This window comes from Trichomycterus rosablanca, chromosome 13 (genome assembly GCF_030014385.1).
Source record: "Trichomycterus rosablanca isolate fTriRos1 chromosome 13, fTriRos1.hap1, whole genome shotgun sequence".
NCBI classification, from domain to species: Eukaryota; Metazoa; Chordata; class Actinopteri; order Siluriformes; family Trichomycteridae; genus Trichomycterus; species Trichomycterus rosablanca.
This window is the reverse complement of record NC_086000.1, coordinates 28,380,322-28,524,500: the sequence shown is the minus strand read 5'-3', so window position 1 is coordinate 28,524,500 and position 144,179 is coordinate 28,380,322. Positions and strand designations below refer to the sequence as shown.

Here is a 144,179-nt window from a genome sequence, read left to right as displayed (position 1 = left end):
ACTAATAATAATGTTAAAAGTACACTATATACACACCATTTAAACTAAGGTCTTGGAAACAGATGGAAATAACATTTAACAAACTTTCCAAGACAGCAAAATGTGTCTTTTTTATTTAATTTTTTTAGGAAAAGTGTCAACGAATAATGTAGGTTCTGAATACATCTTGTTTCTGCTTTTATCATAGAAAGTTACTTGTACTCATCTGGTTCCAAGTCCTTAAAACTGACTGAAACCGGCAACTGATCTCAGTACTTATTTTTAAGCTTACATAAATCTGTCAAAATCTGTCATTTCAATGTAAATGTGGTAACTATGAATAAAATCCACATACTAGACTTGAAGATGAAAACATGAGAAAAATAAATTAATATTTTCTTTAAAATTGTCACAAAAATAGATTAATAAATAAAATGTAAGGTGGCATCTCAAAGAGAATAAAAAAATAATTTGGTTTAAGTTTAATCTGTCCTTGAAAGAAAAGAAAATGAAATAATAATAATAAAAAATAATAAAGGATGTACATATTTATCTATTTATAAAGCTTAGCTTATGTATAATGGAATGTCAGAGGATATGTAAAGAAAAACGGTGGGCTAAAATGGCACGTAACAAAAAAGTTCTACTCAGGGATTCTATGCTTTCAAGCATTTGTTTTATAGATATATTTACATGTGGGTTTTTCTATGCACACACAAAAACATTATTTAAACAAAATAATTATGGACAGTGGTTCCACACAACTGCATTGTGTTTTTAAAAACACACAAAAATCAACTAAATTAGGCAAATTTATTTAATGTTCTAATGTTCACCTAAACCAATTAAATTATTTCAAAGTAACTTATATGAACTAGGCTATCTGAACATGTATATACTGATTATGTTAAAAGTGTTTACTTGTGTTTATCCAGCTTAATATATTTTTATTGGCTCTACAAAGAGACACTGGGGACAGTAGTTCCATCCAATTTAATTATGTTACTACAACACAAAATACTACAATTAAAATCACACTATCATAGTAAAGCCTGTGTAATGCTTCAGTGGTGTGATGGTGCTAAGAAATAAACAGAGCTTTCATGTAACAAATGCACAAAAGCTGTATTTGAAGAAATTACACAGTTAAAGTTACTTTCAAAAGACCTGCAGGTAAAAGTGAACATGCACTGTTGAAGTGCAAAAGTCAATACTGTAAATGCAATACTTTCCAAAACAATATTTTACCATACATCATGTCCAGTACTTATAAAACTGACATATCTCCTCAATATTTAACATTTAAATTTCTTTTTGTGTGTCAAGATCACAACCTTTAAATCACAAGAACTGAATTTTTTTTTATATAACCTACAATAACAGCTATGATGTTTAAATTTTATGAATCAATTTAACCAAAAAACACAAAGCTTGTGAACTTCCTGTAGATGAGTTTGACGAGTCAAATGCAACCGAACATGTGCAACATGACAAGCACAAATTAGAAAAGTAAATATGCTGATCATCATAACACAAAAATGGGGGAACACAGGCCAGGGCCTGTAACTTCTCAGAATACGAGGGCTGATCTAGAATCTGTTGCTCTCACTACAGTCACAGTAAAAAAAAGTAAAGGACCAGATCAGCATTTGCACCAAATCGATCATTCATTCATTCATTTTCTTATCCGCTTATCCAATTAGGGCCGCGGAGGGGATGCCAGTCCATCTCAGGGCAGACACACACTCACACACACATAGGGCAATTCAGTGTCTCCAATTAACCTGACTGCATGTTTTTGGACTGTGGGAGGAAACCGGAGCTCCCGGAGGAAACCCACGCAGACACGGGGAGAACATATCAAGGTCCTTAAAGACAGGAAGAAAAGTTGGGTTTAAAGCAGTGGTCCCTAACCTTTTTTGCACCAAAGACCGGTTTTGTATAAGATATAATTTCACAGTATGGCAGAGGAGGAGGGGGGATTTAAAACAAAATAACTATACTACTCACAAATGAGCTTTTTTCGCTGCAACGAGATGCTGCTCCCACCTACGGGTGATTGGAGACAATAACACCCATTCTCTAATTAATTATTCTTTCTGTGCGTCCCAGTAATAAATGACCCACGGATAGTTGGTTGTTGAGGACCACTGGTTTAAAGGATCTTCAGCTGCCTACCAGCTTTGAAATCAACTGGATAATCAATTGAGGCTTTCTTGACCAACATCAATGCCCAGCCATTCAAATGCTCTTTTGACTAAATGGGAACACATTTTCACAGACATACTTCTTGTGAAGCCTTCACAGAAGAGTGACTGTTGTTATAGCTGAAAACAACACATACAGGTCACTTTATTTTAATACCATTTGTTTCTGAAAGAAGATGTCCAACAAGCTTATGGCCATGTGTCTGAATACTTTTGGCCATAAAGTGTATGTGGGTGTGTGATGTCCACCTGTGCCCACCACACCCTTTTTTACAATAAGGCAATATTTTAGACAATTATTTTATTAGTAATTAACGCTTTGATTAATATCATATGTCATTATTGTCTTTTTCTTTTAAGACCCCAACATTACCATCACAGTACCGACTGTCCAGCTGCTACCACTTTCACCCAGTGAGCTCTGCAAAAACAAAGTGCAAACAGAATTGAATGTCACACTGGTGTGTTTAATCAAAGATTTCTACCCTGATCATGTTAAGATTACCTGGCACATAAATGGGAAAGACAGAAAATCTGGTGTTGCAACGGATCCTTCTGCCAAACAACATTCAAAAACAAGTCTTTACAGCATGTCCAGTATACTGAGTGTTACAGAGGATGAGTGGACCAATCTCGAAAACAGTTTCACCTGCAATGTTCAATTCTACAATAAAGAAACATATGAAGATTATAACCGCACCATCAGTTTTAAACCAGGTAAAGTATAAATGTATATTTAATGAATCATATACAATATAAATTACACATATATGTTTTCATGTCTCTGAAACTAAAGGTAGAAAAGTGCACACCAATTTTCCCTTAACATATTCCTTTAACTGGTATTTTAAATGTCAATAAAAAAAGAGGGCCATCTAACAAGTCCAAAATTCCCCTAAAGGTGCAATCAGGTTAGAATCTGGTGACCTGTGTGAGTAACAGCACTGCTGTCCTGGAAGAAACCACTCCCAAAAGGATAGCTAGAATAACATGTACCCATTTGCAGTAAACAGTCGCTCTGAGAAGACAAGTAGACCCAAACCATCCTCAGAAAATCCCCCCTCCGACACAAAATAACAACCCTCTTAACTACAGCGGTCAAGCATGTGGTCTGTGCCAATCTCTTGGTCTACACAATACATGTTCTTGCCCAATTGCTTAAAATCAAGGTCAGCTCAGGCTGCTCAGCATTTTAATGCATGCCAATGAGCTAGTGGGGTTTTTCTGGCCTGTTTGTTTTTTTGTAAACTTTAAATTCTCTCTAACTCTGACATTACACAAAGCCTGGGAGTAATTTAAGCATATCTGAATGTTATTCAATATATATTGTGATCTTCCTTGGAACCCATATATATGACATTGTGTTTTAAATTTAATGTGTTCTACATAGATTAACAATGTGTTTTTTGTTTTTGTTTGCTTTTCAGCTAAAATACCAGGTGAGCATTTTTATACTTTACATTGAGTACAAGGTTTTACATTAGCAACATTTAGCAGCTTTTATCCAAAGCAACTTACAATTATGAATTATGATTAAATACAACTCAAGCAATTGAGGGTTAAAAGACTTCCTCAGGTGGCCAACAGTGACAACTTGGCAGTGGTAAGGCTTTAACCTGCAATTATCTAATGACTAGTTGAGTACCTTTATCCACTAAGCTACCACTGCACAAGTCAATTCTACAAGTCTCTGGAACTAGATGGAACTCCTTTTCTTGATGGAGCAGGTAGTGTGATAGTAACAAAGCACCAGGCTTCCAGGTCCCTGAGTTTAGCATGTTTAAAATGCGTTTAGAAGGTGGTATGTCTGCTCTACATTGCACAATGCTTAAATGAGTCAATGAATAAGTGATTGTGCAGGGCTCTGCTATAAATTGTTACCCTATCCAGGGTTTATTTTGGTATGCGTTTCTAGGTGACACTGGGCCCACCATAACTTTGATATAAACCAAGCAGTTACTCAAATAGTATCAGTACATGAAAAGATGATCGGTGATAAGTCAGAAATCATCCCTAGATGTCTAATTAGGTGTAATTGGTGTAGATGTAGTGACTCTAAAGTGCACAGCATATAATTTACATTGTTTTCATACTCAACAAACTATTCAGTGACCCCTCATACCCAGCAGGATGCTGTCATCCTTAAAATGACCACTCCCACCAGGTTACTAGTCAAGTTGTATTGATTTTAGATCCTTTTCATTAAGGAGACACATGGTCAAAATATACCTGGAAAATTCCCCTACACAGGTACAGGTGGAACGATGAGTGTCCTTCTTCTGGAGTTCTCCCCGTGGGTTTTCTTCGGGTGCTCTGGTTTCCTCCCACAGTCCAAAGACATGCAGTCAGGTTAATTAGAGATACAAAATTGCCCTGTGTGTGCGTTTGTTTGCCCTGTGATGGACTGGTGACCTGTCCAGGGTGTTTTCCACCTTTCGCCCAGTGATTCAGACCCTGAATAGGATAAAGTGGTGGTAAAACAGACAATGAATGAATTCCCCTTCACAGCATGACTTCTGGACCATATGTGTCAGGTATTAAGGCCTGTACCATCCCTTGGTGTATGCCAGACATTCATTTGCCCTGACACTGGCCACTTGAGCAGTATTTGTCTATTTTTGACACCGTCTTTAACACTGATTGCAGGATCTTTAGTCACAGTCATTTATTTGGATGATTCCACTTATGAAAGACAAAACTGAAGTGAACTGTGCATGCCCAGTATTGTGTGCCACAGAGCGAGGGAGAATGTTACAGTATTTGTTTAATTGTACCACACAGTACATCTGTTGGAATCCTCTACACTCAATATATTTCTGCAGCTTAGTTTTTATTTATACACCTTTACAGTGCTTGTTAAAATAAAGCTGATATTTGTCTCTTGTGATTTTAGTAAGAGTGCTGAACACAGTCCATTTTGGATACTTACTGTTTCTTGGCAAGAATCTTCTGTACGCTCTACTGGTCTCTGCTGTGGTCTGGAAATGCAGGGTATGTACAATTAGAGTTTTACAGACATACAGATTGCCTACATACACATAATCACTCGTACTATGTGGTGATTCACTAAATGATAGATTTCTTCTTACTTAAAATAAATTAAATATTGATATGGACACCTCTACTGTGAATTAAGTTTCACATCTGTTGCTAACTGGTGTATAAAACTGGTAATTAATTACAGTGTGTATTATTATTATTATTATTATTATTATTATTATTATTATTATTATTAATAATTTCACTTTTTATGGGCTTTCTGATGGGTCAAAAAACAGCACACTTATCATCAGACTGGATGTCCCGTCAATCCTTTTTACCTTGTTCAGTTACTTTTATTGCCATCATGTGGTAGAATCTGAACTCAGATTTCTTTTACAAAGCAAATATATAATGCTCTGTCCTGGGGTGCTCGGGTGGTGCAGCACTAAAAAGAATGCTAGCCCACTACTTCTAAGATCCAAGAATCTGCAGTACACATCTCATCTGTGCAACTGGCCAGTCAGGTCTGCTGATACATGATTGGCTAATGTCTGGGAGGGAGGGGGGGTGGCCAAAACAGCCTAGTCCCAAACCCAGGTAAGAATAAGAGTGTTCTGTCAAAAAGGGCATACGATGAAAGCACCGTGCCAAGTCAGCTACATGGAGCAAAATAATCCCAAAATGCAGGAGCAGCCAAAGGAATGAAATATGTATAATGTTTGGTCCTCACTGAGAAAGCATCTGCCTTAAATCAGTGTCTTATTTTAAGTAAAAAAACTCAAATTGCAATAATGATTTATGTTAAATGTGATTATTATTTATCTATTGGTACTGTATAACCTTAAAACTTTATTTGTATGTAATAAATTATGTATGTTTTTCTACAGATTAAAAAAGAGAAGACATTGAGTGAAGACTGAGGATCATTTATTTGCTTTGAAAAAAAACATCACAGCTTGTGGGTTTCATAAATAATTCACAGTATAGCTAATTAAATGTGTTGTGCTTTTATGCAGCTTATTAAATGTATACGGCAGTAGAGAAATATGTATATGCTTACGTTATGAAGACTGTAAAATTGCTTGCTTATTTCCTGTTGTATCCAATATTGTACTTGAGTAAAATGAGTAACCAACTCTTTAATTTTAGCTAATTATTTAGTTTTGTTTTTCAAAATAAACTTCAAGTGTTCTGTGTATATTGTTTTTTCTTTATATGTGTTGCTAGTTTTAACATAACACCAAATTTCATTCAACATAAAACTGCCCGGCTCATGGTATGGCAGATGGTAAGTTCTTGGCAATGTAAAGTTCATTTGAACATGGTTCATGGTTAAATCTATTAATCTGGATAAGGTGACAATTTGTACAAAAACATTTGGGACTTGAAATAGCTTGAAATGGCTTCAAGTTACATTTCTGACAATCAAACAAATCATTAAAATCATAAGACTGCCATATTTTACGTTTTACTTTGAATCCTGACTGTACCTGTAACAGTTAAAGCACATACAGACTGTACATTGTTAATAGAGGCTGTAAAGAAACTTAACAAACTGATCAGGAAGGCTGGCTCAGTTTTGAGCTGCTCAATTGACAGTTTCGCTTTGGTGGTTGGAAGGACACTGAACAAACTCAACACCATACTTGACAACTCATCACACCCTCTTTATGACCTGCTAGTCAGACAGTGGAGCACTTCCAGCAACAGACTCATCCAACTCGTTTGTACCAGCAGCGATCACACTGTATAATGCTTCACTAGTTTGGTACATCATCATCGAACACTAAGTTACTATCAGGATAGACTGATGGGCACTCTGTTTATAAAGATATATTATATATACTGTATATATACAGTATATTACACATATGTAATATATATTATATATTACACATCTGTTAATATTTACTTAATATTTACTGCAATGAACACTTTACAACAGTTTAGTATATTACGTATTACATATCTTATCTAACAATATTTACTACCAGGATAAGTTTTTTTATATTACAAAGTACATTTTTATTCTATTTATTTAAGTACATGGTGTGTACAACATTACTTATACTTAAATACTTAAATACTTTTTACTTTAATACTTTTGATTTAATGTATCTAGAGCTGCTATAATAACTGACTTTCCCTATGGGATTAATAAAGTTATCTATCTATCTATCTATCTATCTATCTATCTATCTATCTATCTATCTATCTATCTATCTATCTATCTATCTATCTATCTATCTATCTATCTATCTATCTATCTATCTATCTATCTATCTATAATAAAATTATCAACGCAATAATATTCTGTTACACAATGACTCAGTTTTTAAAGGAAAACAATGTTTCTGAAGAGAATAGCCTTTAGATTTGAAGATATGAAGTGGGTGTGTTCCATGCCACATATCTAAAGTTTCCACTTTTACTAGAAGATCACTCATGTTGAATGACTGGTATAAGCGTGCTTCAGTACATGACGATAGGAAAATTGAGAATGAGAATGCCTGAAATAGCAAAACATGTAAATACATTGTTTTTTTCGCTGACACTGCATTGTGTCAGAATAATACAAATTAAATATAGAATTATATTAATTATTAAAATAAAATCAAAGTCGCAATACACATTAATTATACTTGGTGTAGTGCAAAACCTTTATAACAGTGTATATGTAATTTCTCACAATTAATATTTAATAAATGTAGTATTATTTAGCATTTTAAATACATGTGATATATAACCTATATTTGATAAAACTTTGATAAACCAAGTTTATGTGTCTGTTGCACTAGACTAGTTATTTGTTATCACTATCTGAGGTGGTACAACAAAATACAACAAAACTATTTTAAAAAGCACACAAATACACTACTCACTCACTTTCTTAACTGCTTATCCAATTAGGGTCTCGGGGGGGTGCTGGAGCCTATCCCAGTTTTTCAATGGGCGCAAGGCACATCACAGTAACACCCTGGATGGGGCGCCAGTCCATCACAGGGCAGACACACACACACACACACACATTCACCTATAGGGTAATTCAGTGTCTCCAATTAAACTGACTGCATGTTTTTGGACTGTGGGAGGAAACCGGAGCAGCCGGAGCAAACCCACGCAGACGTGGGTGCAAACTCCGCACAGAAAGGACCCGGACCGCCCCGTCTGGGGATCGAACCCTGGACCTTCTTGCTGTGAGGCGACAGTGCACAGCCACAAATACACTAGTTAGCCAAAAATCTGTTTAGAACTCCTAATATTAGGAATTTGAAAATAAAATATAAACTATTAATTACTATTTACTATAGTACTTATTACTATTATGACTACTGTGACTACTGATGAAGGTCTAGAAGATGACCAACTCAAACAGCAGCAATAAATGAACGATCTTCTCCGACTTTACAGCTACAAGGTGGACCAACTAGGTAGGAGTGTCTAATAGAGTGGACAGTGAGTGGACACAGTATTTAAAAACTCCAGCAGTGCTGCTGTGTCTGATCCACTCATACCAGCACAACACAAACTAACATACCACCACCATGTATGTCATTGTCACTGCAGTGCTGAGAATGATCCACCACCTAAATAATACCTGCTCTGTGGTGGTCCTGTGGGAGTCCTGACCATTGAAGAACAGGGTAAAAGCAGGTTAAAAAAAGTATGTAGAGAAATAGATGGACTACAGTCAGTAGTTGTAGAACTACAAAGTGCTCTTATATGGTAAGTGGAGCTGATAAAATGGACAGTGAGTGTAGAAACAAAGATGTGGTTTTAATGTTATGGCTGATCAGTATACACCTTATTTTATTCATTCATTCATTCATTGTCTGACTTTATTCTGGTCAGGGTCACAGTGCGTCTGATTCATTGGGCAAAAGGTAGAAAACGCCTGGGTCAAAAAGTCCATCAAAGGGCAGACAGACACACACATACACACACTCATACTAAACCATAATTTGGTGGCTCTAATTAGCCTAACCACATGTTTTTGGACTTGTGGAAGACACCAGAGCATCCAAACTCCACATCTTCTTGCTGTGGGGCAACAGCTCTACCCGCTGTGACACTGTACCACCCCCATCTCATATTAAAACCCCCCAGTGTGGATTGTATAGCCTCCATTTCTTTGGTAAGGCCTTCAACCAAATTTTGGAAGCTGTATGAATTCTTACACATTTAGCCAGATGAGAATGTGGTTGGGGTTGGGGTCAAGGCTCATCTTCTGCATCCTTCCACAAGTCCCGTCATAACACTAACTTTAATGTTGTCATATTGCTGCCTTATCACATGCTCAAAGTAATAAATAGTACATAATCAGGTATTAGATCCCTTATGTTATTTAAAAATGATGTTTTTATATGCAGTTAAGACTGACCAGTGCATGTATGCAGTGTGTGTAAACCTAGTTTGTTGTCTCATTGTTTATTATTTAAGAGATTATACAGAGCATGTAAGAAAAGGCATGTAATGATGTTGAAATGAGACAGCGAGGGGGCTGGAAGCAGGATGTGGTGACTGGCTGCTGAGAACTACATGAAGATGTAGGAGCAGATGTAGGGGAGGATGTGGTTGGAACAGTTTCAGAATGAACTATTTGTTCCATGGCGTCACTTACCGCAAAGCTGCAGCACAATGGCACCTGCTGCTGCACTGCACAGAGCCTTCGACTCACACCGCTTACCAAACTTTAACCATAAAAAACATGCAGCGCTGAAACTGGTGCAAAGCATCTTTACTGTACCGTGTTTACAGCTTCAGGATGTTTTCTGCTCTTTTTAGTTTGCATAATGTGTGTAATGCATTAAACATATGTGAAGTGCTTAACCTAGATACTGTACAGCTCAAGATAAAACAGTAATTGTGGCAGTGGTGGATAAGAGGTAAACATACTGGAATCTTTAGGTCAAGGGTTGAAAGCCCACCCTCACCACCCACCCAGTGTGTAAATCAATTTAAATAAAAGCATTCTAAAACTGTGGGTGTGGGTGTGTGTGAATTAAAACATTATGATATCCTTACCTTCTAAACTATACAGACTGTTGCCCTGTCCAGAGTGTATTTCTACTTTCCATCCAGTGTTTCTCAGTGAGCTTTGGATTCCCAGAACTGGTTTTAAATTTTGCCTCTTATGACCGTTCGTGTTTTACTAAATGTAACTACACCGATCAACCATAACATTAAAACCACCTCCTTGTGTCTATTTTATCAGCTCCACTTACCATATAGGAGCACTTTGTAGTTCTACAATTACTAACTGTAGTCCATCTGTTTCTCTGCATGCTTTGTTAGCCGCCCTTAATGCTGTTCTTCAATGGTCAGGACCCCCACAACACCACTAGAGAGCAGGTATTATTTAGGTGGTGGGTCATTCTCAGCACTGCAGTGACACTGACATGGTGGTGGTGTGTTTGTGTGTGTTGTGCTGGTATGAGTGGATAAGACACAGCAGCGCTGCTGGAGTTTTTAAACACAGATACATGTGGAGCTTTTAGACTGGATTTGATGGTTATTTCACACAAATGGATGTTCGTGTCGTGGAACTTTAATAATGTTTTATCACTAAAGTGGAGCGCTGAGCAAATCGGCTATCTGCGCAGAGGGTCGCGGTGAGACAGAAGCTGTGTGTACTGTGTGCCTTGAGCCCATTAAAAAGCTGGGGATAGGCTCCAGCAACCCCCCCAACCCCCAAACATGGGATTTGATGTTGGCATCTGTCTTACTAGACAATGTGAAACAGGCCAGGTGAAAAGACAGGTTTTAGTTTTTGTACAGCTCTGTGATTAGACTGGGATGCTGTGGGGACTGGCAGCACAGTACCAGACTGCAGAGTCGTTCACACTCACTCCATCAGATATCAATTCAGTCTGAAGCTTGTCAGGTCTGTTAGACTTGAAACGTCCTTCACTGGCTGGATTCACTGAACCAACACTTAAAGATGTAAATACCAGTGTAAATTCTTCTGCTGGAGTCCAACGGTACCAGTAAAGATTTGGGTAATCAATACCGGTTACAAAGCAGGAGACCTTCACTGATGATCCCTTAGACCGGATCAGTTCCTTTGGTTCCTGATGAACCTGAATTTGTTGTATACCTAGGATAAAAAATAAGCAAGTTTAAAATGTGCAGTGGTAAAAGTCAACACATTATAAAGTATTTATATTTTAGCTTACATGTAATCACAAGCCATTGTACTGTCAGAATAAAGAGTGTCATATTGAAGTGTTTCATGATGAGCAGTGCCATGCTGACTAGCAGTTAAAAGCCTTAAAGCCTGATTATATTGATACCCGTATATGGGGTGGGACTTGATTATGAACTCTAGCTAAAGCTTCACCTAAACTAATGTTGATCTTGGCCTATTTTTTCGCTTTTAAAATCCATATGTAGCAGGCTTAGCTTTATCATAATAATTTTACTATATGAAACAATATTTAAAAATACAAATGCAGGTTTATTGTAACACACAGCAAACAATCCAGAAAACACAATCCAAGTACTACTTATAGGATGTGTTCGAAAACCTAGTGAGCTTCCTTGCTTTCTTACTGTCTACATAGGCAGCTGCCTCAGTAGAGAGGATTCTAATAAGTCATCGACTTATAAGGCAGATTATATGAACGCAATTATATCGGTTTTGACTTACTAAGCTAACACAGTTAGCATCATGCCATTCAAACCAATGGGATGAGGTGGCACAACACGCTAGCATGTCAACTAACATCTCCCTCTGTGTACCGAAAATAGTTAAATTGTCACTGACCAAACTTGCAAATAAATACACTTGTACACGTTTAAACAAATAAAATCAATAATAATTTATTTACATTTGAAAATAACTCCGTTCTTTGTCCTGCATCGTCCGCCATATAAAAGTCATGCCGCACTGAATGCTGGGATTGCCTTTGCCACTAAGGAAGCATCGGATGGCTTACTAGGGAGGATTTTAAGGCACCTAGGATTTTAAACAGCCTACTTCTCAGGAGCATGTAGGATGATGTAAAATGCTGTCTATGTAGAGAGCTCCCTAGGTTTTCAAACACACCCATAGTCAAGAAATCAGACAAAAGTCAAACAATCTGCAAACGGGTTCTGAAGGGCAAGCTTACAAAAATAATCAAAGATACGAAACGAGAGTCGAGATCAAAGACAATCAATCGCAAACGCTCAGTACAGACTAATGACGTGGCTCTGATACCTCACACTGGTCAGCAGGAACAAACAGGCTTAAGTACATGTACAAAACAAGACACAGGTGCAACACAGTAGTAATTACAGACAAATTAATATGGGTGAAAAAATACATAAACAGGGCTGAGACCAGTGCAGGGTACTAACACTGTAAAGAACATTTTTATTTTGGATCATGTGCCTGAATAAGCTACAGTGAATTCAAAAGGTTTTACACCCCTTGACATTTTGCACACTTTTGCACACTAATTTTACTATATGTAACAATGTCTCGCACACAGGTTTGAAGATGCAAATGCAGGTTTATTGTAACACACAGCAAACAATCCAGAAAACACAATCCAAGTACTCATGGTCAAGAAATCAGCCACGAGTCAAACAATCTGCAAATGGGTTCTGAAGGGCAAGCTTACAAAAATAGTCAAAGGTACAAAACGAGAGTCAAGATCAAAGACAATCAATCGCAAACGCTCAGTACAGCAGAAACAAACAGGCATAAGTACATGTACACAACAAGACACAGGTGCAACACAGCAGTAATTATAGACAAAGTAATATGGGTGAAAAAATACATAAACAGGGCTGAGACCAGTGCAGGGTACTAACACTGTAAAGAACATTTTTATTTCGGATCATGTGTAGCTACAATAAAGTTTTACATCCCTTGACATTTTGCACACTTTTGCACACTAATTTTACTATATGTAACTATGTCTCATACACAGGTTTGAAGATGCAAATGCAGGTTTATTGTAACACACAGCAAACAATCCAGAAAACACAATCCAGGTACTCATGGTCAATAAATCAGTCGAGAGTCAAACAATCTGCAAACAGGTTCTAAGGGGCAAGCTTACAAAAATAGTCAAAGGTACGAAACGGGAGTCGAGATCAAACAGTAAGAAAAATTTCAAAAAGAGTTTGACCCCTTGACATTTTGCACACTTTATTAAGTTGTGGATTTTAAATGGATGGAATTGACATTTACCCAACAAGCTACATATAATCATTCATAATGAGAAAGTAAAACATATTTATGAATTTTTTATTGTATTCACAAGGTGGGAGAAAAGGGCTGGGCTAACTTTAGATTCATGTCCAGGGATTTGAAATGCTTATTGTTCTGTGCCTATATACTGTTTTACCATAGTGTACATGTAAAAAAAAACATCCAGCAGAGTAAAGCACATTGGAAGAGGTAGTGTAGTCTACCGTTGTTACATTAGTACATTGCGTTTGCCTCCGTTGCTCTAACAAATGTGATCTTACAGATCAAGAGTAAAGATAGCAGGTTTTGGTTTTTGTACAGCTCTGTGATTAGACTGGAATGCTGTGGGGACTGGCAGCACAGTACCAGACTGCAGAGTCTTTTACACTCACTCCATCAGACATCAGATCAATCTGAAGCTTGTCAGGCCTGTTGGACTTAAACTGACCCTCACTCTCTGGGCTCACTGAACCAGCATTAATAGAAAAGAATACCAGTTTAAACTCTTCCTCTGGAGTCCAACGGTACCAATAAAGATATGGATCATCAGTACCAGTTATAAAGCAGGAGACCTTTACTGATGATCCAGCAGCACATATCAGCTTCGTTGGTTGTTGATGGACCTGAATGTTCTGTACACCTGTAATGATTAAAATGTATTAGTCCAAAGTTTCGTATTAATAGTTCTTGACAACTGAATAGTGAATAGGTGATATTAGAAGCTTACATTCAGTTAAAAGCCACTGTACTGTCAGAATGAAAAGTATTAAATCTAACTGCATCATGTCAAGCAGCATTGCATTGAAAAGCAACTGCAGCAAAAGCAGGCTTGGTTAACGGAGGGGACTCTTAAGCTACACAATAAAGGCAAACATATGTGGAGTTTAGCCACACCCCTTTTCCAACAGGTGCAGAAAATAAATAATATAAAATAAATTATATACATTAAATACATTTGAGATTAATTGGTATGTCGATTACAAACCAGGCCCTCTCATCCAACTTCAGTGGTTGATCTCACAAATATTATGACTAACTTGGCACAAATTACCATTGAAACACTCTTAAACATTGTGACAAGCCAGTAAAGGCTGTTATAACCATACAAAAATTATTACAGATACACTTTAAAATATTGTGACACTTCTCTGAACATTGAAATTTAAGAGCCTGTTTTTAACAAGGATTAACATCAGTTTTCCGGAATTCATGTTGCTGTGCAGAACTTACTTACCTGGCTATATGAACATACTGCCCACTAAGAATTCACCATAATTCAAATTTAGCATGAAACCCTCACATTTAATTCACATTTTTGGAATTTAGCAAATGTGTGTATCCAAAGCGACTTGCAGTTCTATGACAGTATGTTGTCTAAGCAGTTGAAGGTTAAGGGCCTTGCTCAAGGACCCAGCAGTGGCAACCTGGCAGTGGTGGGGCTTGAACCATCAACTTTTGTATTACTAGTGCAGTACCTTAACCACTAGGCTACAACTGCCCTACATGTTTTCATTTTTGTGGCAACATTTAATTTTAATATGCAGCATTTAACAGACACCTTTTATTCAAAGTAACTTACAGTAGCTTGGCAGTGGTGGGGCTTGAACCAGCAACCTTCTGATTACTAGTAAAGTACCTGAACCGCTGAGCTACCAATGCCCAAGTAAAAAAGGCACATTTTTTTAAACTGCATTGCTGATTATACTGTATCAAGTGGGGTTTGAATTCAGATTGGTCACCAAAAGTTGAATTGTTCAATTTAAACAAACCTTATTACAAAAATAAATATATAAATAAAAAAACATAGGCAATCACATTTATTACTTAAGTTTAATATTGTGTGATAACTGGTTAGCACTTCTTTGGCATTTCTACTACTGACTGGCCTGTTTTTCCTGTGTGTAACATACTTGCATTAGTGGGGGTATCATGGTCGATTTTGATGTTTGGCTTACTTACATTTACATTTATGGCATTTAAAAGATATTTTAATCCAAAGGTACTTACACTTGTGACTGATGCAGTTCAAGCAATTGGGGGCCAGGTACTTTAGGGGCTCAACAGTGGCAACTTCTTCTGTTTACTTGTCCATTAGATTAACCGCTGAGCTACCACTCCCCTTTAGCTTTAGATAAGAGGTGGTTTAATATCTGGGTTTAAGATCAGGAGATTTAAGTTTGCTGTATGTTTTGTGCATTATGGAAAGTATTCATAGACTTTTGTACACAGACTTAAGTACTACATTACATGGGAACATTAAATGTCAAGTAACTTAAAAATGCCTCACAAATTTGATCTGCTATGAAAAAATCAACACTGCCATCTCTGTTTAAAAGGAGAAATGCATTTTCACTGTGTGTTCAGTTCCTTTCTGAATCAATCACTTAGACTAAAACTCTTCATAACAATCGACATTATGTAAACCAGGCAAATGTTTAACCTTATAACTTATGATCTTCCTTTCTTAGTCAAGATCATGTAAACACATGTATCCAAAACTGTCGTTTGAGACAAGGGCTGAGACAATGACAGGTTGTGGTTTTTGTACAGCTCTGTGATTACAATAGGATACTGTGGGGACTAGCAGCACAGTACCAGACTGCAGAGTCGTTCACTCTCACTCCATCAGACTCCAAAACCATCTTGAGCTCTTCAGGTCTGTGAGACTTAAATCGACCCTCAGTTTCTGGGTTCATCAGCTTAGTCCCCAAAGAGGTGAACACCAGTGTGAACTCTTCTGCTGGAGTCCAGCGATACCAGTACAAGTATGGGTTTCTAGTGCCAGTTACTGAACATAAGATCTTTAATGATGATCCATTGGAAGCAACAAGCTCCTTTGGTTTCTGATGAACTTGTATTTGCTGCATACCTGCAATTGTGAAAATTGAGGATGTAAAAGTTGCTATTAAACAGTTTAACAATATGTAGTACTGATTTCGTAAGCTTACATATAGTTGAAATCCACTGTATTGTCAGAATGCAGAGACTCAATTGTAAATGCATCATTTTGAGAGGTGCAGGACAGAAGCATGAGCTTAATGCTGAAACTGGTGTATACTTGACTATGAGGTGGGGCTTTGTGCTAGCTTAACCAATCATAGCTAGAGGAGTACATGTGTAACCCTGTTTGGATACATTCATACGTAAATATTAAGATAATTTAAAGCAATTACTTGAATCATGTTACACAATGCCAAACCTGGGCCTTGACTATCTAAAAAAATCCAAATTTATGAATTTTTAATTTATATACATCTACTAAAAGCTGTGTATACTGTAGCTGTGTAAGAGTGACCAAGACCCTAAAAGGTATGTTCTTCTTTGTAGAATGAACCTAAATTATTTGAATTGTATTTTCCCCCTTATTCATTTATTATTCATGGTAAACATTGTGGAAAGAAACACTGGGCACATCAAATATACACAGTGGACCAAGGACTAGTACATCCCAAGGCATCAAACACATTCTGTTACACCTAATGCCTAGTTCACATTACACAATTTTTGCCTTGATTTTCGCTTGCCAACTGGTCGCAGCTAGATGTGGCAGCTCGGAGGCAACTTGGCATTTGCTTGGGGCTCGAAACTTGGCTCTGGATCGCTATGTGTGAACTGTTCAACGACTCGACCTGAGCTGCTCAGCGAGCGCTCGCAGACTCCAAAAAAATATCTAGCATGTAAAATATCTGGACCAGTCGCCGACTCAAAATTGTGTAGTGTGAAAGACGTTGCAAGCAGGTTGCGAGTGGCAGCGAGTGCTATGTCAAACTACGGCCAATGAAAATGCAAGATACGGGGTGAGGGGAACCCGGGGGAGGAGTGTAAAAATGTGGGACAGGGGCATAATATGATTTCTATCAGAGTACATCGGCACACACACAAGCTTTACAGTATTTTGTGATCTTATTGTCCACGCCAAACCATAATACCAACAATTCATTCCAAAAAATATTTATTAACCTCCAACTCACTACAGAACAAACAGTCCCTGCTGGTTGCGTAGCCCAATCAACTCGGATTCATTTATGTTTCCTACTTGCTTTTACCCTGCACATCAGCGCAACACAACTTTGATCGTTCGCTTATTGTTGACGTGCATTTTTGGACATGGTATCATTAAACCCCTCGTCACTTCTCGTGTGTGTGTGTGTTACAAAACGTAGTTTGAGAGACCAGATAGACTCGCCTGCGATTCTTCCTGGTGATAGATCGTGTAGTGTGTGACCCCCTATCGCCAATCAGTCGTATAGTGTGAAATATACAAAGACTTAAAAGACTCCCGATTGCAAAAGATCCAGTTGTGTAGTGTGAACTGTACAGCAATCTGACGACTTGGAAAGTCATGTAGTGTGGATCTGGTCTACCAGCATGTTTTTGAAAGATTAAAGAAAATCAAAGAAGAAACAAAGTTTTCACACAGGCAATAAATGAATACATGAATTAAACACTGAATTAAATCTTGATCAAGTTGTTGATGCAGTAGTTTCTGGAGTTGTGAGTTCAATTTTATCCTCTGTAAATACTTTGGAATGTTCTACCTACATTTAAATGGGTTTTTTTTTCTTCTGATTTATACCTACCCCGAAAACCGTGGGATCAGTGGGTGGATTGGCTGTTTGACTTGTAAAGATCATTTACATTTTATGGGATTTAGCAGACTTTTATGTTATACATCATGTATTCATTCACTTGCTGCAAAATACTCCCAAGACCCAATTTTAATAAAAATGTTCAAAATAAAAATTTTTGAATTTGGGTTTTGTGGATTACCTTCAGGCCCAAAGTTGCTTGGAAATGGCTCAAAGTAACATATACACCGATCAGCCATAACATTAAAATCCTTGTTTTTACACATATTCACACATTTTATCAGCTCCACTTACCATATAGAAGCACTTTGTAGTTCTACAATTACTGACTGTAGTCCATCTGTTTCTCTGCATGCTTTGTTAGCCCCCTTTCATGCTGTTCTTCAATGGTCAAGGCATTCTTCAATGGCCACAGGACCACTACAGAGTAGGTATTGTTTTGGTGGTGGATCATTCTCAGCACTGCAGTGACACTGACATGGTGGTGGTGTGTTAGTGTGTGTTGTGCTGGTATGAGTGGATAAGACACAGCAGCGCTGCTGGAGTTTTTAAACACCTCACTGTCACTGCTGGACTGAGAATAGTCCACCAACCAAAAATATCCAGCCAACAGCACCCCGTGGGCAGTGTTCTGTGACCACTAATGAAGGTCTCAAAGATGACCAACTCAAACAGCAGCAATAGATGAGTGATCATCTCTGACTTTACATCTACAAGGTGAACCAACTAGGTAGGAGTGTCTAATAGAGTGGACAGTGAGTGGACACGGTATTTAAAAACTCCATCAGCGCTGCTGTGTCTGATCCACTCATACCAGCACAACACACACTAACACATTGTCACTGCAGTGCTGAGAATGATCCACCACCTAAATAATACCTACTCTGTGGGGGTCCTGACCATTGAAGAACAATGTGAAAGCAGGCTAAAAAGGTATGTAGAGAAATAGATGGACTACAGTCAGTAATTGTTGAACTACAAAGTGCTTCTGTATGAAAAGTGGAGCTGATAAAATGGACAGTGAGTGTAGAAACAAGGAGGTGGTTTTAATGTTATGGCTGATCAGTGTATGCTTCACTTAATAAGATCTGTACACACAGTTTACTGGACTTTTCCACTATAATAACTGTCTAGGGGAGTTGAAGCCTAGTGCTTAAGGTACTGGACTAGAAATCAAAAGGTCACTGGTTCAAGCCCCACCACTGCCAGGTTGCTGCTGTTGGGCCCTTGAGCAAGGCCCTTAACCCTCAATTGCTTAGACTATATACTGCCACACTGCTGTAAGTCGCTTTGGATAAAGCTGTCTGTTAAAATGCTGAAAATGTAAATGTGTCTAACAAAAAATAAACATTAAATAATAACTCACACTGCAAGAAAAGTTTCTCCAAGTCCATAATTTCTGTTTAAAATGAGAATATTATTCAGGTATTCTTTTAGTTTGTGCATCAAGCATCAATATTTCAAATTTTTTATAACAATAAAATATATGACTGTACAGCCTCCCCTTAGTCAAACTGGTACACTCTTAAACAGGATGACACAATAAAGAAAAGATCTGAATCTTAAAAACTGGTTATGGTTTTTGTACAGCTCTGTGATTAGACTGGGATGCTGTGGGTCTAGCAGCACAGTACCAGACTGCAGAGTCGTTCACACTCACTCCATCAGACTCCAAAACCATCTTGAGCTCTTCAGGTCTGTTAGATTTAAACCTTCCCTCACTGGCTGGGTTCATTGACCCTGGACCAGCGGAGGTAAATACCAGTGTGAACTCTTCTTCTGGTGTCCAGCGGTACCAGTACAGGTACGCACTGTCAGTACCGGTTACGTAGCAAGAGACCTTCAGAGGTGAACCAGGGTAAAGTGCCTGATTCTCTGGTTCCTGGTGGACCTGTATAAGCTGTAAACCTGTATTGGTAGAAAAGATTCATACAGAAATTATTAAGAATTTTAATTATTAGAAGCTCACATGTAGATTTATTATAATTCTATAAAAATGATGTTAGCTTACATGTAATTAAAAGACACTGTACTGTCAGAATGCAGATAATCAATTTCAAATGCATTCTATTCAGTGTAGCAACATACAGTAGCTCACTTTTAAAGCTAAAGAAAAGCTGTTAGATGTTGGGCGGGACTTTGTTCTTTTTAACCAATGACTGTTTGGATGTTACATGATGAGTGTCCTGCCTTCTAGTATTCTTGCACTACATAGCATCATAGTAATAAATTTTTAATACATACATATTTTAAAGCAAAATCCAGCACCATTTACCACAGGACTACTTTGCTGTTGCTGTTTTATGAAATTTGCAACCCACAATGGATCAAAATTATCACATGCTCAATTTTTTTCCCACTGCTAAAACATGTATGTATTTATGTTTGTATGCTCCATACTTCTTGTTGTTATCTCCACTTTTTTATATTTTGTTTATGCATTTTCTCCCATTTTTCTCCTGAATTGAGCACGTCCAATTGCGCTAATCTCCACTAAAGCCGGCCCCGGCTCTGATTGAGAAGAACAAAGCTAACCCACGCCCCCTCCGACACATGGGCAGCAGCCGTATGCATCTTGTCACCTACACTTGACGAGTGCATATGCGGATCAGCACGGTGTACGGAGAGACATACCCTGATCAGCGCACTCTTTCCTCGTCTCCGTGCAGGTGCCATCAATCAGCCAGCAGAGGTCATAGTTGCATCAGTCATAAGAGAGTCCCTTAATATCCCACCCCTATATGAACAACAGGCCAATCGTTGTTCATGTGGCTGACTCGATACGATGTATTCGAAAACCCAGCTCTGGTGTTCTAAGGTGTTTTTTTACTGCTGCGCTACCTGAGTAGCGCTATCTCCAGTTTAACAAAGCTTCAAACTAAATTTTTGCAACAAAGTTTAAAGCATATAAATTAATGTAATTTATTTTATCCACATTGGATTTAGCTAAAATTTCTGAACATAACAATTACAAGCAGGGTCAACCTTCTATTGCTTATAAGCTTATATAAAAAGAAATCAGGCTATAAATATTAGATCTGGGTTTTAATCTCAAGTCAAGTTTATTTGTATGGCACTTTTTACAATTGTCTCCAAAAAATCCAAGAACTTTCCAAGACCAAAAACACTACTTTTGCTTGACTGTGCTGGCTGGCTGGGCATTTTCCCAAACATGGCCGAAGCCCTGCAATGCGATTGACGTCATGTCCAGGAAATTTCTACCTTCCCTGTACTGGAACTGGTTGCAACCCTGACCAGGATAAAGTGTTTGATGAAAATGAAATGGAATGAAATAAATTCGGATTCTTCTTTTTACAGTTTAATAAATTGCACCTCTTTTTATTCTAAAAGACATTACAAGACATTCATAGTGAAGGTGAAGAAGCTTTCTAAAGGTCTCATGGACAAAATAAGTCAACATAAATGGAAGCTATAAGGTTATAGCAAACACCTGGGGGGGGGGGGGGGGGGGTGTCACAAAAATAGACCAGTTAAAAAAGTTAAAACAACATTTTAGTTATTTGAGTGTACATTAGATTCATGATTAATCTCCTAGCCTAAACCTTGCTACATTACTTTAATATAGGAAACATGTGACCTGAGGTAACAATCATGTTTCCTGCAGTCGTGCTCATGAACTGTTGAACAATGTGATATGCATCCTGAACTCTCTCAGTATTAGCTCTCTAATGGCAGATTATGGTTTTTGTACAGCTCTGTGATTAGAATGGTGTGCTGTGGGGACTAGCAGCACAGTACCAGACTGCAGAGTCGTTCACACTCACTCCATCAGACTCCAAAGTCATTTTATACTGTTCATCTCTGTTAGATCTAAACCGACCATCGGTTTTTGGGCTCATTGATCCAGGACCAGCAGAAGTAAATACCAGTGTGAACTCTTCTTCTGGTGTCCAGCGGTACCAGTACAGGTACACAGTGGTAGCACTGGTTATGGAGCAGGAGACTTTCAGTGTTGATCCAGGGTTAAGTGCAAGGTTATCTGGTTCCTGGTGGACCTGTATGAGCTGTAAACCTGCATTGATAGAAATTAATTATTTAAAGTTGTGATGGTTTTTTTAAATATTCAACAATACTGTAACATTATTTACTGTAACTTTATACATAGTTTAAACACATTACAAAAATTAGCTTACATGTTGTTGACATCCACTGGACATGCAAAATGCAGAGAATCAAATTAAAGTTCATTATGCTGTGTAGAGCAACATACAATAAGCAATGTTTAGGACTGTTAGACCGTTACTGGGTTATTGGGTGGGACTTTGCACTTGCTTATCCAATCACATTTGACACATTACATATGGCATCATGGCTTTCAAAGTTACAGGAAATCGCACCAGAATATATATCAAAGTATTGTTAAGTCTAATTTTTTAGTGAAAATCATATAAAAATAAAACTTTGCATCATTTTCCAGGGGAATAAAACTGTGACAGGAATGTACAGTATTATGAAATTTATGTTGCATTATGGTGGCTTTATGTGAAATATATTGCATTTTAAATACAGTATATTACAATCAATTACAGTTTAGACATTTTCAGTTACAGTGAATAATGGTTTTGTACAGTAGACTAATATATCTAAACAATCTTAATATTACACACCCAGATTTCATCAGTGGTGAAATCTGGGTGGGAGCTGTTGCCTGGATATTTTTGGTTGGTGGACTATTCTCAGTCTAGCAGGGACAGTGAGGTGTTTAAAAACTCCAGCAGCGCTGCTGTGTCTTATCCACTCATACCAGCACAACACACACTAACACTCCACCACCATGCCAGTGTCAGTGCAGTGCTGAGAATGATCCACCACCCAAATAATACCTGCTCTGTAGTGGTCCTGGGAGAGTCCTGACCATTGAAGAACAGCATAAAAGGAGCTAACAAAGCATGCATAGAAACAGATGGACTACAGTCAGTAATTGTAAAGCTACAAAGTGCTGATACACAAAGTGTATAATACATAACAGTATAAATACATGTAACTGCCCCCAAAAGTTGATTAAAAACTTAATATTGTACTCAATACTCAATAAATAAATAATATTGTGGCAAGCATAGAAATGTTCTGTGTTCTGGGATTAATGGTTAAATTTTTCTAGGAACGTTTGTGTAGAATGAGGTTTGTTAGAGTGATGTAGCGTTCAAGTTTGTAAAGTCACCACTGTCCCCAAGTGTGTTGCACATAGTGACCTACGTGTTTATTTTCATTTGTTGAATGAGTGGGAGGGATCTGCCATACGTCAGATCTGGACTTCTTTTCCACACCCTTGTAATTCACAAAAAACCTGTTTACCCTAAATAAACAGCTATTCTCTTAAGAGCAAGTGCACTATGTTTCCTTACACCTCGCCTACGCCATAATGTGGAAACATCGACTAGAAGAACAAACAAAAAATGCCATTACCATCTCTGTTCAAAATGAAAATTTCATTTTTAGTGTTTCTTTGCTTCCTGGTTAACGTCTAAGCCTAAAATGTCACATTACATCCTGTCAACACAGCAAACAGGTGACCTGAGGTCACAGTCATGTTTCTGTAGTTAAGGCTCATGTACTTTTGAACAATGTGATATGCATCATGAACTTTCTACATGGCAGGTTATGGTTTTTGTACAGCTCTGTGATTAGACTGGAATGCTGTGGGGACTAGCAGCACAGTACCAGACTGCAGAGTCGTTCACACTCACTCCATCAGACTCCAGAATCATTTTGAGCTGTTCATTTCTTTCAGACCTGAACCGACCCTCAGTTTTGGGGGTCATCGATCCAGGACCCAGAGAGGTAAACACCAGTGTGAACTCTTTTTCTGGAGTCCAGCGGTACCAGTACAGGTTTGGGCTACTGATGCCTGTTATAGTGCAGATGACCTTCAGATGTGATTCAGGAGAAAGCAACAGTTCTTTTGGTTCTTGATGAACCTGTATAGCCTGCATACCTAAAATGGTAAAAAATAATGATTTAAAAAATTGCAAGTAAAATAGTTCTTCCCATTTCTACATTGGTTACACTGGTAACTTACACATAGCTGAAAGCCATTGTTCAGTCAGAATGTAAAGAATCAAATGCAAACGCATCATATTGGGTAGTTAAAGCTAGATAAGCAAAGAGATGACACTAAAATAGGCTAGAGCTTAATTATGGGGTGGTACTCTGCACACGCTCAACCAATCATGGTTAGAAAATTATTTGCAGTGGTACCTTGAAACTCTACGTCAATTGGTTCTGGGAGTGGTGTTGAGTTTAAAAGACATTACGTTTCAAGGTGTTTTTTCCCATAGAAATGTATGGGAAACCTGTTAATGCGTTCCAAGGTCCTGTGGAACTGTGTATATTTTAGGGTATTGTAAAATAATGGGGTTGTTTTTGACACTTATACACTGAAAATAACACAAATATAATATAAAAACACTTAAATACAATTGGAAAACAGTTAAATACAATAAAACCTGCACTTTACCTTAACTTCTTTATTGTTTCCTTATGCTTCTTAATTGTAGAGATGCTTGATCTTGGAATATCATATGCCGTAGCAAGTTTAGTAAGTGCACATTCACATGAGAAGTGGCAAAACCGCTTTTGTGCTGACTGTGCTATTATTTACTATCGAGTGTGGCGGTGCACAAAGCTTAACGTGACTTACTGTACTAAAACAACGAGTGAGGAATTTCATTAGTGCAGAGAACTTATGAGCAGTAATAATTAAGAGAATTTAGTGTTCCTATGTTGTTCTTTTAATACATTAAAACCACGTTAAGCTTTTTTTACGATAAGCATTTTTACACTCTATTGGAAAAGCTGATTCTCACAATTTCTCAGCACCCCGAGCTATAACACAAGTTTAAAAGTAAAACAGGAGAAAAATACAGCTAAACACAGCTACATGTGGAGCTTTCAGAGTGAATTTGACGGTTATTCCACACAAATGTATATTCGTCTCATCTTCACACCTTGATCACGTTTTACTGCACCGCTCAAGCCAAGCGCTGAACGAAGCAGCAGTCACACACACGTCAAGTTTGAGGGTACAAAGGGCATTGAGATACATTAATATAGAGCCTCTGTTATAGCAAGGCTTATAATAAAATTTTAAAGTATATCTGTGGGAAATTCTCCCCATTAAGTTAAACGAGCTTTGGTAAGGTAATGCACAGATGTTGGTCTGGCAGTTAATATTTGAATTCATCTTAAAAGGTTGTCCGCTAGCACATTAGCCCAGAGATTCTGAGCTTCCAGGTTCCAATCTCGGCTTTGCAACTGGCTAGATGCCCTCTAACAGGCACAATTGGCAAAATTGTCCTCCAGTCTGCTGGGTGGGAAAGACCGGACTCAGGGTTATCAATGCTGTGTAAGGACCTTGGTTGCCCAGGGTGCCTGTACAGAAGTGGAGGAGCGCAGGGATTGGTGTGTAGCTCTCCAGATGCAAAGCCGACCTCACATGCAAATCCATCAATGTATGGGTGAATAAAAAGGAATTGGTGGACTGTGCACACATCGGAGGGAGTGTGTGTCAGGCAAAAATACACCCTTCTTGGACGTCGTTGGAGTCCCCAGCAGTGGATTGGCTATGCTAAATTGGGAGGAAAAAGGGGGATGCATAAAAAAGATCAGAACTCAACCTTTATTTCAATGTGCAAGCCAATGTAGTTCCTCTACACCAAACCATGTCTTTATGGATCTGAACCTTTTCTGAATGAACCTTTTCTGACTTGTTGTCACAAAGCTATATGGGATTTCATTTGTATTAAATCATCAATACACCTTTTGGCAGAGTGTGGCTAAAACACAAACTCAGTAGTTAGGAGGGGTGTCCAGATACTTTTGGTCATATAGTTCACCAGAAAGAACACAAACCATAAGCAAAGCAACACCACCATCTCTGTTCATAATGAGAATTTTTTTCAGTGTGGTTGCTTCCTGCTAAACCCTTAGGAAGAAGCTTTACCCTACTTTGGTAGATCTTCCACTGCTGATAAAGCCAGCAAGACAGGAAACGTCATCTTAAAGACAGGTTATGGTTTTTGTACAGCTCTGTGATTAGACTGGGATGCTGTGGGGACTAGCAGCACAGTACCAGACTGCAGAGTCGTTCACTCTCACTCCATCAGACTCCAGAATCATTTGAAGCTCTTCAGGTCTTTTAGACTTAAAATTACCCTCGCTTGCTGGGTTCATCAACCCAGTGCCACGAGAAGTGAATACCAATTCCAACTCTTCTTCAGGAGTCCAGCGATACCAGAACATGTCTGGATTACTGATACCAGTTACAGAGCAGAGGATCTGTAGTGAAGAACCAGAATAAATGACCAGCTGCTTTGGTTTTTGATGGACTTCTATGAGCTTTGAACCTGTAATAAGGAAAATACATTTGCAGTCAAAACAGCTCACAATTAAAAAGTAAAAATAAATATTTTGTTATGATCTTACATGATGTGAGAAGCCATTGGATTGTTACAGTTAAGACAATGAAATGTACACAGGCCATTCTAAATAGTACAACATGCAAGTGGAGGACTTAAATGCTGACATGGGAAGTTACTTGGCAAAGGGTGGGACTTCCAGCATGATGACAGATACAGATACAGTATATATACACCGATCAGCCATAACATTAAAACCACCTCCTTGTTTCTACAATCACTGTCCATTTTATCAGCTTCACTTACCATATAAGAGCACTTTGAAGTTCTACAATTACTGACTGTAGTCCATCTGTTTCTCTGCATGCTTAGTTAGCCCCCTTTCATGCTGTTCTTCAATGGCCGAGACTCTCCCAGGTACACTACAGAGCAGGTATTATTTGGGTGATGGATCATTCTCAGCACTGCAGTGACACTGACATGGTGGTGGTATGTTAGTGTGTGTTGTGCTGGTATGAGTGGATCAGACACAGCAGCACTGATGGAGTTTTTAAATACCGGGTCCACTCACTGTCCACTCTATTGGACACTCCTACCTAGTTGGTCCACCTTGTAGATGTAAAGTCAGAGACAATCGCTCATCTATTGCTGCTGTTTGAGTTGGTTTTAATGTTATGGCTGATCAGCGTATGTACAAAGTTATCACTTTCACATCATTATGTTCAGTATTAGTCCAGTTTTGCACTTTTGTTTCAGTTTAAACTGCTTCTATTTTTCTACTTATAATTAAAATTTCTATTTTAATTTTAAATTCAAATTTTCTACACTTTTTTACATCTACAAACATTCTATTCTATACTGGAGTAATATTTTGTGTCCAATTTTGTCCAGTTACAAATGTGTACTGTTTATGGCAATGTATGTGACAAATAAACTTTGATTTGATTTGTAAGAAAGAACCTGAAAAAGTAAAAAAAAAAAAACATGTACTACCAGTGTAATTTCCAGAGCTTAATGTTTTCATTTAACATTACTCAATAGAGTATTTTATACTTAAACATCATTTTGTAGTTAATCTGCTAATGTTGGTGTTGGATGAAAAAGTCTGTCTTGCAGTTGACCTACCAGTTCATATTAATTATGTTATGTATTTATTTGGATTTTAACATCATGTTTTACACACTTTGGTTACATTCATGACAGGAACGGTAGTTACTGGTTACACAAGTGTCATCAGTTCAAGTCTGTTATGTCAAACAACCATCAGTCATGGACAATCTCCAGTTCACCCCACAGGGCGGCATGGTGGCTCGGTGGGTAGCTCTGTCGCCTCACAACAAGAAAGTCCTGTGTTCGATCCTCCCACAGTCCAAAAACATGCAGTCAGGTGAATGTGTGTGTGTTTGTGTGTCTTCCCTGTGATGGACTGGTGCCCCGTCCAGGGTGTTAATGTGTGCCATGCGACCATTGAAAAGCTGGGATAGGCTCCAGCATCAAGTGACCCTGATTGGATAAGCGGTTAAGAAAGTGAGTAAGTGAGAGAATTCACCTCACTTGAGTGTCTTTGGACTGTAGGAGGAAACCAGAGCTCCCGGAGGAAAATCGAAACCCAGAACCTTCTTGCTGTGAGGCGATAGTGCTACCCACTGAGCCATATTAATGGTGTCAAATGAGTTTAAGTTTATGGCTTTGTGCAGACCACTGGAGTTCCTCTACACCTAAACTAACTCATGTCAAACCTTGCTTTGTGGACAGGGACACAGTCATGCCAAAACAAAATAGGGCCAGACTCAAACTGTTGCCACAACCAAAATAGATGGATGGATGGATGGATGGATGGATGAATGGATACTTTATTAATCCTGAAAAAAATTTAAGACATTAACTGAATGTATGGCTGAAGCATCTAAATACAATAATTAGGAGGCGTGTCAAAATACCTTTGGCTATATAACGTACCAGAAAACAACACAAACCATGAACAAAGCAACCACCATCTCTGTTCATAATAAAATGTATTTTTCAGTGGTTGGTTGCTTCCTGTTGAACCCTCAGGCTGAAGCTTTACCCTACATTGGTAGATCTTTCACTGCTGATTAACTCAGCAAGACAAAAAGCTTCATCCTAATGACAGGTTATGGTTTTTGTACAGCTCTGTGATTAGACTGGGATGCTGTGGGGACTAGCAGCACAGTACCAGACTGCAGAGTCGTTCACTCTCACTCCATCAGACTCCAAAACCATTTGAAGATTTTCAGGTCTGTTAGACGTAAACCGACCCTCACTTTTTGGGTTCATCAACCCAGTGCCACCAGAAGTGAATACCAATTTGTTCTCCTCTTTAGGAGTCCAGCGATACCAGAACATGTCTGGATTACTAAAACCAGTTACAGAGCAGAAGATCTGTAGTGAGGAACCAGAATAAAGAACCAGCTGCTTTGGTTTCTGATTGACCTCTATGAGCTTTGAACCTGTAATAAGAAAAAATATTAAACATTTGCAGCCACAACAGATCACAATTAAAAAGTAAAAAAACAAACAAACATCCTGTTATGTTCTTACATGATGTGAGAAGCCATTGGATTGTTAGAATTAAAACAATTAAATGTACACAGGCCATTCTAAATAGTACAACATGCAAGTGGAGGGCATTGATGCTGAAATGGGTTAGTTACTTGACAAAGGGGTGGGACTTTCTACATGATGTATAGTCATATACTGGCTGTGGACCATTCTGAACTGATCATGATTAGGTCCCAACCCCTGCAAAGTTTACATTCTGTGGGAAATAAAAACTGAAACGCATTTCCAACATCATTTTTATAACAGCATTTTAATGTAATATTATTAAATCTTATTATTATACTTATTGCTCTTTTGGTGCAATAGCATCACATCATTATATCATGTTATAACCCAACTTTAGGTTATACAGACTAGCACTGGGATAGGAGCTAAATAAATGTGACAGGGCAGTATCAACAAAATATCCTGGTACTCTAAAATACTACACCATTTAATTTCTTTATTAATTTTCTGCATTATTTAACTGTCAAATACTTTATTTAGAGCAGGGGTGTCAAACTCATTTTTATCGAAGGGCTACGTCAACATTATGGTGGCCCTCAAAGGGCCCTTTGTAACGTATCCTGCTGCGATTGCTGTCTGCCTTTTAATTCTTGGACAGTTTGTTTTTCTTGGAGGCTAAATCTAGCATACTTATATCTGTGCTTGGTGTCAAAATGCCAAATTCATATTGTATATCTATAATTGTACTTCTTTACCACAGACACGGCCTCATTACACACAAGACGTTGCGTTTTTTCTTCTTGAAGCACAAACTTGTATTCACTTTCCCATCTTTTATTAAATTACCTTCCTTCTGCATCAATTTGTCTCTTATTGGAATGTTTTGGGATTATTTGTAAATATTTCTCAACTTCACTTGTTTGAAACCCGCCTTAGTTAAACTCTGATGGGGTAACACCGTCATCTAGTGGCGAGATACGGTCACTTCACGGGTCACAATAATTGACATGCATTGTGGAAGATGTACTGTAGTTTATGTACGATTTTACAATATGTTTAAGGACAATCATACTCCTTTAAAGCTCTCACAGGCCACATAAAATGATGTGGCGCGCCAGATTCGACCCGTGGGGCTTGAGTTTGACACGTTATTTAGAGCAAATACTAGCTCTACAAAAACAGTCTATCCTTATTTTTCCTATTGTATCTTTATATTAATATTAATATTATATACATACTTTTTGTTTATATGTATAGGTACATAAGTAGGTACGTAAATCTAACAGGATATATTTGCTAGAACTTAACCCAAAGTGGTTAAACACTCCCCTCCCCTGTCATTGTTTAGATACGGAATTTATTTTTCTACCCTGTTTGTGGTCTTTGCAGCTTTTGCATGTGTCTGCAGCATTTCTGACTGTGCATATTTTTGCATGCACATGTACAGTAAGATACCAGCAGCCAAGTGCCAGTAAGTGCTGTTTGTTCAGTACAGCAACTTGTAATATAAAAGAAGTTATACTGAAAAGCACAGTGTAATCAGATCTAGTACTGTCAAACTGTTCATGATACTGTTCCTGTAGTTCCAACAAACAATGGTTTGTTTACTGTCATTGTGTTTTAGTTTGTTTCATTGTAATGGAATTATGCCCTATTATAAAACAACATAATGCAGCTGCATTTCAATTTTCTTACATAATTACTTTCCTTTATAGTTGTTTTCCTTTTAACAAGTGTCACAAATTCAGCCCCTCTTTGCTTCCAGAGCATGGTGAGTGTATAGGTGCCACACCCATGTTTCTGGGAGCACATGGTTGAGGAGGCTTATCCACAGCTGCACCTTGTTTAGGGGTTCTTGTCAGGTTTGGTTCTAGCTCTAGTTCGGTTCTAGCTCTAGTTCATGTCCTTGTCCAGTCTTGTTTAGTAAATATTGTCTTGTTAAGCTTTTGTGTTAGTGTGTCTGGTTAGTTTTAGCATTGTTAGCTTTGGTTCAAAATAGTTACTCACATTGTATGTATTTAGATTAGCATTTAGCTTAGGTCGTGTGTTTTTGTCTGGTCTTGTGTACTATCCGGTCTTGTCCTTTATTATTAAACTTTGTTAAACAGCATCTGTGTGTGTGTCCACCTCTCTTGTCCTGTTAGCCCATTTGTTACAACAAGTTTGTAAAATTCCACCAAGTTAGCTTGTGTGTTTTGTGTTAATGAATTTATTGGTTCCTTAAATCTATTTTAAACATCTTATTAAAATGGATCAGAGTAAAAATCGCCCCTTTAATGAACTATATCAACAAACCATTATTGGTGGTGACCTAAAAATATGAAAAAGGGCTTGCTACCACCTATGCCTGGAAGAGGCTTATACTTGTTTTCCTGAGGTTGTAAAGAAAACACTAAATAAGAGTTTAAAACATTTGCAGAGCTAATAAATCTACAAAATGTCAGTCATTGCATTTTACTTCTCTTTTTCTTAATTTACTTTTTAATGGGTTAAACAACTGCTATACAGACAACAAGAAATATTAGAGTAGACCCCTGCCTTTTGGGCAGATTTAAAAGCAGCCATTATAAAGGCTGTCTGCCAATGAGCCACAGCTGATCACCATGATTCTTAATGAGTCTACTCCATTTGATTAGCAGCCCCACCCATTACTCTCGTTTGATGCCACACCTACACCTTTACTCTGCTTCAACACCAATACTATCTTTATGAGAGGTTCTAAAGCACAGAGTGTGAAGAAAATCTAGTTTTCTCATCAAGTGTCTACGCGCAAACCATTTAGGAGTTGTATAAAATCCTCAGAAAAGGATTATTGCTAACCAGGGGATAAAGGGTGGCTACTTAACAGATCCTTCATGACTTATAACCTGGCAATCTAGTTTTAATGATGTAAAAAGTTGTAATGGATAACCAAAACACAATAAAAAAAAGGCAGAATTACTTAAATGTTTGTGGGTTTATTATTATTTCAACATTATGTATCATTATGTCTAAAAAAATACAGTATCAAGAGTCTATCAAAAAATTTCTTCATAAAAATACACATCATAAAAGCATATAAAAGCATAATACATTATTATAAATAAAACTGTGGTTGTTCCTTGTCCTTGTTGTATTTTTAAGTACATTTGTTCTGTACAGTTGATTGACCAAAGCTGATCGTGACGTGTGGAGTCAAATGTAGGCAGACCGCAGGAAAAGACATCCAAGTCCTGATCATCAGATTATGCCTAGTTCACACTACACAATTTTTGCCCTGATTTTCGCTCACCGACTGGTCGGTGCTAGATTTGCCGGCTCGGGAGCAACTCGGCGTTCGCTCGGCGATCGAAACTTGGCTCTCAATCACTATGTGTGAACTACTCAACAACTTGATCCGAAGTGCGATTTCTAGCATGTCAGATATCTGAATCTGAGTTGCCTGATTGGCAATGAGTGCTATGTCGAACAGCCAATGAGAACGCAAGATACAGTGTGAGGGGAAACGCAGAAGAGGCTTGTAAAAAGGTGGGACAGGGGCATTATATAGTTTATAGCAGAATACATCGGCACACGCACAAGTTTTACAGTATTTCTGACCTGATCGTTCTCTTCAGAACGTAACACCAACGTTGCATTGCAAAAAATATTTATTAACCTCCAACTTACTATAGAACAATCCAAGCCAAATCAACTCAGATTCATTTATTTTTCCTCTTTGATTTTACGCTGCACATCAGCACAAACTTATTCGCTCATGACTTGCATTTTTGGACGTGGTATCGTTAAACCTTTCGTCACTTCTCGCGTTTGTTTTCGTGACAAAACGTAGTTTGGGAGACCAGAGAAGCTCGCCTGCGATTCCAGTTGGTGATAGAACGTGTAGTGTGAAACCCCCTATCGCCGATCCATCGTGTAGTGTGAAATACACACCGACTTGAAAGACTCCCGATTACAGAGATCCAGTTGTGTAGTGTGAACTGTACAGCGACCTGACGACTTGGAAAGTCGTGTAGTGTGAACTTGGCATTAGGCTCTTCATTAGCGCTCTTCACTACCCTTGTCGAGTTGTTCTGCTTTTTTCAACTGCATATTTGTAACAGCTGGCACAACAGAAGCTGGAATAGTACTGGTGGCCACACAGACGGGCACTGACGATCAGCCTACAGTTAGCCAAATTGGGTTCGTCAACACAGTTGGGCGATGGCCCGTGATCCCCGTCGATTTCTAAAGAGAGAAAATAAAATAGTTGTGTGTCAATCAAACGGGACTTTCATTAACATTTCTCTCCCACATACCCCCCTTATTGTCATTTAATGACAATGAACAGACAGGAACTATTCCTGCCATGCACCCTGTGTTTTTAGGAGGTGCAACACCCAGTCAAACCCTAGCCAAGTTAAAAAGGTTAGTAAGAATAATTAGATGTGTAAATAAGCGCATTATAATAAATGGTATTAATTCATGTTATATAACCTGGAACAAATATTAATTAGAATTAATTATGAAAAATCTTAACACTAAATAAAGAATTTAAACATTGCTGTTAAACATGAACATTATACCTTTGGTCACCCGTATTTCAGCACTGGCACTAACAGAGGTTGTGCCAACATAGGCACTGCAAGTGTAAGAGCCCTCGTCTGCAGGCTGCACGTTATACAGGATTAGAGTGCCATCTGCTGACACCTGCACTCGAATCCCATCAGGTCTCACTGGCACTCCGTTCCTGCACAGCATATAAAGAACAGTATGACAGTAGTAAATTATTCAATGGCCATTTTAATAAGATCGTCTGTGGACCTGTTCTTTCCTGTAAGTATCCAATCCACCAATCATGTGACAGCAGTGAAATGTATAAAATAATACAGACACAGGTTAAGAATGTCAGGTGTGATTAAGAAATGATTATGCAAGTGTGAAAACACATCCGCTTCCATTCTTTTTAGCCTAGAATTGAAATCTTAGGCTATGTTGGGCACGGGACCATCAAAACTAGACATTTAAGAAAGGAAACGTTGCCTGATTGGATGAATCTTGATTTTGGCTGTGTAGTGCAATTGGAAGAGTCAGAATCTGGTGTAAACAATAGTAATCCATAGACTTAACCTGCCTTGTGTTAACAGGTAAGACTGAAGGTGGTGGTGTAATAGTTTGAGGAATGTTTTCTATAATCAATGGCCCCCACTATTAACAGATGTTAATCCAATGGACCTCTTGCACAATGTAGCATGACGTATTTCCGCTTTTTAACTTTCTGGAAAAACATCTGTTAACTTCGGTATTTAAAAACTCCAGCAGCGCTGCTGTGTCTGAATGATCCACCACCTAAATAATACCTGCTCTGTGGTGGTCCTGTTGGGGTCCTGACCAACTTTATCTGTCTTGTGGTGCATTGTTACATCCCTAATGGTTGTTCCTAATAAAGTGGCCAGTATTTTCACATGTATTTAAACTATAAGCACTAGTCAGCATACTTCTAGAAAAATCTACAGACCTGGACCAGGCGATTTTAACATTATCTCCAGATGCTACACAGGGTAGTCGAGCCACGCTGCCCTGGGACACCTGCACGTTTTTTGGTGCTCTGGTGATCCTCAGATCTTCTGGAATAGGAGAACAGGAACACACACTTATTATCGTTTATACTCTTCAGACTGTGTATAATGTCTTTATAATAGATCAAATGTATGCTAGAAGACAAAAATCCAACCTGAAACTCTGAGCTGGATTTGCAGTTGTTCCAGCTGTTGACTGCTAGAGGCTGTGCAGGTATAGACGCCTGAATTAGCAGATGTCAGGTTGTTAATCACCAGGGTGCCATCCGAGTGCTGAGAGTGCCTGTGCCAGTCGGAACATCAAACAAAAGTGCTGAATCATAATCATTACATAACAAAAACAATACTTCTGTAGGATGAACAAGATCCATAAAAACTCATGATTAAGGCCCAACCGAGAAACAGCCGAGAAAATCGCATCACTGAGCTATTTTCTTGTGTAATTAGTTGTGGAATTTAAACTTTAAGGTTTGTGTTTAGTGATTTAACATATTTCATTTGCATAGCATTTAGGTGCCTTTTGTTTACTGGTTAATTTGCACTGTGAGGCAGTCCTAGCAATCCTACGGCAATTCAGTTAGCAATCGGTTAGTCAAAATGTCCAAGATGTCAAAGTCTAAAGCAGCTAAAAACACGACCCTGGTAAATGAGTTTGGAAAACTCCCAACCAATTCTGTGGACACACAGATGACTATGTAAAAACACGGATGAGAATTTTCGTCTTTGAGACTGTTGCTGGATGTTCTAGGTTTACATTCAACCGATAAGGTAGGCTGTGCTGTATTGTAGCTTCTATTTATTCTATCCTAATTTATGAGTGAAATTTAATGACAGCCATTAAATGCGGCACTTTTCTTCAAAAATCCATGAAACCTTTGATTTTTGAAAAACAAAGTCCATGAAATTAAGCACATTTTCCTATATATTAATAATAATAATAATTTTAAATAATTCGTCTGACTTTTGAACTGCTGCTTGCAGAACTAAATCTTTATTCAGTTAGACATGAATTTTATACATACATACACATATATTTTTATATATATATATATATATATACAACGATCAGCCATAACATTAAAACCACCTCCTTGTTTCTACACTCACTGTCCATTTTATCAGCTCCACTTAACATATAGAACTTTGTACTTGTAGTTCTACAATTACTGACTGTAGTCCATCTGTTTCTCTGCATGCTTTGTTAGCCCCCTTTCAGCCTGTTCTTCAGTGGTCAGGACCCCCACAGGACCACCACAGAGCAGGTATTGTTTGAAGAAGATAGAAGAAGATATACTTTATTTGTCATATATACATATACAGTTGTACAGTACAATGAAATTCTTTCTTCGCATATCCCAGCTTGTTTGGAAGCTGGGGTCAGAGCGCAGGGTCAGCCATCGTACGGCGCCCCTGGAGAAGACAGGGTTAAGGGCCTTGTTCAAAGACCCAACAGTGGCTGCATAGCAGAGCCTGGATTTGAACCCCCAATCTTCCGGTTGATAGCCCAAAGCTCTACCCACTAGGCTACCCACTGGGTGGTGGATCATTCTCAGCACTGCAGTGACACTGACATGGTGGTGGTGTGTTAGTGTGTGTTGTGCTGGTATGAGTGGATCAGACACAGCAGCGCTGATGAAGTTTTTAAACACCTCACTGTCCCTACTGGACTGAGAATAGTCCACCAACCAAAAATATCCAGCCAACAGCGCACCGTCTAGAAGATGACAAAGTCAAACAGCAGCAATAGATGAGTGATTGTCTCTGACTTTACATCTACAAGGTGGACCAACTAGGTAGGAGTGTCTAATGGAGTGGACACTGAGTGGACATGGTATTTAAAAACTCCGATCCACTCATGCCAGCACAGCACAACACACACTAACACACCACCACCATGTCAGTGTCACTGCAGTGCTGAGAATGATCCACCACCTAAATAATACCTGCTCTGTGGTGGACCTGTGGGGGTCCTGACCATTGAAGAACAGGGTGAAAGCAGGCTAAAAAATATGTAGAGAAATAGATAGACTACAGTCAGTAATTGCTGACTATATGGTAAGTGGAGCTGGTTGTAGGGGAGGTGGTTGTAATGTTATGGCTGATCAGTGTATATACAGTGTATCACAAAAGTGAGTACACCTCTCACATTTCTGCAGATATTTAAGTATATCTTTTCATGGGACAACACTGACAAAATGACACTCTGACACAATGAAAAGTAGTCTGTGTGCAGCTTATATAACAGTGTAAATTTATTCTTCCCTCAAAATAACTCAATATACAGCCATTAATGTCTAAACCACCGGCAACAAAAGTGAGTACACCCCTTAGTGAAAGTTCCTGAAGTGTCAATATTTTGTGTGGCCACCATTATTTCCCAGAACTGCCTTAACTCTCCTGGGCATGGAGTTTACCAGAGCTTCACAGGTTGCCACTGGAATGCTTTTCCACTCCTCCATGACGACATCACGGAGCTGGCGGATATTCGAGACTTTGCGCTCCTCCACCTTCCGCTTGAGGATGCCCCAAAGATGTTCTATTGGGTTTAGGTCTGGAGACATGCTTGGCCATTCCATCACCTTTACCTTCAGCCTCTTCAATTAAGCAGTGGTCGTCTTAGAGGTGTGTTTGGGGTCATTATCATGCTGGAACACTGCCCTGCGACCCAGTTTCCGGAGGGAGGGGATCATGCTCTGCTTCAGTATTTCACAGTACATATTGGAGTTCATGTGTCCCTCAATGAAATGTAACTCCCCAACACCTGCTGCACTCATGCAGCCCAAGACCATGGCATTCCCACCACCATGCTTGACTGTAGGCATGACACACTTATCTTTGTACTCCTCACCTGATTGCCGCCACACATGCTTGAGACCATCTGAACCAAACAAATTAATCTTGGTCTCATCAGACCATAGGACATGGTTCCAGTAATCCATGTCCTTTGTTGACATGTCTTCAGCAAACTGTTTGCAGGCTTTCTTGTGTAGAGACTTCAGAAGAGGCTTCCTTCTGGGGTGACAGCCATGCAGACCAATTTGATGTAGTGTGCGGCGTATGGTCCGAGCACTGACAGGCTGAGCCCCCACCTTTTCAATCTCTGCAGCAATGCTGACAGCACTCCTGCGCCTATCTTTCAAAGACAGCAGTTGGATGTGACGCTGAGCACGTGCACTCAGCTTCTTTGGACGACCGACGCGAGGTCTGTTCTGAGTGGACCCTGCTCTTTTAAAACGCTGGATGATCTTGGCCACTGTGCTGCAGCTCAGTTTCAGGGTGTTGGCAATCTTCTTGTAGCCTTGGCCATCTTCATGTAGCGCAACAATTCATCTTTTAAGATCCTCAGAGAGTTCTTTGCCATGAGGTGCCATGTTGGAACTTTCAGTGACCAGTATGAGAGAGTGTGAGAGCTGTACTACTAAATTGAACACACCTGCTCCCTATGCACACCTGAGACCTAGTAACACTAACAAATCACATGACATTTTGGAGGGAAAATGACAAGCAGTGCTCAATTTTGACATTTAGTGGTGTAGTCTCTTAGGGGTGTACTCACTTTTGTTGCCGGTGGTTTAGACATTAATGGCTGTATATTGAGTTATTTTGAGGGAAGAATAAATTTACACTGTTATATAAGCTGCACACAGACTACTTTTCATTGTGTCAAAGTGTCATTTTGTCAGTGTTGTCCCATGAAAAGATATACTTAAATATCTGCAGAAATGTGAGCGGTGTACTCACTTTTGTGATACACTGTATATATATACTGTATATATACAGTATATATATGTAATTTGTAAAGTACTTTGACACTGCAATTTCCTTCGGGATCAATAAAGTGTTATCTTATCTTATTTATCAGTTGAGCCCAGTGATTCTGTGGAAACCAACCCTGACTGGGATAAAGCAGTGACAAAACATGAAGTGACATGAAGATATACACACATACCTGAATGTGTTGAGAAAGTCCTCTTTTTTGGTCCACTGAATGCTGACCAACTTAGCAGCTGAGGACGGAAGAATGGTACAGTGTAGCCTGGCACTCTGACCTGCACGTCTCTCGACCAGCGTCGATTCTGAACGATCAATACTGAACCTGATATAACACAACACGTGCACAGTAAGTGGGTGTGTACGTGCCTACATGTGCAGATGTGTACACGTGTTTGATACTGAGTACCTGGGGGGAATGACAATTATTGAGTCTGCAGGATTGGACCCGTCTTGTGAAACTGAGGGTTTATAAACTTTATCCTTAGCCTCTAGAAGCACAAAAAGCACAGTGTGTGAGGATTTAAAATGTAACAGTGATCCGCATACATTCAAATTTACTAAGTTGTTTATTGTTTATCCAGTGCAAGTTATTATAAACTGTAATGATAGGTAAGATTCACCTGAGACGGACAGATAGACGTATCGGTAATCTCTCTCACTGTCTCGTGTGGCCAAACACAGCAACCAGCCGGAGTCCTTCACCTTCACTGGGCCCACCAGCAGAGAGCCGTTCGGCTGCTGCTCATGTCTGCACGTTCATAAACATTTCATTAAGAAAGGAAATATTAATAAACAGCACGAAAGCATAGGAATACATAAGGATGAATCAGAAGGACACATAAGAATATATGGACAAGTTATAAATATAAGATTACATATCATGTTTTATTAAATACAAACCTCAATTTCATAAAAATTAGGACAGAATGTTAAATCTGAATAAAACAGAACACAGTAATGTTAAATCTATTTTACCATGTATTTACATTAAACAGTACAAGACATTTTGCCCATATAGTGTATGCGCTTATTCTGATCATTATGTCTGCAAAACCTTTCCAAAAAAATACAACCCCAAATCAGAAAAAGTTGGGACAGTATGGAGAATGCAAATAAAATAAAAACACAGTATTCCTTTCATTTACTTTAACTTTTATTTGATTACAGAAAGGATGAACCTGAGATATTTAATGCTGCCTTCAAGACGTCATCTTTTCCAGGGACGTCCATGCATTTTTCAACAAGACAATGCAAAACCACATGCTGCACACATTACAAAGGCACGGCTGAGGAAGAAGAGGGTACGAGTACTGGACTGGCCTGCCTGCAGTCCTGACCTGTCCCCAATAGAGAATGTGTGGAGAATTTTGAAAGGAAAAATGTGACAACGCTGACCCCGTACTGTTGCACATCTTAAGACGTGTTTGCAGGAAGAACGAGACAAAATAAAAGCTGAAACACTAAATCACTTGGTCTCCTTGGTGCCAAAATGTCTTTTAAGTGTGGTGAAAAGGAATGGCAACATTACAAAGTGGTAAATGCTTTACTGTCCTAAATTTTTTTGGAATGTGTTGCAGACTTGAAATGCAGGAATGGATAATTATAAACATATCTCAGGTTCATCCTGTCTGCAATCAAATAAAAGTCAAAGTAAATGTAAGAAACTCTGTGTTCTTTATTATTTGCATTTTCCATGCTGTCCCAACTTTTTCTGATTTGGGGTTGTACAATAGTCAATTTACTAGCTAGTCAACTAAGCTCTTAAATCAAGGCTTTTTGAAAAGTAACAGAGTTACTGGTGAAGTCTTGTTTTGCAAAAAGACCCCTGTAATTACATTATTATACAAATAGCTTGATTGCTTTTTTTATGTTAGATTTGAGGGTAATATACCGTAGTATGTTTACAGCATGCAGATTTTCAAAAATAAAATTGATACTACTAATTATACTGATGGGTGGCTTCTACAGAACTGTGCATGATGGTTTCTAAATCTCCTAGCTCACGGTAAGCTTTAATCTATTTATTTAAATCATTATGGTAAAAAATGCATTGCATTTTATTCTCGGAACCTTAACATTCAGCTCTGTAAGTTAAATGAAGGTTATCGCATTAATATGCATCAATTATATAACAGCTAAATGATGTACTGACCTGGAAGGGTCAAGAGGGACGCCATCTCTTCTCCACTCCACGATCACAGTAGAGGATGGAGGCGGGGTGACTTTACAGGGCAACACCACCCGCTGGCCCTCTATACCCTCCACCGTAGAAGGATCCGACTTGTCAATACTCACACCCACAGCAGACCAACTGAAGCGAGGAAGGCCGAACAAGGAGGGAAAGGATGAGCAGAAAGAAAGACATGCAGAAAAACAGAGAGAGAAAGAAGGAAGAACGTTTTACTTTATGCTTTACGATTGGCGACAGAACGGCATGTGCAGCCACCAAAGTAAGCATAAAGATCAGCTTTGACCTGCTTAATTCACAGAAAATCATATTTCTGTGAGCTCTGTTTCAGTCTAAAGAGCAAACATCCTTTAGACTACACAGAGATGATAGTGTTTAACGCTCATAGGTTTCATACGCTATAGCCAAGGGCTGTCATGCACTTAATCCTGCTAGGAGAGCTCAGAACTGCAAGCTGATTTTGAAGAGCATTAACTCTGAAAATCTAAGTTTGCCTTTAGTTACAGCCGGCTGACCGTCACCATAGTTTGCTTTGGTTACTGAATTTTACAAGATCATGCTGCCCACATGATCACACAGTAACTCAAGTAGCAGTTCACTACCATAAAGATGGCTCACACGCTGTAAAACAACACATGGGACCCCAGGCAGAAACAACAGAGAGTAATACTTTACTCATTAGTAATACATAATATCAGCAATACATAAAAGATTTTAATGTCATGTTTTAAACATTCATAACAGGAAGTTAGATTACAGTTCAATGTCAAACACTGCCCAGGGCAATTTTGTATCTCCAATTCACACAACTTTGGACTGTGGGAGTAAACCAGACCTCCCGGCGGAAACCCACACAGACACGAGCAGAGCTTGCACAGAAAGAACTCCACACAGAAAGGACCCGGACCGCTCCACCTGCAAATCGAACTTAGGACCTTCATGCTGTGAGCAGACAGATCTACCCACTGAGCCACCATGCCACCCACATTAATAAGATAATAAATAATTAGGGCAAAATTGTCCCACAGTTTTTGAATAAGTAAAATGGGTACACAATAATAAACACTGTATGTTTAATTTAATTAAAGTAAACCAAAGGCAGGTCCTAATCCTAAGTATAATTTGCACTGTGGCTACTTTTTAGTTACTTTTATTATTCCCCATCTTTTATAACGCAAAGCTTACAGTATTTTGTATACATTTATGTTTCCATCAGACCAAAACCAGTAACCCTGCATCATATTAGCAAATGATCACCCTGTAAAATCCCCTCACACTGTTTTCTGAAACCAGAGTGTTTGTATAAACTTATTCAGTAAGTACAGCAATAAAAGTACTGAGAAAATAGAGATGTTTCAGCTGAGCTTTTAAAGGCAGATAGTGAGTGACTCTCAAAAAAGTTCTGGGCCATGATATTGACCGGTCTGCCCAACAACAGTAACCAATCTACATTTTGGGATATATAAATGCCAAATGTCAAAGGACCTAAGTGCAATAGAGCAATAAGAATGCAGGAGTGTGGTTAAATGGGCTGGTCCTAAACCATGTAGAGATTTGTATGTTAGCATGAGGTTAAACTGAATATGATGTGGGACAGGTAGCCAGTGTAACCCTACAATTAGGGTGATATGAGACATGGATTTTAAAGACTAACAAACTACTGGAGCAACTCTTTTGACCTGAGCTCTAAAAATGTAATAGCCTAGAGATTTATCAGTGTTTAGTTTTAGAAAGTTAACCTTCATCCATTGTCTGAGGTCTTGAAAATAAGATATAAGTGCAGGTAGTGGGCAGTTACTGGAAGTTTTAGGGCTGACATAGATCTGAATATTATCAGCATAACAGTGAAAATAAATTCCAAGACAATAAATATTCTGACTTAGGGGTAACATAAAGATAATGTACAGTAGATTACAGGGCCAAGAACTGTACCCTGGGGAACACCTTGTGTAACAGCATAGCAGAATTATGATTACCAAGGAAAGCAAAGTGAAATCTATGAGCGATATAGGATATATGACCCAGGTGATTTTCAGTTAGTCTTTGATTTGATCTGTGTTTATATGTCTGATGGTTGTCTACTGGACCTTAAATACTAATATGCATAAATGTTAACTTCAACAACGTCAACAATACAAGCACAGGTGTATCCGTACAGCATGTTAAAACTTTGGATACCTTTAGTCTTTAGTTATGAATGTCTTTGTTAGTCATATATACATTTACACATACAATACATTCCTGTGTATCATAGCTTGTTTGGAGCAGGAATTCAAACACACAACCTTTTAATTGATGGCCCAAACCTTTACCTACTAGGATACCACTCTCCCTGGAAGTGGTACCATTAGGTAACAAATACAAAGGGTATCAAATGAACTGATTCAGCAAAAACAGGTTGGACAATGTTTTTCTACCATGGCACTATGTTTAAATGTACATATGTATTCCTCGATCATGGTTTCAAAGTTTAGCAGCATTTGGACACCTTTCATAATCCACAATACATCAAAAAATGAACTAATAAAGTAGAAGCTTTAATTTAATTAAAAGTGACAAATATACATAAATGTAAGCAAATGCATTTTAGTTTAGCACTAGTAAATGGACCATGTTTTTGTACCACAGCACGACTCTTATTTTTTAAATGGTTGTATACATTTTCTCCTACTACTTAAACACAGCAGAATGTAAAACACACATAGACGAATGCAGCACTAGCGGACAATCACAGCAGGGTTTTTATTAATCACACTGAATTAGTCAGAAATGACAGCCAAAAAAAAAAAATATAACAAAAAGTAGGTGAGTGGGTAACAGTAAAGAAAAAGTCTATGGTAACAGAAATGGACCAGTCCTGAAAAGCAGAGTAATGTCCAACAGGGCCAGAGGAAGGAAATGTGTTGGGTGTAATGGGTGTGAAATTGTACACTAATGTGAGCACATGTACACACTTAATCAGACTTATACTATATTGTGGATGTACCAAAACCATGTGGATGTACCAAATCCCTGCACCCTAGTTGCAATGTATACAGTATATGTGCAATGTGTATGTATGTGGTTGTGCATATGTAGAAAAAAAAACTTAAACAACTCTATGCTAACTACATTAGTATACACATGTGAGTAAATAAATTCAATAATACATTAAGGCCCTGTTTTACTAAGATCATCATGTTTAGAAACACATGCAAACCTTAAATAAGTGCAGGTTCGTTTACAGATTCCACAGAGAATAAAAACTTTCAAATAAGATAAACAACACATTGTCAAATTTGCTAGTCAGTGAATATAGATATATTGCTGACTGCTACTGTGTTAACAACTACAAAAGAAAATACCCGTTTAGTAGACACTTTAGTAGTAACAGTCACACTGTCCAAGTTAAGTGTGAAGTCAGAGGAGACCTAGGGCCAATTTCAGTTTTATCATGTATTAGTTTCAAAAGGTTACTACTCTTCATCTATTGTCTGGGGTCTTGAATGTAAGATATAAGGGGAGGTAGTGAAAGGTTAGTGGTATAGTGGTAGATAATGAAGATTAGAGGGCCAAGGGCTAAACCCTAGGGAACACCTTGTTCCATTTTTCCAAACTGTTTCAGCATTTGGAATGGAGACAAAATAACAGGGACATACAGTATCACATTTCTTGAACAGTCTAAGGATGCAAATCATTATAAAATGGTCAGTCTTGCAAAAAAGGATACTGAATTAGACATGCCTAAAAAACAGCCAATTGTATTTTTACTTTTAACTTCAAAGAGTACTACAAATTAGGCATTATTGAGGGGGACAATTTAGATGTATCACTTCTTGCTAGAAAGGTGCTAAACAGTAAAATGGGCCCTGAGGACTTGGATTCAATCCTTGTCAGCAGTCACTGTAAAGAGCTTCACATATTATCTCTGTGCCTGACATAAGAACATGCAGAAGGTGAATTGGTCTCTTGTAACTGCCTCCTTGATTTAAGTCTGTGAGTAAATCGGTGTGTGTTGCCCTGTGATGAACTGGTACCATGTCTAAAGTCTATACCAAATTTGTATGCAGTGTTTTAAGGTGGCACCAGCCCCATGTTACCCTGACTAAATCTTTATTTTTTATTTACTTACATCAATGGGCAGTTTAAAGCAGACAATCAAAACAAGTACAGCTTTTGGAAGGAGGGGAAAAATCGCAGTGCCTGGAGAAAACTCAACCTGAACAAACAATAAATAGACAAATTCTCATACAAGCTTGTTTAAAGTCACAATTAAAAAAGCATTTCATTGAACATGAGTCCACCTTACTCCCTGCATACACCATGCTTTTGTTTTTTAGGGATTGTTTAAATATATATTTTTATTATATATGCAAGCCAAATATAACACATACACTGATGAGCCATAACATTTAAACCACCTCATTGTTTCTACATTGTCCACGTTGTTTGTGTAGAAACAATGAGGTGGTTTTAATGTTATGGCTCATCAGTGTATAGTTTATATTATGGGTAATCTATAACCTGTATTGTATTGCTTTGTAATCTAGTTTAGAGTGCACATGACTTTTTAGTCCTACCTGTACCCTGAATGGTTCTGATTGGGCGTTTGACCATCATTAAAATATAACCATTTCAAGATTGCAAAGAAGAATGATTTTGTTATACAATGCTGTAGGAGTCCCAACCACCCGACCATGCTTTCAGTTACATTGCCTGGAGGTCACACAAAGCCTTTTCTGTTTGAAAATCAAACTTTACATGCTTATCAAGAGCAATTAAGACAGGCAAAAACCTAATTTACATATTATTTTCGAAAGCGCAATCATTTTCTGAAAATTACCTGCACACATCTAGCCATCACATGCCCAATTTATAATTCTATATAAGCAAATCAGTACTGATTACTTGTTCTTAGTAAATCAGAGCCTTAATGTATAATAAAGACACTACAAATACAACAAACTATGTGCCAAAATATGTTAGTAAGTGCAGCATAGACATAATGTGTGTGTGTGTGTGTGTGTGTGTAAGACCCTAGTCTGGCATCAGTAGCAGGATCAAGCTCTTGAAGTTGGTACAGAGGAGGTATGGTGACGACGGGGGAACAGGTGAAGGGAAAAGATGGCTCCTGTAAGGCCTTCTTACCTGCCATCGTGTTTGTAGACCCGCACGTTTCTGGGGACGGTCCGACGTACCACCGACTGAAGCCCGTTATTGTGGCCACGCGAAGATGTATTGTAGCCCGACCAGATATTGCTAGGGTTGGACGTGTATTCTGGGGTGAAGGGCTGACGGCCCTGGCACTTTCGCTGGCACTCCTCCGTCGTGGCGAAGTTGTTGCTGTTGCCATGGCAACCGCCGTACCAGAAATGAACGCAGCGAGACGAGGCCGAGTCGTAGTAGTAGCGGGCGGTCCATTCAGAACACGGTCCGACCGTGTGGGGCAGGTCGCAAGGCGCACGCTGACCTGTTGAATTGAATTTTATACATGTACATCGTAAATAGTTGTGTGGTCCTGGGTAATATTTTACCCGGTGATGTTTTAGTATTACTTATTTATTAGGACGTCATTTTTTACACACTTTGGTTACATTAATGACAGAAACAGTAGTTACTCGTTACACAAGATTCATCAGTTCACAAGTTTAATGTCAAACACACTCACTCACTCATTGTCTTAACCGCTTATCCAATTAGGGTGGCGGGGTGCTGGAGCCTATCCCAGCTTTTCAATGGGCGCAAGGCACACAGTAACACCCTGGGCGGGATGCCAGTCCATCACAGGGCAGACACACACACACACACATACACACACCCATTCACCTATAGGGCAATTCAGTGTCTCCAATTAACTTGACTGCATATTTTTGGGCTGTGGGAGGAAACCCACGCAGACACAGGGAGAACATGCAAACTCCAGATAGAAAGGACCTGGACCGCCCCACCTGGGGATCAAACCCAGGACCTTCTTGCTGTGAGGCGACAGTGCTACCCACTGAACCACCACGCCACCCCAATTCAATTCAATACAAATAAATAAATTCAATACCGGTATTCGGTCACAGAGAAAGAACTTTTGCAAAAATCACTAAAATCCCAAGACTGAGGGCGCTTAGGTGGCACAGCAGTGTAATACACTAGCCCACCACTGCAGAGGATGAGTAAGAGGTGCTACCAGCCTGGCCAAGCTCAAAAGACCCAATTGGTCGTGTCTTAAATACAGTTACACATCTAATTGTTTTACTACAGATTATTATGGGATTCCTATGGTAATGGTAATGGTCATGATCCTCCAGCAGTCTAACACACTCTCTGGCACAGCAGTCTAACACACTGCACTACTGCAGAGTTTGAGTAAGAGGTGCTTTCTGCCTGGCCAAGCTCAACAGACTCAACTGGTTGTGTCCAAAATACAGATACACTTCCCATTCTTTTACCACAGATCATCAGTGGATTACTACGTAATCTTAATATTTTATATATATTATATATATATTTTGACTCACCTCTGCCAGGCGAAGTAGGGCAGCCCTCTCCATTAGCACCACGGGCCGGGCTTACTCCATCAAAACAGCAACCGTATGTGGACTTGCTGCATTCCACATTCTCAGGCTGTATGGGATGGAACAGAAAGCAAGAAAAACTCATATTGAATAGTTTGGTACAAAAATACAGTAGATTAGTTTGTACAGTAGATTTTAGCAGTGAGTTTAACAGATACTTACAGCTGGGAACGACGGAGCATATTCTGCACCTGTATTTGGGAAGGAAGAAGCATATTCTGGACAGCCCTCCTTATTGGGGCCCACTGCATCGGTCACTCCATCTTGGCAACAGCCATACCTGAAGAGCATTCAATATAATTAGATGTCACAATAAAGTGTTAAAACTGATAACAAATTAATTAATATGAAGCTCGGGCAGTCGTGGCCTAGCAGTTAAGGTACTGGGCTAGTAATCAAAGGTTGCCACTGTTGGGCCCTTGAGCAAGGCCCTTAACCTTCAATTGCTTAGACAATATATACTGTCACAGTACTGTAAGTCGCTACTGAAAAAAGCGTCTGCTGAATGCCGAAAATGTAAACGTTAATTTAAGTTCCTTTAATGCAGCTATAACAGCCTTTACTCTTTTGAAAATCGTATTTACAAGATTCTGGAGTAAGGCTAAGGGAATTTGTGCCCAAGCACGCAAAAAAAATTCGTTAATTAACACAATTAACATGTTAAAATTTTAAGCGCGATTAAAAAAATTTATGAAGAATAACATTTTTATTCAAACGATTTTTATTGGGCTATGTTTGTGCCACTTTAAACATACGTCACTGTGGTAATTTGCGCTGCTTTAACACAGCAACATTGTGTTATACTGTATAGCAAAAACGTGGGTCTTTTTCCTGTTTGCGATCATGAGATACAAATTACTCTAACTGCTGCGAAATGTAGGGGTGTTTCGAATAATTATTTTTGTTTTCAAAAAGCGTGAGAAATCATCACTAAACAAAATTACAGTTATTAATTGATGCTTTAATATCATCTTTGGTCAAAGCACGCCTCTGTCTCTTCAGGCGTCTGCACGCACAGATACGCATTACAGGCAAAATGAGCTCAGACTCAGTCTAACTTTATTTCAGAGGAATTTGTATGGAAAGCACATGGACTGTACACATCGTGGGAACATTACAAACACTGGTGTTAAATGGATCACAATGGACTGTAGACGCTTTGACATAGTTAACAATGTGGGTTTACATTACATTATACATGTTGTATCTAGAAATGGTTCATTGTTGTACCATGAGCGCCTGTTTTCAGTGGCAGGGTTACAAACAGGAAAAGATCCTTATTTCCTGGGATACTTTTGCCAGATAATGTGAACAGACTTGTCATTTTAAATAGCTGGCTGAAAGATGGGTAGCTATTAACAACTCTATATAGGCACTGGCTGGCTTTCTAAAGATAATTTAAATTTAGTAATTTTATCATTATTTTATTTTTAAAAATTATTGGTAAACATGTTCTTGCAATAAAAATGTGCATAACTGTTCAAATTTTGCTTAGTTATTTTTGCAGTCGATTACCAGACAGTAAAAAGGCCTGGCTTTCCAATAAAAACTTTCAAATGTGTTTATTGGGGTTTAAGTTAGATAAAGTCACTTCACACCCAACTCATCAAACCATGCCTTCGTGTATAAGGCACAGTCATGCTGAAACAGGAAAAAGCCTTCCCTAAACTGTTGCCAAACATTTGAGTTGAATTATTATTATTTTATATGATTTATTATCATTATACACAACTGTAAGCAATGGGAGTAGATGAACCACCCTAACTCAACAAGTAGAGGGGCGTCCACATATTGCTGGCTATTGCTCTGCAAGTGTTCTTTGTCTGTGACTGAATGACAAACATGTTCATTAATTTCCTATATTAAGTATAGTAATATGTAGCCTTGTTGTTTTTCTATTTACTATGGTGGTAATTAATAGTCCATCATCTCTTAAAATACAAACATATTAATATTTAGCATATTTTTAGTTTTAAACAATTAAGCATAAATAAACAAATAATTTAAAAAATATGTGTTTTCCCATGATTTGTCCATATCTGGAAAACACAATTTCCCAATTTTATATTTTGTTTAAAGACTTTTATGATCATATGGACCCTTTATTGCTGATAAATAACAAGCTTGGGGTGTGGCCACATTACCCATTATGCATTATTTTGTTACTGAGGTTAAATGTGGTTACATTTTTTTTGTGTACCTGCTGCTGGAACATGTTGGTCCTTGGGTACAGCCCTGACCGCGGAACCCAGTGGCTAGAGTCCTGCCATCTGGACAACAACCAAATTGACTCTGATAGCAGTAAGAAGTATCACGCTGGTAAACTAAGAAAAAAGAGAAATATTATGTCTTTAAATAAAATGTAACAACAAATTTACCGTTTAAATTACAGTAGACCCTTGAGTTACGAACCGTTTACCATACGAACATTTCGGGTTACAAACGATCTTTCTCAACTTAACGTACGAACAAATTTTGGATTACGAACCGAAATTCGCAAAACACGTGACGTCACGAACAAGTTGACCCCGACCGTCTCTCTCTCTATATACAGTGTATCACAAAAGTGAGTACACCCCTCACATTTCTGCAAATATTTCATTATATCTTTTCATGGGACAACACTATAGACATGAAACTTGGATATAACTTAGAGTAGTCTGTGTACAGCTTGTATAGCAGTGTAGATTTACTGTCTTCTGAAAATAACTCAACACACAGCCATTAATGTCTAAATGGCTGGCAACATAAGTGAGTACACCCCACAGTGAACATGTCCAAATTGTGCCCAAAGTGTCAATATTTTGTGTGACCACCATTATTATCCAGCACTGCCTTAACCCTCCTGGGCATGGAATTCACCAGAGCTGCACAGGTTGCTACTGGAATCCTCTTCCACTCCTCCATGATGACATCATGGAGCTGGTGGATGTTAGACACCTTGAACTCCTCCACCTTCCACTTGAGGATGCGCCACAGGTGCTCAATTGGGTTTAGTCCATCACCTTTACCTTCAGCTTCCTCAGCAAGGCAGTTGTCATCTTGGAGGTTGTGTTTGGGGTCGTTATCCTGTTGGAAAACTGCCATGAGGCCCAGTTTTCGAAGGGAGGGGATCATGCTCTGTTTCAGAATGTCACAGTACATGTTGGAATTCATGTTTCCCTCAATGAACCGCAGCTCCCCAGTGCCAGCAACACTCATGCAGCCCAAGACCATGATGCTACCACCACCATGCTTGACTGTAGGCAAGATACAGTTGTCTTGGTACTTCTCACCAGGGCGCCGCCACACATGCTGGACACCATCTGAGCCAAACAATTTATCTTGGTCTCGTCTGACCACAGGGCATGCCAGTAATCCATGTTCTCTGACTGCTTGTCTTCAGCAAACTGTTTGCGGGCTTTCTTGTGCGTCAGCTTCCTTCTGGGATGACGACCATGCAGACCGAGTTGATGCAGTGTGCGGCGTATGGTCTGAGCACTGACAGGCTGACCTCCCACGTCTTCAACCTCTGCAGCAATGCTGGCAGCACTCATGTGTCTATTTTTTAAAGCCAACCTCTGGATATGACGCCGAACACGTGGACTCAACTTCTTTGGTCGACCCTGGCGAAGCCTGTTCCGAGTGGAACCTGTCCTGGAAAACCGCTGTATGACCTTGGCCACCATGCTGTAGCTCAGTTTCAGGGTGTTAGCAATCTTCTTATAGCCCAGGCCATCTTTGTGGAGAGCAACAATTCTATTTCTCACATCCTCAGAGAGTTCTTTGCCATGAGGTGCCATGTTGAATTTCCAGTGGCCAGTATGAGAGAATTGTACCCAAAACACCAAATTTAACAGCCCTGCTCCCCATTTACACCTGGGACCTTGACACATGACACCAGGGAGGGACAACGACACATTTGGGCACAATTTGGACATGTTCACTGTGGGGTGTACTCACTTATGTTGCCAGCTATTTAGACATAAATGGCTGTGTGTTGAGTTATTTTCAGAAGACAGTAAATCTACACTGCTATACAAGTTGTACACTGACTACTCTAAGTTATATCCAAGGTTCATGTCTATAGTGTTGTCCCATGAAAAGATATAATGAAATATTTGCAGAAATGTGAGGGGTGTACTCACTTTTGTGATACACTGTATACTGTATATATATTTACAGTGAGCGAACATTCGGACAGCGGACGGTGTTTTTCCAGTGTTTACTTTATAGTTGTAAAATTCTATATTAAAATGTCCCCAAAGAAGCTGCAGAGGAAGCGCAGTGATGAGAAAATGAAAAAATCTTCATAATTTTTATAATTACTCCTGCCAGTAGCTGTCACTGTGTATCAGATAGCGGGGACAATAAGTGAGAGAGAACGAACATTTTGACTTAAGAACAGCCCTTCGGAACCAATTAAATTCATAAGTCAAGGGTCTACTGTACTCTTAAAGAAAAATAATGCAAAAAAACTATAAAGCCAGATCAACTTCACTTTTACGTTTGTAACCAACTGATGCTTATGGGGTGGTATGAAGGATGGTAGTTGGGTAAGTAGGTAGGTAGGTAGGGAGGTAGGGAGGTAGGTAAGTAGGTAGGTAGGTAGGTAGGTAGGGAGGTAGGTAGGTCTATAGGTGGGTAGGTAGGTAGGTAGGTAGGTAGGTAGGTAGGTAGGTAGGTAGGTAGATAGGAAGGAAGGCAGGTTTACTCCTGTCACATGTAAGATCAAAGTGTTGTTAGAAACAGTCAAAAGCAACAAGAAATGTCAATGGAAGAAGTAGACTTCCATTCCATCCTTTTAATCCAGGAATGTTAAGAGTTATAGTCCCAAATTGTATTAACTGAATGTCCATCTAAAGACTTTTCAGTATAGTATTGTAACTAACAATATTTATATGGAGTTAAAGAATATATCTGCCCAGTGTAGATATATCTTGGGGACTATATTACTGCATTAAAGAAAAATTAAAAAAGGGTGTAAAAAGAATTTAAAGTTTCTGTAATTAATATAACCACAGAACATGAATATTTCAGAAAACCCTTGCCAGTAAACACAGTTCATTGCTGCATCTACGAATGCAAGTAAAGACTCTAGTACACACACAAGCCTTTGCCTTTTGCAAATTATTGCTGTTTTTCTGAGGTACCAAGTTTTTTGAAATTTGGTCTGTATTATATTCGTGCATCAGGTAGCGTGGGCACATACAGCACCAGTGTCCTGGCAAACTGAATTTACGTTCTTCAAGTAACCTGGTTTTCTTTCACCTCTAAAAAATGGATTGACTGCTCTTAACTGTCTCAAAGAGTAAGTAAGCCCTGCAATGGGTTGGCTCAACTGTCAACATTTACTAGCATGATTGTCACTTATTTAATCAGAACTCTTCTGGGAAGGCTTTCCACAAGGTTTAGGAGTGTGTTTATGGGAATTTTTGACCATTCTTCCAGAAGCGCATTTGTGAGGTCAGACACTGATGTTGGACGAGAAGGCCTGGCTCGCAGTCTCCACTCTAATTCATCCCAAACGTGTTCTATCGAGTTGAGGTCATGACTCTGTGCAGGCCAGTCAAGTTCGTCCACACCAAACTCGCTCATCCATGTCTTTATGGACCTTGCTTTGTGCACTGGTGCGCAGTCATGTTGGAACAGGAAGGGGCCATCCCCAAACTGTTCCTACAAAGTCGGGAGCATGAAATTGTCCAAAATCTCTTGATATGCTGAAGCATTAAGAGTTCCTTTCACTGGAACTAAGGGGCCGAGCCCAACTCCTGAAAGACAACCCCACACCATAATCCCCCCTCCACCAAACATTACACTTGGCACAATGCAGTCAGACAAGTACCGTTCTCCTGGCAACCGCCAAACCCAGTCTCGTCTATCAGATTGCCAGACGGAGAAGCGTGATTCATCACTCCAGAGAACACGTCTCCACCGCTCTAGAGTCCAGTGGTGGAGTGCTTTACACCACTGCATCCGACGCTTTGCATTGCACTTGGTGATGTAAGGATTGGATGCAGCTGCTCTGCCATGGAAACCCATTCCATGAAGCTCTCTACGCACTGTTCTTGAGATAATCTGAAGGCCACATGAAGTTTGGAGGTCTGTAGCAATTAACTCTGCAGAAAGTTGATGACCTCTGCGCACTATACGCCTCAGCATCCGCTGACCCCGCCATTTTACGTGGCCTAACACTTGGTGGCTGAGTTGCTGTCGTTCCCAATCACTTCCACTTTGTTATAATACCACTGACAGTTGACTGTGGAATATTTAGTAGTGAGGAAATTTCATGAATGGACTTGCACAGGTGGCATCCTATCACTATACCACACTGGAATTCACTGAGCTCCTGAGAGCGACCCATTCTTTCACAAGTGTTTGTAGAAGCAGTCTGCATGCCTAGGTGCTTGGTTTTATACACCTGTGGCCATGGAAGTGATTGGAATACCTGAATTCAATTATTTGGATGGGTGAGTGAATACTTTTGGCAACATAGTGTATCTAGAGACTATAATGAAACCCACTATCATAGTCATCATAGTGACTGCACAACATAGCCCACACTCAGAGCAACAACTCAGGAAAGGCCCCAGTCGAGTGCCTCTGAAATATTTTAATCTGCAAGCAACCCAGTACCTTTCAAAACAGGCCATGTGAAGTCAGGTGCACTTAATTAGTGCTGGGACAGCGATGTGACCGATAATACGAACAGACAGAGAAGCCGAAGCCGAAGAGAAAACAGAGGAAAACAGTATGGTGAAGCAAATGATGCATTAAGGGCAGAACCGAACGGTTGGATAAAGAAAGATCAACCTGTCTGGGATTCCTCAGGTTTGTAGGGATAGAAACCAAAAACGGTATTGTCATAGCCTCTTGTGTCTTGCATGCTGGGCACCACTGTTCAAAATGAAAGAAGAAAACAGTGTCAGTCAAATGCACATAGTAAAAAAGACCCAAAACGTTCTATTGTAATAAGTAATGATTCCAACATTGCACAGTAAATACTTCATTATGTTATAAGTGTGTACATAGCACTGATTTGTTTTTTTTCCAGAAGCCAGTTTATCAGATTTCAACTATAGAGGGGTACGCTCAGAGTGATTCAGCAGATTCCTCTTGCATTGTAACAGCTAAAAGTTTACTATCTACTGTGATGTAATAGAGACGACATCTCACATACACCGTAACATAACATTAAAACCACCTCCTTGTTTCTACACACATTGTCCAGTTTATCGGCTTCACTTACCATACAGAAGCACTTTGTAGTACTACAATTAGCCCCCTTTCATGCTGTTCTTCAATGGTCAGGACTCTCCCAGGACCACTACAGAGTAGGTATTATTTGGGTGGTGGATCATTCTCAGCACTGCAGTGACACTGACTGTGACACTGGTGTGTCAGTGTGTGTTCTGCTTGTATGAGTGGATAAGACACAGCAATGCCGATGGAGTTTTTAAACACCTCACTGTCACTGCTGGACTGAGAATAGTCCACCAACCAAAAATATCCAGCCAAAAGCGCCCCGTAAGCAGCGTCCTGTGACCATTGATGAAGGTCTAGAAGATGACCAACTCAAACACCAGCAATAGATAAGCTATCAGCTCTGACTTTGCATCTGCAAGGTGGACCAACTAGGTAGGAGTGTCTAATAGAGTGGACAGTGAGTGGACACGGTATTTAAAAACTCCAGCAGCGCTGCTGTGTCTTATCCACTCATACCAGCACAACACACACTAACACACCACCACCATGTCAGTGTCACTGCAGTGCTGAGAATGATCCACCACCTAAATAATACCTGCTGACGATTGAAGAACAGGGTAAAAGCAGGCATGTAGTATATAGAGAAATAGATGGACTACAGTCAGTAATTGTTGAACTACAAAGTGCTTCTATATGGTAAGTGGAGCTGATCAAATGGACAGTGAGTGTAGAAACAAGGAGGTGGTTTTAATGTTATGGCTGATCAGTGTATTCCAACACATAAATCTTTTAACTTGCACAAGGTGGGTTCATATGCGGTTCAGCTTTGTGCACGGAGAGCCACACCCTGATCAACGCATCATTCCTCGACTCTGTGCAGGCGCCATCAACCAGCCAGCAGAGATCATTGCATCAGTTATGCAGTCCCTATACAATCTCCCACCCTGTATGAACTACAGCCAGTTGTTGTTCATGTAGGCGCCCAGTCCGGCCGGATGGTAGAGCTGTCAGCTCTGGTGTGCTAGCATGTTTTACCACTGCGCCACCTGAGCGCCTAGATGTCCTGTTTTTGACTCACAGCATATATTTCTAACCAGTTCATCCTGCTCAAAATAAAGAAACAAAAAATTATTGAAAGGCCCTGGACAGCATGGCACACATTCACTCGCCCACACTTAAGGGCAATTTAGAGATTAAAGCATAACCTGAAGCACTGTAAGTACATATACGTGTGCTTTAAAACCATTATTAAACTGAATACTAAAACATTGCAGGTTTATAGGAAGCTCTGAATAGCTGGAATGTGTTGTGAGCGTGAGTGAAGTAGGCATGTACCCTGGGGGCTGTAGCAGGGCTGGTTGTTGCAGTTCTCCACATTAGTAGGTTTGGGAAAGGCGCCGCAGAGTTCCTGCCCGTAAAGGTTCCTCAGTGTGTCTGAACAGATCACCTGCCGCTCCCGAAGCCCCGAGCCACAGCTCTTAGAGCACTGATTCAAGCGAAACAGAGAAAGACACAAGGAGAGACAATTTAACTGCAAATCCATACTGAAAAAGGCATTTTTATTTGGTCATCTGACCCACTTAACATATAAGATTGAGTTTTTAAGCAGTGTTTCCACCCACACCAATGTCAACCCTAACCCTAACCGTATTGCAACCTCGTTAGTCAATGTCACATTTTTGTTGTACTGTGTTCTTTGTACTTGGCCTTAGCAATATGCCAGATGCTTTGTTTATACTGTATATTCATGTCTTCCATGTTGCATGACAGATACCAGTTTAGGTTGGTAACGTCTAACAAACCCATAAACTTATCTACCTTCTTTTGAGCTGCAAAATCATTAGGCAAGTCCTACCCACCCAAAACAAAAATATCAGCCTGTGTAGGCCAAGAACGCAACTTGGAACCAGAAAGCAGTACATAAATTCTATGCAGAAATGCTGGCATGTTCTCTGGGCACATGTTCACCTCAGATGGATCAAAACACACCGAGAAAAAAGTTAATGAAAATCAATAATTCATTTATTGTTTGTTTTACCACCACTGTATCCTACTTAGAGTCACACTGGGTACAATTCACTGGGCGAAAGCCAGAAAACACAGGGTTAGGGTTAAACACACACTTACATTAACACCCTAATGAAAACCACTCACTCACTCACGTTCTTAACCGCTTATCCAATCAGGGACGCGGGTTGGGGAAGGGGGGGTGGATGCTGGAGCCTATCCCAGCTTTTCAATGGGCGCAAGGCACACAGTAACACCCTGGACGGAGCAAACACATATACACACACACACACCCATTCACTTATAGGGCAATTCAGTGTCTCCAATTAACCTGACTGCATGTTTTTGGACTGTGGGAGGAAACCGGAGCTCCCGGAGGAAACCCACGCAGACACGGGGATCGAACCCAGGACCTTCTTGCTGTGAGGCGACAGTGCTACCCACCGAGCCACCGTGCCGTTCTAATGAAAACCAATACAAAGTTATTCCGACTGATAACCTGACAAATATGGTTAAACATTACTACCCTGACAGGAGTGCGCCCTTACAGTGTGACCATGCCCAATCCATAAGGCACAAGCCATACGACAGTTCCATCCCCAATTACTGGCAACCCTGGTATGGATGAGTTAATGGGTTTTAAAAAATTCACCCTTTAGTTACAGAATATATTATTAATTTTATAACAACTAGGGATGTAATTATAAACTCTACCCACGGTGTGATGCGATTCACAATACTGGGTTCACGATACGATTTTTTCCAGATTTTTTTAACTGAAATTGAAGACAAATTATGACAAAGTTTTCTTTTATCATTTCTTTTAAAAAAGAAATTTATCTAAATAATAAATGCCCTTTTATTTCTGAGGTAGGTACCAACTATGCAAAACAATTTTGAATTAAGCCCAATTTGGCTAAAAGATTCCAAATTTGGCAACCAGGCACATAGCACCAGTGACGTCAACCAGGCGAGGTGTATAGCGTCAGTGCCCTCTGCTGTTTAAAGTGAATATTGATATATACAGGTCAAATCAATTTGAATCGTGGAATTTTTGAATCAGTTATTATCGGTACATCCCAATAACAACAGAACATGTGACAGTCATTGGCACCCCTGCATTTAATACTTTGTACAACCTCACTTTGCCAGCACTTAGTCTTTTCTTATAACATAAGGTAAGAGAATACAAAGCCAGGAATTTAAAACTATTCCTCTTTATTTAATCTATCCAGATCCATCCAGGGTCCAAGGTCCTCTCTTGTGCACTTTTCTTAGCTCATCCCACAAGTATTATGTGGGGTTTAGATCAGGGGAGTGAGATGGCCATAGCAAGGGCTTGATTTTGTGTCTAGTAAACCATATTTTGTTCATCTGGACATGGTTTGAATCACTGTCCTGCTGGAAGACCCCACCTTGACCCAATTTTATTTCTTGGCAGAGATAGACAGGTTTAGCTTTGATGATGTCATGTACTCTAACACAGATTCCAGGGCTGTTGAAAGGAAAGCTGCCCTTGAGTGTTTTTGCCAAAAAAGCTCAATTTTTCAAAAGTCCAGGAGCTTATGTATGATTATTTTCCTGCCAAGCCCGCCATACAATCTGTTGGCACAGAGACAGAAGATATTTCTCTCAAACAGTGATCATCTGTAATTTTATCCTCCACACTGTGCGTTTGCACAAAACAAACTTGGGTCCTCGTCTAGGCAAGTTTGTCACCATTCAAGCTGATTGGAAATTTTAATTAATGATAACTGTAGATGTATTGGCTAAGTGGGTAGCACTTTCGCCTCACAGCAAGAAGGTCCTGGGTTATCGCCGCTCAGGTGGCGCAGCGGTAAAGTACGCTAGCTCACCAGAGTTGGGTATCCGGATACATTGTATCGAATGCGAAAAGAAAAATGCGAAAAGGGTCGAATCAGTATAGAGGACGCATTCAGGAAAAAAATAGATAATAAAAAAAAACTAAAAAAGAAGGTCCTGGGTTCGCTCCCACAGTCCAAAAACATGCAGTCAGGTTAATTGGAGACACTGAATTGAATGGGTGTGTGTGTATATGTATGTGCGTCTGCCCTGCGATTGACTGGTGTTGTTACTGTTCAGGGTGTTACTGTGTGCCTTGCGCCCATTGAAAAGCCATGACCCTGATTGGATAAGCGGTTAAGAAAGTGAGTGAGTGTAGATATGGGCAGTGTCATGGTGGCTGTATATGGTTTGAGAATGGATAGATAGGAAATTAGAGAATGAAAATAATGTAAGCCATATGCTGTGGTATTTGCAGTCACCAGAACACAATCCAGTTAAACACTCTGTCTGTCTGAAAACCGTTTGAGCTGTCTAGGAAGAGAGAATTCCAATAAGACGTTAAACTTATAAGGCAGATTATTTAGACGCACTGCTTAGACAGTGATTACATCACTGCAGTTTTTGCTTACTAAGCTAAGACAGTTAGCCTTAGGCCATTTAAACGTATGTGCTGAGGTGACACAAGCTAACATCTCCCTCCGTGTACCAAAAACGATTAAATTGTCACTGACAAGCCTGAATTTTCAAATAAATGACACTTGTACACATTTATACAAAATAAAAATAAATGAGAATTTATTTACATTTAAGAAGAAATCATATTTGTAATTTATTTATTTATTTATAACAGGCCAATCGTTGTTCACATAGCCGCTCGGCCTCAGCCGGAAGGCAGAGCCGAGATTCGATACGATGTATTCGAGATCTCAGCTCTGGTGAACAGCGTGTGTTTTACCGCTGCGCCACCTGAGCGGCCTATGTTTGTCATTTTTAGTGCCGCACTGAACGCTGGGATTGCCTTCACCGCTAAGGAAGTACTGAATGCTCCTTTGTTATTCAGTCAGAATATCGCTCAGAATTAAGGCACCTCAGTAGGCAGCATTTCAATTCTTCTCTGGAGTACGCATAGGTCGCTGCATATGTAGAGAGCAGCATAAACAGCCATTTTTTCTTCTAAACTACTCTCTACATCTGATAGACGTTGTACAGTTTAACTCACCAGCCCCCAATCACCAATGTGCCAAGCAATCCGGGTTGTACAGACAGACATCTGACAGACCTGCGTGCTGGGTGGCTTTGGGAAACCGGCACACATGTAATCTGCCAAAAGTGCTCCGCTTGAATCCATACAGATGATGTCCCTCGTCTGTTCTCCAGAGCCACACGTCACAGAGCACTGCACAAACACACGGAGCATTTATAGTTCAAATCAGATGTTTACAAAGAACTGATCTGCCATAACATTAAAAAGACCTCCTTGTTTCTACACTCACTGTCCAATTTATCAGCTCCACTTACCATATAGAAGCACTTAGTAGTTCTACAATTACTGACCGTAGTCCATCTATTTCTCTACATACCTTTTTAGCCTGGTTTTACCCTGTTCTTCAATAGTCAGGACCCCCCACAGGACCACCACAGAGCAGGTATTATTTAGGTGGTGGATCATTCTCAGCACTGCAGTGACGCTGACATGGTGGTGGTGTGTTAGTGTGTGTTGTGCTGGTATGAGTGGATCAGACACAGCAGCGCTGCTGGAGTTTTTAAATACTGTGTCCACTCACTGTCCACTCTATTAGACACTCCTACCTAGTTGGTCCACCTTGTAGATGTAAAGTCAGAGACGATCGCTCATCTGTTGCTGCTGTTTGAGTTGGTCATCTTTTAGACCTTCATCAGTGGACACAGGACGCTGCCCACGGGGCGCTGTTGTCTGGATATTTTTGGTTGCTGGACTATTCTCAGTCCAGCAGTGACAGTGAAGTGTTTAAAAACTCATACCAGCACAACACACACTAACACACCAGCACCATGTCAGTGTCACTGCAGTGCTAAGATCATCCACCACCTAAATAATACCTGCTCTGTGGTGGTCCTGACCACTAAAGAACAGCATATTAAAGCAGGTTAAAAAAGTATGCAGAGGAACCGATGGACTACAGTCAGTAATTGTAGAACTACAAAGTGCTTCTATACGGTAAGTGGAGCTGATCAAATGGACAGTGAGTGTAGAAACAAGGAGGTGGTTTTACTGTTATGGCTGATCAGTGTATCTATTCCTGAAAATCGTAGAGTAGATTTCACCTCAGGTAAAACAGGTGGTTTACCTGGCTCCAGGCAGACACGCTGTACTTAGCACACTGCTGCATGTTGCAGTTCTGCTGGCTAACGGGTCTGAGAGAGTACGTCTCACACAGCGAGTCCTCCACCACCCGCTTTCCAGTGGCATCATGAGACATGCACTCTACCCGGCGCGTCTGAATGCCTCCACCACACGTGACCGAGCACTGGTTCCACTCACCGACATTCAAGCTGCCATACACACATTAAAACCAAAGTAATGTTAGCACAAGGATCAAGGTCACACGTCAGAGAGTCAGGGTGTAATCTGCGCTCCACCCAAAGCTCCGCCAACACATGCAGCTCCTACAGATCCACCTCGAAAATAACCCCAAATCTATCCCAAAGCAGGAACACACACCTCAACACCATGTAATCAGATAGTTTAAAAGAATTGTCTGGTGATTTGTCTGGTGATAGCATCTGAGCTAATAATCCAGAATAGAATAGAATAGAATTCCTTTACATAGAGATATATACATATACAGATATACTGTACAGTACAATGAAATTCTTTCTTTGCATATCCCAGCTTGTCTGGAAGCTGGGGTCAGAGCACAGGGTCAGCCATTGTACAGCAACCCTTGGAGCAAAGATGGTTAAAAACCTTGCTCAAGGACCCAACAGTGGCTGCATGGCAGAGCTGGGATTCGGACTCTCAACATTTCAGTTGATAGCCCAAAACTCAACCCACTAGACTACCAGTGTCCCTGTCAATTTAATATACACTAAAATCTTTACTCAGATGTTATTTATAATCGACGTCTAATGCCAAGTTCACACTACACGACTTTTCAAGTCGTCAGGTCGCTGTACAGTTCACACTACACGACTGGATCACTTGTAATCGGGAGTCTTTAAGTCGGTGTGGCTTTCAGACTACACGACTGATCGGCGATAGGGAGTTTAACACTACATGATCTATCACCAACTGGAATTGCAAGCAAGCTTCTCTGGTCTCCCAAACTACGTTTTGTCACGAAAACAAACACGAGAAGTGATGAGGGGGTTAATGAAACCACGAGCGATCAAAGTTTGTGTGCTGATGTGCAGCGTAAAATCAAGAAGAAAGAATAAATGAATGAGTGGATTGGGCTACGTAGCCAGCAGGGATTATTTGTTCTATAGTGAGTTGGAGGTTAATAAATATTTTAATAATGTTATGTTTTGAAGAGAACGATAAGGTCAGAAATACTGTAAAACTTGTATGTGTGCAAATGTATTCTGATATAAACTATATTATGCCCCTGTCCCACGTTTTACAACTCCTCCCCTGCGTTTCCCCTCACACTGTATCTTGCGTTCTCATTGGCTGTAGTTCAACATAGCACTCATTGCCAGTTGGGCAACTCAGATCCAGATATTTGACATGCTAGATATATTTCTTCAGTCGCCGAGCGCTTGGCGAGCCGCTCGGATCGAGTTGTTGGGTAGTTCACACATAGTGATTGAGAGCCGAGTTTCGATCGCCGAGCAAACGCCGAGTTGCTCCCGAGTCGGCAAATCTAGCGCCGACCAGTCGGCGAGCGAAAATCAGGGCAAACATCGTGTAGTGTAAACTAGGCATAAGAACAGTTCAGAGAATCAATAAATGTCTAAAATTCACAACAACTCACAACTCTGTATTGACACTGTATTGACTCCTAAGGTGAAGATAACCAATATAACATCCTTCACTCATTTTAGTAGGCTTTTCACAAGATTTCGGAATGTGTCTTCTGTTTTTATGGTGTTTTGCACTGATTTGAGGTCTTCTATTGACCTTCTATTGTTGCCAGAAAGTTTAAAGCATATATAGAATTTTATACAGATTGTAGAAAGGGGTGTGCTTGAGACACCTTAACTGAGCAAATGCTTCAAAAAGGTTAAAAGCAAAGTTTAATGATAAATTTTTATTAAAGATTTTTATTAAAAGGTAACCAATTGGCCGCTCAGGTGGTGCAGCGGTAAAATACACTAGCACACCAGAACTGGGATTTCAAATACACTGTATCGAATCTCAGCTCTGCCATCCGGCTGGGCTGGGCAGCTATATGAACAACGTTTGGCTGTTGTTTAGACATCCAGGTAGGGAGCCGGATAGGGATCTCATAACTGATGCAATTACGACCTCTGCTGGCTGATTGATGGCGTCTGCACAGAGTAGATGAATAATGCTGATCAGGGTGTGGCTCTTAGTGCACAAGGCTGATCGACATATGAACTCGCCTCGTGCAGGTGAAAAGATGCAGTCGGGTACTGCTCGTGTGTTGGAGGGGGCGTGTGTCTGTTCGCTCTCCTCAATCAGGGGCAGGGGTTAAAAATGGGGAGAAAAGGGGTCTTGTTGTCTTGAAATGCTATATTTCACACCAAAGCTTTACAAACATTCAAAAGATGAAACAATGAAAGATTAAATTTTTAATGCCAAGAAATCTCACCACCCAAAATACAAACTTGACATTCACAGTCAAGTTTAGCACCACTATGACCAGCACTAAAAGAAGTAGTTTTATTATAGCATACAGACAACAGTCCAGCTCAGAGCTTCAGAACTTCAAAAAGTTACACCCAGGTCAAAGATATGACTCGTAACAGACAGATTAGGTAATTATAAGGGACGAGAACCAGCACTGCTCCCTCTGTAACTCATTTTTCAGGAAAATATAGTGAGCAGGATCCAGAGACTAAATGTAAAGCTTTGAGCTGGACAGTTGCCCCCAGCCTTGGTTCATCTCCACATGTGGAAGAACAGGCCAAAAGCAACGACTGTCTAAGACTCATCTAACACTGTATTAATAACAGACATCAGTACAGACTGAACTCAAACACATCACTGACGTATGTACATAAATTATGATCATGTGTGTCATCCGGAATAAAATTATGAAACCTCGCCCTGTGTTCACACAAGTAGTGATATGATGTATATGGAACGATGCATATGGAAATCATTACTTTTCACAGTGGGGATTTAATGTTTCCACAATGTGGCTGGAACTGGTACAAAAATAAAGTAAAAGTTACTTATTGGAGTATGGAGATGAGTGGAAGCAGATGAGTGTCCGAGTAAACTGTTTTTCTTCATTTTACAATAGCAATAAATTATCCAGCGCAGCTGGAAAACACACCCTAGAACACCAGAGCTGGGATCTCGAATACATCGTATCGACTGTCAGCTCTGCCATCTGGCTGGGCTGAGTGGCCACATGAACAACGATTGCCTGTTTTTCATATAGGGGTGGGGTATTAAGCAGGATAGGGACTCCTCGTAACTGATGCAACTACGACCTCTGATGGCTGATTGATGGCTCCTGCACAGAGGCAAGGAAAGAGTGCGTTAATCAGGGTGTGTCTCTCCGTACACAAGGCTGATTCGCATATATGTGTAGGTGACAAAATGCATACGGCTGCTGCCCACATTTTGGGGGGGCGAGGGTTAGCTTTGTTCTCCTCAAATTAGAGCGGGGGTCGGCATTAGTGGAGAGAAGGCGTGACACAATCAGGCAATTGGACGCACTAAAAAGTTGGGAGAAAATGCATTTAAAAAAAATAAATAAATAAATTATCCATTAGTTAACATGTCTAAAAATCTTTGAAAAAATGCAGTAGGTGCTATTTTCAACATCTATTTGGATATTCCAGTGATGGGATTCTGAACTCCCAGAGTTCGAATCTCTGCCCTGCTACCAGTTGGCTGGGCGCCCCCTAGCAGGCACAATTGGTAGTGTGAGGCGCCTGTACATAAGTGGAGGTCTCAAGCGCGACTGTGCACTCATTGGAGGGAGCGTGTTTTAAGAGAATATACCCCCCTCGAAAGCAAACAGGGTCCCCAGTAGATGAAGACTAATTGGCTGTGTTAAAAATTGGGAGCAAAAGGGAGAAAATCCATTAAAAAAAATACAACCCCAAATCAGAAAAAGTTGGGACAGCTTAGAAAACGCAAATCATAAAAAAACACAGAGTTTCTTACATTTACTTTGACTTTTATTTGATTGCAGACAGGATGAACCTGAGATATTTCATGTTTTATCTGCTCAACTTCATTTCATTTATTAATAAACATCCATTACTGCATTTCAGGCCTGCAACACATTCCCGTCTGAAAGATTGAAAGCTTGCACCCTTGGCCTTTACACACTAAAATTCCTGCGGATTCTTTGAATGGTTTAATGATATTATGCACTGTAGAGGGAGAAATATGCAAATCTCTTCAAATCTTTCTTTGAGGTACATTGCTTTTAAACATTTCAATCATTTTCTCACACATTTGTTGACAAACTGGAGATCCTCTGATCATCTTTGCTCATCAAAGACTTTCCTGGATGCTGCTTTTGTACCAAACCCTGATTACAATCACCTGTTAACATCACCTGTTTGGAATCACATCATTTTTTAATTTTTTCACCTTATTACAAGCCCTAAATTGCCCCCGTCCCAACTTTTTTTTGGAATGTGTTATATCTCAGAACATGAAATATCTCAGGTTCAAACTGTCTGCAATCAAATAAAAGTCAAAGTAAATGTAAGGAACACTGCATTTTTATTTTATTTGCATTTTCCATACTGTCCCAACTTTTTCTGATTCAGGGTTGTAGATAATTCACTACTAATGTGAACACAGGATTAGAATGCTAAATTCTGACATGATGTAAAAAGTACAGTGTGGAGAATGTGTACAGGTCAGGTCTAGGGTTAACCCCAAACTTTGAGGGATATTTTTACTAAGAAAGGTTTGAACATGGTATGAAATAAACGTCACTGCACAGATTTGAGAGTGGTACAGAGGAGGTATAAAGTTACTCCACCAAATTCTTTGAACTCATCAATCACTAGTGATTTCGCCCTGTCCTTGAAATTAGGACATCAAAGATAATATGTTCTTTGAACTTTCTTTGGGAATCTAATATCTATCCTCTTGAACTTCCTTTGGGACTCTAAGATCATCTCAGTGCTTGTGTTTGAGGTCATGCTTTCATGCCCTGAGCATTATCAGGCTGGGTTACCTGTACACCTGAACATAGAGACGTGTTGTTTCCCTGGATGTCCACATTTGCGCTTGGTACACATACGAGATCCTTATAGAACAGAGTTTTCAGAAGCAGTGGGCATTAATCAAACAGCCCCAATTAATCAAAACACAGCTGTAACAAGTTAACATCTGTACTGCATATGTAAAAGTGCCCCTGAACTGAAATTTGCAGTGTTTCTATTTATATAAACATAAATGATTAATGCTAGTGTTATTGTCATTGCTACAGGTCTTCCTGTAAATCTAAATTTAGTTTTTCATATTGCTTGAGTATTATTAATTGTGCATTTATAAGTGCCTTTAGATTAAACCTTCAGATTCATGTTTATTTTCTGTTCTGGTTAGGGTCACAGCAGATCCAGTTTCCCTAGAATCACTAGACGCAATGCAATGACACATTCGGACATCGAGGGGTCTCGGCCATCCCCCTAATTTCTCTGACATAGACAGTTATGTCTGTATGCAGATGACCTGCTGGCTGATAGCAATGCTCAAACCATGCATCCCAGCGGTAGGGGCTGGTGCAAATTACTGCTGCACCACACAAGCGCCCAATATTAAATATTTTACTTTTTTTTCTATTTTATTTATGCATTTTCTTCCCAATTTAGCATAGTCAATTTGTCTTCCGCTGCTGGGGGATCCCTGATTGCAGTTGGGGTGTATATATGGCTGCTCCTCCGACCCGCGTGCAGCCCTTAACGGAACCCTTTTTTCACCTATACACTCTGCACAGGTGCCTCTCTATCTGCCAGTCAGGGTCCTTACACAGCGTTTAAAGACCCCACCCACATAGTCCGGTCATCCCGCCCTAGCAGAACCGTGTCTGCTGCACTGGCAATTATGTCCGCTAGATGGCGCCCAGCCGACCGGTGGCAACGTCGAGTTTCAAACAGAGGAGTTCAGAATCTCTGCATTGGTGTGCTAGTGGAATTTCCCTTTATATTACATTACACTCATCAAGCACTTTATCAGCTACACCTACCTAAGCAATGCCTACCAAACAGATACACTTTGTATGGAATATGTAGCCTATAAGCACTCATTGTAGGTATAAAGATTAAATGTGTTAGGCTGATTTCACATGATCAGCATTTAGCACTCCATTTACAAAGAGGCTGGGCGCATGTTGGCGCTTACCTGTCATCAGAACCTTTATCCAGCCACTATAAATTTTACGCCCACCTACAGAAATCCCAATAAATTACCAAAATTCAGTCTATAAATAGCTACAGAGGGCACCGAGGTGGTGCAGCGGGATATTCCGCTACCACACCAGTGCCGAGATTCTGAACTCCTCAGTTCGAAACTCGGCGTTGCCACCGGTCGGCTGGGCGCCATCTAGCGGACATAATTGGCAGGGCCTGCAAGAAGGGATGACCGGAATATGTGGACGGGGTCTTCAATTGCTGTGTAAGGACACTGATTGGCGGATAGAGGATCTATCTATAGTATTATCAACTTTTTAGTTCAGGGGCACTTTGATAACTACAAAACATATATAATGGCAGATATGTACTGTCAATTCCACAGTACCATAAATATAGATTAATACAGACTAATATTATACTATTACTTTATTTTAGCATCACAAATGCTTACGTACCTTTTAGTTAGAGGACACTGTTGCTCATTGCATGTTTGGTTATTAAAAGGGCGAGCCCTGTTCTCACACATATAATCAGGGTACGCCTCATTATCAATAGTGCAGAAGACCAGACGAGTCTGGTAACCTGTTCATAAAAGTAATATATGATGGAAAACATTTTAGATAAACCATATTGAAAGCAGTTGTAAGATCTGATATCAAATGTTCTCTATTAATCTTATGCTTGGCTTAAATTTTGATACTAACCAGACCCGCATTCCTTGCTGCAGGAGGACCAGGAGCCATAGCTCCAATATTGGCCCTCTCTGGGACGACCATCAGGGAGGTAATACTCATACTCTACTCCCTGGTTTAGCTCCTGAGAAATTAGCTGAATGAAGGCAAACAAACAACAGATTAAACCATGTGCTCTGCGTCGGGGCTGGCAAAAAAAGCAAGAACTAGATATAGATTAGATTAGATTACAGATAGATGGATGGATGGGTGGACGGACGGACGGACGGACGGACAGACAGACAGACAGACAGACAGACAGACAGACAGACAGACAGACAGACAGACAGACAGATAGATAGATAGATAGATACAGTGGGGCCAAAAAGTATTTAGTCAGCCACTGATTGTGCAGGTTCTCCTACTTAGAAAGATGAGAGAGGTCTGTAATTTTCATCATAGGTACACTTCAACTATGAGAGACAAAATGAGAAAAAAAAATCCAGGAAATGCCATTGTAGGATTTTTAAAGAATTTATTTGTAAATTATGGTGGAAAATAAGTATTTGGTCACCCACAAACAAGCAAGATTTCTGGCTCTCACAAACCTGTAACTTCTTCTTTAAGAAGCTCTTCTGTCCTCCACTCGTTACCTGTATTAATGGCACCTGTTTGACCTCGTTATCTGTATAAAAGACACCTGTCCACAGCCTCAAACAGTCAGACTACAAACTCAACCATGGCCAAGACCAAAGAACTGTCGAAGGACACCAGGAAGAAAATTGTAGACCTGCACCAGGCTGGGAAGAGTGAATCTACAATAGGCAAGCAGGTTGGTGTGAATAAATCAACTGTGGGAGCAATTGTAAGAAAATGGAAGACATACAAGACCATTGATAATCTCCCTTGATCTGGGGCCCCACGCAAGATCTCATCCCGTGGGGTCAAAATGATCATGAGAACGGTGAGCAAAAATCCCAGAACTACACGGAGGGACCTGATGAATGACCTGCAGAGAGCTGGGACCAAAGTAACAAAGGCTACCATCAGTAACACACTACGCCGAGAAGGACTCAAATCCTGCAGTGCCAGGCGTGTCCCCCTGCTTAAGCCAGTACATGTCCAGGCCCGTCTGAAGTTTGCCAGAGAGCATATGGATGATCCAGAAGAGGATTGGGAGAATATCATGTGGTCAGATGAAACCAAAATGGAACTTTTTGGTAAAAACTCAACTCGTCGTGTTTGGAGGAAGAAGAATGCTGAGTAAACACCATACCTACTGTGAAGCATGGGGGTGGAAACATCATGCTTTGGGGCTGTTTTTCTGCAAAGGGGACAGGACGACTGATCCGTGTCAAGGGAAGAATGAACGGGGCCATGTATCGTGAGATTTTAAGCCAAAACCTCCTTCCATCAGTGAGAGCATTGAAGATGGAACGTGGCTGGGTCTTCCAGCATGACAATGATCCCAAACACACCGCTCGGGCAACGAAGGAGTGGCTCCGTAAAAAGCATTTCAAGGTCCTGGAGTGGCCTAGCCAGTCTCCAGACCTCAACCCCATAGAAAATTTGTGGAGGGGGTTGAAAGTCCGTGTTGCCCAGCGACAGCCCCAAAACATCACTGCTCTAGAGGAGATCTGCATGGAGGAATGGGCCAAAATACCAGCTACAGTGTGTGCAAACCTGGTGAAGACTTACAGGAAACGTTTGACCTCTGTCATTGCCAACAAAGGTTATGTTACAAAGTATTGAATTGAACTTTTGTTACTGACCAAATACTTATTTTCCACCATAATTTACAAATAAATTCTTAAAAAATCCTACAATGTGATTTCCTGGATTTTTTTTTTCTCATTTTGTCTCTCATAGTTGAAGTGTACCTATGATGAAAATTACAGACCTCTCTCATCTTTCTAAGTAGGAGAACTTGCACAATCAGTGGCTGACTAAATACTTTTTGTCCCCACTGTTGATAGATAGATAGATAGACGAGCAATTATTGCTCAAAAAAACTAAATAAATGAAAGGTTAAAATACAAAGAGTTTTGGGGTGCGGAATATTTAGTAGTAGTGTTAGAAATGTCAACGTGTCTGACAGCCCCGGGTAAAATTATGTTATCATAAGTAAGCTGTAGATTAAATATTTCTGAACACGAGATGTGTTCTAGCTCTTTCTCTGGCATTAAGGTTACAAAAGGACAAGTTTATACACATCCAAGTGGAAAAAGAGCTGCATACAAATCTACATGCTTCACAGAAAGTTGAATAATAGTACTGACTTAGTACTATTACTCTACTTAGAAAAACTGTGTAGTACTGTAGTATTTTAGTACTTAGTATACAGAAGTGTTGGACAGTGAGTGTAGAAACAAGGAGGTGGTTTTAATGTTATGGCTGATTGGTGTAAGCTTATTAATTAGCAAAATAGCTGATATAATTCATTTTAAAGGCCCCCAGTGCACATATTTACTTTACATTCACACACATAATATCTTTGACTTTGTCCTTGTGAATACACTGCATGGACAAAAGTATTAGGACACTCCTATATACATTAGTCAAAAGATATTGTGGGCAAAGAGAAAATAAATATATGCACTGAGAGCATATTAACTAATAACAAAACAAAACTGAATGCTTGTTCCCCCTATGGTAGCAGTAGCCAGATAGCTTTCTTGGCTGCACTTTATAGCCAAACATCTGCATTAAGCACTGTGTGGAGCAAGTACAGACAACGACCACAATGACTGACTAAGGCAAAACAACCAAAACTGAAATGCAAACTCCACGGTCTGGTTGAAGCGCCTGTAACAGTGGTGGATGACTCACAGAAGCTTCACATAGCGTGAGTCTCCAGACATGAAGCGGCTCTTTAATAGAGCTCACTGCCGGACAGTGACAAGAAGCGGCAGGTGACTGAACATGTTTAAGAGAAGGTGCGTGATACATTTTTGACTCTCCTAGATACAGAACATTACCCGACCAGCTCTTTGAACGCAAGTACAAATAAACCATGGTTATCATGATTGAGTCGAAAGGTACAAAAAAAATACACTCCATCAACATTAGCTAACTAGCTAAAACCATTTTACTAGTATCTATCTAGCTAAGTAACTAAATAGTAACTAAATAGTAACTAAATATTGGACCACTGGACCACTGTGGTTCTGCATTTTAAACTCTAGCTCTCACCTCAATAATCAATGGCTCAGTGGTCGGTCCACGTCCAGTGATAGTTTCAGGAGATTTTTCACCTTCTGTTCCTCTGTAATAGTAAAGCATGGTTCCAGCAATTGGGGTGCTGCGAGAGAACTCAATTACCCAGTGCCCATTCAGGTAATACTCGCCACGTAAGTTCTTGATGGCTATAAAACATCACAAAAAAATGCTGTTATTTTTTCCAGAACATTCTTTCTTATTTTCCATGACTGGAAATGTAGCCTATAATATTTAATGTGTTCAAGGTTTTTCAGAATGTGTGTGAACCCTTAATAATTGCTGCTGGTAGTGCTGTTACTGCTTCTGCTAATGTTACTACTGCTTTTGAAGAAATATTATTTAAATGTTACTTATTTAAATAATAATAGGGCAGCACAGTGGCTCGGTGGGTAGAACTGTGGCCTCACAGCAAGAAGGTCCTGGGTTTGATCCCCAGGCGGGGCAATCTGGGTCCTTTCTGTGTGGAGTTTGCATGTTCTCCCTGTGTCTGTGTGGGTTTCCTCCAGGAGTTTCCTCCCACAGTCCAAAAACATGCAGTCAGGTTAATTGGAGACATAGGTCCTATAGGTGAATGGGTGTGTATATCTGTGTGTCTGCCCTGCAATAAACTGGCACCCCATCCAGGGTGTTACTGTGTGCCTTGTGCCCATTAAAAAGCTGGGATAGGCTCCAGCACTTCCCCGCGACCTAATTGGATAAGCGGTTAAGAAAGTGAGTGATTGAGCGAGTAAATAATATAAATAAACGTTTACACATTTACCCAGGTAGTTCCGAGTAGGCACAGTTTCACGGATGCGAATGCTGGTAGCACCAGCAGGGATGATGAACATCTGATGGTAACCTAAGAGTCCAAAAGAAAAACATCTGGCCAGTTCGTGCACAGCTAAGCCACGAATCCTCTATTAGAAAGAATAAGCTTATGTTTTACCTTTAGGTAGATCACGCATGGAAAAAGCATTTTTGACACGTTGGCAGGACTGGCCATTTCCCCCACACTGCAGGCAGGGGTCCTCCTGCTGTGCAGAGTCCAGCATGCTATCACAACCCAATTGCTGTAGACGCAACAAAAAAAAAAAAAAAAAAAAAAATCCTTACATTAAATCACATTCAACCACGTGCAGCCCTTAGCGGAACCCTTTATCACCCATGCATTCTGCACAGGCACCTCTCTATCTGACAATCAGGGTCCTTACAAAGCGTTTGAATACCCCACCCACATAGTCCGGTCATCTCGCCCTAGCAGAACCGTGTCTGCTGTAGGCATTGCCAATTATGATCGCTAGATGGTGCTTAGCCGACAGGTGGCAACACCAAGTTTCGAACCGAGGAGTTCAGAATCTCAGAACCTGGGCACCTAAACATGTTTACTTTGATGATCATACAGTGGCATAGTTTAATTAATTATCTTATTTTTATTATTATAATGATGATTAGTGGTTGCCAAACCAATGATGTAGCACTACAGATGTGTACTAATTTGCTCAGTCTCACCTTGCACACTCCTTCAACACAGATATCATTCCTGCCAGGGTAGCATGGTGTACCATCCTCTACAGAGGCAAGGTGTCTGTAGAAGAAGTTTTCTCCTTTGGGGATGCAGTTCAGCTCACATGGATTCTCTGCTGTAAAATTAATGCAAACCAATGCTATTCATACAGTGTTTACTCTTTAAATACTCCATATCTAGTATATCCATATCATAATAAAGTATCTATCTATCTATCTATCTATCTATCTATCTATCTATCTATCTATCTATCTATCTATCCATCCATCCATCCATCCATCCATCCATCCATCCATCCATCCATCCATCCATCCATCCATCCATCCATCCATCCATCCATCCATCCATCCAACTATCTAGTATATACGTATTACATGTTGGTTGAATATTGGTTGTTTTTACACACTCCAATTCCTGCCATACCACAGACTGATTGTGCAATACTAACATGTTTTAAAGGAAAATGGGACTAAATAGACACATCTCTTTATTATTACTTCTGATTCACTTACTTTCAATTAACACTTTATTCTTGTCACAGTTGTGGTGGATTCAGTGTCAGATGAGAACACTAGGTTTAAGAAAGGAATACACCCTGGATGGGACTTAGTTCATCACAGGGCAACTCACTCATTAATCTGAAGCAGCAAAACTCATCTGTTACAAGACCCATGTCCCAAAACTTACGTTGTTGTGCAACACTCACTCTTCCAGCTATGACATACGAGGTGGGGTGTGCATTTTTCAGTCAGTCCCGCTCATTTAGATAAATCTCATTAAGTGCTTTTTTAAACCACATTAAGACAGTATTGTGTTTTTTTTGTCATTTGCAGTTGATTTGACTACTTCATACTTATATATCAGTTTCTTACCGCAAGACACTGATGGATGATTATTTGCTAATTTATTCAAGTATTTTCTCCCTTTTTCTCTCAATTTAGCATAGCCAATTAGTCTTACACTGCTGGGGATACTACTCGCATCCAAGGAGGGTATATTTGTCCAAGACCTCCTCTTATTCGCTATAATTTGGTGGATTCACATGTGAGGCCAGTCACGCACCGATCTCAGTATTCCTCCACTTCTGTACAGGCGCCTTAACCTACTAATCAGGGTCCTTACACAGCGTCACAGACCCCACCCTCTTATTAGTCCCGTCTTTTCCCACCCAGCAGATTAGTGGTCAAATTTTTTCCCAATTTAGTGTAGTCAATTTGTCTTCCGCTGCTGGAGACTCCGATAGTGTCCGAGGAAGGTATATTCGCCTGCCTCACGCTCCCTCCAACGCGTGTGCAGTACACCGCCCCCTTCTTATTCGCCCACACGTTGGGTGAGTTTGTGCATTGGGCCAGGCACTGATCCCTGCACCTCCTCCACTTCCTGTACAGACGCCTCGGCTACTAACCAAGGACCTTACACAGTGTTGAAGACCCAACCCACGTTAGTCCGGCCTTTTACCCTCCCGGCCAATTTTGTCTGCTGTAGGGATAGCTAATTATGCCCGCTAGAAGGTGCCCAGCTGACCGGTAGCAGAGCTGAGGTTCAAACTCGGGAGCTCGGGAGTTCAGAATCTCAGCACTGGTGTGCTAGTGGATTTTTAAATCAGCCCACAATACTCTACCTTGAGTGATCATACCATCACCGGCCTCACCACCATGTATCTACCACGTCAAGTTTCCTGCTATTCTCAGTATGACAAATGGTACACAGAAAGTGACTGAATAACCCTAGTCAGTAACTGTAAGTACAAGGTAGGTGTACCTGATAATATGACAAACATGTCAACAGAGAACTATAAATATATAGCCACTATAAATATACGCACCTCCATAATACGGTAGCCATTTGTAGAATTTTCCGTGAAATTCCGTGCCATCAAACCTAGTGCACTGTTCCTCTCTGAAATCTCTTGAGCCCTCAGGACAGTCCTGCCAGGAAATGTAAGATACACGCCCAGAAATGAGACAGGAAGTGTGGAAAGTTAAGATATTATTACATTTATACATCTGGAGACAGAATGGCGGTGTTAAAAGATCAGTCGCTAATAAAGAATTAGAGGGATAACTATAGCAAGCAGAGACATGTCTAAATGTTTTATATGTACAGCCACACAAGCCATATAAGTTCAGGGATTTTGTACCTGAATGTTGCATGTCCGGTAGGATTTATCAGGTCCCAAACAGTTATAGCCTCCATCACTCCTAAGAGCAGCACAGACATAAAAAGGATTAAACTAAGAGATAAACATGCTGTAGAATACACAATATAGCCAAATAATGTGGACACCTGTTCTTATCAAAGTTCAAAGAGTTCATACTATATTCCATCATTCAATATTCCAGGATTATAATGCCCACGTACATACTGTTAAAATGACAAAATAGTGATTTGATAAACACCAAGCAGAACTCCACATGATTTATTTCTTAAAGATGTTTCTTCTTGGAAAAAGGTCCAACATCCCGCCAAATTAAGTTATAATAATAATAATAATAACAATAATAATCAATTACTATTATTATTATTATTATTATTATTATTATTACTGCTATTATTATTATTATTGCTATTATTATTATTATTATTGCTATTATTATTATTATTGCTATTATTATTATTATTATCATCATTGTTACTATTATTATTTTTTTATTATTATTTTATTGTTTTGTTATTATTGTTACTATTATTATTATTTTTGTTATAATTATTATTGTTGTTATTATTATTATTATTACTGTCATTGTTAATAATATTTTTGTGGTTGTTATTGTAAATATTGTTATAATTGTTGTTAATGTTGTTGTTATTATTATGACCACCAGCTAATATCCAGAGTAGCCGCCGGACAGCAGCTAGACAGGCTGGGAGTGACTCAGTAAGGTCCTGATAGGTTGTCACATGTATCTGGAGCCATGCTGACTGCAGAGCATCCCACAGCTGTTGGGGGGTGCGTGGAGAGAGCGAACATGATGATCGAGGTGGTCCCACAGATGCTCAATTGAGTTCAAGTCTGGGTGATTAAGGGACTAGGTAGTACTTGGAAGTCTTGGTCATGCTCTTTCAACCAATGTCGGACATTTCTAGCCATGTGTCGCATTGTCTTGCTGGAAGATCCAGGGATCTTCTTAAATCCCATGAGTTAATTTACTCAGACGAGGTGCAGCTGGGGGTAACTAGCCGGAGACCAATCACCATGAGGGGACATTGGCTTGCCAACCTACACAAAAACACCTCTAACATGTTCTCCTGGAGAGAGGGGCATGGCATGTAAACATGGCTCCAGGAGCTCAAAGAGGCTGGATTCGTGACACTGATGTCAACATTGTTATTATTGCTGTTAGTGTTATTGTACTATTATTACTCATGGTAATATTATTGCTGTTGATTATGCTGTTATTATTAAAAGAAAAAGTGGCCCCACTCATTATAAACTCCTTCATATTGTTTTTGTTACCGTGTCTATGTCCAGTTGAATTATGCCAATGCATTTGTATCAGAGTCAGTGCAAGTCATGTAGTGAGTATAGTGAGTATATATATATACACCTCAGCTACACTTATTACATTTACTTATCCAGAGCGACTTACAGAAGTGCTTTATAATCTGCTGAAACCCTGTTAGAACAAAGGATTATGTAGAACTTTGTATTTATTTAAGATGCTCTAGAAGATTAATAAGTACATGTTAGTTCTTAGTTTAAGTGCTTAGTAAAGAAGTGGGCCTTTAATGGTCTTTTGAAGACAGCGAGAGACTTAGATGTTTGAACAGACAGGAAAAGTGTGTTCCACCACTTGGGTGCTAGTACAGAGAATAGCCTTAATGCGTGTTTTCCTTGAGTTCTGGGTCGAGGATTAAGATGAGTGAGATTGCGTGATACAGAGCAGGGTTTGATGAGTTCTCTAAGGCAGCTTGGGGCTGGTCCATTCTTGGCTTTGGCTATGTATTCAGGTGCCCAACAGCGAAAAAGCTAAACAGATAAGGTGCCAACACACGCAAAGTATTCCTGCCCTGACAAAACAGTGATTAAAGGAATGGAATCAAATTTATTGTACAACCAATGATTAGCTGGTGTTCCTGCCAGCACAACTTTATCCCTTTTAATTTAGCGTTGACATTGACATTGACATTGAAAAGCACAACAGAATATTTCAGAATGTGTTTTTAAAAAGATATAAAAATATGCAACATGTTAAGGGAAGACTGACAGAATGAACAGATCCTCCTAAACACATCATCAAATACAAGAGAGAACATGCAAGACAGATTCCAGCTCGGGCAAGATTTATGTGCACAACGCTATGCTGGTGAGGAGAGACCTGAACCGGCTGCAAACACATGCTCATAGTTTTACTATTTGCTCAGCTCATGGCTATATTAACATTTAGCTACATTAAATGCTTTTATTTGAAGGGACTTTATGGCACTTAAAGAACAATAATAACAGTATGGCCACATGTTAGACCTCATAATTTAAAACCATGGGCATATCATTTAGAGTTGGTCCTACAGCCTGCACTCTTCTGTGAAGGTTGCAGGGTCTGTGTCCATTTGGTCAAAAATTATTAGAGACATCAAGCCCTGATGTTAGACAAGACGGCCTTGCTTACAACCATCATGCCAACTCATTCCTATTCCAAAGGTGTTTAATAAGATTATGTTTATGGCTTTGTGGAAGCCACTGAAACCCCCACACCAAACTTCTCATGGGCTTTGTGCACATGGGGTACAGCCATGCTGTAACCAAAATGGGCCTTCCTCAAAAAGTGCCACAATATTTAACACATTTTCTTTATTGAACATAATTGATTGTATTTGTACATTAGCAATGGTTATGGCTAAGGTACCTAAACAACAATTCAGAGGGGGTAACCAAATAGCTTTGGTCGTATAGTGTATGTTTTAGTACATTTATTTCCTAGAGTAGTTTGTACAGTATGAGTGTAGTTACGGTAATGTCAGAAAAATTAGATTTAGTAACTGATTGGCGTTATAATTAGTATTAAATTGTTGTAATCATTATTATTATGTAAGTTATTATCATTGCTGTTGTTGATTATGCAGTTATTATGAATATAAGTGCTATTTGTTATTATTATTACTATTATATTATTTGTTGTTGTTGTCAATGTTGTTATTATTGCTATTGTTAATTATGTTATTAGAATTACTATTATTATATTATTATTAGGGCTGTCACGCGATAAAATTTTTTAATCGAGATTAATCGCGATTAAAGAACAAAATTAATCGTGATTCATCTCAATTAATCGCAAACTAATAATTAAGCAAAATTTGAACAGTTATGCACATTTTTATTGCAAGAACATGTTTACCAATACAAACATTCATAAAATATGATAAAATTATTAATTCTAAATTCATTTTAGAAAGCACATTATCTGACAAAAGTGAGGATCTTTTCCTGTTCATAACCCTGACACTGAAAACAGGTGCACCAACCATACCCTCAACCCCCCCCCTTCCCATTACGCCCCTGTGCATCTCGTATAATGTCATGTAGGCCCACATCGTTAACTGTGTTAAAGCGTTTATACCAGTGGTGTCCAAACTTTTTTCGAGGAGGGCCAGATTTGATAATGTGAAAGTGCCTGAGGGCCAGCAGTCCCTAATGACATTATTTTAAACAATAAAATATGCGTGGCTACCTTTGGAGTATTTCCTGGCATACAGAACCATAAGACTAAAGACTTGACATTTTGCTTAAGTTTTCTGGCTAACTCAGAATATAAATATTTTGATCTAATATTAAGCATCAATAAAGCATCAAAACACAGATATGATTATTTCATAGATCTATTAAGAAAACCTTTTAATACTGTAATGTGCAGAAACAAGACTGGGAAATTGTTCTAAATTACTATTTAAATACATATAAATACCTGAAACAGTCAAGTTACCAGACATTATGTTATTGACTGTAGCTATAAAAAATAGTGTTAATTAATAGTCCATGTAAACTCTTAGTCCATATAAATATCAGATACAAATGTGTTTTTAAACAACTACAAACATCACAAATATAAATCATGTTTATAACCATGTGATAGAATAACCTGAATAAACTGTAGAGATGAAATATCACACAGAGTTTCACTTCTTACCGGAGGGGGAGGAGGCAGAGCTACACGGTTTTGATGGACAGCTCTAGCAGCCAACGGAGATACTCGTTACAGAGATCGCGTGATTTCATTCATCTTTTCATCAACACGTAAAAATAGTGAAAACCGCTACAAGTAGTTTTTCATCGGACAGTGACGATAATTGATGACTTTTTCTGTTTGAACAATTTAAGACAAAAGATGCGGGCCGTATAAAACCCGATCGCGGACCTGCCTGCTTTATACAGTATATTATGATCCATTTAACAGCAGTGTTTGTAAAGTTCCGCGTACAGTTCATGCGCTTTCCATCCTAATTCATCTGAAATACAGTTCATTACCACAGAGACACATATTTATGTGACACAAACAGCCAAATAAAAATAGTTAGATTAAAAATTTAAATCTCAATTAATTTTTTTAATCGCGATTAAAATTTTAACGCGTTAATCACGTTAATTAACGCGATTAACGACAGCCCTAATTATTATGTTATTATTTTAAGTGCTCTTTATCATTATTATTGTTATTGTTGTGGTTGTTGTTGTGGTTGTTGTCAATATTGTTATTATTTTTGATATTATTATTAACATTATTTGTACTGCTGTTGATTATGCTGTTTTTATTAAGACAAGTGGTATTTATTATTATTATTGTTATTATTATATTATTATTATATTTGTGGTTGTTGTCAATATTGTTATTATTGTTGTTATTATTGTTGTGATTATTATTGACGTTTTTATTGCTGTTGATTATGCTGTTTTTATAAATAGAAGTATTCATTATTATAATTATATTTGTGGTTGTTGTCAATATTGTTATTATTGTTGTTGTTTTTATTATTATTATTATTATTATTATTAATAATGTTATTTGTTATTTGCTGTTATTTGTTAATGTTATTTCTATTTATGTTGATTATGCTGTTATTATTAAGACAAGTGGTATTTATTATTATTATTATTATCATTATTATTATTATTATTATTATTATTACTATTATTATTATTATTTGTGGTTGTTGTCAATATTGTTATTATTGCTGATATTATTATTAATGTTATTTTTATTGCTGTTGATTATGCTGTTTTTATAAATAGAAGTGCTATTTATTATTATTATTATTGCTGTTGTTGATTATTATTATTATTATTATTATTGTTATTATTATTATTATTATTATTGCTGTTGTTGATTATGAGGTTATTATTATTATTATTAATATTATTATATTATTTGTGGTTGTTGTCAATATTGTTATTATTGTTGATATTATTATTAATGTTATTTTTATTGCTGTTGATTATGCTGTTTTTATAAATAGAAATGCTATTTATTATTATTAATATTATTATTATTATTGCTGTTGTTGATTAAGAGGTTATTATTATTATTATATTATTTGTGGTTGTTGTCAATATTGTTATTATTGTTGATATTATTATTAATGTTATTTTTATTGCTGTTGATTATGCTGTTTTTATAAATAGAAGTGCTATTTATTATTATTGTTAATGTCATTATTGTAAATCTATTGTCTTGCAGCTTAATGTATTGAATGATTTGTTACAAATTAATATATAGCTGTTGTGTAGCTGACCTTTATAAGTAGCTTACTTATAAAAAGTAACTTTTTTAGCACTGATAAGGGAAATGTCTACTTTTTTTATTCCAAGTTTAAAAAAAAACTGAGAAAAAGGTTTCCTAGATACAGACAAAAGATTAGATAGACCACCCAAACAAATCCCCATAGGCCGGAACAGATACATGTTTACAGTAATTTAAAGCGTTATACCATATAAGTAAAGTGTAAGCATCGGGTATTTAAGAGGTACTACTATTACACCCGCTTTTTTATTTAAAAAGAATCTGATCTCCTAAACGAATCCCTGCCTGAGGCTGTAATGACACACCCATGCCTATCAAAAACAAAACAGATGCTTATAGACATGATGCTGTTCAGTTAAACTGTCTGCTTACCGCTGAGTCAAACATCGTCTCGTCCTCACAGTTACACCAACCCCACACGAGCGGCTGCACTCCCCATATGGTCCCCATTTATCCCAGTAATCACCAGCAGGCACCTGAAAATGACATATTTGTGGCATTAAAATGCCTCTTCAACTTCTTCATTATCATCATCCAATTTCCTATTATAAAGCAAGCATGTTCAAAGTCCTGCCTGATGACCAAATGTGGTGAAATTAGATTTAGTCTAGAGACAAGTCTTTAGTTTAGTCTTAAAACATGTATTCGCTGCACACAACATCTACTTACCACTGTGCTACTGTAAACTAGTCAATAAAGGTCCAGATTATTTACATCCACATTATTCGTGAACTGATCTTTATTAACTGACTCCTGTAGAACAATCACTTGACATGACAGTCTAATCGCTAGCCCTGGGATCTCAAGCTCTTAAGATTTGGACCTTAGCTGTGCTGTCAACTTCCAACCAGACATTCAACAGGCTCAGTTGGCTTTGTTTCTTTCTTTTAATAACTATATATTTTAGTACAGTAACCACTTCTTGGTTTATATGATAATCTATCTACACCACTGCTGTAAGGACTGCACTAGTGATAAGCAAACCTTTTAATAGTTTCACTATACACACATACTTTATTGTGTATTCAGTGAATGGCTAAATGGCTACAATGGCTGACCCTGCACTCTGACCCCAGCTTCCTAACAAGCTAGGACATGCGAAGAAAGAATTTTGTTGTACTGTACATTTGTATATGTCTAAATGACAAATAAAGGTATTCTTCTTCTTTTAATTTGATGGCCTGCACTCCAGTGGCCTGCACATATCCCTAACCTCAACCCCAATAAACGTAAACGGAAAAGAAAACGGAACTCACACTGCAAACCCAACCATATCATCCTTTGAGTGAACAGGCACAAAATCCCACAAATACACTGAGGAGTACAAAGTGGAACAAGTGGAACAAGGCTGTTAGGGCTACAAAGGGAAGTGGGACTCCATATTAATGCCTGTGGTTTTGCAGTTTGATATCTAACAAGCTCAATATCAGATGTCCACATACATATAACCATATTGTGCACAATGTGTGTATTGTTCACAACAACATTAGACCTGATTTACTGCAAATGATACATTTCCCAAAAGAATAATAGTAACAAAACGACCGAATACAGCCCATACATAACATGTACATATAATAATATATCACATATAATGCCAGAACATTTTACAATAGGTAGAGCTTTAAATAAACAAAAACATCTGGAATGTCTTGCACAGTTTCTGTAAGACACTTTGAACTATAGAATGGCTTTCATTCTAGTTTATATTTTTTTTCCTTACCATGAACACAGGAGCCAGAAACAGCTGCATGGAGACCACGACCAACAACAGCTTCATTGTTTTCTTTTTCTAGAGAGAAAAAAAGTCATTTTACAATGTAGCACTGACCACATGCACTGATCAGCCATAACATTAAAACCACCTTCTAAACTCGCTGTCCATTTTATCAGCTCCATCTATTTCTCTACATATCTTTTTAGCCTGCTTTCACCCTGTTCTTTAATGGTCAGGACCACCACAGTGCAGGTATTATTTGGGTGGTGGATCATTCTCAGCACTGCAGTGACAATGACATGATGGTGGTGTGTGTTGTGCTGGTATGAGTGGATCAGACACAGCAGCGCTGCTGGAGTTTTTAAATACCGTGTCCACTCACTGTCCACTCTATTAGACACTCCTACTTAGTTGGTCCACCTTGTAGATGTAAAGTCAGAGACGATCGCTCATCTATTGCTGACTTGATGACTTGGTCATCTTCTAGACCTTCATCAGTAGTCACAAGACGCAGCCTACGAGGCGCTGTTGGCTGGATAATTTTGGTTGGTGGACTATTCTCAGTCCAGCAGTGACAGTGAGGTGTTTAAAAACTCCAGCAGCGCTGCTGTGTCTGATCCACTAATACCAGCACAACACACACTAACACACGACCACCATGTCAGTGCTACTGCAGTGCTGAGAATGATCCACCACCTAAATAATACCTACTCTGTAGTGGTCCTGGGAGAGTCCAGACCATTGAAGAACAGCATAAAAGGGGGCTAACAAAGCATGCAGAGAAACAGATGGACTACAGTCAGTAATTGTAGAAATACAAAGTGCTTCTATATGGTAAGTGGAGCTGATAAAATGGACAGTGAGTGTAGAAACAAGGAGTTGTTTTAATGTTATGGCTGATTAAACTTCATCCACCAACCCATTTTTCACATGATGTCACAAGCTAGGATTTATTTTTTTATTAACATAGAACTTTCATTTTACAATTAGGCACTCATTATGTTTTTAAATGTTAACAGTTAATAAGAATGCATCCAGCTGATAAGGCGACCTGTAACAGCTATTATCACATTATAACAACAACCAAGTCATTGCTTAGAAAAGCTGAAGAGTGAAGAGGAAGAGGATGGCTAGCAACACAATTAGAGGAACAATAAGAAAGCCATTAAAAAACCTAAAGACCCAAACAGAAGACAGGATGTTCTGGATAAACACCACCCAAAGAGTTGCTAGTGACCACACACACACATACACCAAGGGCAATTTTGTATCCCCAGATAACCTGACTGCATGTCTTTAGACTGTAACTCACATGGAGAGAAGGAGAGAACATGCAAACTCCACACAGAAAGGACCCAGATCGCTCCATCTGGTAATCAAACCCAGCACCCACCAAGCCACAGTGCTGCCCGCTAGTATAACAATTAGTCTGTTATTGTTCATTTACTACCAGGTTAGTTGTGATTAACAGCCATTCCGCCCCCCCCCCCTCAATTTTCTCCCCTAATCTAGTCGCATTCAATTACCCAATTGCATTACGCCTTCTCTCTATTGATGCTGATCCACACTGCTGATTAAGGAGAGCAAGACTAACACACGCCCCCTCCGACAAGTGTGCAGTAGACGACTGCATCTTTTCACCTGCACGAGGCGAGTTCATATGTGGCTCTTGATCAGCTTTGTGTACAGAGAGCCACACCCTGATTACATTATTTCTCGACTCATCAATCAGCCAGCAAATGTCGTAACCGCACCAGTCATGAGGAACCCTAGTCTGGCTCATCCCACCCTGAACAACAGCCAATCATTGTTCATGTGGCTGCTCAGCCCAGTCAGATGGCAGAGCTGAGATTCGATACAATGTATTCAAAATCCCAGCTCTGATGTGCTAGTGTATTTTACCGCTGCACAATAGAAAAAGTGTCTGAACACGTTTTAAGGCAGTAAATGCATCAGAATGTTTTGTTTTATAAATCTATGCTATAAATTTGCCCAGAAACAGCCTACTGGTATTTGATTTACAGTATATGAAAGGTTTAATTGTCAGTTATTTTATATCAATGCCAAAATTTGCCTCTTCATTCAAAGGTTTGTTTCCCTGGGTTGTTTTTCACAGTCGTTTAATATGTGATGTGTCCAGTGTTCTGCAATAAAAGAAATAATAAAAGTAAGTATTAGTTCTTTGGATCTACACAGACCTCAATGACTAAAAGCACTTCATTAAGAACACCTATTAGGCAGAGTGTGAATTATACAGTGACAATTGAGGGGAGTCAGCTGTATATAAGTTTTACCTGAAGTTGCAGTTTAGCTAACTAACAACCCCCCCTTCCCAGAACTATTGTTTTTACCTAATTTTGGGGGCCTCCAGTTAGATGGGCTACAGGCAGTCACTAATTCTACACCCACAAGGTTGGTCTATATGGCATCTGTAGCTTTTAAAATAATGAATAAATGTAACATAGGTACCTGCATAAACATTGTATTTTTATTGCATATTTGTTCAAATGTCAGATCATTGATTCATTAATACTTTTCTACATTTACATTTATATTTTTGGCATTTAGCAGACGCCTTTATTCAAAGCGACTTACAATATTGTGACAGTATACAGTCTAAGCAATTGAGAGTAAAGGGTCTTGCTCAAAGGCCCAACAGCAGCAACCTGGCAGTGGTGGGGCTTGGACCAGTGACCTTCTGATTACTAGTCCAGTATCTTAACCAATAGACTACAATGTTTCTACACCATCACACTACCACCACCGTATTTAACTGCCGTTCTAATGTTCCACGTGCCAGCAGTAGCTAATTTGTAGTGGACATGCTCTTGGTGGGTCTTGAACCTGACCATCTGCACAATTTTAAATATAGAGACACATGAGTAAAATCAGGAAGAAAAGACAAAACTGAGTCAGGGTGGAGACAGGTTCAGACAGATACCTTAACAAACAGCATGAAACAGTCACATGTGTAACAGTTATGGTTGTGTGTTTGTGTTATATAGTTGCATGATTAACTGTAAATAAATAAATATTATACAACAGTTAGTTCCGACCTTACAATCTGATTGGTTGAGAAGCGTTCTAACCGTGCTGATATTTGTGATAACAGCACGGCCTTTTCACACCACAACTGTATTACTCCGCTGACGTGTTGCCAGTAACGACAAGCTTCATGCACACAAACGCGCACGCAGGCAACACAGACTTTATTCCCGATCGCGTTTTAAATCCGTTATCTGATATACAATCTAGCGCACTGTGTAGGGAACATAAATCCGCGATCTAATTCACTACCTAGTGCACTATGTAGGGAACATAAATCCGCGATCTGATACACAATCTAGTGCACTGTGTAGGGAACATAAATCCGCGATCTAATTCACTACCTAGTGCACTATGTAGGGAACATAAATTAGCGATCTGATACACAATCTAGTGCACTGTGTAGGGAACATAAATCCGCGATCTAATTCACTACCTAGTGCACTATGTAGGGAACATAAATTAGCGATCTGATACACAATCTAGTGCACTGTGTAGGGAACATAAATCCGCGATCTAATTCACTACCTAGTGCACTATGTAGGGAACATAAATTAGCGATCTGATACACAATCTAGTGCACTATGTAGGGAACTTTAATGTGTTTGTAACGTGAACAGTTAGCTTAATAGCCCAGTTAGCAGCTCCTAAAAGTTCTGTTATCACCCATAATCCTTTGGTGTGTGTGAGAGGTTTTTTATTTCTTTTTTTTCCTTCGGAGGTTCTTGCCTTTTTCTTCTTGTTGTTCTTACCTCCCTGAAATGAGTTTTTGCAACTTGGGATGTCTGCTTTGTAGTGTTAAACTTTATATTCATTGTGGAACTACTTTTTGGCGGAAGGTATTGTCAATATTAAAGCATATTTAATATGAAATTCAGGGCTTCTTTGATTTATTTTCTTTCTTTATTTTGTAAAAACTGTTGTATAAAAGCAATAGAACACGAGAGGGAGTATGTTATCGCGAATAACATCACGGCTATAACACACTCTCTCTCGTGTTCTATTGCTTAAATAAAAGCTGCTCTTAAACTTTTATTGTGTGATCTTCATGTACAATTTTACATGTCCAAAGAGGCAATCACTGTTTAACACAGAGCCAGGTAGGGCTGAACAGAATTTGTTCTTTAGTAAATGGAATTGAATCATAACACATATCAGTGTGACAAAATTGCAAAATACAGCCATTTAAATTTATTTATTAATGTGGAAAGTTTATTAATGTCTTTTAACTTTGTAGTATGGTTTGTTTGTTTGTTTATTAGGATTTTAACGTCATGTTTTACACTTTGGTTACATTCATGACAGGAACAGTAGTTACTCATTACACACAAGATTCATCAGTTCACAAGGTTACATCGAACACAGTCATGGACAATTTAGTGTCTCCAGTTCACCTCACTTGCATGTCTTTGGACTGTGGGAGGAAACTGGAACACCTGGAAGAAACCCACGCATACACAGGGAGAACATGCAAACTCCACACAGAAAGGACCCGGATCGACCCACCTGGGGATCGAAACTTTGTGGTATGGTTCTCTAATTCCTTATTAGTAATCATGTTTGATCATGATTTTGTGCCGATATAAATATGGATAATTTGAAAGCATCATTTAAAAGAACACAGAACAGTTGTCTCCTGCCAAGGGCGAAAAGTGCCATCTTAAGCTAAGAGGTGACACTATCCACCAAGTTTTATAGACTTAGAGGCTTGCACTTGGGTTATGCATGTAAATACAGGACATCCCATTCTTCATGGTTATTTTTACATGTCCAAGTACTTCTTGCGGGCGGCACAGTGGCTCAGTGGGTAGCACTGTCGCCTCACAGCAAGAAGGTCCTGGGTTTGATCCCCAGGCGGGGCGCTCCGGGTCCTTTTTGTGTGGAGTTTGCATGTTCTCCCCGTGTCTGTGTGGGTTTCCTCCGGGAGCTCCGGTTTCCTCCCACAGTCCAAAAACATGCAGTCCGGTTAACTGGAGACACTAAATTGCCCTATAAGTGAATGTGTATGTGTGTCTGCCCTGCGATGGACTGGTGTTCTGTCCAGGGTGTTACTGTGTGCCTTGCGCCCATTGAAAAGCTGGAAAATTGGATGTAAAGAAGAGATTCTTTCCCAGAGTAAAATGGCAGGATATCCTCGTTGTGTTAGCCAGATTAAGACTTTGCTGTTTTGGGGTTTTTCTTTTCTTGAAGTGTCCCTTCAAGAAAATTTTGGCAAACAAGCCAAATATGATTGCCCTTTGAAACTCAGTCGCCTTAGGCCTTATTAAATTTGGCAGGAATTTAGAGATGAAAATGTGCCAAAGGAAGTGAGTGCCAGCGGGCATCAGATTGTTCCAGCTAAACAGACAGTTCATAATTACTCCCACTCGGGTCCTGTTCTGACACTTGGAAGCTATTAACTATGGATGTCAGTTCTAGCATGGCCGGGCATGGTTGGTCTTTACAATTCGATTAAAATATTTTGAACTACAGCCACAAAAAAGCTTCTAATATTCTCTGTGAGTAAGAACCCAGAGTGTTTCTGTCTGTGTGTACATGCTCCCACATGTCAGGAGTATCGAACACAGGTTTTATCTGGTGTATTAAAATCACACAGTTCCACTCATACAAAAACGTTTTTCACCATACCTGTGCCACTCTGCAGACCACCGGTTGCTAAGTAACAAACTGTATGCTCAGCTTTTGTAAAAAATAAAGGATGGGCTGAGCAGTGCAAATAGTTCATACTCGCTGCATTATATTATACATTATTTTGTTGCATAGCAACAAGCAATTTTTGTAACAAGGCATTATACAAAACATATAGAAACACTCATGGTTGTGCGTTGACTTGATTTTAGACCTATAATTATAATAATATAATTATTGAGCTATACATGTATAGTGCTGTGAAAAAGTATTTACCCCCACCTAATTTCCTAAATGTCAAATCTTCCAACTAATTTTAATATAAGATAAAGACAGAACACGTAAACAATGCAGCTCTAAATTCATTCCATTCATCACCCACCTGAAACAGTAATCACTCCCTAAACCTAATAACTGGTTCTGCTACCCTTTGCAAAAATTACTTAAACGTTTGTGGAACTTTGCAATGAGTCTTTTATATCTCTGTAGTGGAATTTAGGTCCACTTGTTGCACAATTGTTTTAATTCATTTGCAAGCATGAACTGCCTTTTTAAGATCTTGCCACAGAATCTTGATGAGCTTCAAGTCAGGACTTTGACTCTCTCACTCCGAAACCTTAATTTTGTATCTTTTGAGCCAGGCTTGTGTGTTTCAGATCATTGTCCTGGTGTATAACCTCACTGTGCTTGACCTTTAGCTCAGAAACTAATGGTCATACATACTTTTTTAGGGATTTTTTTAATTGAAAGTAGAATTCATGGTTCCATCAACTATGACAAGTCATACAGGTCCAGCAGAAGCAAGGCAGCCCCAAACAAGCACACTATCATCACCATGTATGACACTGTTGGTATGGTTTTCCTATTGGAAGTCAGATGTAATGGCACAGTGTCTTCCAAAAAGTTCCACAGAATATTATCCCAAAAGTCTTGAAGATAATTTTGTTCCTTTTGGTCCTTACAACTCTTCCATGGATGCCATTTTTGGCAATTGTCCTTTTTATTGTGGAATCGTGTAACTGAGGCAAGTGAGGCCTGCACTTTACATATTCATCTGGGCTCTTTTGGTTCCTCCTGGATAAGTCATTATTGCTTTCTTGGTGAAGTTCTGGGTAGGTCGGGCACTCAGAGGAAGAAATCATGCCTGGGTGTGGCAAGTGAAATTAAACCCAATTGTCAGTTGAATTTGGTTAAGTGGTTGATTTTGTAGTTAAGAGGTAATTACAGTTTCACACAGCCAGGTTGGGCTGAACAGCATTTTTTCTTCAGTAAATGAAATCATAAAAAAAAGTTTTTTTAATAATATATGTTGTTTTTACTTGGTTTATCTTTGTTTAATATTAAACATATCAGTATGCAAAAGACATACAGTCATACAGACGTACCTTGAAACTTAACGTCAATTGGTTCTGGGAGTGGTGTTTCAAAGTATTTTTTCCCATAAGGATGTTTGGGAAACCTGTTAATATGTTCCATGGTCCCGTGAAACTGCATATACTTTAGGCTAATGTAATATAATGGGGTTGTTTTTGACACTTACACACTGAAAATAACACAAATATAATCTAAAAAACAAAACACTGAAATAAAAGCTGATTCTTACAATTCCTCAGAACGTAACACAAGTTTAAAAGTGAAACCGTGAGGAAAATCCAGATAAACACAGATACACGTGGAGCTTTCAGAGTGAATCTGATGGTCATTCCACACAAATGTAGATTCGTCTCATACACGCACTTTGGTGATGTATTACCGCACCGCTCAAGCCGAGCACTCAAAGAAAAAAAAAACTGAACACGTTGAGTTTAAGGGTACAAATTTCAACTCAAAGATTTTGAGTTTAGGGGACGTTGAGTTACAAGGTATCACTGTACAGCAGTTCAGATTCATTTAATAATGTAGAAAGTTTAATAATGTGTTTTATCTTTGTGGCATGGTCCCCTAATTCCTTAATAGTTATCATGTTTGACCACAGCTGGTAAGTTTTTTGTGCCCATACATAGAACTAATTTGACTGCATCATTTAAAAGAACACAGAACAGTAGTCTCCTGCCAAGGGCAAAAAGAACGCCAAGAGAAATGTGTCTAGTGCCAGGTGACACTATCCACTAAGTTTTATAGACTTAGAGGCTGTTTATCTGCTATTCCAGGAAAGGACATGCTGTACTCTTTGTTTTTCTATATTCCAGACAGCCCACCATCCTCAGCAACATTCAAAATGAAACCAGAAGTAATAAAAAGAGCTTCTGCTTTGAATAACATGGTGCAGATCAGCCAATAATAAAGAAAACCTTATGTGTATGTTGTACAGGCGTGGGTGGAAAACATTAATTAAAATGTTTCCTTGATTCCTTTAGCAACCTTAGGGTTTTTTTTAATCTAGGGATCTGCACAGTTCTAGATAATAGGAGGAATAGTTTCCAAAGGATTTTCAAATAGAACACTGCTTTATGCTGGTCAGGGTCACGGTAGGTCTGATCCATTGGACAGGTTGCCAGTTCATCACAGGGCACACACACTTAAAGAAATTTCTAGAAGCTCCAGGTTAAAGTAATTGCATGCCTTTGGAAACCAGAGCACCTGGAGGAAACCCACACAAACAGAGGGAGAACATGCAACTTCACTCAGAAAGGATCCTTCCTGCTGTGAGGTGACAGCGCCACCATGCCACACATTTGCCAAAATTTGGGGGAACCCTGATCGGAATAAAGTGTCTACTGATAATAATTAAGTAATGTTTTATGATATTGCATTATTTACTAATCTGTTCCACTTTACTATGTTTGATTTAATTCTATTCTCATCTATTTCACTATATTTTGTTCTTTTCTAGCACACCTTATACATTACTATATGCTGTGACACCATATTTTGTTCTGCTCTGTCCTAAACTATTTTTTTCTATCCCTCACCCTGATCATGGTGGGTTCAGAGCCTGTTTATACATCCTGACCACAGAGCCAATCTATCACTCACTCATTCACACCTTATTTATTTAGAGATATCCAGTGGCTGTCAGCATTGGATCTGAGATCCCATTTGGGATTACCTGCCATGCAGATGGGGTGCTGAAAGACCATGAGACATTTATTGTTTGTTTGTTTTTTTGACACACACACACACATACAAATTCAATTTCCAGAAAAAGGACTTAAAAGGATAAATCTGTGATTTGTTAACTCTCTTGGATCCTAATTTTACTGATGAAAGTAGAAAAGGCTACACCAGTATCGTAGACCATTTATGCATGTGCTGGGCTGGCTTGCCTACAGTGCAGATTTGTCTCCTATTTAAAATGTGTTATACATCATGAAGAGGAGTATCAGATAACTGCAACCAGATAACTGGTATCAGGAAAGAGTGGACGAAAATGGAAAGAAAAAAGAATGGAAAAAATTCCACAAGCTAAACTGCAACAATTAGTGGCCTCAGTTCCATTAAAAGTCTCGACAGGGAAGGTGATATAACACAGATAAACATACCTCTGTTCCACTTTTTTGAAAAGTGTTGCAGGCATCAAATTCCAAATGTGTTTTTATTTAATTATTTATTCATTTATTAAGATTTTAACGTCATGTTTTACACACTTTGGTTACATTCATGACAAGACAGGTAGTTACTCATTACAAAAACTTCTGAACAGAACAAATTAACTTAAATCTGATGCATATTTTATGTAAAGGTAAATCATGTGCAATATCCTAATATCTTAACATGCAATAACGGAATGTGCAATGATAATCATTATGTGTAATCACTGTGAATTTTTCTACATGTGCAATACTTAATAACTACTATGTGCAATTTTCAGAATGTGAACATTATTATATGTAACTTTTGATGTACCTCTTTTAATCTTACACACTTCCCTATTTTTTTATTACTATTTTATATAAACTTTCACTTTTCCCACTTTTTTCCTCCAATTTTCTCCCCTAATCTAGTCGTGTCCAATTACCCTCAGTGCGTCCTCTATACTGGTTCGACCCTTCACCGCTGACTGAGGACGCCTCTCAACTCACATACGCCCCCTCTGGCACGTACAGTCAGTACAGACTGCATTTTTTCACGAGTCGAGTTCATACACCGACGGGCACTGTGTACGGAGGGCCACACCCCTATCAGCATTATTCCTCAGCCCTGTGCAGGCGCCATCAGTCAGCCAGCGGGGGCCGCAGTTGCACCAGTTATGAGGACCTATGATCCGACTTTTTACCCCTAACCCTGAACAACAGCCAATCGTTGTTCATGCTGCCGCCCAGCCCAGTCGGAAGGCAGAGCTGAGATTCGATACGATGTATTCGAAAACCCAACTCTGGTGAGCTAGCGTATTTTACCGCTGCGCCACCTGAGCAGCATACTCTCTTTTTCTATACACTTTGGTGTACAGTCAAATTACTATAAAGTTAATCTTGAATCTTGAAGAGTCATCAGTCAGTCAGTTTTATGTCAAACACACTTATGGATGATTTTGTATCTCCAATTCACCTCACTTGCATGTCTTTGGACTGTGGGAGAAAACCGGAGCTCCAGGAGGAAACCCACACAGATACGGGGAGAACATGTAAACTCCACACATTAAGGACCCCGACCGCCCCATTTAAGAACCGAACCCAGGACCTTCTTACTGTGAGGCAACAGTGCTACCCACTGAACCACTGTGCCGCCCCAAATGTGTTTCTATTTACACATTTAACATAAAATGAATTGGATCAGTGATCAGAAAACATTTTTAAATCAGTTAATTGAAGATTCAAGAGAATTAACAAATCACCTGTTCTTTTTATTACATTTTACACAATGTCTATGGAAATGGGGTTTGTACACTGGTATGTTCTAGTTCTACCTTGACATGTGTAAGTTCATTAATATCAATTAAACAAACTTAAATAAATCTTAAATAAATAAACATTAATAAGGTTTAATTTCCAAATTATTTTATTTAAATAGAATCTAATGTATAGGTACGCACAAACAGTAAAAAAGTTAAAAAAAAAAAAAGTATGTTTTATGATAAAGCACTGTAAAAGATAAATTCTTATATTACAATAAATACACTTACCAACACGAATCAAATTCAGGGAATCGAATCCTTTCAGCTCTAAACGACTCTTTAACGTAAAGCAATAAAAGTCCAGTTCAAATCCGGTTGATTTAGATCCAAGCATGAGTCTGTGTGAGCGTGTGTGTGATACTGCGAGCTAATCTGTAAATGTGAGAGTATAAGTGTGTGTGTGTGTGTGTGTGTGTGTGCTGATCTGAGAACGGTTTCGCTGAACCTGATGGAATGATGAGAAAGGGACGCTACAGAACAGTGGGCGGAGCTTTCGTAAACACTGGCTCCGTCCCAAATCTCTCCCTATGGAAAAGTAGACTACATTAGTAGAACGTATTACCTATAGCTATGGGCAGGCTAAGTGCAGAGGCAGTAGGCTGGAGTGTGAGATTTGAGATTGTTCCTGGAGTGATTACAGCAGTGATGAGAGATGATGGCTGGTTACCCAAAAGGTGTAATTTGGAAGAGAAAAACAACAGTGAAGTAAAGTTTACTCACTTTTTATTACCTGCCCGAGTTAGAGGTTTAATCTTAAAATCAAGTCTGTAACCATGAATTGAACATTGTTGTTGGGGGGAGGTCTTTTTTTGGAAAAAAATGTACGCCGTGTGCTCCGGACCAAAGACGAAAAGGACCATCCAGACCGTTATCAGCAACAAGTCCAAAAGCCAGGGTCTGTCATGGTATGGGGCTGTGTCAGTGCCCTTGGCAAAGGTCATTAACACTTCTGGCACTTGATGGCAGCATTAATGCAGAAAAGTACATTGAGATCTTAGAGCAACATATGCTGCCTTCAAGACGTCAACTTTTCCAGGGACGTCCAGCATTTTTCAACAAGACAATGCAAAACCACATGCTGCACACATTACAAAGGCATGGCTGAGGAAGAAGAGGGTACGGGTACTGGACTGGCCTGTCTGTCTGCAGTCCTGACCTGTCCCCAATAGAGAATGTGTGGAGAATTTTCAAAGGAAAAATGCATCAACACGACCCCGTACTGTTATACATATTAAGACGTGTTTGCAGGAAGAATGAGACAAAATAAAAGCTGAAACACTAAATCACTTGGTATCCTCGGTGCCAAAACGTCCTTTAAGTGTGCTAACATGTTGCAATGGCAACATTACAAAGTGGTAAATGCTTTACTGTCCCAACTTTTTTTGGAATGTGTTGCAGGCCTGAAATGCAGGAATGGATGTTTATTAATAAATGAAATGAAGTTGAGCAGATAAAACATGAAAAATCTCAGGTTCATCCTGTCTGCAATCAAATGAAAGTCAAGCTGTCCCAACTGCTGCTCAGAAATTCACTCAGCATTCACTCTCTGCACAGGATTGTGGGAATATTTTCAGATATACCACCAACCAGCTATATAGTGCACATATAAGATATAAGATCCCTCTCCCATTACCTCCACATATGTTATCCCATTAAAAAGGATATGATCCGTCTGGACTGTGGCTGCCAGACAGACTACATCCTGTGTTCACGTGATGGAAGATTATCTTTATAGTTTCCTGAGTGAGCAGTACTAAACCACAAACACAAGCTAAACTAAGCAGAAGGTTTGAATTAAAATAATGTTTGTGTGGTTCAATTCTGAGATCAAATCAGTCTGTAAATAAATGTGATGTTATAAAGAAAATACAGAAAACAAATAACATTTATTTATTACCTCATAGATTTAGCAGAGATTAAGTGTTCTTCCAAAGAAAAATGTCTTCAGGCTACAGAAAATTCTCAAATGGATTACTTTACTTCCAGTTGGTCCTCCTTAGCTTCTGATGATGGACACGTTGTTGCCGATATGTAGATTGGCAGTCCTTGCCTTAATTGATCTCAGTGACATAGTCATGCTGAAATAAAATAAATGTTCTTCCATTACATTAAAACCACCTCCTTGTTTCTACAGTGTCCATTTTTTTAGCTCCACTTACCATATAGAAGTCAAGTCAAGTCAAGTCAACTTTATTTATATAGCGCTTTTTACAATATACATTGTCTCAAAGCAACTTTACAAAAAGAAGCACTTTGTAGTTCTACAATTACTGACTGTAGTACATCTGTTTCTCTTCATGCTTTGTTAGCCCCCTTTCAGCCTCCTGCTGTTCTTCAATGGTCAGGACCACCACAGGACCACTACAGGACCACCACAGAGCAGGTATTATTTGGGTGGTGGGTCATTCTCAGCACTGCAGTGAAACTGACATGGTGGTGGTGTGTTAGTGTGTGTTGTGCTGGTATGTGTGAATAAGACACAGCAGCGCTGATGGAGTTTTTAAACACCTCACTGTCACTGCTGGACTAAGAATAGTCCACCAACCAAAAATATATCCAGCCAACAGTGCCCCATAGGCAGCGTCCTGTGACCACTTATGGTCTAGAAGATGATCATCTCTGACTTTACATCTACAAGGTGGACCAACTAGGTAGGAGTGTCTAAGAGGATTGGTCAGTGATTGGACACGGTATTTAAAAACTCCAGCAATGCTGCTGTGTCTGATCCACGGCAGTGCTGAGAATCTTCCACCACCTGAATAATACCTGATCTGTGGTGGTCCTGACAACTGAAGAACCAGGTGAAAGCTGGCTTGATGAGGAGGTGAGTGTGTCAACACCATGTGTATGGGGCTGTGTAGTCGCAGACCAGTCAGAAGACCCAGGTCCACTTCTGTCCACCATAGCATAAAAGCACGTACAGTGTTCATGCAGGCATTGGGACTGGACATCAGAACAAATAAAGGTTGACAGGTCAGACCAATCCTCTCTTTTTTCCGAGATCACGTGGACGGATGGGCATGTGTGCCTCCTTTACACATATAGGAGGTGGCACCAGGATGGGTTTAATGAATGATCCACCTAGCAACATACACTGTTGAAAGATCTACTGGTAATGTATAGGGCAAGCCGTAGCCTAGTGGTTAAGGAACTGGACTAGTAATCAGAAGGTCACTGGTTCAAGCCCCACCACTGCCAGGTTGTTGGGCCCTTGAGCAAGGCCCTTAACCATCAACTGCTCAGACCGTATACTGTAACTGTAATGTAAGTCGCTTTGGATAAAAGCGTCTGCTAAATGCTAAAAATGTAAATGTGTCAGATACCAGCAGACTTCTTCTGTTGTCTTGTGGAGTTAAGATGATTGAAATCTTCCCGGCCTTTCATTCCAAACAAAGTCAGCGAATACATCCGGAGACCTGGCAACCTGCCAGTTTTACATGGGCACTGAGGGAAGTAAAATACCTGAGTCTGAGTAACCACGGATTTCCTGTATTGTTCCCATCATCTACCAGACCTTTTACTGTAAACAAATAGCAACGACCCACCCAGATGAGAGAATGGGGAATAATAATGGTATCCATGGTGATGTATAACAAAGTGTATGAGACGAGACCTCCTTTTCTCTTCTGAGCTTATTTAGGATCAGGGTTCCCACCAAGGAATGATGACAGAGACAGGCTCAATCTCATTCAACAAACTAACACTGGACGTCTAACAAAGAAACATAAGAACCCAATATCCACAATATAAGGCCAGAAGTATGGAAACACCCATTCTAATGATCAAACACATGTGTTTTAGTCATTGTGAACAGTGTATTAAATAGATTATACAATATAAACTATATATTTCCAACATTGTGGCAGCCGTTTGGGGAAGGACCCTGTCTGTTCCAGCATGTACACCGATCAGCCATAACATTAAAACCACCTCCTTGTTTCTACACACACTGTCCATTTTATCAGCTTCACTTACCATATAGGAGCACTTTGTAGTTCATCTGTTTCTCTGCATGCTTTGTTAGCCCCCTTTCATGCTGTTTGTCAATGGTCAGGACTCTCTCAGGACCAGTACAGAGTAGGTATTATTTGGGTGGTGGGTCATTCTCAGCACTGCAGTGACACTGACATGGTGTTGGTATGAGTGGATAAGACACAGCAGCGCTGCTGGAGTTTTTAAACACATCACTGTCACTGCTGGACTGAGAATAGTCCACCAACCAAAAATATATCCAGCCAACAGCGCCCTGTGTGCAGCGTCCTGTGACCACTGATGAAGGTCTAGAAGATGACCAACTCAAACAGCAGCAAAAGATGAGCAATCGCTTCTGACCTTTTCACATCTATAAGTGGACCAACTAGGTAGGAGTGTCTAATAGAGTGGACAGTGAGTGGACACGGTATTTAAAAACTCCAGCAGCGCTGCTGTGTCTTATCCACTCATACCAGCACAACACACACTAACACACCACCACCATGTCAGTGTCACTGCAGTGCTGAGAATGATCCACCACCTAAAGAATACCTACTCTGTAGTGGTCCTGTGGGGGTCCTGACCATTGAAGAACAGGGTGAAAGCAGGCTAAAAAGGTATGTAGAGAAACAGATGGACTACAGTCAGTAATTGTAGACCTACAAAGTGCTTCTATATGGTAAGTGGAGCTGATAAATTGGAGAGTGAGTGTAAAAACAAGGAGGTGGTTTTAATGTTATGGCTGATCAGTGTATGTGCCCAACATGAAGTCTATAAATATATGGCTTGACAAGTTTCGCATAAAGGAAATTCAGTAGGCTTCACAGAGCCCTGACTTCAACATCATTAAACGCTTTGGGAATCCCCACAGAAACAGTCCTAAAAATGTGGAGGATGTTGGAGCTAAAAAGGAGGAGTGAGGGTTTAGATTTAACGCCTATGGATTGAAATGGAATGGGTAATCCAACAAGCATATGGTTAGTTGTCTACATACTTTTGTCCATATAGTGCAAGACAACACACAGTGCCAGTGCTCATTTCTTATTAACTTTTCAAACTGAAATTTTGATGGCTTCTTCTGAAGACTTATATCTGATACAAGTCTAAACAGGTCAGACTCCTGAATGCACCAAACAACAAGGCCCCACCCAGGGTGAAGCTACGCTATACAAGTTGTGTTTAACATCTAATGTTTGAGACTGCACACTACTTTTAGCGTCATGCGTATGTGAAGATTCCTCCTTTTTATATACAGTATGTGCAGAAAATACAATGAACCAATTCAATTGCATCAAGACAGTGAGTGTACCCAGTCGACTTTCTGCATATTTTAATGCAGGTTTAAGACAATCAGGGAACCTGATGGAAGCCCAGACTGACAGGGAGAATATGCTAAAACTGGATGCTGGAGGTGAAGAGTAAACTCCGATTCTGATACTGTGTAGTACCCACACTAAACGCAATGCTAACCTATTAACTGTCTGGAACAGTAAGAGTGCTATTTAAACTGCTACAGTTTATTGATGGACAGGTAGTGGCGGGTAAGTGAATGTAGGTATAAGATTAGTGATCAGAAGGTTGCTGGTTTTAGACCCACCACTGCCAAGTTGCCATTATTGGGTCCCTAAACAAGGCCCTTAAACCTGAATTTCTAAACTGTTAGCCAAAATTATTCTGGTGCCACAGAAAAGAAAAGAGGACTTTTACAGGACATGAATTTTTTAAAAACAACTTTGCATTCTATGTTTAAAAATAAAACAAATACAGCGGTACCTTGGAACTCAACGTCAGTTGGTTCTGGAACTGGCATTGAGTTTTAAGGTATTTTTTCCCATAAGAATGTTTGGGAAACTTGTTAGTGCGTTTCATGGTCCTGTGGGCATATACTGTATTTTAGGCTAATGTAAATTATTGGGCTTGTTTTTGATACTTATACACTGAAAATAACACAAATATAATATAAAAACACTGAAATAAAAAACCTTGAGCTGTAACACAAGGTTAAAAGTGAAACAGTAAGGAAAATCCTGCTAAACACAGATACATGTGGAGCTTCCAGAGTGAATCTGGCAGTTATTTCACACAAATGCAGTTTTGTCTCATATTGGCACTTTGATGACGTATTACCGCACCGCTCAAGCCGAGCGCAGAACAAAGCTACTGTTCATTGTTAATTTGAAATTAAATACATTTTAAAAAACAAACTGAACACGTTGAGTTTAAGGGTAGAAATTTCTCAACAAAGGGCATTAAGTTTCAAAGATTTACTATACTGTATATATATACAGCATTGTGTGTGTGTGTGTGTGTTTGTCATGTTTCTTAAAATTGAAGCATACTTCTAAAACATAAACTGCTAGGCTGCCACTTCTGGGCTCTTGAGCATAGGCCTTAATTCTTCACAGCTTGGATTGTAGCGTCACAACTGTAATCGTTGCTTTGTGGCTCCTACCAGGTATTTATTTACAGAATATGAAAAAATATATGACATGACATTTTCAGTAATTATTTAATCTTGATCAGGTTTGGTGTTTCTAAAAAATACTGGATAGCACTGGGCGCAAAACCAGGGTTACACTCTAGAGAGGTAAGGACAATTCACCTTCTAGTATGTTTTTGTGAGGTTTAAAGTACCTAGAGTATCCAAAAAAGGGTTTGAGGTCAAGCCAAATCCTGAAGACAATGGTTCTGGAGATAAACCATATATTTGCATATCTCCCCTATTAGATGTACAGTAGACCCTTGAGTTACAAACGGTTTACCATAGGAACATTTTGGGTTACGAACGATCTTTTTCAACTTAACGTACAAACAAATTTCGTAATTATACAAATGTTGTATAATTACTCCTGCCAGTAGCCGTCACTGTGTATCAGACAGAGGGACAGTGAGTGAGAGAGAAGAAGGAATTCGGCTCAGTAAAGTATTATTGTTTATTACAGTAATATCTATTCTATTAAGATTTAAGGGAAAATATACTTGTATTTATAACCAAAAAGACCATTTAAGACGTTAGAGAGGTTAGGTAAGGGGGTGGTTTGGGAGGTCTGGCATGGATTAATTGTATTTACATTATTTCTTATGGGAAAAATGGGTTTAACTAATGAACATTTTGACTTAAGAACAGCCCTTTGGAACAAATTAAATTCGTAAGTTAAGGGTCCACTGTATCATGTCTTTGTATAGTACATTATTTATTGAATTACTTATTATTTATTGAAAATTAGAAGACATAAAAGGTAAACAATTTGCTCAAATGAGCTTTTTATTTATTTAAGATGTTTCAAGTTGGTTACAAACCAATTACAAAAAAATTTCCATAGTGTTCTGCTTTTTCGTAGAAAAAAAACAAAAAAATTAAAAGACATGTTGAAACAAACAGACGTCAAGAGGTATCTATGAAAAAAATAATCACCAAGCATATTGCTTAAGACAACAACTGAAAAAGACAAAACAATACCAACAACAAACATTCTAACCATCCCTACAAACTTTGGTGAAATGTTACATGATCTTATATGTAGTACATTCAAAAAGACCCCCCTTACTTTCACCGAGAACAAAACAGTAGCTTTGAGTAGCATCCCTTTTTAAATAGCAGCACTAAGTGTGTGTGGTGCATTATCAAATCAAATGGTTAGTCTATGCCAGTGTTCAACTCTGACCATAATTCCTGCCAAGCTACAGAAAAAAGCTTCTCAGTTCCAACTATTTAGTTAAAGTCATTTGCACATTACAGGATTGATTGCATAATTAAGTAATGCTTAAGATCTGTATCAAGCTTTAGAACCAAATATGGTTCCATTTGTCGCAGTATAGTTCACAATTCAGAAACGGGTAACATTTTTCTTAATGAGTTTATATTAACCATTTAATTTATTTGTTCAGTGTGATTTTTTTGGAAATGAACATTAAAACCACCTCCTTGTTTCTACACTCACTGTCCATTTTATCAGCTCCACTTACCATATAGAAGCACTTTGTAGTTCTACAATTACTGACTGTAATCCATTTATTTCTCTGCATGCTTTGTTAGCCCCCTTTTCATGCTGTTCGTCAATGGTCAGGACTCTCCCAGGACCACTACAGAGCAGGTATTATTTGGGTGGTGGATCATTCTCAGCACTGCAGTGACACTGACATGGTGGTGGTGTGTTAGTGTGTGTTCTGCTTGTATGAGTGAATAAGACACAGCAATGCTGATAAAGTTTTTAAACACCTCACTGTCACACAGGACTGAGAATAGTCCACCAACCAAAAATATCCAGCCAACAGCGCCCTGTGGGCAGCATCCTGTGACCACAGATGAAGGTCTAGAAGATGACAAACTCAAACACCAGCAATAGATGAGTGATAGTCTCTGACTTTACATCTACAAGGTGGACCAACTAGGTAGGAGTGTCTAATAGAGTGGACAGTGAGTGGACACGGTATTTAAAAACTCCAGCAGCGCTGCTGTGTCTGATCCACTCATACCAGCACCACACACACTAACACACTAACTGCAGTGCTGAGAATCATCCACCACCTAAATAATACCTGCTCTGTAGTGGTCCTGTGGGGGTCCTGACCATTAAAGAACAAGGTAAAAGTAGGTTAAAAAAAAAGTATGTAGAGAAACAGATGGACTACAGCCAGTAATTGTAGAACTACAAAGTGCTTCTATATGGTAAGTGGAGCTGATAAAATGAACAGTGAGTGTAGAAACAAGGAGGTGGTTTTAATGTTATAGCTGATCAGTGTAATTTGTACAGAGTTTATAAAATCCCTTAACCGTTACCCCAACCCATTGCTACACATTTACCACAAATGCCAGTGTCAGGCTTCCAAAAACAAATGAAAAAAAATCACATGGAGAAGGAATGAACAGCTGGAGGTCTCCACTCCAAACAGAAAATAATAAATAAATTACAGAGTTCTGTCACGAATCCAGCACAGAGGAACTGGGGTAGTGCCACTGACCCCTACTTTCCCCCTGAGTTTGCAGTTCTCTGTGGTAGTCAGAGAGTGGAGTGTGAGTTTACCAATATTAGCACCTTCTGCTAAATGTAAAACTGATGCACGGCTAACTGGTCCATGAACGGGCGCACCAGGTTATCAGTAGCGAAATAGAAGATCAGGCCAAAGGTAATGGAGATGGGGAGAGCTGGGAGAGCCTTTTTAAAGATGGCCAGGAGCAGGAGAGTTAGACACAAGCCCTGTGAAAAAAAAAAGATGTTCAATCAGTTCATATACCAAACACAAATGTACTGTAGCTCTACGAAGGTAAAACAATCTACACTGATCAGCCATAACATTAAAACCACCTCCTTGTTTCTACACTCACTGTCCATTTTATCAGCCCCACTTACCATATAGAAGCACTTTGTAATTCTACAATTACTGACTGTAGTCCATCTATTTCTCTACATACTTTTTTTTTTAGCCTGCTTTCACCCTGTTCTGCAATGGTCAGGACCCCCACCAGGATCATTCTCAGCACTGCAGTGACACTGACATGGTGGTGGTGTGTTAGTGTGTGTTGTGCTGGTATGAGTGGATCAGACACAGCAGCGCTGCTGGAGATTTTAAATACCGTGTCCACTCACTGTCCACTCTATTAGACACTCCTACCTAGTTGGTCCACCTTGTAGATGTAAAGTCAGAGACGATCGCTCATCTATTGCTGCTGTTTGAGTTGGTCATCTTCCAGATCTTCATCAGTGGTCACAGGACGCTGCCCATGGGGCGCTGTTGGCTGGATATTTTTGGTTGGTGGACTTTTCTCAGTCCAGCAGTGTCAGTGAGGTGTTTAAAAACTCCATCAGTGCTGCTGTGTCTGATCCACTCATACCAGCACAACACACACTAACACACCACCACCATGTCAGTGTCACTGCAGTGATGAGAATGACCCACCACCCAAATAATACCCACTCTGTAGTGGTCCTGGACAGTTTTGACCACTGAAGAACAGCATAAAAGGGAGCCAACAAAGCATACAGAGAAACAGATGGACTACAGTCAGTAATTGTAGAACTACAAAGTGCTTCTATATGGTAGGAGGAGCTGATAAAATGGACAGTGAGTGAAGAAACAAGGAGGTGGTTTTAATGTTATGGCTGATCAGTGTATAAAGCATTTGTCCCTTGACTGAACAAAAAATGCAGCTTTTAAATATTCAACTAATAAAAGAGATTCATTCAAAACCTATATTACCCTCGTAAAAAAGTAATTGCCCCCTAAACCTAAAGGATGGTTTGCCCAACCTTGGCAGTAACAACAAATAAATCTCTTTAGAACATGACACTGTGTGCTGTTTTTCAGACATTCTATCCTTCTTCACATTGCCAGACAGGTTCTACTGTATTTAAGTGATGTTTAGATTCAGCAGGTCTGGCAGTAATCATGCCTGGGTGTGGTTGGTGGAATTGAGCCCAAATACCATCTGAGATTAATTTACTGGTTGATTTAGTAGCTAAGGGGCAATTTGTTTTCCACATAGGGCCAGGTAGGATGAAATAACATTTTTCCTTCAATAAATGAAATCATCACTTAAGAAAAATATTTTGTGTTTACTTGGGTTATCTACTGTATGTCTAATATTAAAAGAATTCCTGTGACAAATATGCAAAAATAGAGGGGAAATAAGCAAAAGTTTATGTTTTTAAATTACAAGATTATTCTAAAAGCAATCATCTGACGATTCAATCCAATTCTAGAAACTGTCACTGTTAGCAGATGTGTGCTTTGAATAAATAAATGAATCATATATGAAAAAACCAGCCTTGACTTACGAACCGTTTACCATACGAACATTTTGTGTTATGAGCGATTTTTTTCAACTTAACAAACTAAAAAATTTCAGATTACAAACCGAAATTCGTGAAACACGTAATGCCATGAACAAGTTGACTCAGACCGTCTCTCTCTCTCTATAAATATATACAGTATATACAGTGAGCGAACATTCGGACAGTGGACGGTGTTTTCTTTATATTTTGTAAACTTCAATATTAAAATGGCCCCAAAGGAGGTGCAGAGAAAGCGTAGTGGTGAGAAAATGAATCTATTACTATTTGGTGTGTTGTATAATTAAGTGTATAAGCCAGCGGGGACAGTAAGTGAGAGAGAAGAAGGAAGTCGGCTGAGTAAAGTATTCTTTCTTTCGTGCAATTACACCTACAAAATACAACACTATTGAAATAAAGAAGGAAATAATAGAGAAATGTGAGAGTTATTGTTGTTTCTGGTAGATACATTTTATATAAAAAGAAGGAAAGTTATTATGGTGTATGGTACAGCACACGTACTGTACTGAAATGTGATGTGTGTTTTGTTATGTGCAGTACAGTACTACTGTGAATTATTGTTTATTATTGTTTATTACAGTAATGTCTATTCTATTATGTAAGATTTAAGGGAAAATATACTTGTATTTATAACAAAAAGACCATTTAAGACAATAGAGAGGTTAGGTAAGGGGGTGGTTAGGGAGGTCTGGCACGGGTTAATTATATTTACATTATTTCTTATGGGAAAAATAGGTTTAACTAACAAACATTTTGACTTAAGAACAGCCCTTTGGAACCAATTAAATACGTAAGTCAAGGGTCTACTGTATCTACTTTTATTTCACTTACACTGAATGGTTAAAAATAACTAAAACAATCCAATATTTTACTTGCTGCAGTGCAGTTGCTAAGGCTGACTGCAGCTATAAAACCATGGCTGTATTTACCAACAAATAATTGGCATGCGTACGTCTGCCACATTGTGGACACATTACTAAAAAACTGAAAGGCAAATGTTTTATCGGAAGTTGTTTTTATTATTGATAGTGGGTGGATTTATAATTTACTTACAATAAGAATGGCCACAAAGCAGGCTAGTGTTGTGTTCCAGTCACCAGTGGCTGTTGCAGACGCCTTTCCCACCAGCATACTGTAGAAGATGAAGTCGCCCAAACCAAGCTTTACACCCCCTGCAAAAATAAACACACACCTGAGAATACTGCTCACTTTCACCACGGTTACACCACTTAATAACTAAGCAAACATCCTGGTATTTGGGGAGGTGAGTTGGATGGGAGGTAGCTGTTTAAGTAGCTGTTAAAGCCGTGTTGTTTCCACTGAAGTGCTTAGCCTCTTATTCATAGCATCCTTTGACCTCCTGAACACGGTTATATGTAGATAACACTGCTGTAAAAAGCATCAAAGACAGACAACAGTCACATTGATAATAAAATACATAATAAACGTATTTATTACTTAACTATCGCTAGCAAACTTATAATCATAGTAACACAAAAAAAAAATATTTATACTGAGGGAAAAAACACTTTAGCCAAGGCTGGATTGTAATTTACTACAGCGATAGATTGGCGACAGTTTAGGTAAACTTACTGCAGGGGTGCCCACACTTTCGTGGCTTGAGGTTGGCATCATCATTTTTCAAATAAGCTTTGTAGCTTTTTTTAAATGCGCTTCAGTTGCCTATATTGATATTCAGCATTACAGGGCAAGCGACTGAAAAAAATCACACTAATTTATCCTGATGATTTGCTCTAAATGGTGTCAGCTAGGTTCATGTAGTCTGGAAAATAGCTTCTTTTAAGTGTTTGTCAGTTAGCATGGACCTACAGGGGTTGGACAAAATAACTGAAACACCTGTCATTTTAGTGTGGGAGGTTTCATGGCTAAATTGGACCAGTCTGGTGGCCAATCTTCATTAATTGCACATTGCACCAGTAAGAGCAGAGTGTGAAGGTTCAATTAGCAGGGTAAGAGCACAGTTTTGCTCAAAATATTGCAATGCACACAACATTATGGGTGACATACCAGAGTTCAAAAGAGGACAAATTGTTGGTGCACGTGTTGCTGGCGCATCTGTGACCAAGACAGCAAGTCTTTGTGATGTATCAAGAGCCACGGTATCCAGGGTAATGTCAGCATACCACCAAGAAGGACAAACCACATCCAACAGGATTAACTGTGGACGCAAGAGGAAGCTGTCTGAAAGGGATGTTCGGGTGCTAACCCGGATTGTATCCAAAAAACATAAAACCACGGCTGCCCAAATCACGGCAGAATTAAATGTGCACCTCAACTCTCCTGTTTCCACCAGAACTGTCCGTCGGGAGCTCCACAGGGTCAATATACACGGCCGGGCTGCTATAGCCAAACCTTTGGTCACTCGTGCCAATGCCAAACGTCGGTTTCAATGGTGCAAGGAGTGCAAATCTTGGGCTGTGGACAATGTGAAACATGTATTGTTCTCTGATGAGTCCACCTTTACTGTTTTCCCCACATCCGGTAGAGTTACGGTGTGGAGAAGCCCCAAAGAAGCGTACCACCCAGACTGTTGCATGCCCAGAGTGAAGCATGGGGGTGGATCAGTGATGGTTTGGGCTGCCATATCATGGCATTCCCTTGGCCCAATACTTGTGCTAGATGGGCGCGTCACTGCCAAGGACTACCGAACCATTCTGGAGGACCATGTGCATCCAATGGCGGTGCCGTGTATCAGGATGACAATGCACCAATACACACAGCAAGACTGGTGAAAGATTGGTTTGATGAACATGAAAGTGAAGTTGAACATCTCCCATGGCCTGCACAGTCACCAGATCTAAATATTATTGAGCCACTTTGGGGTGTTTTGGAGAAGCGAGTCAGGAAACGTTTTCCTCCACCAGCATCACGTAGTGACCTGGCCACTATCCTGCAAGAAGAATGGCTTAAAATCCCTCTGACCACTGTGCAGGACTTGTATATGTCATTTCCAAGACGAATTGACGCTGTATTGGCCGCAAAAGGAGGCCCTACACCATACTAATAAATTATTGTGGTCTAAAACCAGGTGTTTCAGTTATTTTGTCCAACCCCTGTATATTTAGACTTCATTATTTTTATGTGGGAAAAGGCTGTTTCACACAAGTAGGTAGGTCCAAACAAGACTGTCAGTCAAATATATGGCACATTTTTGTATGGATATTTTACCTCAGCCAGCAAGCTCCAAAACTGTCCACAGAGGCCCTTGACTATGGTCATATGATTGTCAGATTGTAGGGTTAAAATTTACCCATCAGCTTCTTCCACGTATGAACGAAACAGCCGTTTTCGCAGTGGTCTCGCCAATATAGAAACGTTTTTGGTTTCTTTGTGCTTGGTTGCGACTTCACAAACAGTGTAGGTTACAAAAGGAAAAATGCAAAAATGGAACAAACTGGCTACTGATGAATGAAAACTTTCAAGATTAGCATTGCTTTAGGCGTGCTGAGGCATAGCTATGGTAACAAACCACAAATGAAAGAAACAGTGGTCACATTTCATGTCAATCACGTTGACCTGTTTGAATATAGGCACGATCTACCAACGTGCACTGTGCGATCAATCAACGTATTGGGCACCCCGACAGTGGCTTAGTGGTTAAATTACTGGACTAGTAATCAGCACCTGACTACAAAATGTGGCGAAACCTGTGACCCCTGTGTAGATCACCTATGACCACTACTTCATGACCACTACTACTCACTTTCTTCATCGTCATCTGCCGCAGGTGGGCGTGCCGACGGCATCTGCTGGATTTGACGCCGAGTCTCCTCATTGGACTGGAGCGGGCCAAGGCGATGCTCCTGTTCACCCACCCAGTCAGATGTAAAGCCCCCGTCATCCTCTGGCTGAGCCACCGGAGCTGTCGTGTCTACAGGATAAAGAGGCCTTAAGTTGAGGACAAGTGCATAATAAAGTATGAAATAGCATAAACACACAAATATCGCTGACCACCAGCTGTGAGTGTTCTGAAAGACTCACCTTGGCTCTGTTGATTAGGGGCAGACTGGGCTGAATTATTTCTCGTCTCCGCACTGTCTGCCATGCCAACCAGCCACACCATTGTTGCTGGCAAAGCAAAAGGATACCGTTAGTAAAACATCCAGAGCTTTTATTATTTATTTTATTATTATTTGACTTCATTATTAGGGGCTTACATGAGTAGATAAGGCCTGGAAACATGGGTTCATTTCTTTCTTGAGCTGTTTCAACCAAAATGCGTAGAGGTCCTTTTGGGCATAACACAGCCAGTAGATCTATTAGAGAAAACACAAAAACAATTAGTCAGATCATCTCTTTTTATTGGTTTACACTGGCAGCCTCATGTCCCCTAAGTCACAGCTTGCTCATCTTCAGTAGGTGGTTCCTAAACAAATATACAGCTGGTTGTTCACCTATCTGATCAGGGTTGCCAGATTATAAAATGAAGTGGATATATGAAATCTTTGCTGTTTTACTTATGTCATTAAATCTTCTGCACCTCAAAAAACTTAGTGATGTATAAAGTTTGTTTGTTTGTTTATTTATTAGGATTTTGACGTCATGTTTAACACTTTGGTTACATTCGTGACAGGAACGGTAGTTACTCATTACACAAGGTTCATCAGTTCACAAGGTTATATCAAACACAGTCTCGGATAATTTAGTGTCTCTAATTCACCTCACTTGCATGTCTTTGGACTGCAGGAGGAAACCGGGGCACCTGGAGGAAACCCACGCGGATACGGGGAGAACATACAAACTCCACACAGAAAGGACCTGGACCGCCCCACCTGGGGATCGAACCCAGGACCTTCTTGCTGTGAGGCGACAGTGCTACCCACTTAGCCACCGTGCCACCCTAGTGATGTATAAAGACCAAACCCATTTACTGAACTTTACACAAAACTTTGTCTCTCTTCTCATGCATGATTTTCTTGGTTATGCGTACTTCATGTACTTTTATAAGGCTTGACAAACAAGATTCATTTCACAAGCATGAAAAATATTTTGAAGTAATTACTCAGAACACCACATGGTTATTTTCACACAAGCTGTGCCTTAATCCACTGGCCAGGGGCGCTGTACAACGGCTTACCAAACAATTTGGGATATGCAAAATAAAGAATTTGATTGTACTGTACAATGTATGTTTATGTGATGAAAACGTTTGATCTAACCCATATTATTATTAGAAAAAGATATTTAATGTTTTAGCAGACCAACTTATTTTGTAAATATATGTTTCTGATTGCAATTCAAATTGATAGAGCAACTCAAATGCCAACCTTGCTAAAAAATTAATCCATCCATCCATCCATCTATCATTTAACGCTGTGTTTACTCTTCTGAGTTATATTCACGGCAGGAAAAATGTATGTGGGTGCTTTGTATCTGCTACGTAGTCTCTGATATTATATGTGTATTCCTAATTTAGTACTTGTAATGAAGTTTAAAAGTTTTTACTAAAATATTAATAAAAGATTAGTTTTAATGTCCAGCTAGATCAGTGACACTTATTAAAACCCAAATGAGGTACGCATTGTATAATCCTATTTATTATGTGATTTCCTGCAATATATATTTTTTTAAAAAGCTTGTGTAATGCAAAGTACTGTAGAAAACAATGTGTACTTAGGACTGAACACATATTTGTGCCATATTTCCTAGTAAATAGAAAAGCAACTGCAAAACAACAGCATAAAGTCTGACCTATGCTCGCTACAAAGTGTGGGTCCTCTTCTATTCTTGTCTAAGAATACAATCCTACATAACTGTCTTCACCTTTTGACTACAGAGATCACATTGTTTGGGAACAATGAAGTGTGCAATTTATGCTGTGGGAGAGACATTTTTACAGGAAATCTGCCTGTCAAAAACACATTACTTGTTCTGGGTAATGCACAGCACTATCAAAAATATTTTCCTGTTTGGATTTCAACGTACATCCTGTCTTATCTCGCCTTGTTAAAAATGGGGATTTCAGGGCACTCGGGTGGTGCAGCGGTCGAACATGTTAGCACACAACTTTGGACTGTTTGAACTTGCTGACAGACTATGTTTGTATGGCGCCATCCAACTGGCAGTGTTATTGGGAGGGAAGGTGGGACAGGATCTACAGCAGTGGTCCCCAACCACCGGGGTAATTTATTACCGTGCCACACAGAAAGAATAAATAATTAGAAATCGCTAGAAGAGCAATTACATTTCCAATACTCTTGGGGTGTTAGTGTCTCTAATCACCACTAGGTGTGAGCAGCGTCTTGTTGCAGCGAAAAGGCTCAGGGTTGCCACCAAATTTCCATTCTATAGTTTTTCTGTTTTAAATCCTCCCGCCCCGCCGGTCCATCAAATTATATCCTATATGAAACCGGACTGGTCTGGGCACCTGCACAAGTGAGGGGTGGGATTCACACAGAGCTTTGCATGGATCTCCTTGGTGAAATTACAGTGGGCGGTGGTAAGAACTGGCTGCTGATGGCCCTCAGCCATGGCAGGGGTCTGCAGAAGTGAGTGAGAGATACATATGGGCAATTGGATACAACTACATTTAAAGAAAAACTGAGAAATAAGAGTAAAATGAATAAAATGAATTAAAAAATAATAAATCATGGAAGACTTGGGATTTCTGTGACTAAAAGATAAAAAAAAAGACCTTTTACAAATTAAACCTACTTACTTGGCAAAGGACCAGCCTTATGAAAGAACATGTGTAAAGAAAGCCGTTACTAACCGTAGACAGAAATAACAGCAAGGATGAGCCAGGCAGTCCACTCGGGCAGGTACTTAATAAACACTAAAGCCATGAGGGCACTGATCATGATGAGGTAGGCTTGCTGCAGGCGCAGTGGGCCTTTCCAGTGGATACAAATCATCCCAACGACCCCAAAGTTCCAGACGATAACTGCCAGAGTAAAGTAATCCATGGCCACGTTGTATGTCTTAAACACCTCCCTGAAATATAAGATAAGAGGGCACAAAAATAATTACATTAATAACAATAAAGCCCAAATACTTTCTAAGCTCAATTGTTTGGATATTTGAAGTACTTTGATATAAGGAGGAAACAACCATGTTGTTGATTCTTATGCTGACACACTTTCACTGAAACTTTCTTTGTGCTGTCTACAGACATTAAAACATTTTATTTTGAATGGTAATGTTCCGAGTTACAAACTTTAAAGGCATTAAAATTACAATTGCCATTGTAATTAACGGTGATTGTGATTTGCATATGGACCTGTGCTATGCAATGGGCCGGTGAATATAAGGTTGGGGTATTCACCACCAGCTCAGACTGAAGAAGTCACTTGGATAGTTGACGAAACGTATCTCTACACCAAACTTGTGTCCAGATGAACTGATTCAACCTCGTGGATTTGTGTACCTGGATTAGGGCTGCACGATACTGGAAAAAACTGACATTGCGATTTTTTTTTCCTGCGATATATTGCGATATTAAAAAAATGCAGGAATTTTCACCACATTATAAATAATATTAATAATGCATGTATCTTACTCTAAATAAGGGGCTCATCTGTGAAAAAGGGTGGTGCCTACAAGGGATACAAAAGATTATGACAAGCTACATCTTTGTACTTGGTTGAAACTGAGCATTAAACTAAGAAAGCTTCAATATCACATGAGGGAATTAACAGGATTGACAAAATGGGTCATTTGATATTTTATTTCACAATCAAATCCTCTTCAAGTAGTAAACATTATTTAAAAAAAAAACTATACAAACAAAAGAGCAGCTATACACCTGTTCCAAATCCGGGATGCCTTACTAAGCTCACTACTGAGGCATCTTAATATTTCAATGTTATTTTGACGAGTGAGAATCGGAAGCGTCCTTAGTGATGAAGGCAATCCCAGAATTCATTGCGGCATCTCTTCTCTCACAGAAAAATAAACATGGCTGACGGTGCGGACAAAGTTATTTTCAAACGTAAATAAATAATTATTGATTTTTAACGAGATGTTATGTTGACATAACCTCATTCCATTGGTTTTAATGGCAAGATGCTAAACGCGAAACCCGATGGAATCGCTAAGTAGCGCGTTCGAATAACCTGCCTTATAAAAGTTAATGACTTATTAGAATCCTCTCTACTGAGGCAGCTGCCTATGTAGGTAGTACAGCAAGGTAGCTCACTAGGATTTTGAACACACTTGAAGATTTGTCATGGAAAATGAGAACGGTGTGAATTTTCGTTTTGTGTCAAGCAGCAAAAAAGTTGTATCATGACGTATTTGATTTAATTTGCATTAAGTAACATCGCACGTCCTGCGATGTGACTATTGCGGACGTACACATTGCGATGACTATGCTGAAACGAAATATCGTGCAGCCCTAACTTGGATTATTGAGCATGCATCAAGAGAGAGTCAGCTCTTTGGTTGGCAAGTTCCATTGACCAATTTATCTGTCTCAAACACTGTTTTGGTGATAAATTGGTACTCTATTATCTCTCATATTAACTGTAAAACCATATGTAACTATAAAACCCATACTTAGGTTTAGATTCTATGAAGTATTACTAAGCATCATGCTCAGGTTTCACAGAGATCTATTACGCTAGCCCATCACTGCTGAGATCCAGGTTTGAATTCCTGTCCAAAGCATTTACAGCTTGTGAAAATAAAAACTAAACAAAATCATAAGCATTCAGTTTAATGATATATTTGTCTGTCTATATTTAGTCTGTTATTTGTACAATGGCGGGCAGAAAGTGTACTCACCCCAGGTAAATGAAGGAGAAAAAGAACAGCAAGAGCAGGGAGGAAAAGAACAGCCAGGCATGAATCACCTGAAATAACATAGATGTGAAACCTGCAGGTAAATAATCCAACCAAACATATATGTGCTACCTCAGTCTTGGTGTTAAATGTTCACTCAGAGAGAAACTGCTTTACCTTGTAGCAGCGGTACTTGTAGAGCAGTACCAGAACCAGCGTCATTACCACTATCACACTGATCATGATGGTAGCATTCAGGATGGAGTAGAGAGCACGTTGACCCACAGTTTCCACAGTGTCCTCACGGAAAGGAGTGTAGATCCTGAATGAACAAGGGCTTCTCGTCAGCAATTCTCTTACTAGTTTAATTTATAACACTAACAAAAGCAACAAGCAATTTTTTGTGACAGACATTACTGTAAAACAGTGATAGAAAACAGTTTGGGCAGTGATAGCTCAGTGTACTGGACAGCTCAAGGTACTGGACTAGTAGTCAGAAGGTTGCCAGTTCAAGCCCCGCCACTACCAAGTTGCCACTGTTGGGTCCCTGAGCTACAACAAACATATTGATGCACTTTGGGTATACAGCTACTGCCATTAAACCATCTCTTGCTGTGCACATTACAGCCATTCAATTACCCAGGGAATCCGGACCCACCTTGACCCTGACCATGATAGGTGACCCTTTATTACGTTTTTTTGTTACACTGCAACCTGAAACCTAAAACTGCTACTTCTGCATATTGTTGATGTGAGTGCCTTTAAGACTTACAGTTGCTGGCCATCCTTGTGTGTGTAGAAGCTGACCGACTTGATGGTTGCCACGACTACCACCATGCACAGGGTGACGGGGACGAATAGCATGATGACATGTTTGGCTCCATACTTCAGAGTCAGCTCCTCGTCCTCCTCTTCCGAATGATCAGTGACCACCTGTGGGGGATGAGCTGAGGAAGGCTGGCCGTTAAGCTCGACCTCCCCCTGGGCCCGACTTGTAGAGCTCCGGGTGTCGGTGTGCCGGCTGGCCTCTGCTCCATCACCTGACTGCACACAGAAAATAGAACCTGGGGTGAAACGTTTTACACGCTGACCGAATTAAGACACCAGATGACAATATAGGGTCTGTCTGAACACCTAGTGAGCTCTCTACACAGACAGCACTTAGTCATCCTACGTGCACTCCTGAGAAGAAGGCTACCCGAATTCTTAGATACTTTAAAATGCTGCCTACTGAGGTAACTTATGCCAAAGCGATAATCTGACTGAAAAACGAAAGAGCATCCAATGCTACCTTAGTGGTAAAGGCAATCCCAGCATTCAGTGCAGCACAACTTTTCTCACAAAAACATTACAAATATGGCAGACAAAGTTCTTTCAAGAGTTCTTTTCAAATGTAAATAAATTCTCTTTGATTTTTAATTTTGTATAAAGGTGTAGAAGTGTCACTTATTTGCAAATTCAAGCTTGTCAGTGACAGTTTAACCATTTTCGGTACACGGATGAAGATGTTAGCTTAGTTTGTTTGTTTATTAGGATTTTAACGTCATGTTTTACACTTTTGGTTACATTCATGACAGGAACGGTAGTTACTCATTACACAAGATTCATCACCTCACAAGATTATATCAAACACAGCCTTGGACAATTTCGTATCTCCAATTCACCTCACTTGCATGTTTTTGGACTGTGGGAGGAAACCGGAGCACCCGGAGGAAACCCACGCAGACACTGGGAGAACATGCAAACTCCACACAGAAAGGACCCGGACCGCCCCACCTGGGGATCGAACCCAGGACCTTCTTGCTGTGAGGCGACAGTGCTACCCACTTAGCCACCGTGCCACCCTGTTAGCTTAGTAAGCGAAAACTACAGTGACATAATCACTGTCTAAGCAGTGTGTGTGAATAATCTGCATTATTAGTTTGATGGCTTATTAAAATCCTTTAGAATACTTAGGCAGCTGCCTGGGTAAGCAGCAGGCAGCAAGGCAGCTCACTAGGTTTTCGAACAGATTGTTAACTGCTTGAGGGATTTGTGAAGAAAAACAAGCTAGAAATCCAAGAATGCTCTTGGGCTTGTAGTGCAGTGCAAGTAAAGTTTTGGACAAGTGATTTAGTATAATCTAATAATGCCTCAATTAGACGGCAGAGGTCACAATTATACAGCAGCAATGAGCGCCACTTGACCATCCTACCTCCTGCCTGTTTGGTTGCCAGGTTAAAGCACCATCTGGGATTCAAATTCAAGAGCTCTAAATCTCAGCTGTGTTGGACTAGTGCATACGACCATTGCGCCACCTAAGCACCCATAACCTATTTATTTTCAATGCTTTTAAATACCTTATGATTCCTATTTAAAAATACAACTACTACGTAAATTTGTATGTGAACTACAACAGGTCTTAATAAGCATTGTAATGTTTTATCATTATGCCAACCACTGGCATTTACTGGCCAACTGGTGAGCCTGTAGCAATGTGACAAAAAATGCAAAACAATTACTTGACAGGAATTGTTGACTTTTATATCCAATCCCTTCTGATCTATACCATCTACGGTTAATACTGTAGATGGTACATCTGACTCTGGAGGCTGATACTTTACACTCCCAGGTCAAGTTTAACAGATGACAAAAACCAGTAATGATTATAATCACATACTCTTTATGATCTCATTCCTAGATAGTTATCTTCAGTGATTAAAAAGAAAAGTGCAGTCATAGCACGTCTCTTCCACCAGCCATCATAACTGAAAAAAATACGCCTGACTCCTCAGAAATCTAGAGTCTGAATAAGGGTGTAAATCTCATACTAAAGACATACAGACAAAAGCAAGCCCAGGCAGGACAGCCCCAAGCTAGAGAAAGTAATATGATAGCTAATTGCAGCTGTTTCATACCTTTATCCGTGTTGCCACACCTGTTTGTGTAATGTTGGCACTAACCAGAGAAGGGTGGGACTAGCCAGTAAAAACATTCAGCTCTGATATGATTAGTTTCATGTTGGAACTTCCCTGCCTACCCAAGGGAAAAAAAACCCTGGATAGGCTTATGTAACACAAAACATAACTAAGCAATGTAATTAAGGTTTGTATCTGCATGATTTTGCCAGACATGCTTATTCAGAGGGACTTACACAAGTGTTTGGCTGTGTATTTAAAAAACACACTTGTATGCAAGATTACTGTGTAGATTATGGCTTACACTGATCAGCCATAACATTAAAACCACCTCCTTGTTTTTAATCCCACTGTCTATTTTATCAGCTCCACTTACCATATAGAAGCACTTTGTAGTTCTACAATTACTGACTGTAGTCCATCTGTTTCTCTGCATGCTTTGTTAACTCCCTTTCATGCTATTCTTCAACGGTCAGGACTCACTCTTCCCAGGACCACTACAGAGCAGGTATTATTTAGGTGGTGGATCATTCTCAGCACTGCAGTGACGCTGACATGGTGGTGGTGTGTTAGTGTGTGTTGTGCTGGTATGAGTGGATCAGACACAGCAATGCTGATGGAGTTATTAAACACCTCACTGTCACTGCTGGACTGAGAATAGTCCACCAAATCAAAATATCCAGCCAACAGCGCCCTGTGGGCAGCGTCCGGTGACCACTGATGAAGGTCTAGAAGATGACCAACTCAAACACCAGCAGTAGATGAGCGATCGTCTCTGACTTTACATCTACAAGGTAGACCAACTAGGTAGGAGTGTATAATAGAGTGGACGGTGAGTGGACACGGTATTTAAAAACTCCAGCAGCGCTGCTGTGTCTGATCCACTCATACCAGCACAACACACACTAACACACCACCACCATGTCAGTGTCACTGCAGTGCTGAGAATGATCCACCACCTAAATAATACCTGATCTGTGGGGGTCCTGACCATTAAAGAACAGGGTGAAAGCACGCTAAAAAGTATTTAGAGAAACAGATAGAGGACAATCAGTAATTGTAGAACTACAAAGTGCTTCTATATGGTAAGTGGAGCTGATAAAATGGACAGTGAGTGTAGAAACAAGGAGGTGGTTTTAATGTTATGGCTAATCAGTGTACATCTAAAAACAAAAACTTGTTAAAGCACTGCCGCATAGACTTAACTATTATTCTACACAAAGGTTAATCTAGGGTGTGCCACTTAGGTAAATAAAATACAATTTATACATCTTTTACATTAATTAATTAATTTTACAAAAACAACTCAAAAGTTGAGCCTCTAAGATGGTATAAAAGATGGTATAAAAAAGGTAATGACATCCCCTTGCAAACATTTGCATTCACTTGCAAAAACAATGCATTCTGTCGCAATTGTTTTTAATTTCCCCACAAAAAAACAATTGCCCATTATCATCTGTATCATTGCCTGACTTTTACTACAATGATAGTAGTGCATGTAGGCCTACTCCACTTAAAACAGATTTTATGTGGAGCTTATTCAGTCTTACCTGAAATTAATGTGACTTACAGCAGTAATGCTGTCTTCCAATATCATTTAGCTACATTTATAGTAAATTTCAAACAACTGCTGAATACAATTTAGCATAGACTGAGAAAACAGCTTTGGGGGTTAGTTTGTTTGTTTACTCGCTCTTTGGTTACATTCATGACAGACACAGTAGTTACTCGTTACACAAGATTAATCAGTTCACAAGGTTATATCAAACAATCTACCTCACTTGCATGTCTTTGGACTGTGGGAGGAAACTGGAGCACCCGGAGGAAACCCACCAGATATGGGGAAAACATGCAAACTTCACTCAGAAAGGACCCGGGCCTCACCACCTGGGGATCGAACCCAGGAACTTCTTGCTGTGAGGCGACAGTGCTACCCACTTAGCCACGGTGCCGCCCTCTTTGAAGGTTAGTAATTAGGCTGTTTGTCATTAGGCACCTCTACGTATGCTTGGTGTCTAAGGGACACATATTTTGCAAAGGTAACCCATTTTTTGTGTGTGGGAATGCACGACATTTGCACAAGAACACAATATCATTATCTTTTCTCTTTTAACCCATTTTCTTGAAGTAGTAAATAATATACAGGCACTGGTACAGGTGATGATCAAGACAGCAAGCATATATCCACCCACTCCCCCTGTCCTACACACACAAAATCGTAAGATCATTACACATATGTTAAAATAATGCATTGACATCTGAGTTCAAGTAATCATAGCTTACCAAATTATTTACTAGAACTTGGGCATTGTCAGCCATTGATGCTTGAAATAGAATCGAGCCTCATAGAAGAGTCGAGCTGGGTGGACCTGGAAGAACATACAAGATACATTTAGTTTGACTATGACTGACGTGTTGGGCACAATATGTTAGTGCTCTTTCTCTCTCAATGGAAAGGGAGATCAACCCACTGTTGACAAGACAATTGATGTGCACATGTAACACTGAGGATAGTGTGTTGAGCTGGAACATGTGTATTAGGCACATCAGCTGCTTACAGAAATGTTAAGCCTATAACAGTGGTCAAAAGAATATGGTCTTTTAACTATAACTATCTGTACCAAAAAGACAGAAGTGACTATAAAAGTAAAGTCTCCCAATAACACCCTCTTGAATTTCCAGCTGCAGTTTGTAATACATTACTACTGGCTACAGATACAACATTTTCCAAATTCTTTTAATCAATAACTGGCCATCATTAGTAAATACTTAACTATTAACAGCCTTGAAACTACTATAAATATTTAACACATCAAAATATTAAACACTTTATAGGCTTTACTAAATTAAATGTTAGTAGCTGGCAAATACACCAATCAATATGCAACTGGCACCGCTGTGGGTAGTGGTTGTTCATCAGTACTGGACTGGTGGTTAAAAGAATATTGGTTCAAGCCCCACCACTGCTAAGTTGCCACTGTCAGGCCCTTAAGCAAGGTCCTTAACATTCATTGCTTAGATTGTAAGTATTAGCAATATTAAGTTGCTTTACATAAAGCATCTGTTAAACACCATAAAGGTCCAATTTGTCCAAAATGTCCAATATCTTAAAGCTAATCTTGACAACATTAGTCAATATAAAGTTAGCACAGTTTTACCTTAGGATAGTAACATGACACACATATCCAGCCATACAGAATTTAATAATTTTACAACAGTGCTTGTCCAAAAGAGGATGCACCTGACAGTAGGTGTGCACACTGTAGCATGAAACCACTGCTGGATAACACTTATGAAAGTTTGCTGACGATTTCTAATTTTTAGTCCAATTTTTATCACAGCACCAGCTCTCTGTCACTGATGTGTGTGAGAGATATGCACTTTAGTGTTTACATTTTAACCAGTGACCACCATGACTTAAGTTATGTGTTTGCTACTTAATTTTGTAATAACTTTGTATTGTTATCATCTGTTATGTTACTCCTGTCTTTAATTAAGCAATAGAACACGAGAGGGAGTGTGTTATGGTGAATAACATCACAGCTGTGATTTGGTCGTAGATCATTACAGCCGTGATGTTATTCGCGATAACACACGACCTCAAGTGTTCTATTGCTTTAATACAACAGTTTTTACAAAATAAAGAAAGAAAATAAATCAAAGAAGCCCTGAATTTCATAATAAATATGCTTTAATATTGACAATACCTTCCGCCAAAAAGTAGTTCCACAACGAATATAAAGTTTAACACTACAAAGCAGACATCCCAAGTTGCCGAACATCTCATTTTAGGGAGGTAAGAACAACAAGAAGAAAAAGGCAAGAACCTCCGAAGGGAAAAAAAGAAATAAAAAACCTCTCACACACACACACCAAAGGATTATGGGAGCTCTTAGGAGCTGCTAACTGGGCTATTAAGCTAACTGTTCGCGTTACAAACACATTAAAGTTCCCTACATAGTTCACTAGATTGTGTATCAGATCGCGGATTTATGTTCCCTACATAGTGCACTAGATTGTATATCAGATCGCAGATTTGTTCCCTACATAGTGCACTAGATAGTGAATTAGACAATTGATTTATGTTCCCTACACAGTGCGCTAGATTGTATATCAGATCACGGATTTAAAAACGCGATCAGGAATAAAGTCTGTGTCGCCTGCGTGTGCGTTTAAAAAGGAGGGTCAGACCAGGTCAGTAACATTTCTAAGTTGTGAATGATTCACCACGTAAATAATCTCAGGTCAGTGATGGTTCCTTTCTGTTAATAGACAGTAGGGATGATGGATTGTGCATAGCAGGAGATGGACTTTAGACTGCAGCATTAAATAATAAAAGTTTTAGAAGCTCTTACAGCACAAGCCACATCATATACATATACACTGATCAGCCATAACATTAAAACCACCTCCTTGTTTCTACACTCACTGTCCATTTTATCAGCTCCACTTACCATATAGAAGCACTTTGTAGTTCTACAATTACTGACTGTAGTCCATCTATTTCTCTACATACCTCTTAGACTGCTTTCACCCTGTTCTTCAATGGTCAGGACCACCATAGAGCAGGTATTATTTGGGTGGTGGATCACTGCAGTGACACTGACATGGTGGTGGTGTGTTGGAGTGTATTGTGCTGGTATGAGTGGATCAGACACAGCAGCGCTGCTGGAGTTTTTAAATACTGTATCCACTCATTGTCCACTCTTTTAGACACTCCTACCTAGTTGGTCCACCTTGTAGATGTAAAGTCAGAGACGATCACTCATCTATTGCTGCTGTTTGAGTTGGTCATTTTCTAGACCTTCATCAGTGGTTACAGGACGCTGCCCACAGGGCGCTGTTGGCTGAATATTTTTGGTTGGTGGACTATTCTCAGTCCAGCAGGGACAGTGAGGTGTTTAAAAACTCCATCAGCGCCGCTGTGCCTTATCCACTCATACCAGCACAACACACACTAACACACCACCACCATGTCAGTGTCACTGCAGTGCTGAGAATGATCCACCACCCAAATAATATCTGCTCAGTAGCGGTCCTGACCATTGAAGAACAGCATGAAAAGGGGGCTAACAAAGCATGCAGAGAACCAGATTGACTACAGTCAGTAATTGTAGAACTACTGAACTGATAAAATGGACAGTGAGTGAAGAAACCAGAAGATGGTTTTAATGTTATGGCTGATCTGTGTAAGTACTGTACAGTATTATTTACACAAAGAGAAATTGTGCCAAACACAACACTTTTAGGGTAAATTGTCTATAAATAAAAGACCTACATAGTGGAGTCCACACAGTCTACCTCAACCATAGAACTTTGTATTCATCTAGGTCAATAAAACAACTGCATTTTCCAATGTGCCTCTTCCTGTTGTTCTCCAACACTACACACGAGTTTATTTTTTATTAATACAATATTTACTGTATTACTGTATGAATTCACTGTCCAAGTCAAGACTTTTGTACATTTTAAAATGGATTTAAAGTCACTACTAGCAGGTACTAGCGTTTTAGCTAGGCTTACTAGCTTACAGTTAGCTATCGGTTATCACAAAAGATATTTCTTAAAAAAAAATGAAAACAATAACAAAAATGTTGCGTCAGATTCAGTCCAGATAAATACTTTAAATAAGCTTAGGAATAAAATAGTTGTATACAACTGTAAAATTTAAAAACCGTAAAATGTGGTTAGCCGGCTAACTGTTACATTAACTGTGTCAATGTAGCCCTTTAACTTAGCTAAACAGCCAGCTAACCCAGCATCTATAAAACAAACAAAAAAATAATAAAGCTAGAAAATACTAACATTACACACATTTTATCTATGAGATAATTCAGAAAACATTTAAAATTATACTAAAGCATTGCTAAATATCTATAAGAGAATAGTTTAGGTTACAGACCTTGAGGCTTCACCGACCAACCAAACGCAAATACTGTGGCTGTATCCTAAATCACGCCCGATTGGACACTTAGTGCACTACAATAATAGCGAAAGTACAATGAAAACACGTTGTTTTTAGACCATACAAAGTGCACTGATACCGAAAGGAGGACGCTTTTTGGAATTTGTCCAAAACGTATCCTGATATTTGCGGTTTTTTGTGTGGTTTGAACTGCACTTATAATAGAAGTCCTAATTAAATCTGAAATATTGGAACGCTCCAGCTTTTAAAATCCTAAATCATATTTAATAAATCTGTATGACAAGTCTAATTACCTTAAACAAACTGTATATATATATATATACTTTTTCTTTTCTCTTTATCTTCTCTTTCTTGTTGTTCCTCAGCCTTTGTCCCGTTTTTCAGTTACGGGGTCGGCATTTCCGGCTTCTTCCCATTAGGGGTCGCCGGCGGGATTTGGCACAGTTTTACGCCGGATGCCCCTCCTGACACAACACTCCCTATTTATCCGGGCTTGGGACCGGCACTACAATGCACTGGTCTGTGCATCCCAGCAGCTAGGTAACTATGGGACATTTACTGTCTCCAATTAGCCTAGCAGCATGTCTTTGACCTGTGGGAGGAAACCGGAGCACCCGGAGGAAACCCACGCAGACACGGGGAGAACATGCAAACTCCGCACAGAAAGGACCTGGACCGCCCCGCCTGGGGATCAAACCCAGGACCTTCTTGCTGTGAGGCGACAGTGCTACTTAGCCACCGTGCCACCCTATATATATATATATTCAGGTCTAAAACACACACATAAATACATTTACATTTTCGGCATTTAGCAGACACTTTTATCCAAAGCGACTTACAGTACTGTGACAGTATACCAGAGGTGGAAAGAGTACTAAAATATTGTACTCAGGTAAAAGTACTATTACTTTAATGAATTTTTACTTAAGTACGAGTAAAGTTAAGAGTCTAAAAACCTACTCAAGTAAAAAGTAAAAAGTAACTCATTTAAAATGTACTCAAGTAAACGTTACTTAGTTACTTTTTTAACATCAGGGGGGGTGTCTCTTCTGTGTAATGCAAACAGGACAAGTGGATATAAATCTCACAGTAGTTGTTTTAATTAAAATATAATAGAAATAACATGTTGATACAACATTTAAAACATTTAGGAATGTGTAATTTTAGTCCCATTAAACTTTTCAAACTGTATAACCACTAGTGATGTGTCGTAGAATGATTCGATTCTATTGAACGGCCCTTTAAAATGAAACAAAGGAAACGAGTCGCGCTTCTGGGAGTCGTTTTATATATATATATATATATATATATACAGTGTATCACAAAAGTGAGTACACCCCTCACATTTCTGCAGATATTTAAGTATATCTTTTCATGGGACAACACTGACAAAATGACACTTTGACACAATGAAAAGTAGTCTGTGTGCAGCTTATATAACAGTGTAAATTTATTCTTCCCTCAAAAGAACTCAATATACAGCCATTAATGTCTAAACCACCGGCAACAAAAGTGAGTACACCCCTAAGAGACTACACCCCTAAATGTCCAAATTGAGCACTGCTTGTCATTTTCCCTCCAAAATGTCATGTGATTTGTTAGTGTTACTAGGTCTCAGGTGTGCATAGGGAGCAGGTGTGTTCAATTTAGTAGTACAGCTCTCACATTCTCTCATACTGGTCACTGAAAGTTCCAACATGGCACCTCATGGCAAAGAACTCTCTGAGGATCTTAAAAGACGAATTGTTGCGCTACATGAAGATGGCCAAGGCTACAAGAAGATTGCCAACACCCTGAAACTGAGCTGCAGCACAGTGGCCAAGATCATCCAACGTTTTAAAAGAGCAGGGTCCACTCAGAACAGACCTCGCGTTGGTCGTCCAAAGAAGCTGAGTGCACGTGCTCAGCGTCACATCCAACTGCTGTCTTTGAAAGATAGGCGCAGGAGTGCTGTCAGCATTGCTGCAGAGATTGAAAAGGTGGGGGGTCAGCCTGTCAGTGCTCAGACCATACGCCGCACACTACATCAAATTGGTCTGCATGGCTGTCACCCCAGAAGGAAGCCTCTTCTGAAGTCTCTACACAAGAAAGCCCGCAAACAGTTTGCTGAAGACATGTCAACAAAGGACATGGATTACTGGAACCATGTCCTATGGTCTGATGAGACCAAGATTAATTTGTTTGGTTCAGATGGTCTCAAGCATGTGTGGCGGCAATCAGGTGAGGAGTACAAAGATAAGTGTGTCATGCCTACAGTCAAGCATGGTGGTGGGAATGCCATGGTCTGGGGCTGCATGAGTGCAGCAGGTGTTGGGGAGTTACATTTCATTGAGGGACACATGAACTCCAATATGTACTGTGAAATACTGAAGCAGAGCATGATCCCCTCCCTCCAGAAACTGGGTCGCAGGGCAGTGTTCCAGCATGATAATGACCCCAAACACACCTCTAAGACGACCACTGCTTTATTGAAGAGGCTGAGGGTAAAGGTGATGGACTGGCCAAGCATGTCTCCAGACCTAAACCCAATAGAACATCTTTGGGGCATCCTTAAGCGGAAGGTGGAGGAGCGCAAAGTCTCGAATATCCGCCAGCTCCGTGATGTCGTCATGGAGGAGTGGAAAAGCATTCCAGTGGCAACCTGTGAAGCTCTGGTAAACTCCATGCCCAGGAGAGTTAAGGCAGTTCTGGGAAATAATGGTGGCCACACAAAATATTGACACTTCAGGAACTTTCACTAAGGGGTGTACTCACTTTTGTTGCCGGTGGTTTAGACATTAATGGCTGTATATTGAGTTATTTTGAGGGAAGAAAAAATTTACATTGTTATATAAGCTGCACACAGACTACTTTTCATTGTGTCAAAGTGTCATTTTGTCAGTGTTGTCCCATGAAAAGATATACTTCAATATCTGCAGAAATGTGAGGGGTGTACTCACTTTTGTGATACACTGTATATATACAGTATATATATATATACTGGTGCTGGTCATAAAATTAGAATATCATGAAAAAGTTGATTTATTTCAGTAATTCCATTCAAAAAGTGAAACTTGTATATTATATTCATTCATTACACACAGACTGATATATTTCAAATGTTTATTTCTTTAAATTTTGATGATTATAACTGACAACTAATGAAAATCCCAAGTTCAGTATCTCAGAAAATTAGAATATTGTGACAAGGTACAATATTGAAGACACCTGGTGCCACACTCTAATCAGCTAATTAACTCAAAACACCTGCAAAGGCCTTTAAATGGTCTCTCAGTCTAGTTCTGTAGGCTACACACTCATGGGGAAGACTGCTGACTTGACAGTTGTCCAAAAGACGACCATTGACACCTTGCACAAGGAGGGCAAGACACAAAAGGTCATTGCTAAAGAGGCTGGCTGTTCACAGAGCTCGGTGTCCAAGCACATTAATAGAGAGGCGAAGGGAAGGAAAAGATGTGGTAGAAAAAAGTGTACAAGCAATAGGGATAACCGCACCCTGGAGAGGATTGTGAAACAAAACCCATTCAAAAATGTGGGGGAAATTCACAAAGAGTGGACTGCAGCTGGAGTCAGTGCTTCAAGAACCACCACGCACAGACGTATGCAAGACATGGGTTTCAGCTGTCGCATTCCTTGTGTCAAGCCACTCTTGAACAAGAGACAGCGTCAGAAGCGTCTCGCCTGGGCTAAAGACAAAAAGGACTGCTGAGTGGTCCAAAGTTATGTTCTCTGATGAAAGTAAATGTTGCATTACCTTTGGAAATCGAGGTCCCAGAGTCTGGAGGAAGAGAGGAGAGGCACAGAATCCCCGTTGCTTTAATCCACGTTAAAGTTTCCACAGTCAGTGATGGTTTGGAGTGCCATGTCATCTGCTGGTGTTGGTCCACTGTGTTTTCTGAGGTCCAAGGTCAATGCAGCCGTCTAACAGGAAGTTTTAAAGCACTTCATGCTTCCTGCTGCTGACCAACTTTATGGAGATGCAGATTTCATTTTCCAACAGGACTTGGCACCTGCACACAGTGCCAAAGCTAGCAGTACCTGGTTTAAGGACCATGGTATCCCTGTTCTTAATTGGCCAGCAAACTCGCCTGACCTTAACCCCATAGAAAATCTATGGGGTATTGTGAAGAGGAAGATGCGATACGCCAGACCCAACAATTCAGAAGAGCTGAAGGCCACTATCAGAGCAACCTGGGCTCTCATAACACCTGAGCAGTGCCACAGACTGATGGACTCCATGCCACGCCGCATTGCTGCAGTAATCCAGGCAAAAGGAGCCCCAACTAAGTATTGAGTGCTGTACATGCTCATACTTTTCATCTTCATACTTTTCAGTTGGCCAACATTTCTAAAAATCCTTTTTTTGTATTGGTCTTAAGTAATATTCTAATTTTCTGAGATACTGAATTTGGGGTTTTCATTAGTTGTCAGTTATAATCATCAACATTTAAAGAAATAAACATTTGAAATATATCAGTCTGTGTGTAATGAATTAATATAATATACAAGTTTCACTTTTTGAATGGAATTACTAAAATAAATCAACTTTTCATGATATTCTAATTTTATGAGCAGCACCAGTATATATACAGTATATACACACATGGCTGGATTACTGATCGGGCCAGTGGGGCCAGCGCCCAGGGGCCCTTGAGGTCAGGGGGCCCCGGGGGGGCCCTGGCCCAAAACATTTTGCGATGCCTATCAACATTTATGATACAATATATTTTTATTTCCGAGGGCCCTCCATTTTAAGGATCCTCTGACTATTAGGGACTTTGACCCCAGGGCCTCTTGGGGGCCATAGCCATGCTTTTGGGCCCTAGCCATGCTTTTGGGGGCCCTAGCCAACTCTTTGCCCAGGGGCCCAGACTATCCTTAATCCGTCCTTGTATACACACACGGCTTTTTAAAGGGAACCGAGCCAAAAGGTCCGACTCCCCATCGCAGAATTCACTGCAGCACTTTCCCAGACGCGTTTTTTTTACTCAGTAACGGATGTTATTTAAAATGTAGCGAATTCCAATTCTTAATACAAAACATACTTAAGTAAAAGTAAAATTACAGGCTGTAAAATCTACTTTAAAAAGTACAAGTACACAAAAAAACTCAATTACAGTAATGCGAGTAAATGTAACTCGTTACTTTCCACCTCTGCAGTATACAATCTAAGCAATTGAGGGTTAAGGGCCTTGCTCAAGGGCCCAACAGTTGCAACCTGGCAGATGTGAGGCTTAAACCGGCAATATTCTGATTACTAGTCCATATATATGTTTTAGACCTGAATTTCAAGTGTGTAAAGGACTCCACAAGTAAAATTTGCCTCAAGATGTGGTGCTATTTGTTTACATTTCAATTCAATTCAGTAAGCTTTACTATCATGACAATATTCAGTTATAGTATTGCCAAAGTATCAACAAAAGGAATCAATAACAAAAAAGAACACTTAGAACATGAAATGGTATAGGAATTCTCAATCTCTCATCTGTTGTTTGATGTAAAGAACTCAAGGATCACTTACAATTTTCGAAAGAATGTGTGCAGGATGTACAAATTCACATTTGTGTGTAGAGCTGTGGGAACTGAACAATTAGTAAATTAGTAATTAATAAAATAACGATTAATTAAACACAAATGAAACAATGAAGAAACTTGACATGTTATGCTTTTTTAAAGCCAGTTAGCTAGTGGTAAACGGGACTCACATCTCCAAGTGGAAAACCTCAGTAGTTACAAAAGGCTTTTATTTTGAAACGTGGTGCCGGTTTTGTAGTTTGTGGGTGTGTTCGAAAACCTAGGGAGCTGCCTTGCTGTCTTACTGTCTACATAGGCAGCTGCCTTAGTAGAGAGGATTCTAATAAGTCAGTGACTTATAAGGCAGGTTATTCGAACGTACTACTTAGACATCGGGTTCAGCATTTCGCGTTTAGCATTTAGCCATTAAAACCAATGGATTGAGGTAGCACAGCACGCTAACGTCAATATAACATCTTCCTTCATGTACCGATAATGGTTAAATTTCATGACAAGCCCGAACTTGCAAATAAAAACAATCGGTACAAGTTTATACAAGTTAAAAATCAGTAATATTTTGTTTACGTTTGAAAATAACTCCATTCGTTTCTCCGCCCCGTCAGCCATGTTTATCTTTCTGTTAGAGAAGAGCGCCTGACCCGCAATGAATGCTGGGATTGCCTTGATCATTAAGGACTCTTCCGATTAGGGTTGCCAACCGTCCCGTAAAATACGGAATCGTTCCGTATTTGGAAACTAAATGTCGCGTTCCGTATTGAACTGATACGGGACGCGCTTTGTTCCGTATTTTTATCAATGGGAGAGAAATGCTGCAGATTAGACTGTTCAATACTAGAGCTGGGCGGTTCCTGAATCAACCGGGTTAATGATTCGAAACTTTGTACTGAATCAGGAATCACGAGTCCGAAATCTCAATGAACCCGGATCCTACGAGTCCTCTGACTGGCTGCTGCTCAGTATACAAGGCGAGTGAGCCGACTCACTGGAAACACCTCTGACTCAGATGATTTGGCTGAACCGACTTCACTCCAGTCTGTGAATCTAAGCAATAAGTTAAATATTCCAATAAACAAGCGGTTAAAAACACTGTATTATAAGTAGTAGTGGTATAGATTAGTAATGCAGCATATTTTCTTGTAAGCAAAAGAACAAAATATAGTTATATTATTATTAAAATGCAAATGCTTACAGGCTACTTTAGTACTGTACCACTTATAACCCCCATGGTAATTTTAAACCCTTGAACCATTAATATACCCATCTGATTGGCAGTGTTGTGCCAGTTCACAGCTTTTCTGAACTAGTTCAAGTTCAGTTCATACATGCTCAAAGTGAACAGTTCACGTTCAAAGTTCACAATTTTAATTCTGAACTAGTTCAAAGTTCAGTTCATTTTACTTTTTTCGTGAGATATTCAAATAAATACTTTTTTTCACACTACAAGCTAGAAATCACTATACGTTCTTTGAAACTGCTCATTGTAGACATTTGCTCATGACACTGCAATTGTGATGAAACTTGCAGCAGTACAGACAAGGTAGACCAGTTCTATACTTAGTGCAATGAAATCTACCAGCATTTAATTAAAAAAAGAATATATAATATGAAATATGTATATATTATTTGATATATATGATATTATATATACATATGTGTGTGTATGAAATGAAACTCTTGAATGAAGGTAATGAAGGCAAAACTCAAAGGCACAAAAAACTTTATTTTTAAGGAAACTGCGATGCATTGCGCACACAATGTCTGGTGATACATGATTTAAGCGGCACCAGCGAGAATACAGGAGGGAGCGGGACTTTTTTTTGCGCAGCTTCCGGGTTGTGGAGCTCTGAAAAGTTCCAAACATCCCATAGAGCCCCATTCATTTCCACTACTTATCAAACATTTTCAGCTGTTTGTTGCTTTGTTTACAAAAAATAATGAATTTGATGTCATTAATATACTTAATACTGTTATTGTTTAGCATTTGCTCAGCACTAAATGTTACATGTTTATCTTTATTAATAGGTATAACCCAATTTAGCTTAGTCAGTTAAGCTAAATTAATGACACGAGGCTTTTCACCTAAAATGAGTTGATTAATCAAGAGTCTTGTTACAGAAATGATCATAAAACATTAGAGCCATAATAAATCATTATACTTTTACTTTCATACCTAAGTACATTTGAAGGTAATACTTTAGTACTTTTACTCAAGTGGAGGTAAAGAGTATTTTTACTTTTACTACTACTTTTACTGGAGTAATATTTTACCTTGGATATCTCTACTTTAACTCAACTACATGGTTTGTGTACCTTGTCCACCACTTGGACAAAATGAACTAGTGCATATTCATAATGAATTCATTCATGTATTACATGTAGGAATCAATTATTAATCAGACTCAGACTCAGACTCAGCTTTATTGTCATTCAAAACCATGTACATGATTAAAACGAAATGCAGTTACTCAGGTCTCGGTGTGTGTAAACATAATAAAATATAAAATATAAATAGCAAGAGAAACTATGTTTAGTACTGTTTTATTTCACTCATGAAATAAGAGATGAATTAATGCTATTTCCTGTACCTGCACTATAATGTTAAAGGTACGGTAGCCACATGGCTTAGTGTTTAGCCAAAATGATTATTATTATTATGAATCCTTAGGAAAGTGAAGGGAGATTAGTTTATGCAAAAATCAAAACAAAAAACTCTTTAATCTCTGTACTGTATATTGTCTCTACTACTTAATGATATCACATTATGTAATGTATGATAATATAATGTACTGTGTGCTAACAAGAACGACCTATTTTATAACGACGTCATTATACAATCTTCCACTTCATATACCAAACTGACATTAAAGCAGATGCAGTAAATGTGAAGGCAGTTGAAAATACCCAGAAATTGTACAAATGTTTATTATTTAGCGTTTAATATTTCATTCACTGCTGCCTGTCCCATAGGAGAACATGACAGCGCCGGGTTTGTTTGGAACGATCGGAGGGGGACATGAACCACGTGACCGCGTGGCGGCGAGATCAAGGAGTGTCGCAACTCTCTATCTACGGCTCTGGATAGAGAGAGTTGCGACACTCCTTGATCTCGCCGCCATCTGCTTTAATATCAGTTTGGTATATGAAGTGGAAGATTGATGTTTATAATGACTTGTTAATAGGTCGTTCTTGTTAACACACAGTACATTATATTATCATACATTACATTATGTGATATCATTAAGTAGTAGAGACAATATACAGTACAGAGATTAAAGAGTTTTTTGTTTTGATTTTTGCATAAACTAATCTCCCTTCACTTTCCTAAGGATTCATAATAATAATAATCATTTTGGTTAAACACTAAGCCATGTGGCTGGATTCATAAGGTTTACCTGCACTGAATGAACAGATTTATAAACACACTACCGTACCTTTAACATTATAGTGCAGGTACAGGAAATAGCTTCATTCATCTCTTATTTCATGAGTGATTAATAATTCATTCCTACATGTAATACATGAATGAATTCATTATGAATATGCACTAGTTCATTTTGTCCAAGTGGTGGACAAGGTACACAAACCATGTAGTTGAGTTAAAGTAGAGATATCCAAGGTAAAATATTACTCCAGTAAAAGTAGTAGTAAAAGTAAAAATACTCTTTACCTCCACTTGAGTAAAAGTACTAAAGTATTACCTTCAAATGTACTCAAGTATGAAAGTAAAAGTAGCATGATTTATTATGGCTCTAATGTTTTATGATCATTTCTGTAACAAGACTCTTAATTAATCAACTCATTTTAGGTGAAAAGCCTCGTGTCATTAATTAAGCTTAACTGACTAAGCTAAATTCAGTTACACCTATTAATAAAGATAAACATGTAACATTTAGTGCTGAGCAAATGCTAAACAATAACAGTATTAAGTATAATAATGACATCAAATTCATTATTTTTTGTAAACAAAGCAACAAACAGCTGAAAATGTTTGATAAGTAGTGGAAATGAATGGGGCTCTATGGGATGTTTGGAACTTTTCAGAGCTCCACAACCCGGAAGCTGCGCAAAAAAAATGTCCCGCCCCCTTTACAACGGTTCCCTATGGGGGTGTCGCCACTCTGTTCTCTAGTGGTGGTAAATTCGGTTCATTTCATGGACTCGGGTTAATCTGAGTCACTCAGTAATGTGATCCGGTTCACTTGAGTCACTTGTACTAACATCTTGATTGCGATTGATTTACTGCATGAAAATGCATCCAAATATCACTTATCTTCCGTGCACTCATCTACTGTAAATAAATCCTTCTCTCTTTATTCTCTTGGTGAGTCTGCTCACTCGCCTAGTGTACTTAGCAGCAGCCAGTCAGAGGACTCGTAGGATCCGGGTTAATTGAGACGTCGGACTCGCGATTCCTGATTCAGTAGGAAGATTCGAATCATTAACCCGGGTGATTCAGGAACCGTTCAGCTCTATTCACTAACGCAGTTATATAAATCATGGCAGTATTAGAAGCGTGGTACATGGACGAGTCCACTGATGATCAGAGACTCCATCACAAACTACAACCAGATCAACCAGTGAGTCTGGAGGAGTTAAAGGAAGTTGGAGTTTTATATTGGAAGGTGCGTTTATAAAGTCAGACATTTGGGTTCACTAATGACTTTTAGAGCATGAATTTTACTAGAATTATTTCCACATGATGCACACATGTTCAGAAGAACACATGTAATTATGATGCAGTTACCTATAGGTCTGTTATTTTTTTGTTATTTTGCTGTCATATGGTGCAATACAGTTATCATGTTTCAGTCATGTGACAGGACTTAACTGTATTGAAAGTGTCTTAAGCAACTTGAAGTTAGAACATTGTTGTAATACTTGGCAGATGTTAATAAAAATGCTTGGATGAAAAAAATAAGGTCTCTGGCTGCCCAAGTTCAGTAAACAACAGAAAAATGATGTGGACTATCATAATATTACTAATCAGGACTTACCTGAACATGTTAAACCCCAACACACACCAAACACTTTTATGTTAGATAAAACCCTTTCCACGTGATTTTGGAGTGTGTATATAAACATTTGTGCCCAATCAGCCACAAAGTAAAAGCATTTGATACGATACAAACAAATGAGGATTAATGACCTTGCTTGGTGGCAACTTATTGATAATGGGGGGTGGCTCGGTGGGTAGCACTGTCGCCTCACAGCAAGAAGGTCCTGAGTTTGATTCCAATGTGGAGTGGTTGGGGTCCTTACTGTGTAGAGTTTGCATGTTTTCTTGGTGTCTGCGTGGGTTTCTTCCGGGAGCTCCGGTTTCCTCCCACAGTCCAAAGACATGCAAGTGAGGTGAATTGGAGATACGAAATTGTCCAAACTGTGTTTGTCATTAAACTTGATCTGATGAATGTACAGGGTAGCCAAGTGGTTAAGGTCATGGACTAGTAATCGGAAGGTTGCCGGTTCAATCCCCACCTCTGCCAGGTTGTCACTGTTGGGCCCTTCAACCCTCAATTGCTTAGACTGTATACTGTCACAACTGTAAGTCGCTTTGAATAAAAGTGTCTCCTAAATGCATAAAATGTAAAATGTAACAATGTGTAAGTAACTACATGTTCTGTCATGAATGTAACCAAAGTGTAAAGCATGCTGTCAAAATCCTATTAAAATAAATAAAAATAAGTGGTAATGGGGCTGGAACCAGCAACCTTCTGATCTATAGTCTACTACTATAGACTGGTGGGGGTCAGGGCTTTGCAGGGCACTACAGTTTCTCCATATTAAACTCATTAAACCATGTCTTAACTGACCTCACTTGGCACAGTCATGCTAAAACAGAATTAATAAAGTGGATGGGTGTGGGATGAGATCTAACAGGGGCAGGTTGGTGCAAACCTCGATAAGATAAGATAAGATAATTTTTATATATATTTTACTGTTTTACTTTCAGTTAAATGCAGATATCTATGAAGATGACCCAGCGTTGCAGAAAATCCGTAAAGAAAGAGGATATTCTTATATGGACATTATAACCATACATCCAGACAAACTACCCAACTATGAGGACAAAGTAGGTCTACCTTGTCAGCTCGTTTTCTGCCTTAAAGAGTAAGGCAGCTAATGTCTACATGCGTTTTTGGCAGATCACATCCTGTTGAATTTAGTTGTTTGATATATGATGATTTGCATGGGAAACTCTCTGCATCAAAAGCTGAACATTTGCCATAAGCAATATATAGTCATACACACACACACACACACACACGTCTGTCTTTGTCATTTGGCTATTTAATTTGACACCAGTGCCCCCAATAAAACACATCACTGCTCTTTGGACTCTGGTTAAATGGCCTTCTTTGAATATGCGTCATAATATCCACAGGTTCATTTTTATTTACAACACTTTTCTTAGTTACTCTGCCCTTTATCTACCTCAGTTACTGCAGCCGGTGTCTGTGGCCAAGTATAATACAAGGTCCTTTCACTATATCAAACTAAAAGCCTCTTAATTCAATACATTCCTCAGTCAGATATAATTGCAATTTACTGATTCTAATGATAATAATAAAACTAGATACATTAAATGCATTAATTTAGTTGCTGCTTTTAAGGATTTATTCAAAGACATACTGTATATAATGACTCTTGCAATTGTTTTATGTGATGTGTTGTGTGATGTTTCTTTTTTCTCTTTCCTTTCTTTTCCCTTTACATTTACATTTACATTTTTGGCATTTAGCAGACGCTTTTATCCAAAGCGACTTACAGTATCCTATCTAAGCAATTGAGGGTTAAGGGCCTTGCTCAAGGGTCCAATGGTGGCAACCTGGTGGGGTTTGAACCAGCAACCTTCTGCTCACTAGTCCAGCACCCCAACCGCTAGGCTACAACTATTTATTTATTTATTTTTTACACAGCATTGCATCCACAACCTTTTGTTTCAACTACAGTCAGCAGGACACAAAATCCTACATGTACACAACTTTTTAATCATGAGGGCATTTGTTGGCATCACGTCCCACGTGCCAGTCTGCATCAGTTTTCAGTCAGTTGTCATTAGTACAACTGTAAAAGCAAGTCCCCAAATGAAGCCTCAGACTGACCCGAAAAAAAGTCACTACATCTTTAAGGAATCGTTTATATTTGGCTGTATATAATATCAGCTGCTACACTGTTATGGATAGTTATGATAGCCCTTCCTGCTTATCGGATTGGTCAACCACAATTTTTGGCTAAAGCTGAACATATCTGACCTCTACTTAAGTTTTAGAAGTAAAACGTACTTTGTTCTTGTCTTTCTTGTTTTGCTCCTTGGCACTTGCCAGGCTGTCACTGTAAATAAGAACCTGTTCTTAATGTCTCACCTGGTTTAATAAAAGCAATAAAATAAAATAAATACTTGAATTGCTAATAGTATTTATAAAAATTGGGATCTTGACTACTCGAGATTTAAAGTTTCTGTAGTGTTGCTAGCTTTATTTTTATTATTTATTTTTTCAAAGAAAATGTGTTATAATAGAGAATAATTTTTAAACCACCTAGTTGGCAGAATCTTGGGTGGCGCGATGGTAAATTACGCTACTCCGCTACCCCTGGGGTCTACATAGAGACATGTCAAGTTAAGTCAAATTTATTTGTATAGCGCTTTTTACAAAATACATTGTCTCAAAGCAACTTTACAGAATCCAGAACCAACAGATCAAAAACCCTTGCTGGGCAAGCCAAGGGAAACAGTTTCAAGGAAAAACTCCCATAAAATTCACAGGACGTAAGTGCCCACCTCCTCCACCGTCAACAAACCTGAATGATGGATAAGAGAGGCAGAACGACAGCAACCCAACATCCCTGATCACCACCATTTCCAATGACCTAGAACCCCCAAGCTCTGCATCTTTGTCTATAGTTGGGATGGGCAGTTCTGGTCCTAGAAGTTAGAAACCAGGCACCAGACTGCCCAGACCCCAGACCTCACACATGCCTGGTTTGGAATGACTAATCAAAAGCCTGAGTAAATAAACATGTTTTCAGTCTGAACTTGAAAAGACATGATTGTTTACAGTATGTCTGATAGCTCTGACAGTCTGGAAGAAAATTATGCCCAAATGTGTGATGATACCTGTACTGGTGGACCTGTAAAGTGTGTATTTAGTTTCTGTCATGCAGTTAGAACACATTTCTCGACCCAATATTGCCTTGTGTGTGTTTTGTGTAATAAATCTCTTCACCTCACTTTTTCTCCAGTTGAAAATGTTCTACGAGGAGCATTTGCACCTAGACGATGAGATCCGCTACATCTTAGAAGGAAGAGCGTACTTTGACGTTCGGGATAAGAATGACCGCTGGATACGGATTGCTATGGCGAAGGGGGACCTGATCACACTACCAGCTGGGATTTATCACCGATTCACGTTGGATGAGACGGTAAGCATTTTCTCCAGTAGTGATGCATGGCAGCGACATGGTCTGTCAGTGTGGAGCCTCCTGAAGAGCTGAAGAAGCTCCAGCTTGGGTGGAAGTTACAGTTATGTCACAGTTGGATAGCATTGCTAACACTTCATTTTTATATTTTTAAGTTAGTCTGTGTTCATTTCCACCCATGAATGACATTCCATGACATTAAAAAAACAATTTTACAAACAATACTATTAATTACCTCAAGTCTTACATTATTTTCATTAATGTCGGATGACCTGTATATTAAATGACTTGGTTTTTACAGAACGGAGGCAATACTTTCCACCACCAGATGTTTATTTATTTATTTATTAGGATTTTAACGTCATGTTTTACACACTTTGGTTACATCCATGATAGAAATGGTAGTTACTCATTACACAAGATTCATCAGTTCAAGTTTAATGTCAAAGTCATGGGACATTTTGTATGTCCAATTCACCTCACTTGCACGTCTTTGGACTGCTGGAGGAAACTGGAGCTCCCGGAGGAAATTCATTGGGAGAACATGCAAACCCCACACATAAAGGACCCGGACCGCCCCACCTGGAGATCGAACCCTGGACCTTCTTCCTCCACTGTGTCGCCACCAGATGTTTTCAGCTGCCTTATAGTACTGCTACACATTTAGCTTTTAAGCACTTCATGAACTGGCGTTCTGCATCTCCCTGCATTTATTTCATTATTATTTTCAATCAACCGATTTATCCTGGTCAGGGTCATGACGGGACCGGTTTCATCGGGAAACACTGGGCGCAAAACAGGAACAATTCAAGTTGACATATAAGTTAGAAATGGTGTTTTCTTAAAGTAAGAATACCAATATTTTTTGAGTTTAACACATGCCAATCAGGGAGTAGATACAGCCCAAACAAGATTATTTAAATACAGCTTATTTTACCCAAATATTTCATATATTCTGTTTTCGAGTTTTGCTTCAAATTAATTCTGCCAAAATTCAGTGGTTTTTGTTTATTGGGATATATACAGTATCTATGACTTGAATGCAGTGGCGGCTCCTGCCAAATCTCTCGGGGGGGCAATTGTTGCGATGATGGCCAAGGTGACCCGTTCAATGGGTAAATTAAAGCTTAAATAATTAACATCTTAAGTCATCTGTCAGTTTGCCCTCACAAATAACTTTGAACATGGAGAGAGACCAGTTTACCATTAATCATAAAATTAAGTAAAGCCTTCACACTAACAATTTAATTCAGTCTTCATCAGCATTTTATTTTAGGTGCTAGCTGCTCCAATTGGGGTTGCCAACTTTCAGAACTGGAAGTAAGGAACACCCTGGGCTGACGGTGTGGCGGAAGGCATGAGGAGGGGGGGGGGGGGGGGGGGGTACGTGTGACGCCCCAAATTGTAAGGGTAAGTGCGTGCCCCAAATAGATGCAGTGTTTCTTACATTTACATCGAGTCTTATTTCATCCTATATGGACCCAAAATATTTAATGTTTTGTCTGGTCAACTTCATTACAATTCTTAACATACACATACAGTACATGCATTTTAAGCCTACAATGCATTCTAAAACAGTTGGAACAGGGCAATTTAGGGCTAGTAATGAGGTAAAAACTAAATAATGACGTGATTTCAAATAGGTGATGTGAGTAGCTGATTAGAATCATGAATTGGCACAAATCATGTTCAGATGGAAGGAAAAAAAAAAGTTGTTAAGGTTGTTTACAAGCTTAAAAGAACAATCTTCATATTTTTCAAAGTGACCGCTTCAGTTTATACTAACAGCATTTACTTTTTCTTCTACTTTTAATACTTAAGTACATTTTATATCAAATTACTTTTAATACTTAAGTACATTAAAAATCAGATACTTTTAGACTTTTACTCAAGTAATATTCTAAAAGGTGACTTACTTCTATCTAAGTACATTTCTGGTAAGATACTTGTACTTTTACTCAAGTATGGCCTTCAGGTACTTTATACACCACTGACTGCTGCAGACCTCTACCCTGTCCCCCACATCTATTGCAGGGCTCCAGCCTTCTGGATGTGGAAGAACGGGAGATTCACAGCATGAGTGCACATTGCATGCTTTCAGGTTGATAAAGAGCAAAACATCAAAGGAATTTCAAGACATTGTGGAATCTGTGCCACAAAGAATTAAGGCTGGTCTTAAAGCAACAGGGTGCTACCCAATATTAGTACGGTGTTTCTAATAAAGTGGCCAGTAAGTGTTTAATTCCATTCTTCAGATTTTTCACATAGTCAGTTAATTAATATGTGAAATAAAATCAAGAATGTTTTTGTACTGAAAACAAAATCTTCGTACAAAGTATGTACATGGTCTAAACTTCAACACAGTGTGCAAGTAGTGGTGGTACAGCTCAGATTAGGATTTTTTTTCAGTCTAGTCGTATCCAATTACCTGATTACATTTCACTATGTCTACTGCTGCTGATATCCACTCTTGACTGATATCAGCTGCCTGCTTCTATTACCTGCATGAGAGGGCGGCACGGTGGCTAAGTGGGTATCACTGTCGCCTCACGGCAAGAAGGTCCTGGGTTCGATCCCCAGGTGGGGCGGCCCGGGTCCTTTCTGTGTGGAGTTTGCATGTTCTCCCCGTGTTTTCCTCCGGGCGCTCCGGTTTCCTCCCACAGTCCAAAGACCTACAAACAAACCTGCATGAGGTGGGTTCATGGAGATCCGTATCGCGCACGAAGAGTCACACGTTGACCTCAATTATCTACCTTTTTCGCACAGGCTCCACCGATTGATCAGTCACCAGAGGTCGTAACTGTAGCAGTTATAAAGAATCCCCTCCGACACTTCTACCCTTGAATGAGCCAATATTTGTTCCATACAGTCCCTTGGCCTGTCGGGAGCAGAGCTGAGATTCAGACTCGGCAAATGAATAATTTTCTTTGAAAATGGTCTGGATATAGCAAGCTGATTGTATTAAATGTACCTTTATTTAAGTTTGAAATTCAGAACTGTCATAGAAAAAATGATTATTAGTAATTTTGTCCCGATTTATTTTTAATAAATAAACCAACTAAAAAAATCTGTCTTTTATTTCTCGTGTTGTAGAACTACACTAAAGCCATGAGGCTGTTTGTTGGAGAACCAGTGTGGAAGGCCTACAACCGTCCAGCTGATGACTTTGAAATTCGGCAGCAGTATGTCGACTTACTCCAGCGCTCCTGAGCAGCATCTGAGATCACCTGGGTGCCTTTTAACACTACCACGCATTTTACAAATAAAGCCATTCAAATCATCCAAATAACTGCAGAAAATGTTGGTAATAAAAGCAGAGGCTGTGGGAATTAAACAGTCAGATTGTGATGTTGTAGGGAAATGGCCATTTTTGATACATCAATCAGCTATAACATTAAAACCACTGGAATAATTTTGTGTAGGTTATTTTTTTTGCCATCGAAACAGCTCCGACCCAACAATGCATGAACTCTGCAAGTACTCTGAAGGTGTCCTGTGGTATCTGCTACCAAGACGTTACCAGCAGATCTTTTTACTCCTTGAAAGTGCAAGGTGGGGCCTTCATAAATCACACTTGGTTGCCAAGCACATCCTACAGATGCTGGTTTTTAGAAGGCCAAGTCAACACCTTGAACCCATTGTTACGTTCCTCAAACCATTCCTGAACTGCTGAAAGGGGCCACTGCCATCAGGGAATACCACTGACATTTCAGGCTCTTGGCCTGAAACAGTGTTTAAGTAGATGGGACTTGTCAAAGTAACATCCACATGAATGCCAGGACCCAATGTTTCCCTGCAGAACATTGCCCAGGGCATCACACAGCCTGTGTCTGCTTTCCCTCTTCCAAATGTGGTGGAAAAAACGCGACCCACTTACAGGTTTATCGGTTGTCCTTATTGGTAGGTACCAAATACTGTCCGATTTAAAGATGACTTCTAACCTAGTCGTCTAGTCCTTATTTTATTTATTTATTTTCAGATTAGGCCCTTATTGAAGTCGCTCAGATTGTTTACTTGCTGCTAATAACCCCACCCCTACCTTGACAGGTACCATTGTAATGAAAAAATCAGTGTTATATACTTCACGTGACAGTGGTTTTAATGTTGTGGCTAACTGGTGTAATGTACACTGATCAGCCATAACATTAAAACCACCTCCTTGTTTCTACACTTATTGTCCATTTTATCAGCTCCACTTATCATATAGAAGCACTTTGTAGTTCTACAATTACTGACTGTAGTCCATCTGTTTCTCTGCATGCTTTTTAGCCTGCTTTCACCCTGTTCTTCAACGGTCAGGACCCCCACAGGACCACCACAGAGCAGGTATTATTTAGGTGGTGGATCATTCTCAGCACTGCAGTGACACTGACATGGTGGTGTTGTGTTAGTGTGTGTTGTGCTGGTATGAGTGGATCAGACAATGTCCACTCACTGTCCACTCTATTAGACACGCCTACCTAGTTGGTCCACCTTGTAGATGTAAAGTCAGAGACAATCGCTCATCTATTGCTGCTGTTTGAGTTTGTCATCTTCTAGACCTTCATCAGTGGTTACAGGATGCTGCCCACGGGGCACTGTTGGCTGGATGTTTTTGGTTGGTGGACTATTCTCAGTCCAGCAGTGACGGTGAGGTGTTTAAAAACTCCAGCAGCGCTGCTGTGTCTTATCCACTCATACCAGCACAACACACACTAACACACCACCACCATGTCAGTGTCACTGCAGTGCTGAGAATGATCCACCACCCAAATAATACCTGCTCTGTGGTGGTCCTGTGGGGGTCCTGACCGTTGAAGAACAGGGTGAAAGCAGGCTAAAAAGCATGCAGAGAAACAGATGGACTACAGTCAGTAATTGTAGAACTACAAAGTGCTTCTATATGATAAGTGGAGCTGATAAAATGGACAATAAGTGTAGAAACAAGGAGGTGGTTTTAATGTTATGGCTGATCAGTGTACATTACACCAGTTAGCCACAACATTAAAACCACTGTCACGTGAAGTATATAACACTGATTTTTTCATTACAATGGTACCTGTGCCCTCCAACGTCTGCGCAGTCCTAGCAAACCCACTTTTTACACTCGTGCTTTCATTTTAATTTTAATTTTCGCTTTTATCCAAAGCGACTTACACAATGAGCTGAACACCATGAGCAATTGAGGGTTAAGGGCCTTGCTCAGGGACCCAACAGTGGCAACTTGGTGGTGGCGGGGCTTGAACCGGCAACCTTCTGTTTACTAGTCCAGTACCTTAACCACTGAGCTATCACTGGCCCTGCACAGGCGCCTCGTTCTGCTAACCAGGGTCCTGGTAAGCTCACACACTTGGTACGGTCATTTCCCCTCGCAGCAGACATGGTGGCCAATTTGTCTGCTTCAGACACTGCCAATTGTGCCCAGCCGACCGGTGCAGGCACCCTTAAGCAGCCAGCAGGGGCTGTAGCTGCTGCAGCACTGAGGTATCCCGTTAGCCCGCCCACCTTCAGACATAGCCAATCATGTCTGTGTACACGCCCACCCAGCTAATAGTATGACTGAGATTCGAACTCAAGAGCTCGAGTTCTAAGCAGTGGTAGATAGACTTGCGTGTTAGGACATCTACGTCACCAGAGTGCCATGGTGAAAGTCACGGCAGGTTTGGTTCCACTGGGAAACACTGGGCACAAGGCAGGAACGCACTGGACAGGGCATTAATCCAATGCAGGGCTTAGCCAATCATGTGTGGGTACACATGGAGATTTAAACCTGGATCTGAGCTGTGGTGGCATGTTTAACAGACCGCTGCACCACCCGAGTGCCAAATCCTTTGTTAATTATATTTACACAATGGATAAACTGTATGGCCAAAATTATGTGGACATTAAGTATTCAGAAGCTTACTGGAAATCCCATCCCAAACAACCTCCACTTTTCTGCCAAAGCAACAGTCGGTGTACTAATTCATGCCAAAAGTGCACTGTGGGGATGAGGCCGACATCATATTAAACCCTATGGATTAAGAATGTGATGTCACTCAAGTTCATATGTGTGTGAAGGCAGACGAGCGAATACTTTTGGCAATATAGTGTAAATCAGGTCATGTTTTTATTTAATAAACAAAATTCTGTAGCTTTTTTGAATGCAGAAATGTTCAGTGCAGTTGATTCATACAACACAAACATGCTTAAAACTCACAATATTGTTAAAAAGGGGGGTTATTTTATTTTATTTATTTGGATTTTAACGCCATGTTTAACACCTGCATGGGGGGAAGGGGGGTATTATAAAGTAACATCATAAAAGCAGGAGGGTGTGTGTTTTTCAAGAGCGCCATAGTGCAAAGATTATTTTAATTGTAGGTTACTTCATGGCACTATATTGTAAAGGTTCAGTGACGACCCAGTGACAATTTCCAATTCTCAGTTGCGAACCCAGTGCTGCTTGCACAATACTCGATCTGATCAAGGAGAGCCGGATCACCACACGTCCTACCTGCAGCCACTCATTGTCACCTGCCAGTGTTGGGTTACCAGTACCACACAGAGCCATTTTGTGTATGGAGAGCCACACTAAACTCCATTTGACTCCCACCCCCTTTGAACAGGTGCCCGGACCAGTCCCGAAGGTCACATATGGCAACGGCAGCAAGAAGAGACCCTGTTCGAATGTCCCTCCCTCAAACACGGCAATTGTGTCTGTCTGTGTGGACGCCCGGCCAGGTCGATGGCTCTGCTGAAATTCAAATCTACCAGTCTGAACAACTGGTGTTTATTTTATTAATTTTTTATATGTGATTATGCCCCCGCCTTTCCCTGACTTTTTAGCATATCCAATTACCCAATTGAATTCCCCACCCTGACTGAGGAGAGCCTAAACCGACACCCCCTCAGACATGTGTGCAGTACCCGACTGCATCTTTTCACCTGCACCGGTGAGTTCATATGCAGATCAGCTTTGTGTACTGACAGTCTGATTCTCATTATCCCATGAGTAATTGCATCAGTTATGAGGAATTCCCGTCCGGCTCCCACCCTGTATGAACAACAGCCAACCGTTGTTCATGTAGGCGCCAAGGCTGCCGGATAGCAGAGCTAGGTTTCAAACCGATGAGTTAGAAATGTCAGCTCTGGTGTGCTAGCGTGTTTTACCACTGCACCAGCTGAGCGCCAGCTTGGTGTTTATTTTTTAAACACCAAGTATTTAGGCTTTATAGGCCAGGTTTATAGGTCTGTCTGTAATGTTGAGTGATATGAAAACTGAGTAACTTGTGATTGATAATGTTTTATTCCAGTCTGCTTCTTTACCTTTATCTACTATTAACATTGTCATTTTATTTTCACATGTATTTACATTCTCCCTGGACTGTAAAAGACAAAACCATTGGTTAAAAAGCCATGAATCCTTCTATCATCACATAATTTAGTGTGCACACCCATATCATATCAGGTCAGCTTTGGTTTGGTCACACACACTAACATTTCACCTCTAATATAAATACAGTAGAGCATCGGTATGTCCAGTTTGATCTAGTTAAAGCATGTCACAAATTGTAGCTGGACTTTAATGAAGTCAGAAATGTAATGCCCTCCTGGTTGGTTGTGTAGTGTCAGGCCTGGTTGCTGGACACCTCATACCAGTTTGAGGCACTGTGTATTGAAGCTGTCGCCCTCGCGCCAGGCCACGGCCTCCAGCAGGGCCTGTTTCTTCTGAGTGCTTCGTGACGACTCCAGCTCGTACATGGTGGTGAGGTTAAAGAGCACGCTTTCGTGCAGGTAAAGCGCAGGATCCTGTTGCACCAGGCTTTCCAGCTGACCCAGGGACTCCTTTAGGCGGCCTAGATATAGCAGGCATACCGCTGCATTGTTGTTGGCCTGTGGGACCGAGAAAAAGAACCAAACAAGTCTATCAGAAATTATAATGTGTTGGCAATGTACTAATTTCAGTTCGACATTAAAGGCTGAACAAAACTGAAATAGCTGTTACTTTGCTCTCAGTCTTAAATACACTGATCAGCCATAACAGTAAAACCACCTCCTTGTTTCTACACTCACTGTCCATTTTATCAGCTCCACTTACCATATACGATTACTGACTGTAGTCCATCTGTTTCTCTGCATGCTTTGGGTAACCCCTTTCATGCTGTTCTTCAATGGTCAGGACCCCCACAGGACCACTACAGAGCAGGTATTATTTGGGTGGTGGATCACTCAGCACTGCAGTGACACTGACATGGTGGTGGTGTGTTAGTGTGTGTTGTGCTGGTATTAGTGGATCAGACACAGCAGCGCTGCTGGAGTTTTTAAATACCGTGTCCACTCACTGTCCACTCTATTAGACACTCCTACCTAGTTGGTCCACCTTGTAGATGTAAAGTCAAGAGACGATCGCTCATCTATTGCTGCTGTTTGAGTTGGTCATCTTCTAGACCTTCATCAGTGGTCACAGGACGCTGCCCACAGGGCGCTGTTGGCTGGATATTTTTGGTTGGTGGACTATTCTCAGTCCAGCAGTGACAGTGACAGCGCTGCTGTGTCTGATCCACTCATACCAGCACAACACACACTAACACACCACCACCATGTCAGTGTTACTGCACTGCTGAGAATGATCCACCACCTAAATAATACCTGCTCTGTGGTGGTCCTGTGGGGGTCCTGACCACTAAAGAACAGGGTAAAAGCAGGATAAAAAGTATGTAGAGAAACAGATGGACTACAGTCAGTAAATGTAGAACTACAAAGTGCTTCTATATGGTAAGTGGAGCTGATAAAATGAACAGTGAGTGTAGAAACAAGGAGGTGGTTTTAATGTTATGGCTGATCGGTGTATATCTACTTCCCAGGAATTTACTAATAATTAGCAAGAAAGGGTAGGTATGTAAAAGAACCCTACAGTTGGAATCCCACATCCCATACACTTACCACAGGATTCTTGGGATCAGTTTTCAAGATGCTGGAGAAACACGTGTGAGCCTCTGCATAATTATTCTGGCTGAGGTACACAAACGCCCTAAAAAAGCAACAAAGGGTCACTGAGGGGGAAAAAAAAGTCTGAAAAACAAAATAAGACATTTAAATTAATAAAATAACTTTGATTGTTGTCTTACCTGTTCATTAAAACAGCAGTGTCCTGGGCTGACTCTTTTTCCTTGTCCTGACATGCTTTCTCTACTTCCTGAAAATATTTTTCAGCAGTTTTGATGTCTCCGATCTAATACAATAAAAAACACAATGAATAAACAAATCAGTTGGTTATGTTCACATTGAATGTAAAGCTCTCCAAATTCAGATATTTTTTCCATAATGTGACCCAGATGCATATTTATCACGACAGTGTGAACAGCAACTGATGCGCAGTACAAGGTGCAATAACATATATGTATACACAATACGTAATACTAGGGATCTTCAGAAAGTTTCTGCACTTTAAAAAAAAAAAATTTTTATTTATGCATTTTCTCCCCTTTTTTCTCCATTTTAGCACGTCCAATTTCCCGATTGCGTCATGCTTCCTCTCCACCAATGCCGATCCCTGCTCTGATTGAGGAGAACAAAGCTAAACCATGCCCCCTCCGACACGTGGGCAGCATGCCGTACGCATCTTATCACCTACACTTTGACAAGTGCAGTGCAGCTCAACACCGTGTACAGAGAGACACACCCTGAGAGCACTCTTTTCTCATCTCTGTGCAGGCGCCATCAATCAGCCAGCAGAGGTCGTAATTGCATTAGTTATGAGAGAGTCCCTATCTGGCTTAATTTCACCCATATCTGAACAACAGGCCAATCGTTGTTCATGTGGCTGCTCAGCCCGATTCGAGATCCCAGCTCTGGTTCCAGCATGTGTTGGAACACTAAAATACACTAGCATACCAGAGCTGGGATTTAGAATACATCGTATCGAATCTCAGCTCTGCCATCCGGCTGGGTTGGACAGCCACATGAACAACGTTTGGCTGTTGTTCATCCAGGTAGGGAGCCAGATAGGGACCTCCTAACTGATGCAATTACGACCTCTGATGGCGTCTGCACAGAGTGGAGGAATAATGCTGATCAGGGTGTGACTGGTTGGCATGAGAACTCGCCTCGTGCAGGTGAAAAGATGCAGTCGGCTACTGCACGTGTCGGAGGGGGCGTGTGTCAGTTCGCTCTCCTCAATCAGGGGTGGGGGTCAG

The 144,179-nt window shown here is 39.6% G+C and overlaps 4 protein-coding genes across 7 annotated transcripts in view; 1 reads left to right on the top strand and 3 right to left on the bottom strand.

Moving 5' to 3' along the window:
* Nucleotides 1-31,802: 31,802 nt before the first annotated feature.
* paplna (papilin a, proteoglycan-like sulfated glycoprotein) lies at nucleotides 31,803-92,030 on the bottom strand. 2 transcript variants are annotated; one of them, XM_063007721.1, is made up of 28 exons: nucleotides 91,970-92,030; nucleotides 81,241-81,309; nucleotides 79,890-79,993; nucleotides 73,925-73,985; nucleotides 73,610-73,712; nucleotides 71,769-71,899; nucleotides 71,206-71,329; nucleotides 71,038-71,118; nucleotides 70,251-70,423; nucleotides 67,092-67,215; nucleotides 66,843-66,969; nucleotides 65,211-65,282; nucleotides 60,216-60,420; nucleotides 59,108-59,284; nucleotides 55,411-55,561; nucleotides 53,683-53,766; nucleotides 49,091-49,214; nucleotides 47,053-47,170; nucleotides 46,834-46,939; nucleotides 45,473-45,794; nucleotides 40,310-40,468; nucleotides 38,778-38,905; nucleotides 38,564-38,645; nucleotides 38,333-38,479; nucleotides 34,539-34,666; nucleotides 34,323-34,431; nucleotides 33,391-33,554; nucleotides 31,803-33,052 (listed from the first exon to the last, which is right to left on the bottom strand). In XM_063007721.1, the coding sequence occupies exons 2-28, from the start codon at nucleotides 81,295-81,297 to the stop codon at nucleotides 32,880-32,882; spliced, it is 3,534 nt and encodes a 1,177-aa protein (XP_062863791.1). In that variant the 5' UTR covers nucleotides 81,298-81,309; nucleotides 91,970-92,030; the 3' UTR covers nucleotides 31,803-32,879. The 2 variants fall into 2 exon arrangements, with proteins under 2 accessions (XP_062863791.1, XP_062863790.1); XM_063007720.1 differs by lacking the exons at nucleotides 65,211-65,282; nucleotides 71,206-71,329; nucleotides 71,769-71,899; ... (3 more) ...; nucleotides 81,241-81,309; nucleotides 91,970-92,030 and having other exon boundaries at nucleotides 71,038-71,146.
* Nucleotides 92,031-100,418: 8,388 nt separating this feature from the next.
* On the bottom strand, nucleotides 100,419-126,222 carry psen1 (presenilin 1). 3 transcript variants are annotated; one of them, XM_063007283.1, is made up of 11 exons: nucleotides 126,169-126,222; nucleotides 116,427-116,512; nucleotides 112,019-112,290; nucleotides 111,424-111,568; nucleotides 111,250-111,317; nucleotides 109,238-109,458; nucleotides 106,683-106,781; nucleotides 106,507-106,593; nucleotides 106,229-106,396; nucleotides 103,558-103,676; nucleotides 100,419-100,911 (listed from the first exon to the last, which is right to left on the bottom strand). In XM_063007283.1, exons 2-11 carry the CDS (start codon nucleotides 116,460-116,462, stop codon nucleotides 100,756-100,758), a joined length of 1,371 nt encoding a protein of 456 aa, XP_062863353.1. In that variant the 5' UTR covers nucleotides 116,463-116,512; nucleotides 126,169-126,222; the 3' UTR covers nucleotides 100,419-100,755. The 3 variants fall into 3 exon arrangements, with proteins under 3 accessions (XP_062863353.1, XP_062863354.1, XP_062863355.1); XM_063007284.1 differs by lacking the exon at nucleotides 126,169-126,222 and adding an exon at nucleotides 120,046-120,080; XM_063007285.1 differs by lacking the exon at nucleotides 100,419-100,911 and having other exon boundaries at nucleotides 103,660-103,893.
* Nucleotides 126,223-130,002: 3,780 nt separating this feature from the next.
* adi1 (acireductone dioxygenase 1) lies at nucleotides 130,003-137,434 on the top strand. The gene is made up of 4 exons (XM_063007052.1): nucleotides 130,003-130,226; nucleotides 131,555-131,674; nucleotides 133,846-134,025; nucleotides 137,116-137,434. Exons 1-4 carry the CDS (start codon nucleotides 130,101-130,103, stop codon nucleotides 137,230-137,232), a joined length of 543 nt encoding a protein of 180 aa, XP_062863122.1. The 5' UTR covers nucleotides 130,003-130,100; the 3' UTR covers nucleotides 137,233-137,434.
* A 3,832-nt stretch (nucleotides 137,435-141,266) lies between these two features.
* trappc12 (trafficking protein particle complex subunit 12) overlaps nucleotides 141,267-144,179 on the bottom strand; it is a 50,174-nt gene continuing 47,261 nt past the window's right edge. Inside the window, exons 10-12 of the mRNA XM_063007050.1 lie at nucleotides 143,112-143,215; nucleotides 142,927-143,014; nucleotides 141,267-141,876 (exon numbers count right to left, since the gene is read on the bottom strand). Of these exons, the coding sequence (XP_062863120.1) occupies nucleotides 141,634-141,876; nucleotides 142,927-143,014; nucleotides 143,112-143,215 (435 nt within the window). The 3' untranslated portion in view covers nucleotides 141,267-141,633. The remainder of the gene's footprint in view (nucleotides 141,877-142,926; nucleotides 143,015-143,111; nucleotides 143,216-144,179) is intronic.

Excerpts from the sequence above, each read along its gene's own strand:
- psen1 (XM_063007283.1), bottom strand. The coding sequence starts at position 116,462 with ATGGCTGACAATGCCCAAGTTCTAGTAAATAATTTG. Across the intron at positions 109,459-111,249 it reads TTCTCCTTCATTTACCTGGG|GGAGGTGTTTAAGACATACA; the intron begins GTGAGTACACTT and ends CTTATATTTCAG. Across the intron at positions 106,782-109,237 it reads TGCTGTTATTTCTGTCTACG|ATCTACTGGCTGTGTTATGC; the intron begins GTTAGTAACGGC and ends TTTCTCTAATAG.
- adi1 (XM_063007052.1), top strand. The coding sequence starts at position 130,101 with ATGGCAGTATTAGAAGCGTGGTACATGGACGAGTCCACTGATGATCAG. Across the intron at positions 130,227-131,554 it reads TTGGAGTTTTATATTGGAAG|TTAAATGCAGATATCTATGA; the intron begins GTGCGTTTATAA and ends TTTTACTTTCAG. Across the intron at positions 131,675-133,845 it reads TACCCAACTATGAGGACAAA|TTGAAAATGTTCTACGAGGA; the intron begins GTAGGTCTACCT and ends CTTTTTCTCCAG.
- paplna (XM_063007721.1), bottom strand. The coding sequence starts at position 81,297 with ATGAAGCTGTTGTTGGTCGTGGTCTCCATGCAGCTGTTTCTGGCTCCT. Across the intron at positions 67,216-70,250 it reads CTGAGCCATTGATTATTGAG|CTAATTTCTCAGGAGCTAAA; the intron begins GTGAGAGCTAGA and ends GCCTTCATTCAG. Across the intron at positions 40,469-45,472 it reads GTCTACAAACACGATGGCAG|TTGGTCTGCTGTGGGTGTGA; the intron begins GTAAGAAGGCCT and ends TCCTCGCTTCAG.